Source organism: Mytilus trossulus, chromosome 4 (assembly GCF_036588685.1).
Source record: "Mytilus trossulus isolate FHL-02 chromosome 4, PNRI_Mtr1.1.1.hap1, whole genome shotgun sequence".
In the NCBI taxonomy this organism is placed as follows: Eukaryota; Metazoa; Mollusca; class Bivalvia; order Mytilida; family Mytilidae; genus Mytilus; species Mytilus trossulus.
This window is the reverse complement of record NC_086376.1, coordinates 39,971,260-40,115,438: the sequence shown is the minus strand read 5'-3', so window position 1 is coordinate 40,115,438 and position 144,179 is coordinate 39,971,260. Positions and strand designations below refer to the sequence as shown.

Genomic DNA, 144,179 nt, shown 5'->3' with positions numbered 1-144,179 from the left:
AAAAAAATTGAGAAGATCCTATCCCAGTTTGATTTCTTTAAGAAATTATGTGTTCAGATGATACATTTTTGTTGCTAAATGCATGATTTTTACGCAAATATAGAAAGAATCAACTTAGTCTGTCATTTTCCCATTGAAATATACATGTTCCTTTATCTGAACAAACAAAGTGTTTTCAACTGCATTATGTCAGGAACATATATATTAGATATACTGTTCCCAGATTATGTATACCCCAACACTGACGAAACCATGTTTTGTCACATCTATTTCAACTTTGCCAAAAAATATTCAGGATATTTTAGTGACTTTTTGTCTCTTTTACCATACTACATCTTTAAGAAATGACTTTGGATTTTTAGCGCATTTCAAGTTTGCGATTGCGCTTGTACACTAAACATTATATTTTTAACTAGTGTACATGTTATACCTATTAATTTGATACTATTCTTTAAAATCTCAATGCACAATTATTGAAAAAAGTCATTATTCCCCTAAAAAGCACAGTTTTCAGAGCCCTTCTTTTTGAAAATATTCTTCAAAATTCCAAGAAAAATAAATGGTTTTAACAGAAAAAAATACATGTCATTAGAGTCGACTTGACTCTAAACCGATAATGATAGAAGTTTGATGCACAGTAAATCACATTGCTGGTTATCTGAGGATTAATTTGAGCCCTTAACCACATCTGTACGTCAGCAAATGGCGATGAAACAAGTCTCTGAAATGGCCCCAAAAATATCTTAAAATTTGCTTCATTGGTTATTTTCTGACGAGTTCAGTGATTATGTATGTCTCCGAAATAAAAGTTACATTTATTATAGGAGATGATTTTTGCAACCCCGGCAGCGAAATTCGAACACGCAACCTTTCTTCCTTCAGATTGTTCAGCATACCCCTGTACCACTGGCATCGTCTCGAAAATGTTGAAATTTAAGTACTTAAGTCTACTACTCAATATAAAAAAAAAAAAAATTGAGAAGATCCTATCCCAGTTTGATTTCTTTAAGAAATTATGTGTTCAGATGATACATTTTTGTTGCTAAATGCATGATTTTTACGCAAATATAGGAAGAATCAACTTAGTCTGTCATTTTCCCATTGAAATATACATGTTCCTTTATCTGAACAAACAAAGTGTTTTCAACTGCATTATGTCAGGAACATATATATTAGATATACTGTTCCCAGATTATGTATACCCCAACACTGACGAAACCATGTTTTGTCACATCTATTTCAACTTTGCCAAAAAATATTCAGGATATTTTAGTGACTTTTTGTCTCTTTTACCATACTACATCTTTAAGAAATGACTTTGGATTTTTAGCGCATTTCAAGTTTGCGATTGCGCTTGTACACTAAACATTATATTTTTAACTAGTGTACATGTTATACCTATTAATTTGATACTATTCTTTAAAATCTCAATGCACAATTATTGAAAAAAGTCATTATTCCCCTAAAAAGCACAGTTTTCAGAGCCCTTCTTTTTGAAAATATTCTTCAAAATTCCAAGAAAAATAAATGGTTTTAACAGAAAAAAATACATGTCATTAGAGTCGACTTGACTCTAAACCGATAATGATAGAAGTTTGATGCACAGTAAATCACATTGCTGGTTATCTGAGGATTAATTTGAGCCCTTAACCACATCTGTACGTCAGCAAATGGCGATGAAACAAGTCTCTGAAATGGCCCCAAAAATATCTTAAAATTTGCTTCATTGGTTATTTTCTGACGAGTTCAGTGATTATGTATGTCTCCGAAATAAAAGTTACATTTATTATAGGAGATGATTTTTGCAACCCCGGCAGCGAAATTCGAACACGCAACCTTTCTTCCTTCAGATTGTTCAGCATACCCCTGTACCACTGGCATCGTCTCGAAAATGTTGAAATTTAAGTACTTAAGTCTACTACTCAATATAAAAAAAAAAATTGAGAAGATCCTATCCCAGTTTGATTTCTTTAAGAAATTATGTGTTCAGATGATACATTTTTGTTGCTAAATGCATGATTTTTACGCAAATATAGGAAGAATCAACTTAGTCTGTCATTTTCCCATTGAAATATACATGTTCCTTTATCTGAACAAACAAAGTGTTTTCAACTGCATTATGTCAGGAACATATATATTAGATATACTGTTCCCAGATTATGTATACCCCAACACTGACGAAACCATGTTTTGTCACATCTATTTCAACTTTGCCAAAAAATATTCAGGATATTTTAGTGACTTTTTGTCTCTTTTACCATACTACATCTTTAAGAAATGACTTTGGATTTTTAGCGCATTTCAAGTTTGCGATTGCGCTTGTACACTAAACATTATATTTTTAACTAGTGTACATGTTATACCTATTAATTTGATACTATTCTTTGATACTATTCTTTAAAATCTCAATGCACAATTATTGAAAAAAAGTCATTATTCCCCTAAAAAGCACAGTTTTCAGAGCCCTTCTTTTTGAAAATATTCTTCAAAATTCCAAGAAAAATCAATGGTTTTAACAGAAAAAAATACATGTCATTAGAGTCGACTTGACTCTAAACCGATAATGATAGAAGTTTGATGCACAGTAAATCACATTGCTGGTTATCTGAGGATTAATTTGAGCCCTTAACCACATCTGTACGTCAGCAAATGGCGATGAAACAAGTCTCTGAAATGGCCCCAAAAATATCTTAAAATTTGCTTCATTGGTTATTTTCTGACGAGTTCAGTGATTATGTATGTCTCCGAAATAAAAGTTACATTTATTATAGGAGATGATTTTTGCAACCCCGGCAGCGAGATTCGAACTCGCAACCTTTCTTCCTTCAGATTGTTCAGCATACCCCTGTACCACTGGCATCGTCTCAAAAATGTTGAAATTTAAGTACTTAAGTGTACTACTCAATATCAAAAAAAAAATTAAGAAGATCCTATCCCAGTTTGATTTCTTTAAGAAATTATGTGTTCAGATGATACATTTTTGTTGCTAAATGCATGATTTTTACGCAAATATAGGAAGAATCAACTTAGTCTGTCATTTTCCCATTGAAATATACATGTTCCTTTATCTGAACAAACAAAGTGTTTTCAACTGCATTATGTCAGGAACATATATATTAGATATACTGTTCCCAGATTATGTATACCCCAACACTGACGAAACCATGTTTTGTCACATCTATTTCAACTTTGCCAAAAAATATTCAGGATATTTTAGTGACTTTTTGTCTCTTTTACCATACTACATCTTTAAGAAATGACTTTGGATTTTTAGCGCATTTCAAGTTTGCGATTGCGCTTGTACACTAAACATTATATTTTTAACTAGTGTACATGTTATACCTATTAATTTGATACTATTCTTTAAAATCTCAATGCACAATTATTGAAAAAAGTCATTATTCCCCTAAAAAGCACAGTTTTCAGAGCCCTTCTTTTTGAAAATATTCTTCAAAATTCCAAGAAAAATAAATGGTTTTAACAGAAAAAAATACATGTCATTAGAGTCGACTTGACTCTAAACCGATAATGATAGAAGTTTGATGCACAGTAAATCACATTGCTGGTTATCTGAGGATTAATTTGAGCCCTTAACCACATCTGTACGTCAGCAAATGGCGATGAAACAAGTCTCTGAAATGGCCCCAAAAATATCTTAAAATTTGCTTCATTGGTTATTTTCTGACGAGTTCAGTGATTATGTATGTCTCCGAAATAAAAGTTACATTTATTATAGGAGATGATTTTTGCAACCCCGGCAGCGAGATTCGAACACGCAACCTTTCTTCCTTCAGATTGTTCAGCATACCCCTGTACCACTGGCATCGTCTCGAAAATGTTGAAATTTAAGTACTAAAGTCTACTACTCAATATAAAAAAAAAAAAATTGAGAAGATCCTATCCCAGTTTGATTTCTTTAAGAAATTATGTGTTCAGATGATACATTTTTGTTGCTAAATGCATGATTTTTACGCAAATATAGGAAGAATCAACTTAGTCTGTCATTTTCCCATTGAAATATACATGTTCCTTTATCTGAACAAACAAAGTGTTTTCAACTGCATTATGTCAGGAACATATATATTAGATATACTGTTCCCAGATTATGTATACCCCAACACTGACGAAACCATGTTTTGTCACATCTATTTCAACTTTGCCAAAAAATATTCAGGATATTTTAGTGACTTTTTGTCTCTTTTACCAAACTACATCTTTAAGAAATGACTTTGGATTTTTAGCGCATTTCAAGTTTGCGATTGCGCTTGTACACTAAACATTATATTTTTAACTAGTGTACATGTTATACCTATTAATTTGATACTATTCTTTAAAATCTCAATGCACAATTATTGAAAAAAGTCATTATTCCCCTAAAAAGCACAGTTTTCAGAGCCCTTCTTTTTGAAAATATTCTTCAAAATTCCAAGAAAAATAAATGGTTTTAACAGAAAAAAATACATGTCATTAGAGTCGACTTGACTCTAAACCGATAATGATAGAAGTTTGATGCACAGTAAATCACATTGCTGGTTATCTGAGGATTAATTTGAGCCCTTAACCACATCTGTACGTCAGCAAATGGCGATGAAACAAGTCTCTGAAATGGCCCCAAAAATATCTTAAAATTTGCTTCATTGGTTATTTTCTGACGAGTTCAGTGATTATGTATGTCTCCGAAATAAAAGTTACATTTATTATAGGAGATGATTTTTGCAACCCCGGCAGCGAAATTCGAACACGCAACCTTTCTTCCTTCAGATTGTTCAGCATACCCCTGTACCACTGGCATCGTCTCGAAAATGTTGAAATTTAAGTACTTAAGTCTACTACTCAATATAAAAAAAAAAAAAATTGAGAAGATCCTATCCCAGTTTGATTTCTTTAAGAAATTATGTGTTCAGATGATACATTTTTGTTGCTAAATGCATGATTTTTACGCAAATATAGGAAGAATCAACTTAGTCTGTCATTTTCCCATTGAAATATACATGTTCCTTTATCTGAACAAACAAAGTGTTTTCAACTGCATTATGTCAGGAACATATATATTAGATATACTGTTCCCAGATTATGTATACCCCAACACTGACGAAACCATGTTTTGTCACATCTATTTCAACTTTGCCAAAAAATATTCAGGATATTTTAGTGACTTTTTGTCTCTTTTACCATACTACATCTTTAAGAAATGACTTTGGATTTTTAGCGCATTTCAAGTTTGCGATTGCGCTTGTACACTAAACATTATATTTTTAACTAGTGTACATGTTATACCTATTAATTTGATACTATTCTTTGATACTATTCTTTAAAATCTCAATGCACAATTATTGAAAAAAAGTCATTATTCCCCTAAAAAGCACAGTTTTCAGAGCCCTTCTTTTTGAAAATATTCTTCAAAATTCCAAGAAAAATCAATGGTTTTAACAGAAAAAAATACATGTCATTAGAGTCGACTTGACTCTAAACCGATAATGATAGAAGTTTGATGCACAGTAAATCACATTGCTGGTTATCTGAGGATTAATTTGAGCCCTTAACCACATCTGTACGTCAGCAAATGGCGATGAAACAAGTCTCTGAAATGGCCCCAAAAATATCTTAAAATTTGCTTCATTGGTTATTTTCTGACGAGTTCAGTGATTATGTATGTCTCCGAAATAAAAGTTACATTTATTATAGGAGATGATTTTTGCAACCCCGGCAGCGAGATTCGAACACGCAACCTTTCTTCCTTCAGATTGTTCAGCATACCCCTGTACCACTGGCATCGTCTCAAAAATGTTGAAATTTAAGTACTTAAGTGTACTACTCAATATCAAAAAAAAAATTAAGAAGATCCTATCCCAGTTTGATTTCTTTAAGAAATTATGTGTTCAGATGATACATTTTTGTTGCTAAATGCATGATTTTTACGCAAATATAGGAAGAATCAACTTAGTCTGTCATTTTCCCATTGAAATATACATGTTCCTTTATCTGAACAAACAAAGTGTTTTCAACTGCATTATGTCAGGAACATATATATTAGATATACTGTTCCCAGATTATGTATACCCCAACACTGACGAAACCATGTTTTGTCACATCTATTTCAACTTTGCCAAAAAATATTCAGGATATTTTAGTGACTTTTTGTCTCTTTTACCATACTACATCTTTAAGAAATGACTTTGGATTTTTAGCGCATTTCAAGTTTGCGATTGCGCTTGTACACTAAACATTATATTTTTAACTAGTGTACATGTTATACCTATTAATTTGATACTATTCTTTAAAATCTCAATGCACAATTATTGAAAAAAGTCATTATTCCCCTAAAAAGCACAGTTTTCAGAGCCCTTCTTTTTGAAAATATTCTTCAAAATTCCAAGAAAAATAAATGGTTTTAACAGAAAAAAATACATGTCATTAGAGTCGACTTGACTCTAAACCGATAATGATAGAAGTTTGATGCACAGTAAATCACATTGCTGGTTATCTGAGGATTAATTTGAGCCCTTAACCACATCTGTACGTCAGCAAATGGCGATGAAACAAGTCTCTGAAATGGCCCCAAAAATATCTTAAAATTTGCTTCATTGGTTATTTTCTGACGAGTTCAGTGATTATGTATGTCTCCGAAATAAAAGTTACATTTATTATAGGAGATGATTTTTGCAACCCCGGCAGCGAGATTCGAACACGCAACCTTTCTTCCTTCAGATTGTTCAGCATACCCCTGTACCACTGGCATCGTCTCGAAAATGTTGAAATTTAAGTACTTAAGTCTACTACTCAATATCAAAAAAAAAAATAAGAAGATCCTATCCCAATTTGATTTCTTTAAGAAATTATGTGTTCAGATGATACATTTTTGTTGCTAAATGCATGATTTTTACGCAAATATAGGAAGAATCAACTTAGTCTGTCATTTTCCCATTGAAATATACATGTTCCTTTATCTGAACAAACAAAGTGTTTTCAACTGCATTATGTCAGGAACATATATATTAGATATACTGTTCCCAGATTATGTATACCCCAACACTGACGAAACCATGTTTTGTCACATCTATTTCAACTTTGCCAAAAAATATTCAGGATATTTTAGTGACTTTTTGTCTCTTTTACCATACTACATCTTTAAGAAATGACTTTGGATTTTTAGCGCATTTCAAGTTTGCGATTGCGCTTGTACACTAAACATTATATTTTTAACTAGTGTACATGTTATACCTATTAATTTGATACTATTCTTTAAAATCTCAATGCACAATTATTGAAAAAAGTCATTATTCCCCTAAAAAGCACAGTTTTCAGAGCCCTTCTTTTTGAAAATATTCTTCAAAATTCCAAGAAAAATAAATGGTTTTAACAGAAAAAAATACATGTCATTAGAGTCGACTTGACTCTAAACCGATAATGATAGAAGTTTGATGCACAGTAAATCACATTGCTGGTTATCTGAGGATTAATTTGAGCCCTTAACCACATCTGTACGTCAGCAAATGGCGATGAAACAAGTCTCTGAAATGGCCCCAAAAATATCTTAAAATTTGCTTCATTGGTTATTTTCTGACGAGTTCAGTGATTATGTATGTCTCCGAAATAAAAGTTACATTTATTATAGCAAATGATTTTTGCAACCCCGGCAGCGAGATTCGAACACGCAACCTTTCTTCCTTCAGATTGTTCAGCATACCCCTGTACCACTGGCATCGTCTCGAAAATGTTGAAATTTAAGTACTAAAGTCTACTACTCAATATAAAAAAAAAAAAATTGAGAAGATCCTATCCCAGTTTGATTTCTTTAAGAAATTATGTGTTCAGATGATACATTTTTGTTGCTAAATGCATGATTTTTACGCAAATATAGGAAGAATCAACTTAGTCTGTCATTTTCCCATTGAAATATACATGTTCCTTTATCTGAACAAACAAAGTGTTTTCAACTGCATTATGTCAGGAACATATATATTAGATATACTGTTCCCAGATTATGTATACCCCAACACTGACGAAACCATGTTTTGTCACATCTATTTCAACTTTGCCAAAAAATATTCAGGATATTTTAGTGACTTTTTGTCTCTTTTACCAAACTACATCTTTAAGAAATGACTTTGGATTTTTAGCGCATTTCAAGTTTGCGATTGCGCTTGTACACTAAACATTATATTTTTAACTAGTGTACATGTTATACCTATTAATTTGATACTATTCTTTAAAATCTCAATGCACAATTATTGAAAAAAGTCATTATTCCCCTAAAAAGCACAGTTTTCAGAGCCCTTCTTTTTGAAAATATTCTTCAAAATTCCAAGAAAAATAAATGGTTTTAACAGAAAAAAATACATGTCATTAGAGTCGACTTGACTCTAAACCGATAATGATAGAAGTTTGATGCACAGTAAATCACATTGCTGGTTATCTGAGGATTAATTTGAGCCCTTAACCACATCTGTACGTCAGCAAATGGCGATGAAACAAGTCTCTGAAATGGCCCCAAAAATATCTTAAAATTTGCTTCATTGGTTATTTTCTGACGAGTTCAGTGATTATGTATGTCTCCGAAATAAAAGTTACATTTATTATAGGAGATGATTTTTGCAACCCCGGCAGCGAAATTCGAACACGCAACCTTTCTTCCTTCAGATTGTTCAGCATACCCCTGTACCACTGGCATCGTCTCGAAAATGTTGAAATTTAAGTACTTAAGTCTACTACTCAATATAAAAAAAAAAAAAATTGAGAAGATCCTATCCCAGTTTGATTTCTTTAAGAAATTATGTGTTCAGATGATACATTTTTGTTGCTAAATGCATGATTTTTACGCAAATATAGGAAGAATCAACTTAGTCTGTCATTTTCCCATTGAAATATACATGTTCCTTTATCTGAACAAACAAAGTGTTTTCAACTGCATTATGTCAGGAACATATATATTAGATATACTGTTCCCAGATTATGTATACCCCAACACTGACGAAACCATGTTTTGTCACATCTATTTCAACTTTGCCAAAAAATATTCAGGATATTTTAGTGACTTTTTGTCTCTTTTACCATACTACATCTTTAAGAAATGACTTTGGATTTTTAGCGCATTTCAAGTTTGCGATTGCGCTTGTACACTAAACATTATATTTTTAACTAGTGTACATGTTATACCTATTAATTTGATACTATTCTTTGATACTATTCTTTAAAATCTCAATGCACAATTATTGAAAAAAAGTCATTATTCCCCTAAAAAGCACAGTTTTCAGAGCCCTTCTTTTTGAAAATATTCTTCAAAATTCCAAGAAAAATCAATGGTTTTAACAGAAAAAAATACATGTCATTAGAGTCGACTTGACTCTAAACCGATAATGATAGAAGTTTGATGCACAGTAAATCACATTGCTGGTTATCTGAGGATTAATTTGAGCCCTTAACCACATCTGTACGTCAGCAAATGGCGATGAAACAAGTCTCTGAAATGGCCCCAAAAATATCTTAAAATTTGCTTCATTGGTTATTTTCTGACGAGTTCAGTGATTATGTATGTCTCCGAAATAAAAGTTACATTTATTATAGGAGATGATTTTTGCAACCCCGGCAGCGAGATTCGAACACGCAACCTTTCTTCCTTCAGATTGTTCAGCATACCCCTGTACCACTGGCATCGTCTCAAAAATGTTGAAATTTAAGTACTTAAGTGTACTACTCAATATCAAAAAAAAAATTAAGAAGATCCTATCCCAGTTTGATTTCTTTAAGAAATTATGTGTTCAGATGATACATTTTTGTTGCTAAATGCATGATTTTTACGCAAATATAGGAAGAATCAACTTAGTCTGTCATTTTCCCATTGAAATATACATGTTCCTTTATCTGAACAAACAAAGTGTTTTCAACTGCATTATGTCAGGAACATATATATTAGATATACTGTTCCCAGATTATGTATACCCCAACACTGACGAAACCATGTTTTGTCACATCTATTTCAACTTTGCCAAAAAATATTCAGGATATTTTAGTGACTTTTTGTCTCTTTTACCATACTACATCTTTAAGAAATGACTTTGGATTTTTAGCGCATTTCAAGTTTGCGATTGCGCTTGTACACTAAACATTATATTTTTAACTAGTGTACATGTTATACCTATTAATTTGATACTATTCTTTAAAATCTCAATGCACAATTATTGAAAAAAGTCATTATTCCCCTAAAAAGCACAGTTTTCAGAGCCCTTCTTTTTGAAAATATTCTTCAAAATTCCAAGAAAAATAAATGGTTTTAACAGAAAAAAATACATGTCATTAGAGTCGACTTGACTCTAAACCGATAATGATAGAAGTTTGATGCACAGTAAATCACATTGCTGGTTATCTGAGGATTAATTTGAGCCCTTAACCACATCTGTACGTCAGCAAATGGCGATGAAACAAGTCTCTGAAATGGCCCCAAAAATATCTTAAAATTTGCTTCATTGGTTATTTTCTGACGAGTTCAGTGATTATGTATGTCTCCGAAATAAAAGTTACATTTATTATAGGAGATGATTTTTGCAACCCCGGCAGCGAGATTCGAACACGCAACCTTTCTTCCTTCAGATTGTTCAGCATACCCCTGTACCACTGGCATCGTCTCGAAAATGTTGAAATTTAAGTACTTAAGTCTACTACTCAATATCAAAAAAAAAAATAAGAAGATCCTATCCCAATTTGATTTCTTTAAGAAATTATGTGTTCAGATGATACATTTTTGTTGCTAAATGCATGATTTTTACGCAAATATAGGAAGAATCAACTTAGTCTGTCATTTTCCCATTGAAATATACATGTTCCTTTATCTGAACAAACAAAGTGTTTTCAACTGCATTATGTCAGGAACATATATATTAGATATACTGTTCCCAGATTATGTATACCCCAACACTGACGAAACCATGTTTTGTCACATCTATTTCAACTTTGCCAAAAAATATTCAGGATATTTTAGTGACTTTTTGTCTCTTTTACCATACTACATCTTTAAGAAATGACTTTGGATTTTTAGCGCATTTCAAGTTTGCGATTGCGCTTGTACACTAAACATTATATTTTTAACTAGTGTACATGTTATACCTATTAATTTGATACTATTCTTTAAAATCTCAATGCACAATTATTGAAAAAAGTCATTATTCCCCTAAAAAGCACAGTTTTCAGAGCCCTTCTTTTTGAAAATATTCTTCAAAATTCCAAGAAAAATAAATGGTTTTAACAGAAAAAAATACATGTCATTAGAGTCGACTTGACTCTAAACCGATAATGATAGAAGTTTGATGCACAGTAAATCACATTGCTGGTTATCTGAGGATTAATTTGAGCCCTTAACCACATCTGTACGTCAGCAAATGGCGATGAAACAAGTCTCTGAAATGGCCCCAAAAATATCTTAAAATTTGCTTCATTGGTTATTTTCTGACGAGTTCAGTGATTATGTATGTCTCCGAAATAAAAGTTACATTTATTATAGCAAATGATTTTTGCAACCCCGGCAGCGAGATTCGAACACGCAACCTTTCTTCCTTCAGATTGTTCAGCATACCCCTGTACCACTGGCATCGTCTCGAAAATGTTGAAATTTAAGTACTAAAGTCTACTACTCAATATAAAAAAAAAAAAATTGAGAAGATCCTATCCCAGTTTGATTTCTTTAAGAAATTATGTGTTCAGATGATACATTTTTGTTGCTAAATGCATGATTTTTACGCAAATATAGGAAGAATCAACTTAGTCTGTCATTTTCCCATTGAAATATACATGTTCCTTTATCTGAACAAACAAAGTGTTTTCAACTGCATTATGTCAGGAACATATATATTAGATATACTGTTCCCAGATTATGTATACCCCAACACTGACGAAACCATGTTTTGTCACATCTATTTCAACTTTGCCAAAAAATATTCAGGATATTTTAGTGACTTTTTGTCTCTTTTACCATACTACATCTTTAAGAAATGACTTTGGATTTTTAGCGCATTTCAAGTTTGCGATTGCGCTTGTACACTAAACATTATATTTTTAACTAGTGTACATGTTATACCTATTAATTTGATACTATTCTTTAAAATCTCAATGCACAATTATTGAAAAAAGTCATTATTCCCCTAAAAAGCACAGTTTTCAGAGCCCTTCTTTTTGAAAATATTCTTCAAAATTCCAAGAAAAATAAATGGTTTTAACAGAAAAAAATACATGTCATTAGAGTCGACTTGACTCTAAACCGATAATGATAGAAGTTTGATGCACAGTAAATCACATTGCTGGTTATCTGAGGATTAATTTGAGCCCTTAACCACATCTGTACGTCAGCAAATGGCGATGAAACAAGTCTCTGAAATGGCCCCAAAAATATCTTAAAATTTGCTTCATTGGTTATTTTCTGACGAGTTCAGTGATTATGTATGTCTCCGAAATAAAAGTTACATTTATTATAGGAGATGATTTTTGCAACCCCGGCAGCGAAATTCGAACACGCAACCTTTCTTCCTTCAGATTGTTCAGCATACCCCTGTACCACTGGCATCGTCTCGAAAATGTTGAAATTTAAGTACTTAAGTCTACTACTCAATATAAAAAAAAAAAATTGAGAAGATCCTATCCCAGTTTGATTTCTTTAAGAAATTATGTGTTCAGATGATACATTTTTGTTGCTAAATGCATGATTTTTACGCAAATATAGGAAGAATCAACTTAGTCTGTCATTTTCCCATTGAAATATACATGTTCCTTTATCTGAACAAACAAAGTGTTTTCAACTGCATTATGTCAGGAACATATATATTAGATATACTGTTCCCAGATTATGTATACCCCGACACTGACGAAACCATGTTTTGTCACATCTATTTCAACTTTGCCAAAAAATATTCAGGATATTTTAGTGACTTTTTGTCTCTTTTACCATACTACATCTTTAAGAAATGACTTTGGATTTTTAGCGCATTTCAAGTTTGCGATTGCGCTTGTACACTAAACATTATATTTTTAACTAGTGTACATGTTATACCTATTAATTTGATACTATTCTTTGATACTATTCTTTAAAATCTCAATGCACAATTATTGAAAAAAAGTCATTATTCCCCTAAAAAGCACAGTTTTCAGAGCCCTTCTTTTTGAAAATATTCTTCAAAATTCCAAGAAAAATCAATGGTTTTAACAGAAAAAAATACATGTCATTAGAGTCGACTTGACTCTAAACCGATAATGATAGAAGTTTGATGCACAGTAAATCACATTGCTGGTTATCTGAGGATTAATTTGAGCCCTTAACCACATCTGTACGTCAGCAAATGGCGATGAAACAAGTCTCTGAAATGGCCCCAAAAATATCTTAAAATTTGCTTCATTGGTTATTTTCTGACGAGTTCAGTGATTATGTATGTCTCCGAAATAAAAGTTACATTTATTATAGGAGATGATTTTTGCAACCCCGGCAGCGAGATTCGAACTCGCAACCTTTCTTCCTTCAGATTGTTCAGCATACCCCTGTACCACTGGCATCGTCTCAAAAATGTTGAAATTTAAGTACTTAAGTGTACTACTCAATATCAAAAAAAAAATTAAGAAGATCCTATCCCAGTTTGATTTCTTTAAGAAATTATGTGTTCAGATGATACATTTTTGTTGCTAAATGCATGATTTTTACGCAAATATAGGAAGAATCAACTTAGTCTGTCATTTTCCCATTGAAATATACATGTTCCTTTATCTGAACAAACAAAGTGTTTTCAACTGCATTATGTCAGGAACATATATATTAGATATACTGTTCCCAGATTATGTATACCCCAACACTGACGAAACCATGTTTTGTCACATCTATTTCAACTTTGCCAAAAAATATTCAGGATATTTTAGTGACTTTTTGTCTCTTTTACCATACTACATCTTTAAGAAATGACTTTGGATTTTTAGCGCATTTCAAGTTTGCGATTGCGCTTGTACACTAAACATTATATTTTTAACTAGTGTACATGTTATACCTATTAATTTGATACTATTCTTTAAAATCTCAATGCACAATTATTGAAAAAAGTCATTATTCCCCTAAAAAGCACAGTTTTCAGAGCCCTTCTTTTTGAAAATATTCTTCAAAATTCCAAGAAAAATAAATGGTTTTAACAGAAAAAAATACATGTCATTAGAGTCGACTTGACTCTAAACCGATAATGATAGAAGTTTGATGCACAGTAAATCACATTGCTGGTTATCTGAGGATTAATTTGAGCCCTTAACCACATCTGTACGTCAGCAAATGGCGATGAAACAAGTCTCTGAAATGGCCCCAAAAATATCTTAAAATTTGCTTCATTGGTTATTTTCTGACGAGTTCAGTGATTATGTATGTCTCCGAAATAAAAGTTACATTTATTATAGGAGATGATTTTTGCAACCCCGGCAGCGAGATTCGAACACGCAACCTTTCTTCCTTCAGATTGTTCAGCATACCCCTGTACCACTGGCATCGTCTCGAAAATGTTGAAATTTAAGTACTTAAGTCTACTACTCAATATCAAAAAAAAAAATAAGAAGATCCTATCCCAATTTGATTTCTTTAAGAAATTATGTGTTCAGATGATACATTTTTGTTGCTAAATGCATGATTTTTACGCAAATATAGGAAGAATCAACTTAGTCTGTCATTTTCCCATTGAAATATACATGTTCCTTTATCTGAACAAACAAAGTGTTTTCAACTGCATTATGTCAGGAACATATATATTAGATATACTGTTCCCAGATTATGTATACCCCAACACTGACGAAACCATGTTTTGTCACATCTATTTCAACTTTGCCAAAAAATATTCAGGATATTTTAGTGACTTTTTGTCTCTTTTACCATACTACATCTTTAAGAAATGACTTTGGATTTTTAGCGCATTTCAAGTTTGCGATTGCGCTTGTACACTAAACATTATATTTTTAACTAGTGTACATGTTATACCTATTAATTTGATACTATTCTTTAAAATCTCAATGCACAATTATTGAAAAAAGTCATTATTCCCCTAAAAAGCACAGTTTTCAGAGCCCTTCTTTTTGAAAATATTCTTCAAAATTCCAAGAAAAATAAATGGTTTTAACAGAAAAAAATACATGTCATTAGAGTCGACTTGACTCTAAACCGATAATGATAGAAGTTTGATGCACAGTAAATCACATTGCTGGTTATCTGAGGATTAATTTGAGCCCTTAACCACATCTGTACGTCAGCAAATGGCGATGAAACAAGTCTCTGAAATGGCCCCAAAAATATCTTAAAATTTGCTTCATTGGTTATTTTCTGACGAGTTCAGTGATTATGTATGTCTCCGAAATAAAAGTTACATTTATTATAGGAGATGATTTTTGCAACCCCGGCAGCGAAATTCGAACACGCAACCTTTCTTCCTTCAGATTGTTCAGCATACCCCTGTACCACTGGCATCGTCTCGAAAATGTTGAAATTTAAGTACTTAAGTCTACTACTCAATATAAAAAAAAAAATTGAGAAGATCCTATCCCAGTTTGATTTCTTTAAGAAATTATGTGTTCAGATGATACATTTTTGTTGCTAAATGCATGATTTTTACGCAAATATAGGAAGAATCAACTTAGTCTGTCATTTTCCCATTGAAATATACATGTTCCTTTATCTGAACAAACAAAGTGTTTTCAACTGCATTATGTCAGGAACATATATATTAGATATACTGTTCCCAGATTATGTATACCCCAACACTGACGAAACCATGTTTTGTCACATCTATTTCAACTTTGCCAAAAAATATTCAGGATATTTTAGTGACTTTTTGTCTCTTTTACCATACTACATCTTTAAGAAATGACTTTGGATTTTTAGCGCATTTCAAGTTTGCGATTGCGCTTGTACACTAAACATTATATTTTTAACTAGTGTACATGTTATACCTATTAATTTGATACTATTCTTTGATACTATTCTTTAAAATCTCAATGCACAATTATTGAAAAAAAGTCATTATTCCCCTAAAAAGCACAGTTTTCAGAGCCCTTCTTTTTGAAAATATTCTTCAAAATTCCAAGAAAAATCAATGGTTTTAACAGAAAAAAATACATGTCATTAGAGTCGACTTGACTCTAAACCGATAATGATAGAAGTTTGATGCACAGTAAATCACATTGCTGGTTATCTGAGGATTAATTTGAGCCCTTAACCACATCTGTACGTCAGCAAATGGCGATGAAACAAGTCTCTGAAATGGCCCCAAAAATATCTTAAAATTTGCTTCATTGGTTATTTTCTGACGAGTTCAGTGATTATGTATGTCTCCGAAATAAAAGTTACATTTATTATAGGAGATGATTTTTGCAACCCCGGCAGCGAGATTCGAACTCGCAACCTTTCTTCCTTCAGATTGTTCAGCATACCCCTGTACCACTGGCATCGTCTCAAAAATGTTGAAATTTAAGTACTTAAGTGTACTACTCAATATCAAAAAAAAAATTAAGAAGATCCTATCCCAGTTTGATTTCTTTAAGAAATTATGTGTTCAGATGATACATTTTTGTTGCTAAATGCATGATTTTTACGCAAATATAGGAAGAATCAACTTAGTCTGTCATTTTCCCATTGAAATATACATGTTCCTTTATCTGAACAAACAAAGTGTTTTCAACTGCATTATGTCAGGAACATATATATTAGATATACTGTTCCCAGATTATGTATACCCCAACACTGACGAAACCATGTTTTGTCACATCTATTTCAACTTTGCCAAAAAATATTCAGGATATTTTAGTGACTTTTTGTCTCTTTTACCATACTACATCTTTAAGAAATGACTTTGGATTTTTAGCGCATTTCAAGTTTGCGATTGCGCTTGTACACTAAACATTATATTTTTAACTAGTGTACATGTTATACCTATTAATTTGATACTATTCTTTAAAATCTCAATGCACAATTATTGAAAAAAGTCATTATTCCCCTAAAAAGCACAGTTTTCAGAGCCCTTCTTTTTGAAAATATTCTTCAAAATTCCAAGAAAAATAAATGGTTTTAACAGAAAAAAATACATGTCATTAGAGTCGACTTGACTCTAAACCGATAATGATAGAAGTTTGATGCACAGTAAATCACATTGCTGGTTATCTGAGGATTAATTTGAGCCCTTAACCACATCTGTACGTCAGCAAATGGCGATGAAACAAGTCTCTGAAATGGCCCCAAAAATATCTTAAAATTTGCTTCATTGGTTATTTTCTGACGAGTTCAGTGATTATGTATGTCTCCGAAATAAAAGTTACATTTATTATAGGAGATGATTTTTGCAACCCCGGCAGCGAGATTCGAACACGCAACCTTTCTTCCTTCAGATTGTTCAGCATACCCCTGTACCACTGGCATCGTCTCGAAAATGTTGAAATTTAAGTACTTAAGTCTACTACTCAATATCAAAAAAAAAAATAAGAAGATCCTATCCCAATTTGATTTCTTTAAGAAATTATGTGTTCAGATGATACATTTTTGTTGCTAAATGCATGATTTTTACGCAAATATAGGAAGAATCAACTTAGTCTGTCATTTTCCCATTGAAATATACATGTTCCTTTATCTGAACAAACAAAGTGTTTTCAACTGCATTATGTCAGGAACATATATATTAGATATACTGTTCCCAGATTATGTATACCCCAACACTGACGAAACCATGTTTTGTCACATCTATTTCAACTTTGCCAAAAAATATTCAGGATATTTTAGTGACTTTTTGTCTCTTTTACCATACTACATCTTTAAGAAATGACTTTAGATTTTTAGCGCATTTCAAGTTTGCGATTGCGCTTGTACACTAAACATTATATTTTTAACTAGTGTACATGTTATACCTATTAATTTGATACTATTCTTTAAAATCTCAATGCACAATTATTGAAAAAAGTCATTATTCCCCTAAAAAGCACAGTTTTCAGAGCCCTTCTTTTTGAAAATATTCTTCAAAATTCCAAGAAAAATAAATGGTTTTAACAGAAAAAAATACATGTCATTAGAGTCGACTTGACTCTAAACCGATAATGATAGAAGTTTGATGCACAGTAAATCACATTGCTGGTTATCTGAGGATTAATTTGAGCCCTTAACCACATCTGTACGTCAGCAAATGGCGATGAAACAAGTCTCTGAAATGGCCCCAAAAATATCTTAAAATTTGCTTCATTGGTTATTTTCTGACGAGTTCAGTGATTATGTATGTCTCCGAAATAAAAGTTACATTTATTATAGGAGATGATTTTTGCAACCCCGGCAGCGAGATTCGAACACGCAACCTTTCTTCCTTCAGATTGTTCAGCATACCCCTGTACCACTGGCATCGTCTCGAAAATGTTGAAATTTAAGTACTTAAGTCTACTACTCAATATATAAAAAAAAAAATTGAGAAGATCCTATCCCAGTTTGATTTCTTTAAGAAATTATGTGTTCAGATGATACATTTTTGTTGCTAAATGCATGATTTTTACGCAAATATAGGAAGAATCAACTTAGTCTGTCATTTTCCCATTGAAATATACATGTTCCTTTATCTGAACAAACAAAGTCACGGTTTTCAACTGCATTATGTATACCCCTACACTGACGAAACCATGTTTTGTCACATCTATTTCAGCTTTGCCAAAAAATATTCAGGATATTTTAGTGACTTTTTGTCTCTTTTACCATACTACATCTTTAAGAAATGACTTTGGATTTTTAGCGCATTTCAAGTTTGCGATTGCGCTTGTACACTAAACATTATATTTTTAACTAGTGTACATGTTATACCTATTAATTTGATACTATTCTTTAAAATCTCAATGCACAATTATTGAAAAAAGTCATTATTCCCCTAAAAAGCACAGTTTTCAGAGCCCTTCTTTTTGAAAATATTCTTCAAAATTCCAAGAAAAATAAATGGTTTTAACAGAAAAAAATACATGTCATTAGAGTCGACTTGACTCTAAACCGATAATGATAGAAGTTTGATGCACAGTAAATCACATTGCTGGTTATCTGAGGATTAATTTGAGCCCTTAACCACATCTGTACGTCAGCAAATGGCGATGAAACAAGTCTCTGAAATGGCCCCAAAAATATCTTAAAATTTGCTTCATTGGTTATTTTCCTTATGTTGTTTGCTTTGATTCCCTTCCCGAAAAGTAAGAAATAGCCTTACTCCAAGTTACTATATTCCTGCATCACGTGATTTTTACCACGTGGAGCTTACATTTGAATATATACCGAATATGGAAAGTGAAACTACAATTCAAAACATAAAGTTCGAAGGCACAAATAAGAAAAAAGAAAGTTTTTTTGGGGCAAAGGGTGCCGGGGTAATTATTTCGGTGTTCAAAGCATACATGAAATATTTGCCACTGCCCCTTTTCTGTTGTATGAATTTTAACCCTGAGTTTTCTATCTGTTCCGAATGGTAAACAAAGGCGCAACGTCCGGAATTAACCATTCTTTGATTATAAACGTGCATATCCCAAATGGTAAGCATCTACTACTAGCTTGCATTTTAAATTGTAAAAATCATCAATATCAAACTCGTTTTTTTAAAATACTATTTTCAGTTGGTGCATGTCGAAAAATGTAAATCCACAATATCGCATCTCCTTAAATTACACAGAAGAAATTATCGCACTAATGCTGATAATGCCTAACATTTACAGATAAAATGAATCGCATTCAGTACTCAATATTATGGATTCCGCTGCTTCAATTACACTTGTTTAGACTTTAATCTTGTTATTTTATACATTAAAAAGTTATAATTTCTGATAAAATATACATACATACATTCAAATCAATTATTTTGTATTTTCATAAAGTAAAAAAAAGTTTTTTCCCCAAATTCTTTATTCTAAAAGAGTACTGCATTTAGTTTATTTTCACTGTCGTACGCGAGTCTGGATTCGCATTTTATATACACTGTATAGATAGCAAAGCAAATATTTTACCATTTTAAAAATACACCATGAGCCAGAATACAAACCATATAAGGCCGTTAGTTTTCTCGTTTGAATTGTTTACATTGTCATTTCGGGGCCTTTTATAGCAGACTATGCGGTATGGATCATTGTTGAAGCCGTACTATGAACTATATATAAAATTTCTGTGCTAATTTGGTCTCTCGTGGAGAGATACATCTCATTGACAATCATACCATCGTCTTTTTTTTTATAAATATAAAATGGATTCAAGATACAGAGAGAGGAAACCAGAATGAAACACAGACTCGCCTTTGCAACTATTGCTATATGCCGTATATATAACCATAGTAATGAAGATATTTTTAATTGGCGCAAATGAAATGCATACCTATATGGACGTCATGTTCCTGGTTATCTGTGACGTCATTATTTGAAATATCAAAACGTTGGAACAAGAGTGGACAATCAACTGAAGGTATGATGATATAGTTTTTGGTCATAACATATTATTTTTAAGTTAATTTCTTTTTTCTGATGGGTGTCACCAAGGGAACAGTTGCATAGAAGGAAAGGCAATAGAATTCCCGGTTGAAGAATTGATTTTTTTTCCAATTTATGAAGGCCGACCTCTTGTTCAATTTAGTTGAGGCAACCTCAAATAGGCAACAGTACATATCCAAAACTATTTTTCCTACTTAACTTGAATATTTTTATATGCGGGATTAAAATAAAAACAAATGAAAGAGTTAAGTTGTAGTAGTAGGGTGTGGCGCAGGTACCCGGGTGAGGATATCACAGTAGTTTGAGGAAGAATATCAAGTTAGCGCTGGATAATAATTTGTCAAAGGACGATAGCAAAAACAGCTAATAAAACTATCAACAAAATACAGGGAGGCGTCCGGAAGGTTTTGATCGACGAGAAAGGCGGATTACAATATTTCAAAGTCTTTTACGTCATTTTTGAGTGAAAAAAAAACAACAGAACTATATGTTCTGGTTTGATACCTGAATGTTTAGTAGATTACATATTTGTTTGCTATGAGGATTCCGTATATCACTTATTGCGGACCTTTTTTCTGTATTGTTATGAGTTAAAATGTATGACTTAAATCAGCCAACAAAGACATATCGAAACAACACCTGATACAAAAATTATAAAAAAAACCTTTTAAATGTTTTAATGATATATGATTGGTTCTCAATAATGACGACTCCAGTATGTACACTAGATATATATATCCTGCTGAACTGACTTTAAATAAAACTTATATTAAATACTGAACGCTGCCCTTTCTTATATCTATATCTAACCTTAACGGGAATCTTCATACTGAAATATATGATAAACTGGAAGAGATGATTTTTCCTTTCCAATTGTTACTTATTTATCCATTTTAGATGTTGATGTTCCCTTGTCACCATCTTGGGGTGTTTATATATGCACATTATGCATCGCAACTTGCTCGATTCGCTTATGTATGTAACAACGTATTTGCTTTTAACGAAAGAAATCTCTGTTTTACTGAAAAAATATTACATTAGGATTTTGAGACCACACACTATCAAAATATTTAACTATTTGGTAATATTATTTACAAAGGACAAAAATGTCTGCATCCACCTCAAAAGCTAACTAAACCTTTTTAAAAACAGACTTGTTCAAAACAGGGATATAATTGCGACATTGCTGTCAGATCGTTATAGATGGGATATGCTGGTTTTAATATATTGATTCACTTATATAGCCTTTGCATCGGAAATCATGAATACATTTATTCTTAAGCCATGCAGTTGTTGGCTTGATATGAGTTATGTGCTTTTCCTAATTTCATCGATCATGATGATGATGGCATGATACTAAACCCCTAGCGGGAGGGGTTGTGTTTGATTTTCATATAATGAAGACATACGCTTGTAATCAGTTTAATTCAAGTCTGGAGATAGCATGTCAGTAACTGTAACTAGTCCACATGTGTTTCTTCAGTCTACATTGGCTAGAGGTTTAGGGGGGGGGGGGGTGTTGTGATCTCACAAAACATGTATAAGTTAACCTCGTCGCATTTTTTTGGCCTGTCTCAAGTCAGGACCCTCTGGCTCACCTCTGGGTGCTGGATTTTTCGCTGAGTTTGAGACCCATGTATTGGTGGCCTTCGGCTGATTTCTGCGCTTTTGTCGGGTTGTTGTCTCTTTGACATATTCCCCATTTCAATTTTCAATGTTATCAAGAAAAACAGTAAAAGGACATTATTCCAGATGTATTCATTCTGAGTTTTAAGTTTCAATAAATAAACCCAGCTCATTCTAAAAGAAATAAAGCATTATAACAAATCATAGTAAACAAACAAATATAGACGGTTCACATACAGCTAACGTTCCTAACATCTACCCATGTTGTTAAGAGTATAATATATGTGACTCTTTTCGTGCCACCTAATGAATAGTCATCTCTGGAAATTTCGATCAAAATACTAAGACGGATTCAGAATTTTTGAAAGGGCGCGTAATTCTATAAAACGTATTATTTACTGCCGAGCGGAGTGATGCGAGTTTCTTTTTTTAACAATTTTATGCTAAAATAATGATATACTTTCCAATCAAAAAAGGGTCAGTATGTCTTTTAAAAACTCTTCCGCCATGTACTGATTACACCTTTCCATGTCATTCGAATAGGAATTATATATTTTCTGTTTCTTTATGTAGACTAATGGACGATGATCAGATTAGCTCCACAAGTGAATACTCCAAAAAGCGACGGCGATTAAAAGGAATTTTTGACATAGGAAACGTGGATGAATACGAACTAGAACTTACAAGTTTAACTGCTCACACATGCCGGGAAATAAATGCACAGAGCCAAGAAAGAATAAGTTCAAGTAAACAGAAGATGCGTAAAAAGCAGAGACCGGTCAATTCGAATAATGCCTTCTTTGTCAAATCAGACGACTCTTGTACATGTGAACGTCTTGGAATTGCGAAAGTTTCTAATATATACCCATCTACTATGTGTCCAAACATCAACAACCATTTACATAATATATTTGTGTTAAAGCATGAACTTCCGCTAGCGTGTCCAACATGCTGGAGTTTGCAACGAAATTCCAAAGTATAGCGGACTATATTATGTAGGCACTATTATTTATAGTTATTGAAAATAATATTGAGAGGTGAATTATATTTATGTTAATACAAAATGTACCTTTAAAAATAATATATAAGAGTATGTATATATCTCTCTGTATGTGTGTGTGTGTGTGTGTTACTTGACATTTAATATTTTATGAATGTCCAGCTTTAAACGCAAAAGACCTTCCTCAGTCATCCAACTACTTGTTTGTATGCTTGCAATGATCTATTAAAGTTGTAATCTTCTATTTAGTTCTCCGTTTTTTTTTGTTCTGGTGAAAAATGACACATTTAACTCTGGTTTCTATTTTACTGTATTGTCAATGGCTGATCCTTGATTGTAATGAAAGGGGGAGGGGCTATGAAACACAGATAAGATGTCGCTGTCATAAACGTTCTATTTAGAAGATTATTACAATCTTTGTAGGCTGACTGTTGACAACAGTACATCTTTGTTGGTATATATCCAAATGCCAGAATGGCTGCATAAATGTCCACGTGAAGTATTAACTTGCAGTCTGTCGTCGTCAAACATAAAACCTGAAACCACTCGGACAATCAGCATGCATGATCTGCCATCATTGTTTGGTCTAAAAACAAAGAGGCATAGAGTTTTCAGAGTTTGCTGTGTTTATGGTATATTATAAGGAAACAAAAGTATAGCCGACATTTACTATACAACACCGAAAATCTTCAAAGTCTGTGTTCGAATTGTTAGTTAGTTATCCTTGTATTTATTCATTGAATCCAAATTTCTTGATATAACGATAATTGTACTCATAAACAAGATATGCTCTTGCAATTCCAATTTTACCTAACTTCCCAAATTTGTAAAAAAAAGAATTTTTGATTGTTTGGTTGCTTTATCCAGTTGTATTTTTTTAAGTAAGGTTCATACAACTATATTTGTTTGGAAATATTTTCCCCAAGCTTTTATTTTGAACGATTATATCTCAAAGTTGGGTTAAAAAATACTGGAAATCTGTTATTATATTAACTGAAAAAAATCCACGTCTAACAACTAAGGGTTTTCGGGAAAAATAACACAAATTTAGACACGGGACTAAATTTGTTTTAAAAGGATATAATTAAAATTTTGGTAAATTTCCTGAAATTTTTTACCTAGCAACAATAAACTTTAGAACACATAATTCAAGCTTTCGTTCCAATTTGGTAGAATTTTCGGAGACTTTCATATTCTTTATTTTTGGAGAAACTCTAGAAAGGTATCAGGAACCATATTTTGGACACATATAAGCCAGAACTTTTATACATATGCACAAAATACGAGGTAAAGTTATATTTCAAGAGCAATACCTTATAAAGAGTGCCAATTGAAGATTTTGGCCATGTTGAATTATTTGTAGATCTTATAGATGACCCTTTTTTGGCCCCTAATTCCTAAACTGTTGAAACCAAAACTTCCAAAATCAATCCCAACCTTTCTTTTGTGGTCATAAACCTTGTGTCAAAATTTCATAGATTTCTATTAACTTAAACTAAAGTTATAGTGCGAAAACCAAGAAAATGCTTATTTGGGCCCTTTTTGGCCCCTAATTCCTAAAATGTTGGGACCAAAACTCCCAAAATCAATACCAACCTTCCTTTTATGGTCATAAACCTTGTGTTAAAATTTCATAGATTTCTATTCACTTTTACTAAAGTTAGAGTGCGAAAACTAAAAGTATTCGGACGACGACGACGACGCCAACGTGATAGCAATATACGACGAAAATTTTTTCAAAATTTGCGGTCGTATAAAAATTGTAAAAAAACCAAAACAATGCCAATTACTCCATAATCTATAGTCCTTATTTATGAAGTTACGAAATGCTTTGCTGTTCACATTTACTCTTTCACAGTTTTGCTTAAATTTCAGTGACAATAACTCCATCATGGTTGTTCCAATCACCAACCACCCCAAAGCGAGATAGATCTTGACCTGCAGATAATTTTTAACAGGTCAGTTTGAGCTGGTTTTTTTTAGGGAAACACTGCCCTGTCACGGGTTAATAGATATATCCCCGGACACAATTTTAAACTAGATGCCCTAATGAAACATTTTTGTATTTAAGCAGCTATCTGTAAATATCTTCTGCCAGTTAAGGCACACCTCCTGGAACTCGGTTCAACTACATTCAGCTCAGTAATTTCAGGACGATTTAAAAAAAGTTAACGACCAATGCAAAGTAATGGCAAATATATATGGAAACACAATATATCAAACATTTAGACTGACTTTTATTGTGTTTTTTGCTTATTGTTTATTCCACAATGGTTAGAGACTAAAGGTACGGAGGTGGGGTGTTGATAGCTCGAAAAACATTTTCAACTTTTCTGCATGTTTGCACCTGATCCAAGCCAGGAAGCTCAAGCTGTTAGGATTGTGAGTTTGAACTTCATTTTTGTTCATTTATATGTTGCGGAGTTAAGTGTAAATTTTGTTTAACTAGTAGGACCAAGCTTATGCTGGCCTCAATGTGAGTGATTTTCTTGCTACCTTGAAGCCTCATTTGTAGTTTATGGCTGTATTCTACTCTTTGTCAGGTTGTTGTCTTTTTAACACATTGCCCATTCCAATCCTCTATTCTATTTGACTTAAAACAAATAAATGGGGAATGTTTCCATTGGACACAGATGATGCAATTGGTTGCATATCATATAAAGTTGTAAAGGGACATAACTGAACAAGGGTTACAGTGACACTTACCAAATTTGTACTTGCTCTGAGTTTTGAGGTAATAACAAATGTGTATAACTTTTATAACCTTTGGTAGAGGCAAACTTGAGGGAACGGAAACAAAATTTTGCAATATTTCCATTTGTACAGGGGCATAAGTGACACCATCAAAATCAAACTGAAATCTGTTTTTTGGTCATAAGAATTGTTTGGAGGTGTCATAGCATTTGTTGGTTTAGGCAAACTAAAGTTGAGAACGAAAAAAATAGCTATTTTTTTCTATTTGTAAAGGAGCATAACTCTTGAACGATTAAAGTGACGCCAACAAATTTGAACTTGATTTGTTTTTGAGGTATGTAATTAGAATCTCAAAATGTGCCACAGTATGGCTTACCAATATAAATCTTTGTACCAAATTTCAAGAACAGTTTGGCAATCCCGAGACAAAAAGGCAGAAAAACACTTGGAAACAGAAAAAGACAGAACAAATATCAGTATGCTACTTTTCTTGATCACTTATCAAGAATTTATAATCCCAAAACATTCAATCTTTTCAATACCAATGAAAGCAAACGAGTCCTCAAAAATTCAAAAAGCTCATTAAATAAATCACATGAATATGAATATATGATCTCTATAACAATTTTAATTATACAGACAACAATATAAAATGAGTTAACATAATCTTTCAGTAAAATTTGACATTTGAACTGGGATAAACTATTTATATAGCTGTTTTAATAAAACACCTGCACAGCTTAATATAATATTTAAAAAAAATAAAATATCTTTAACTATCATTTTTATTTCTATCTAGTCCTTGACAGGAATCACCACAGTGTACTAGATATAAGAATATTTTCCTCTTTATTTTTGACAAAATGTTTCTTCAGACTCAATGTATCCATAGTTGTATAAATTGATAGACATAACAGTCAACTTTCTAGATGCTTTTTCAGGTCCAGAACTCTTAGAGAAAGCACTGTTGTGATACCTGTTGGGTTATTAATTTATGAAACAAGTACACATCAATTGCAGGTTTCAGAATATAAAGAACTATGGGTAATTCTATTTTTTGCATCCCATAAAGAAAAAAAAAATGTCACAACATTTTGGTTACCCTTTCGATAATATTACCCAGAATGTATTGTATACTAAAACAGTGAATTCACCATTACTAGAAAGATATTTGAATGTTCCCAAATACCTATCTGTCATAATTTACAGATTATTGACTTCTGTTAAATTATACCGCTCGGGCATGTAGCCAGGAATTTCCAAAGGGGGGGGGGGTTTGTTGGACTCACAAACAAGACTTTAACAGTAACAATTCCAACAGAATATTGACTTTAACAGTGCTTATTTGTTTTCAAAGGGGGTTCGTCCGCTAGCTACTATTATAATGTGAAGAATGTGTAGTTGCAGTGATTTATACTTAATTTTGAAACTACAGCCTTTAATTTCCCAAATCATAAAGAAAACTAATTTTAAGTAAATAAACCATTAAACTTTGAGTTTTGTGATATACAATTTGTCCCATGGTATATCTGCAGGTGCATCATTGCTGGCATGGTGATGAAAGTTTTTAACGACCTTGACTGGCTAAACAGCCCTTGCAAGGTCTGCATTTTTAATAAACTAATGTTGCAAATCTCTCTAAAGCAGGTGACATTAAGATGTTTTGACTGTTTCTGTGACCCTTTTGCTCTTTTGTTTTTGCTGCTCTCAAATGTATGCAGTTTCCAAATTCTTATACAAAATAAAATTTGTATAATGCAATTATGAAGAATTTATCAATGTATAACACTGCTAGATCATGATACCCTAACAATGCTGAGCATACTGAGACATTTGAAGAGATATAACAATGGAATATGTAATTTAACCTTTCAAGTATTTAAAAGTCCTAGTCAGCTAGTGTGATCAATACACAACTACCAGTTCCTGTATAATATGGGGGGTTATCTCAGAAACAACATAAAGGAGAATATCAAGACATACTAGGTTGTATGGGAAAGCACAGGCAATATTGTCTTATGGCATGCAAAAGAAAAAAAATCCTTCTATCCTTGGTCTCATACATTTACTTTAGAATGACATTTATCATGATATATTGATAATTTACGCTCATATAAAATTGACAAAATATGATGAAATGTACAATGTTAACCTATAACTTTCAAAGCTGAAATCTTTTGTTTCAATAATGATTATTTATTTCAGTAAGTTAATTTGTGATAAATAAACCAGCTTTGAATGTTCCAGTAATCATTAAAACATCAGTCAACAAGAATTTCCATGTTAACCGTAACAATAAAGCATCATATCAACCCTCATGAGTTGTCTCCCCATATAGAGAGAAATAGTCCAGACAAAATGAAGGATAGCTATGATTCTTTCACAGATGACATTAAATGTAACTGTTTACATATAACATAACTAATTTCACAATATCATCAATATGTTGCAGCTCCTTCCTGTTGAAACTTTTTAGATTCAAACTTTGCTATAATTCTTTCTAGTTGTCTCTTAGCTTCACATTGAGGGAAATTGTCCATATCATAATATTGAGGTGCTATTGCAACTAACCTACAAAACAGAACAAAATCATTGTTAAATAAGCAACATATAAGATTATATAATGTCGGTACAAAAGAAACTTGATTTATTTCAACTAGATACCAAAAATATCAGTTGTGTCATAATTACAATCACTACAAGAGTATATTTTGTGCTTAAATCATAATGGAGAATACAAGAAAAAAAAATTGTAACTGTCCTTATGAGATTTATCAATGATAACTGTGGACCAGCTGTGGTGAATCTCCACAAAAAGGTCAGATGACACATTTTTGAAAGCTTCAATGTTAATGCTTCACTCTCTGTTTTTCAAGAAAACTACTTTTCAAACAAGAGAGCAATTTTGATTGGAATTGTATTCCTTTCTTAGTTTTAGCATACTTTTCTAAAACAGATTGTCATATATTTGCCTTTGCTTAAACAAATATGTATCTTAGTTTTGAGACTATCAAATTTGTTTACCATTGAAATATTATCAATTGTCAAGCCTTTCTTTTGGTTTTTGTTTTGATCTTCTTTCAATGAAAATCTTAATAAATATCATATCAGTTTAATAATTTTTGCTATATACATTATCCGTACCATTCAGGTTTGACATCTGAGACTGTACGTATATAATTCTTTGTAGTCAATACAAATTCATTGTAAAGCACCCATTCTGGTTTGTGATCGAGACATGTTGAAGGATGAAGCTGGACAACTTGGTTGTCTTTTACTGTAAGATAATGTCCTGTCCTTTCTAAATGTGCAACCTAAAGAAAATGCATAAATACATGAATGAGATTTACAAATATACTGGTTCTAATACTCAAATTAACATTAAAAAGCATTTTTTTAAACATAATTGAACAGAAAAAGCAAAGCTATTACAAATCAACTTGGGACTGATGATTTTGTTCAGAAAAGACAGATATGTGGGTTATATAGATCAATTACTTAAATAAAATATTTGGAACTCGACATTAAGATAACAACAATTAATCTATCTTTTTTCTGTTCTGGCAACATTTTCATTGGCATTTGTGATTAGTTTTTTTTAATAAACAGTGTCAAAAAGCTTGATTGAATAGGAAGGAACAATGACTAGACTAAATGAGGTTTATACAGTATACTATTATACAGTAACATTTTCAAGACATGCTAAAACACAAAAATACTGATTATATTTTAACCGATTAAAATTGGAAAATTGATTCTGAATCTAAACAACTGTGTTTGTATATTATTTTTTTCAACTATTTGTTTATACAAATCCTATGAGCAATTGTATTTTATTATTTTTTACTTAACAAATGGTTTGTGTATAATTCTGACTATTGTGCTTTGTTTATTTTTCTCTTCAAACCAAATAAAGGAGTCTAATGAAAATGGTTTTAAGAAAAAAATTGTTTGACCACGTCTTACACCAATCAACAATCCATAAGGAAGAATAGCCTCTTGTTTCTCAAAAATTAATAAAAGGAAGTGTATTTTACCTGCATGAAAAATCCAGACACCAAAGCCTTTCTGATATTGATGTAGTAATCCCGGCTCGAAAAGTCTGTACTTGTTCGTCGTAAATTAAAGCGGTCCATAATTCTGGCCAACTGTTGTCTCACGTTATCTGCACTCTTCAATGATCTGTAGTTCACAAAGTTGTCATAACACCACTGTGGATCTTCTTGACCTACAGTGAAACAAATAAACAATTATTTTGATCAGCTGAAAACATTAATATATATTCAATCCAATCAACTTTATGTAATAAATATTCTTAACAGTGTTTTCAGATTGACAAGAGATTTTTTCATCTTAAAAACTGTTTGTATTTTTACTCTTTAGTCAGCTTGTTTCTTTGACACATTCCCCATTTTCATTCTCAATTCTATTTATAGCTATAGCACTTGGCTTATCATAATATGAGTTAAAGAAAAAGAAAGATGTAAATAAATACAAATTATGGGCTGTCAGAGTGCATCAGAAGCATTTTTAATAAATTATCATTTTTATTACCCTTCTAAAGCAGTTGTGCTGGTTCTCTGCAATGTATTGTGCTCTGGTAACAAGAGTAACAGAGACAGAGGTGTAAGAATGCATTTGACCACCTCACTACTCCCTGACCCCAATTCATACAATTTGTATACAATAATACGTAATGTGAATGCAAGTTGAATTTTTTACTCCACTACCCTCAATATCATTAGAATATTAAATTATAAATTAAAGAACATAAAATTTATGTATTTTTTCAACTTACTTTGCTTAAAGGCATGGTACACATTTAGCAATGTCAGGTGGTCTCCATCTATGTGTGCAAATCTCATCTTGGCTTCATCAGCTGCTTTCTTAGCTTCAGTGGGTCTCACAAAGCACTGTGGGACTAAACAGGGTGGATGCGGTAGGGGCCAGACGGCCCATCCCCATCGCCATTAATCATCATACATGTAGTCAAAACTAAAAGCAAGCCATAATGTTATCCAGAGCACCCGGTTTCTAAGAGCTTCCTTTAACATTTAACTTGGTGCCCTGGACGAAACTTTATCCAGAAATATTTATAAGTATGAAAACTCTAAACCAATTTTATCTTTGATCAGTTATAGTATAAAGTAATATCATTATTTTTTAAGCTTTAAAATGAAAATATAATGACAAATTTGAAATTATGGATGTAGAATTCAATTGATAAAATAAATTAATTATAAAACATCTACTACCTGACAACATTGCTGTAATGGAGAGGATTTCATTGGAACATCCAAAATCACAACTGGCTATGACCATTTTAGCTAACTGTGGGTCAAGTGGAAACTCTGCCATCATTGACCCAAGTTCTGTCAGCTCTCCATCATCATCTAAAGCTGCTAAGTAATTTAATAACTCTAAAGCTCTCATTAAAGTTTCTGGGGCTGAAATAAAAAAAAAAGTATTGAGTTAATAATAAGTTTTTCAATTTAATACTTAATTTATTACTTTACATCTTATTTTCCAATTTTAGTTGGCAAAAAAAAATTTCCCTGCAATTAAACTATAGCTTATTTTTCTGCATATTTTTTTTTTTTTATTCTTGGCTTCAAGCCAAATATTTCATCATGTTTTAATGTTTCAATCAAATTGAAAAGGCTGAATCAATAAATATGTTTGGAAAGATAACAACATTTATTTTCGACCGCAAATTTCTTCATTCATGGAAAAGCGCAAATCAAAGAAACAGCACTTTAACTAGAGTTCATCTCAAGGTCACATGGAAGCTTTCAATAGAGAGCCAAAGCACAACTTACATTTTTTAAGATCTAATAATAAAAAATTTACCTGGAGGATCCATGAAATCAAAATGGACTAAATCATCAATTCCAAGCTTTTTCAACTGTAAAACAACAGATCCAAGATTTGATCGTAAGATTTCCGGGTATGTATTGTCTTGCATTTCCTGTTTATAAGCCTTCTCTGTATATAGACGGAAACATTTTCCTGGTTTTGTACGTCCTGCTCTACCAGCTCTCTGCTGAGCACTGGCTTTACTGATGGCAGTTACAAGTAATGACTCTACTCTGATACGTGGATTATATACCTATATGTAGAAGTTACAATGTTTAGAACTATTTTCACATATTAACAATTATTAGGTCCATTTTATTGCAAACCAAGAAATATTAAATGGTTTTTTATGCCGTTTTACATAAGGGCCACACTATCATTCATCAGTAAGCATTTGTTTTACTTTGAGCTTTCTTATGTTTGAAAAAAATATAATAAAAATAATATAATATATAAATTTTTGTTTTTATTTTTTTATTTCTTTCTTTCAGTCTTTACAATGTATCTTACAATTTGATGAACTTCAATAAAACACTTACTTTCTGTTTAGCAAATCCTGGATCTATGACAAAAACAACACCATCAATTGTCAGTGATGTTTCTGCAATATTTGTTGACACAACTATTTTTCTTCCAATGGCTCCATTAGGCTTGTTAGGAGGTGCTGGCTCAAAAATTCTCTGTTGTAGATTTGGTGGTAGTGTAGAATATAAAGGTATACATTTCATGTCTCCAACTTCTGGTCCAAGATTTTCAACTTCTCTCTGTATTCTCTTGCAGGCTTCATCTATTTCCTACAATTAAAAAATATCAAATATTCATGATATTATAGCAAGCACCAGATCTAAGCCAGTTGTGCAACAGATTTGCAAAGAAAAAAAAGAAAACAATTATTAAAGACTTTGTAGACATTCTTTTGGGCATTTATTTCCCACAGTTCTTCTAATATTAGTTGAGCACTTGATATTTTATGACGGTACAATGTATGTTTTTTTTTTAATGAGAATCTTTTCTCAACCAGCAGTGTAGCTTTTCCAGGGAAAGCCTACGTGTAGTTCTTATAATAAAAACATCATTCATGTTTCTGACGAATAACAGTTTAAAAATTCTGTAATATTTCAATTATAGATAAAAAAGATTTGCCATTTTTCAATTCAACTTTAATCGAATTTGAAAACATTCAAAATAACCTAAATACAGAAACTAGAGGCTCTAAAGAGCCTGTGTCGCTCACCTTGGTCTATGTGCATATTAAACAAAGGACACAAATGGATTCATGACAAAATTGTATTTTGGTGATGGTGATGTGTTTGAAGTTCTTACTTTACTGAACGTTCTTGCTTCTTACAATTATATCTATAATGAACCTTGCCCATTAGTAACAGAGAAAAATATTTGGTAAAAATTTACATAAATTTACAGAGTTAATGGAAATTGTTAAAAATTGACTATAAAGGGCAATAACTCCTTAAGGGGTCAATTGACCATTTAGGTCATGTTGACTTATTTGTAGATCTTACTTTGCTGAACATTATTGCTGTTTACAGTTTATTTCTATCTATAATAGTATTCAAGATAACCAAAAACGGCAAAATTTCTTTAAAAATTACCAATTGGAGGGCAGCAAGCCAACAACCGATTGTCCAATTCATCTTAAAATTTCAGGGCAGATAGATATTGACCTGATAAACATTTTTATCCCATGTCAAATTTCCTCAAAATGCTTTGGTTTTTGAGTTATAAGCCAAAAACTGCATTTTACCCCTATGTTCTATTTTTAGCCGTGGCGGCCATCTTGGTTGGTTGACCAGGTCACGCCACACATTTTTTAAACTAGATACCCCAAAGATGATTGTGGCCAAGTTTGGATTAATTTGGCCCAGTAGTTTCAGAGGAGAAGATTTTTGTAAAAGATTACTTAGATTTATGAAAAATGGTTAAAAATTGACTATAAAGGGCAATAACTCCTAAAGGGGTCAACTGACCATTTCGGTCATGTTGACTTATTTGTAAATCTAACTTTGCTGAACATTATCACTGTTTACAGTTTATCTCTATCTATAATAATATTCAAAATAATAACCAAAAACAGCAAAATTTCCTCAAAATTACCAATTCAGGGGCAGCAACCCAACAACAGGTTAACCGATTCATCTGAAAATTTCAGGGCAGATAGATCTCGACCTGATAAACATTTTTACCCCAGGTCAGATTTCCTCTGAATGCTTTGGTTTTTGAGTTATAAGCCAAAAACTGCATTTTACCCCTATGTTCTATTTTTAGCCGTGGCGGCCATCTTGGTTGGATGACCGGGTCACGCCACACATTTTTTAAACTAGATACCCCAATGATGATTGTGGCCAAGTGTGGTTTGATTTGGCCCAGTAGTTTCAGAGGAGAAGATTTTTGTAAAAGTTAACGACGACGGACGCCAAGTGATGAGAAAAGCTCACTTGGCCCTTCGGGCCAGGTGAGCTAAAAACCAAATCAAGTATTTAACTTTCAATTCAACTCTCCATCTTATTTTTGAAAGATTGCAGTTAGGTATTTACTCATATACTTACTTTAATATCATAATAAATACCTAAGTACCAGGTGTGAAACTTAACTTTAAAATACTATCATATCTTAATGTAAAATGAAATAAAGCTAGATCATGAATAAGGTATTAAATGTACCTCCTGTCCTGTCAAAAAGAGCAGACAATCTCCAGCCATCTCTTCACACATATGGATCTGTATAACAGTTCTGATGGCAGCCTCCAAGTAATCTCTTTCTGGTTCTGGTGTGTAGAAGATCTCCACAGGATGTGTACGACCAGGTACTGTCATTAATGGTGCATTGTCAAAATAATGCTGGAATAGAATAGACATTATATATATAAGTGATAGTTTTTTTTATGAACATGATCTGATTGCAGAGAGTTGACAAGGACTTTGTTTATTAAATATTCATAAAGAAATGAGCCCCTGAGGTGTGTTTTCATGATTTATTAGCATATCTGCCAACTGAGATGATTTAGATGAGAACAACCAGACTTTGAATAATCATCAATTTTTGGACAATGAACATCTGTTGAAGTCACATCCATAGGGTACTGTCCAAAAGTTCTTTTCAGAATAAACAAGTATGGGACATAAAACTTCTTGAGATGTCAAATTCCAATTCCAAAGTTCATTCTTAGTGTACAATGTCAGGAATAAATAGAACAACTCTCAAACTACTTGAAAATTGTGTTGTAATTTCAATTACAGTAATCCCAATGAATTGTTTCAATAGTAGCAAGGAACAGAAGACAATATGGGTAAACTTTTTTATGTATAGCTTACAAGGCTGATTGCATGATAAATTAGAGCATTGCTTTACTATGTGCCTAGGAGTAAAGTACATATCTTACTCTGAAATCTCACAGATGTTATTCAGAAAACTGGAGACAGATAGTAATTTATTTCTAAAATCAAAGAAAATTTTCAATTATTTTGGTTGAACCATTGTAGTTTTGTAACAACCCCTGCAATAAATTTTGATAATTACTGTTAACAGAACCTTAATATTTGCGTTGTAATAAAATTCTAGGATCACTTTTAGGGTTTAGGATATTCTAAAACAGAAATTTTGAAGGGTGTTTATACCTGAAACTTTCCAGCATCCAATGTAGCACTCATAATGATGATCTTCAAGTCTTTTCTTTGTTTACTGACTTCCTTTAACAAACCCATTAATATATCTGTGGCCAGTGTACGTTCATGAGCCTCATCAAGCATGACTATCCCATAATTCTCAAGTAAAGGGTCAGACATAGCTTCTCGTAACAACATACCATCTGTCATATATCTGTTAATATACATATTCAATTGAAAACTCCATAGTTTTTTTTATATAAAGTAAACCAAGAAATCATACCCAAAGGCTAAAAGATTCTTAATTGTTTTGTAAAATTGGATTCAGGTTTGAGCATTCAAAATTTTATCATGAATAGATATAGGAAGATGTGGTGTGAGTGCCAATGAGACAACTCTCCATCCAAATAACAATTTAAAAAGTAAACCATTATAGGTTAAAGTACGGCCTTCAACACGGAGCCTTGGCTCACACCGAACAACAAGCTATAAAGGGCCCCAAAAGTACTAGTGTAAAACCATTCAAACATGAAAACCAACGGTCTAATCTATATAAACAAAACGAGAAACATGAAGGCTGTTTAGTATAAAACTAACACATTTTCATATTGGACTGTGCTTGATTATGAATAATTAAAGTAATATATGTACTGTTCTGCAGACATGAATAGGAAGTGCAAATCCTCAATCTCTTTAGTAAAGTTACAAGTATAGGTAGTGTTAAAGGGCAGACAGACAGTCAAGGGGTAACTAGATCTGCTCTCATTCTGAACTCTGCTTTTTGATGATATAATGAGTTCAGATATAATTATATTGTCTGCCATTTTCTATGCAGTCACGTAAATTGGAGCTTAATAGAATATCTGACTCGATCAATTCAGACAATCAAACAATTTTTTAACCATTTAGATAGTAAAAACTACTCAATCATTTTTTCCAGCAGATAATTGATTTTGAAATAGCATAAGTATGCATTTTTTTTTACTGTTTCAGTTTCTTTACCAGTCCAATTTCATTTATTTCTTACTTTAATAAAGTTCTTGATGATGTGCAGTCTTCAAATCGTATACTGTATCCAACCTCTGACCCCAGGCACACATCCATTTCCTCGGACACACGCTGTGCTACAGACATAGCTGCTACTCTCCTAGGCTGGGTACAAGCTACACCCTTCTTATTGAATCTTGCTCTGACCCATTCCAGACACCATTGGGGAATCTGCATGAAATATATATCATTTTATACACAATGTTTATTTTGAAATAATGAGATTTCAGGATTAATCTGGCATTACTGGCAACCAGAAAAATTTGTTTGTATTTTTATTTTATGGCATCACTATTTTTCTCTATGTAAAAATTTCATACTTGACTGAAACTATTTAAATCAATATATAAGAGTCCAACACAGTTAGGAAAATTCTTTTATGACCTCTATTTCCAATGATTATTGAAAAATTCAAAATTAACTGATAGAATCTTAACTAACATGTGTTTAAATTACCAAACCAACCCTAGTTCAACCCTAGTTGGTACCTCCTCCCCCCCCCATTTTGTTTTGCCTATATATCATCACTGACTCCCTGATAATAGATATATCTTACCTGAGTTGTTTTACCAGAACCTGTTTCCCCTACCAATACCAAACACTGATGTTTTTCTAGTACATCATGAAATTTATCTTTGTATTCCCATACAGGCAGAAGAGATCTTTTGTTGAATAGTTCAAAGAATCTGGGTGTATATGGCATCCCTGTTAAAAGAAACATTAATGATGAGGCCAAAATAAAAAATAGGTTTGTTTGCCCAAACGCTACCTACCCAGAAAAAAGCTGCCTACTCAAATTCTTTTATTGTCCTGATTTGAAGAAGTTTTTTTTTAATCAAATAGGCATGAAGACTTACTAACATCTGATACTTCAATTTCTTTTTTTGAAATAAAAAAAAGAAAATGCCTACCTACCTACCCACTGTCTCAACCTTTGGGTAGGGTTTGGGCAAACCAAAATATTTTTAAGTGTGGCCTGATGTAAGAGTTTTCAATACACATTTTTGTTGAAGGCTAGCCAAAGCCCAACTTTAGCTGCAACATTATTTTTTTTGCTGTGCTGAAGACCCATTTCTTGCTTTGAGCAGTTTTTTTTAACTCTTTGGTCAGGTTGTTGTCTCTTTGACACATTCTCACATTGGTAAAAATGTAATCAATTTTCTTCAATATTTTCATTTTCAAGGCTATATATAGTTAACTTCTTTATAAACCTAAGCTGCTTAACAAAATGATGTGAAAACATTTTAACTAAATGATACAGTATACAATGGTGTAGGAACTTCATTTTACCTGTAAATGGATTCATCTTAATTGTTGGTTTTTGTATATTGAACTCCTCAAATATACTTTTTGAAGGTTTATCATCTTTGGACATGTTTTTATCCATTTCTTCCCTGTAATAGAATGATAATAAGTAAATTAAAGAATGAATGATTAATGTCATAATTAGGTTCTTAAATGAGACTTAATTAAAATACTATGCTTAGGCAAAAAAATAAATAAAAGTGTGTTACCTTTTGCATTTTCTTAAAATATAGGATCGATATATCTTTTCTTTAATACTCTTTTCCTACCATCAATCTCATCATAAAGTTCTTTGATCTGTTGTTCATATGTTTGTGAATTTGAAACCAACCTGATATATATCAGGTTAATGCCAAATTATGGTTTTATTTATCAAGCAATTCATTGTTAAATACATAACTGCCTATATAAAATTTAGAATGGAAATGGTTTATGTTTTTATAAATATAATATCATTCACAGTCACAAAACAGTGTTACAAACAACTCTTTATAAAATGAGGCGACTTTGGGCCTTGCTCAAAGAAGATTTTTTGAGGGATTTCCATGGATGAAAATTGAAAGATAGAGGAACAATTTATGTATGTGCCTGTTTCAAGTCAGGAGCCTGTAATTCAGTGGTTGTCGTTTGTTTGTGCGTTACATGTTTGTTTTTCGTACATTTTTTTACATAAATAAGGCTGTTAGTTTTTTCGTTTGAATTGTTTTACATTGTCTTATGGGGCTTTTTATAGCTGACTATGTGGTATGAGTTTTGTTCATTGTTGAAGGCTGTACGGTGACCTATAGTTGTTAATGTCTGTGTCATTTTGGTCTTTTGTGGATAGTTGTCTCATTGGCAATCATACCACATCTTCTTTATTATATTCACCATGACAAAATCTTGTGTCAATGTCGAGGAGTGATAAAAAAAATATGTCCTTCCTTCATTTCTATGTAAGGAATGGTGACCAGGCTGGTACATGTATATTAATTATTTTATTTACTTCAATAAAAATTGGCAAATATTTACATTAATTGTCATTTATAAAATCATTCCAATGTCAAGCCTGCATTGCTCCACCTTAGTTAAAATGATCACATTCTGTCCTTGTGGGTCACTTCATTTCCTTGCAACTTTGGTATTGGTATAAAGAGCTTAAAAATGGGTTTGATATTTTTATTACAGTCAAAGTCAGCAGTCATGGACAGTCACTGGTATCAACGATTTGCAGCATTAACTACAAATGTATAGTCACCGTCAGCTGACATTTGTAGCAGTTATCAGTAAAAATAATCTGAACTATCAACCACACTCACTCATGATATAGTTTTTCACATTCCACATAAAGCGCAGGAAACTTTATCACATCAATGAAATGAACATTACAGGAAACTCCAGAAGTGACGTGTGTCATACGTTAATAAAAGATCCTCATAGAAATGAAGATGGTGGAATAAAAATGGAAAACATTTTGAAAAATGTGAAAGTTAGGATTATTACAGTGCGATCACTTATAAGGTAGGTCAGTAGTGTTTTTCTCTTGACTATTTATGAATGGAATGTAAAAAAACTATCTCTCGAGTGGACGCGATTAAAAGTCTAGATTATTTTTAAAGATAACCGCTACAAATTTTAGCTGCAGCAACTATACAAGAATTTTTAATAGGGTTTGTAAAACACTGAGGAAATAATTTGGAGGGCAAACAGGTTCTCTGACAAGTACAGAAAAGATTTATGAAGAAAAGGGGGGATAATGTCTGATTCGGCATGCGTTGTGCGCTACTGTGGAAATGTTCAGATTATAGTGTTATAGTTTATACGTATTCTACAGTTAGAGAAATGAACCAAGACAAATATGTATCTTAATATATTGAATGGGGCAAAGGCTGACATGACTTCACAGTTGGCATACCGTGTACGTTTTGGCAAAGAGTCGCCAACGTCGATTCTGTGTCTTTTCGACATTTTGTTGTTACCCTATTAAATGCAATACGGCAAGACATTTGGTTTTACAACTAAACGCAAGGAAAAACCAAGAGAGATCAGAATGACTTTAGTCACGCTTGAATAAATAAAAGTTCTGTCAGACTTAAGGTAAAGGAAGCACATGTTTTTTGTACTTCCGGTAAAATCAAAACAAGAAAGACGATGTCAGAACCTGATGAGGAAAAAACCTTGAATTTCCATGAGATGGGGTTGGATGACAGAATTTTAAAGGTGCAAATGAAATGAAATAAGTTTATATACGATATATAATATTCGGTCGCACCTCTATTGTTAATCTAAAATTGTATATATTGCTTCTTTTTTAGCTTTTTTTACACGACTATGTTACTCAATAATTTAGTCCACAGCATAGCGGCATAGCCAATGTTGCTGTCTCATTAATGTTTCAATACACCCATGTCCATCTTCTTATTCACAACAATGTATTAGAGGTGTTAAAATTGGATGGTCAAATTATTGTTTTTTTTTTCTCCCCCCCCCCCCCCCCCCCCCCCCCCCCCCCCCCCCCTTTTTGTTTTAAGGTATCAAGACATATTGGTCCGCCAGACAACTGAAATTGGTTAGAAGCCCGAATATATATCAGAGTTTGCAAAAAAACCTTTTTAGCCAGTCCTCTGAACTCTGAACATTTCGGCACCCATTTTGGATATTTCGGAACCAATTCAATCTGGCACCTCATTTTCAAAAATAAATTTATAAGAAAAATTCAAAAATTGTTGCAGTAATATTATAAATAGAAGATAATAAATGCATTTCGAAAAGAATACCAACCCTCATACAAAAATTCTAATCAGCACCTGGTCAAATCAACATTTGGTCAAACCTGCACTGATTTTAGTCAATTTGTCAACTCGTCATCCAATAGGCAATAATATTTGATATATAGTAAACATGAGAAATATATAAAAAAGTTGTATTTTATCAGTCATTACAACTTTTAAATCATCAAGCAGTTAGTACGCATATCTCATTCAGAGCTCCAGATAAGCTGCATATTTGCATGAGCACCCAATACAAATAATAAAAAACCCAATGCAATTGCCCATTGCAGGGTTCAATAACCCAATTAATTCAAAGGAAAGCTCAATTATATGCCAAAACCATGAGTTCTCAACCCTTTTATTGGCTACCATTTGCGTTATTTACCCTTATCTATTTACTGTCGTCGCGTAAACTATTTTTATAATATTTATAATTGGAAATTTCCTTTCGTTCTAAAAATAGATCCCTGCATCAAGTACCTGAAATGTGTCCCTGTTGGAGTTTTCTGTTGCTCAATAGGTACACGTGTTTTTGAAATCGTTTCGATTTTCTCGCCTTTTATCCAATTAGCGTGTGTCATGTAGTCATATTTGTTTCGCATTGCTCGGGATTTATCATAACATACATTGAATTAAAACAAAAGTAAATGTCCGGTAAAAATATTGAATAGATCTTTTGAAAAGTTTAGGGAAAGTAATGATGATAACAAGACTCAGCCAGTGTATTTAGGAAGCGTCCATCGAACGCACGGGCGTGTGTAAGTATTTAAACGAGAACATTGCTAATAAACACGGGGTTTCGTCAAAAAGGTTATCAGCTCAACAGTTGGAAAAAGTGAAAGGCCAAATCAATAAATTGAATAATGATAAAGCACCAGAAACCAAAAGCTCTAATAAAAGACAACTAAACCCAGATTTATGTAAATTGAATATAACAAAATCATTCAAGAATAATTAGAGTTTATATACTATTTTTTTTCATTTTACTGTTAATTAATGATTATCGCTATTTTGTGCATTTTTCCTTTGATCTTTTTTTGTGATAATTTTCATATCATGCTTCTCGCTTGATATGGAAAAATGATCGCTAGAAACTAACGAGACCACGTTGGGTTGCTAACGAAATTGACTTTGAAATTGACAACGTCGTCATAGGTAAAATAGCGATAAACAGATTATCATTGGTCATCTCAACTCGATTGCTTTACTCACTTTCCCTGTACCAGCTCAAGCAAGAAAATCAATCTCGTTGAGATAATCAACGATTATCTATAAATACACACACAGGCACTGGTGTCAGAATTTATAATATGAAGGTATAAGACCTAGAGTATAAGACGAGTGCTTGTGAATACACATATCTGTTTTTGTGAGAAAATACAAAACTGGCAGAAGGTTTGAAACGGGACACAAATTAAACCTTTAATTGCTCCTCATTGCATAAACAAAATAAAACAGCTAGCAAATAACCCTAACCCTAAACCAAATAAAACAGCTAATTAAACATGACAAAGAAAGAAATATGTTTAAGATGGAAAAAAATCTAGGGTTGATATTGCCTAAGTGTTCAATATTGTGTTGATGAAAAAATCCAATACATTAAGGAGCTTGGTGGTGAAAAACCCAATTTGATATTAACCTGAGGGGTGAATTGGAATTGATAATGCAATTAAAAAACTTTATCACCCAATTGTATAAGAAAATGGTGGGTAAAAACCCCAATTCGTGAATTCTTATCTGATGCTCTGTCATTGTTTCAGGTTTTCTCAACATTCTGATGTTTTGATTAGTTTTCTCTTTATGCCCTACCTACGATAGTAGAGGGGCATTATGTTTTTCTAATCTGTGTGTCTGTTGGTTTGTCCTGCTTCAGGTCAAAGTTTTTGATGAAGTTGAAGTCCAATCAACTTGAAACTTAGTACACATGTTCTCTGTGATATTATCTTTCTAATTATACCAAATAAAAGTTTTTACCCCAATTACATGGTCCACTGAACATAGAAAATGATAGTGCGAGTGGGGCATCCATGTACTTGGGACACATTCTTGTTATTAATTTATGAATATTTTTTATCAGTTATCAAGAAGTTTTTTGTTTTAATGATAATCAGGAAGTTTCGAACATAAATATTGATGGGACTTGACACAACCTAATTGTAGAGAATTAATTGTTGGGTCATAGTTTATAAAATCAAGATACAGAAACTGACATGTGTTTAAATAAAATTGAGAATGGAAATGGAGAATGTGTCAAAGAGACAACAACCTGACCATAGAAAAGACAACAGCAGAAGGTAACCAACAGGTCTTCAATGTAGCGAGAAATTCCTGCACCTGGAGGTTGTGTTTAGTCCCATCAAGCAGCTGGCCTGCTTGCTGTTGTGTCCTAGTTATGTCTGATAATATCAATAAAATGTCTTTCAAACTAAGTTTTAAAGTGATGCCAGTGTATCAAACTTGTAATCATTCACTTCGTATTTGTTATCATCACATTCACAGAAGGGTGCAGAATGTATATGGGGTAATACAAAATGGTGACCATTGCATTCCAATATTCACAAACCGTATAGAACACTTCACATCAAATAAATCCCTCTTATTTTGGTCATTCTGTATGAATGGACATATCTGTCTTTATTTTAATATTTTGCTTAAAATACTGTGATTTGTTTGAAACTTATGCATTTTTGTAGTGCAGCTGTCAGTTTTTTGGTGTTTACTATCTATGCTATATGCTACATGTTCATTGGGATTCAACAGATTATTTTAACATCACAGCTACAGAATCAAAGCTTTCTGAATATCTTGACAATTCATCTCTGTGATGTTTGCAATGTTGATGATTTTCATTTATCCAAGAAAATAATTTTTGTCATTTATCACAATGTTTATTTTTAATTTGAACCAATATCAAAAATAAGCTTATATAAACCAATTTATTAGTTTATAATCATGCTAATTACTGGCACTGGTATGTTTGTGAAAAAACATTTGTATCCTTATTTATAGATAATTTTTCCTTTTTCTATTTTGAAATTATGTACTGTTTGATCCTGGTTTTGCACAAGATTATAAGTGTCTGCCTGTACTGATTATATTTTTTTTTGTATGAATTTTTTTATGAAGAGTGCACTGTGTAATAGCAGATGAGTTTGGAGGGATATCCCATTGTTTACCAATAGGTTAGTTTTGAATTAATTTATATTTTTTCACTTACAGGCAATTGCTAATTTAGGCTGGGCAACACCAACACCAATTCAGGAAAAGGCAATCCCTCTGGCTTTAGAAGGAAAAGACATTTTGGCGAGGGCTAGGACTGGTTCTGGTAAAACAGCTGCATTTTCCATTCCTGTTGTGCAGAAAATATTACAGTCTAAACAGGTAATGATAATACTTCTAGGGATTCTTATTATTCTTTTGATGCCAGTTTTCGTAAGTACAGGTTAACTTTAAATTCAAATTTTCAACTAATTTATATTAGATTTTATAAAGACTTTGGCAAAACCATGAAATCACATATTTACGAACAAGTTTTTCTGCAGTCCATGAAATTTGGTACCCACGGAAATAAATGATTCCACTGTACTTTGAAATCTATAAGTTTAAAATAAACATGATACAGGTTCAAAGCAAATAAAGCAACTTAACTGACAAGTTAAATGTTTTCGATATACAAAAGTTATGAAGTAAGGTAAACTCTGAAATTATTTCCCAATTTTCTTTGAGTTGGAAAGCCTTTCGATTATGTAGTATGGAACATAAAAATTTTGCATTTTCTTGAACTGAGAAATAGATTAAATACTGTATGTAATATATTTAAAATATTAATTAATTTCTGTACAAGCCAATTAAAACTTATATTAGTGCTTGATAAATTTAATTACACCCTTAATTTTTTTTTTACAGATATGAATACTGTATCATGTATGTACTACAAAAAGTTTAGAAGACAGTATATTTTCTCAATATCTCTTTTTTAGACCAGTAAAGAACAGTGTACAAAGGCTCTTTTCCTGACCCCTTCTAAGGAGTTATGTCACCAAGCATATAAAAATCTTATGGTTAGTATATATTGTATGTATAGAGTTACATGTAACATTAATGTACATGTACACACATAAAAATCTTATGGTTAGTGTATATTTGTATTTATAGAGTTACATGTAACATAAGTGTACATGTACACACATAAAAATCTTATGGTTAGTATATATTGTATATGCATAGAGTTACATGTAACATTAGTGTACATGACCACACTTAAAAATCTTATGGTTAGTATATATTGTACTTGTATGTATAGAGTTACATGTAACATTAGTGTACATGTACACACTTAAAAATCTTATGGTTAGTATATATTGTATGTTTAGAGTTACATGTAACATTAGTGTACATTTACATATATCTTTATGACCATCTCTTTTAACCCATTTATAGCTAGCACAAAAATTGACATAAAGTAGATGGTGGGATGAAATTAATCATGTAACAAAATTGTTTAGAAAATGAGAGAAGTACATGTTTTAAATTACATTTCTATAGTTTTAGTTTCTTGGAAATTCTTGGTACACCAACATTACAGAGCTTAATCTAAATTCAAGTAAATTGTACTCTTTAAGATTGAATAGAAAACGTATTACATTTCCTTTTATAAATCTCTACCAGAGTTTTGACCTACATAAGTCCTTGCTATTGCCTAATAACCATAAAATTAGTTTCATGTTATGCATTAGAATAAAGTATTGAGTTCATGTATTTATGAAAACATGTATTATGTCAATTTTGCATTCATTTAAGTTTTACTTACAGTTGGTACAAATTTATACATGTAGTATTTGGATATAGACATATTTCATAAGTATTTGATTTCTACTTTCTGTTTCAGGAATTGACATCATGTTGTTCCAGAGAAATAAAATGTGTTGATGTTTCACCAAAAGTTCCACTGCTTACACAAAGGTAACATCACAAATGATAATGATCTTATTGAGCAAAAAAAACAAACAAACCAGAAACTAAGTGAACTCAAACAGCAACATACATGTGAAGGAAAAGTCAACATAAATGAAAACAAGTTATATATGTTTATTGAACACCATGCCTCGCTGACAAACAAAAATGTTTTATCATGGTTAGAACATCTACAAGGTGTTCAATAAGTTACTTCTTTCTCTCTTGTAAAAACAAGAAGGTAGGAAGAAGGCAATCAAAAATCGCAAATTGAAAAAGATGTAAAGACATTGAAACATTAGTCTAATGGTGCACAGAAAACTAGTTTCCACTACACAAACCCTTCAAAAAAGAACAGAATAAACTCTGGTACTCTGCAAGTTTAACATTGAAACATTAGTCTAATGGTGCACAGAAAACTAGTTTCCACTACACAAACCCTTCAAAAAAGAGCAGAGTGATCTCTGTTACTCTGTAAGTTTAAGCAGTTCCCTTTCTAGAAAGAGTCCTGGTTGGTAGCAACACCAAATGCTGCCTAAAATTACATGTAATAGCATACACAATGGCAACATTGAACTTTTATCTGTTGTTTTGCCAACTCTGTTATGTAATATTGCACAACATATAAATTTATATGCATTGAAAATAATGTAAGATTTATTTATTTTTATTTTCACAGACCCAAATTAATGGAGAAACCCGATATAGTTGTTGGTACCCCTACACGTATCCTGGCACACATACAGGCTGGTAATCTCAGTATCAAAGACACATTGGAGATGCTTGTTATTGATGAAGCAGATCTGGTTTTCTCTTTTGGCTATGAGGATGATGTTAAAGCTATCATGAAGTAAATTTTTAGTTATTTGTCCAAAACCCTCATATGCTTTTTGGGGACTTTGATATGATAACCTTTCAATGAGAAATAGCTGACACCATAACTATTCCTTATATTTGTTTGAAATCTTATTTGTTAGGGAAACTTCAAATATTATAAGACAAATATTGTTGACAGATGATGTTAATATAAACAATGTCACCTTCACAACATTTCAGTGTTGATTTGTAAAGTGAATGTAAAAAAAAGTGTACTTTTATATGAATGTTGCAGAAATTTACGTTCTTTGGCACATAAAATAATATTACAATAAACTTATTTCAAAATGGTAATATATCATAAAAATAATAATGATAACCCTTACCATGCGGAATTGTTTTTAGAAAATGTCTAATTTTCGTTTATTTGCAAAAATATGCAAATTATATGCAAATGAGCTTAGCCCTGTTGCTGTAGCATATTGAATTCTTTAAATATAATATAGGTGATCACGGGGTGGGGTGGTCGGGGTGACGAGGCGGAATTTTTTTTGGCGGAAATTTGCCCCAAAGAGGGTCTTCAGGTGCAAAAAGCGTCAATTTTGCCAATTTTTCACCCTTTCTCTTGACCCAGAAGACCCAGGGTTGCTGGTTCAGGTATCCAGCTGTAGCCTGCGTGTAGAGTGGACCCTAGTGAACAAATTGACCACAACAGTTGTTAGATCGGAGTGAATCTGATCTTGATTCATCAGTCTACAGAAGGTCATTTGGACCCAAAATACCGAATTTCACGATTTTTGCCGATTTTTGACTCGAATGGACCCAAAACCGGAAGTAGTTGTTTCCTATGCGTATTTCATTAATAATAATGATCAGTAGTTATATGGCCGTGGGTTTGCACTATCTTTGCCAGTTTTATGCCTCTGAACTTCTTGTGTAAGATACAGATGTGAAGCCTACCCCTCCAGAAAACCGAGTTTTAGCCAATTTCATTTTTCCAAGTCCGTATTTGTGCTCAAAATGCTACTTATACATGAGAAACGTGAATATGGATAGCCTCAGGTTGACGGGACATACATAAATTTTAAAATAAGTATCATAAAGTGGACTTCTAAAAGTATGGAACGCCATTGGAGCCAAATAACGGTTATTAGGGTCCGCCCGTCAAAAGACGGTCACCGCATGGTAAGGGTTAACAAACTTCAAAAAAAAAAAATTTTTTTTTAGCGTTTTTGAACTAATCATTGTATCTGGAGGCCTTACTGACCCGTTCTGAACCATAATAAGAAGAAAAAACATCCAAATTTGAGCTAAAACTGGAAAAAAATTGGTTTCTTTTTCCAAGGTCCTTAACCCTTACCATGCGGAATTGTTTTTAGAAAATGTCTAATTTTCGTTTATTTGCAAAAATATGCAAATTATATGCAAATGAGCTTAGCCCTGTTGCTGTAGCATATTGAATTCTTTAAATATAATATAGGTGATCACGGGGTGGGGTGGTCGGGGTGAGGAGGCGGAATTTTTTTTGGCGGAAATTTGCCCCAAAGAGGGTCTTCAGGTGCAAAAAGCGTCAATTTTGCCAATTTTTCACCCTTTCTCTTGACCCAGAAGACCCAGGGTTGCTGGTTCAGGTATCCAGCTGTAGCCTGCGTGTAGAGTGGACCCTAGTGAACAAATTGACCACAACAGTTGTTAGATCGGAGTGAATCTGATCTTGATTCATCAGTCTACAGAAGGTCATTTGGACCCAAAATACCGAATTTCACGATTTTTGCCGATTTTTGACTTCGAATGGACCCAAAACCGGAAGTAGTTGTTTCCTATGCGTATTTCATTAATAATAATGATCAGTAGTTATATGGCCGTGGGTTTGCACTATCTTTGCCAGTTTTATGCCTCTGAACTTCTTGTGTAAGATACAGATGTGAAGCCTACCCCTCCAGAAAACCGAGTTTTAGCCAATTTCATTTTTCCAAGTCCGTATTTGTGCTCAAAATGCTACTTATACATGAGAAACGTGAATATGGATAGCCTCAGGTTGACGGGACATACATAAATTTTAAAATAAGTATCATAAAGTGGACTTCTAAAAGTATGGAACGCCATTGGAGCCAAATAACGGTTATTAGGGTCCGCCCGTCAAAAGACGGTCACCGCATGGTAAGGGTTAATGTTTTTGATTGACCACAACATCATTTTAAAGGACACTTAATATACCATTGCAGAAGTTATTGTCACAATAATTAAGAAATTGTATTTGTATTTCAGACAACTTCCAAAGATATATCAAGCATTCCTTATGTCAGCTACCCTCAGTGATGACGTATTAAGTTTGAAGAAATTAGTGCTTCATAATGCTGTAAGTTGTACAATAAAGATATGTTATTTATACTTTTTATGTCACCTAGTTTCTTGTTTTTAACTCTTTGTTTTCTAAAGCATTGGAATTTCATTGCTTTTGATTAAAGTGTTTTCCTTATTAAAAAAAAATATTCTCAATTTGTATGCAAAATTTATTTTCATATGTAAAAATTGCTGTATTAAAAACTTAGATTTATGTTTGAAAGTTGACCCATAATAAAACATTTGTAATATTTCATGAGCAAATGTTCTAACCTTTCCAATATCTTTTCAAACTCAAGAATATTTATGCTGGCTCTTTGATTTTCAAAAAAAATTATCTTAAAAACTATAAAATTAATTGAAATGCTATATTATAATCTAAAGACTCCAAAATATACATTAAGAGGTAAGCATATTTTCATGATGAACTTGTTTGGTGTTTGCTATAGTTAAAGACGATTTTTTTCAGGTAATTTTGAAGTTAGAAGAATCACAGTTACCTGAATCATCACAGCTGACTCAGTATCATATCAAGTAAGTTGGGCCAGAGAAACTTAATGGGGCATAGGTTTACTTAGTAAGGTCTGAATCATCACAGCTGACTCAGTATCATATCAAGTAAGTTTGGCCAGAGAAATTTAATGGGGCATAGGTTTGCTTAGTAAGGTCTGAATCATCACAGCTGACACAGTATCATATAAAGTAAGTTAGGCCAGAGAAATTTAATGGGGCATAGGTTTGCTTAGTAAGGTCTGAATCATCACAGCTGACACAGTATCATAAAAGGTAAGTTGGGCCAGAGAAATTTAATGGGGCATAGGTTTGCTTAGTAAGGTCTGAATCATCACAGCTGACTCAGTATCATATCAAGTAAGTTAGGCCGGAGAAATTTAATGGGCATAGGTTTACTTAGTTACTCCTTTTGAAGAAATTTTTGACACCAAACATAGATGTTAAGGAATTATAATTTCAAGATTTCTTATGATACCATATTTCACTTTAAGTAAAGAACCATCATCTACACATGTAGATCATTTCATTTAATAAAATTGAGAATGGAAATGGGGAATGTGTCAAAGAGACCCGACCATTGAGCTGACAACAGCAGAAGGTCACCAACGATCTTCAATGCAGCGAGAAATTCCCGCACGGGGAGAAAAAAAGTTAACCAGTCTTTCATTTTCTCTTTACAAAACAGTTTTTGGATGTTTTCACTTTAATATTGGCCTAAAAATGTATGTCCTTTAGTTGTTAAGGGAAGCTGTTAATATTGGATCCATTGTTATTCAGCTTCCAGTTTTAATTGCATTTTAAAGCATTAAATTTTCTATTTGAAAACTTGTAAGTGGTCAAGATCCCAATCCCGAAACCATATATAATCTTCTATGGGACAAAAAAAACAAACTCAAAGAAATAAAAGATGAGTCCCCTGAAGATTTGAATGACATGCAGGGTTAATCTCTACCCATAAGCATAACTTTACCAACCCATTTTTTCTGGAATTTGCCCAATGTCAGGCAATCATGGGAATGACGATTTATGGGAGACTTTGTAACATTCTATTACAATTATTTGTGGGGTTGTAGGCAGTAGAGTAAAACCCATTTGTTGATTATTGATTTTACATCATTCTTCAAATATGTTAAAAAAAATATAATTTAGAAATGTATTTGATAGAATAAACTTTCTCTTTGTAGATGTGAAGAAGAAGATAAATTTACATTGATATGTGCCTTATTAAAGTTGGGACTTGTACGAGGAAAGTCTATTATATTTGTAAATAATGTAAATCGTTGTTATAAGTAAGTAGCACTGATATATTAGATTACAGTGAAACCAGTCTTAAATGAACTCTGTTAGAAATTAAGATTTTAGACAAGTATTTGCTTTTTACAGTTCAAAATAGAGTACAAGGGTAAAAGGTTATATTGCAACGCATGAAAATAATTTTATCATGCAGTTTCAATTTTACTGGCAGTGATTCTTTTTAAATTTGAAATGCTTACTGACTGATTTAATTTTTGGTGTTTTGAGCCACTTTTAAGCACTGCTTTTGGGCGATTTCGTGTTGGCCAGTTTTTATTGGAGGAGGAAGCCGGAGTGCATTTGATAGGATAACTGACAATCATAGTCAATTAAGATTTGAGTCGAGTGCACCTGCACAAGCTATTTTCAAACTCATAACCTCAGTGTTGACTGGCTAGTGATTACAGTAGTAACTACTTAGACTACTATGCCACCCAGGACCCTGCTAACTGACTGAAGTTTGTGATATATTTGCCATTATTGCAATAACACTTGTATCAAAAGAGTTTACTTTTGTCTTAGAAATAACGTGTATCCTGAAACTGGTACCTAATATACTAAACAGTGTAAAAAAAATTCTATGTTTTTGAGTTATATGTAGAATTTCCATTCAGTTTGAACATGGCTTATATCTGGTTTTCTTAAAGGGGATCAAAGAGAGGAATTATTTGTTGTAAAGAGCACTAAGATACATTGTCTTTATAGGGAGCTTGGAGGAAAGTGAATATGCTCATAAAACATAAGGAAAAGCTTCTTGCACTAAAGGATGTTAGAAAAATTTAGGCCATGATCTTGGATGAATAAAAAACGATGTGCCAACATTTTTAGAATTTTTTATTCAATGTTAACAGTTTATACTTTTCTTCAGATTAAAGTTATTTTTGGAACAGTTTGGTATAAAAAGTTGTGTGCTGAATTCAGAACTTCCTGTTAGCTCAAGGTAATATTAATTATATGATATTAATATATAACAATGTTTATGAAAAAAAACCCATTTATACTCATGTACCAGTCTTAACATATCAGAAATATCAAATAGTATGTATATGTATATAATAGAATAGTTAAGGTCTTATGGCTCTTACTGCATTAACTTTTAAAGACCAAAACAGCAAAAATAATCAAAAATTCCTTGTAACCATAACACATTATCCAGTTGTGTATATATAATAATTCTTTGTGCACCTTTTGATGAAGTTGAAGAAGACCAATCATCTTTAAACTTAGTACACATTTTCTCTATGATATGATCTTTGTGATATTAATGCCAAATTTGAGTTTTTACCCAAATTTCACATTCCACTGAAAAGGATAGCTTGATTGGGGCATTTTTGTACTGTGAACACATTCTTGTTATATTTGCATTTAATAGCTACTAAAGACAAACAAGCAAATAACTTTTATGCACCAATGTACATTGAACTCACTCAAATAGTTTAACTTTAATATTATTTGATGCTGAAATCAATACCATCTTCATCTTTCAGATGCCATATTGTGACACAGTATAATGAAGGATTGTATGATTATATAGTAGCCTCAGATGAAACATTACTGATGAATCCAAAAACCAATCCAAATGAACCTACAAAAAAGAAGCACAAGTAAGTTTTGTCAGTCACAGTATAGAAGATATTAATAAAGATTATAGCTAGTGATAACCTGCCTAAAACATCCTCAATAAACCAAGTAAAGCAAGTATTTCATAAAATAAAGGCAAAACAATTCACAAGAAAAGTGAATACTTTGCATCAAATGAAAAATCTCATAACTAGGGTATTTCATAGCTTCTTTGTTTTAATAGTACAAACAGTAACTTTTAACTTCATGTGATATTTGAATAACTTGGGTTAAGTTTAAATATTTCATATTTGAACAATTTAAAGTTTTGTGGATAGATATTAATATTAACCAGCTTATCAATTCCTTAAGTGGTGGGATTTTTTGGCATTTTTAGTTCGATAAAGGCGACTTTGCCATTTATGCTTATAAGTTTTGATTAGAGATGGCAGTTGATACAGTTCTTCCTTTGTGAAATCTTGCACTCATACTAAACAAATTGTAACTGGATGATAGTGTTGTTTGTCAGCGAATGATGATTGAATGTTTTTATCTCCAAACCAATTAAGAGTATAATGATGACCTGAATTATAAGAATCTACTGTGTAAAGCTTTTTACAGCATATACTAATCATTAAGTATCTATACTTTTAGACAAATAAAAAGAGATAAAGAATATGGTGTTTCCAGAGGTATAGACTTCCAGAATGTGTCAAATGTTATCAACTTTGATTTCCCAGCGACAGTAGATACATACATTCACAGAGTAGGAAGGTATACATAATGTTTGTCATTGTTTCATCAAACAGTATTAAGAAAATGAGATAAAGGTTTTATGTTATTGAGATAGCAAACTAACAACAAGACTTTAGTTTTCAATCTAAATAGATATAAGAAGATGTGATATGAGTGGCAATGAGACAACTCTCCATCCAAGTCACAATTTATAAAAGTAAACCAAAGTTGGCCAAAGTACGGTCTTCAACACGGAGCCTTAGCTCACACCGCACAGCCAGCTATTAAGGACCCCAAAAATGACTGGTGTAAAACCATTCAAACAACAAATGAGAAACAAGAAATGATTATGAACTACATAAACAAAGTCCAACTACTGAACATCAGATATAAACAAACTTTATAGATTGACTATATTTTGAAACATTTCATATTTGTCACCCTATAGATGTTTTACAAAATATTCTATACAAATGCTATCTCCACTGCCAAAATTATTACTTTTTGAACAATTCTACCTATTCTGAATTATTCCACTTCTTTATACAGAAAATATTATTTTAAAGTCATATGAAACCTGAAATTAAAAAAAACCGATGCATATGGTGTTTTTTTATAACAAAATGGATAGATGTAATAATTAAAGTTTTGTACAAATACTTTTTTTCTAAAAAAAAATCTTTTCTTTGTCCACATTTAGAAGAAGTTTACTTATTTAAATTGCTTGCTTCCAGGAATCAATTTGCTGAAATATTTCTTTTATTCAAAGTGACCTTAGCCTGACCTTTCTTGTAAAAATCTGGTGATTGCAATACACATGGAAATGTATGTCACTGAAGTTAACTATTATCTGATTGTATCTCAATATCCATGCTTCTTTGTTGAATGTTTACTATTGGGTGACAATGGGTAAACTACAGCTTCAAAAGCGACAATTAATGAGCTGGCATATTTTCATTTCATAACAGAAAGAGAGAGAAATAAAAATGACGGTTATACGATATTGTTGCGTAAAAAATGATAAAATCGTACACAGAAGACTAAGTTTATGATATATACATGCATTGGTTCAAGAATTAGATAAACATTATTTTTCACAAGTCACTTGTTTTATATGAGTTAGGCCAGGTATGTTCTGAAATATGTTTAAACAATAAGGAGGAGATAACTATATTTTCCTGTTTTTATCCATAACAACAGTAAGAATACTTTTTAAATAATTTCTGGATAATGCCAGTCACAAAAATAATGGTTTAAAGTTGTGTATGTTTCCTTTTGAATACATTTATACTTGTAAACCATTTAAAATTATTAAATACAAGTTGTAGCTGTAGATCACTTTCTAATTATTTCAGAACTGCGAGGGGAGATAACCAAGGAACAGCGTTGTCATTTGTTAATATGAAGGAAATGAAATCATTAGAAGAAGTTGAAGAAGCTTTAGCTGAGTCAACTCGTATGTATTGTGCACTGTTATATTTGAAATTTATAGATTTTTGAAAATATTTGATATAAAGTTTTATAGACTCACTATATGGGACGACACTTTTCAAATCCATTATAATTGGTGAAAGATTATCATTAACGAGATTGAAAAGCAATCAAGTTGAGATGACCAATGATTATCTGTTTATTGCTATTTTACCTTTGACAACGTTTCATGTCAATTTCATCAGCAACACACGTGCTTCCCTAATTTCTAGCGATAATTTTCCCAATCAAGCGAGTAGCATAATATGAAAATTATCACAAAAAAAAGACCAAAGGAAAAATGCACAAAACAGCTATAATGTTATTTCTTAAACAAACACATGACCTCAAAGATTTCATTGAAATCCCATTTAAAAGGATAATAAAAATGTAAAAGTGTTTCATTTATTTAATTAAAGAGAAATTTACTGTATTTCAGCTGATGGTGACAATGTTTTTAAGCCGTACAATTTCAGAATGGAGGAGATTGATGGTTTTAAATACAGAGCAAAGGTTTGATATCAATACATTAAGTACAAGTAAACCATTAAAGGTCAAATGATACTTGTCTTCAACCTGGAGCCCTGGTTGACATCGAACAGCAAGCTAAAAAGGGCCCCTAAAACATACTAGTTCAGACGATTTTTGTTCTGTATTTGAAATTTTTGTTCACAGATTAAACAGTACAAGCTGTAAAAAGATATATGGACGATTATGGAAACTCAATCTCAAGGACCTTGGCCTATTTTAGTTTATAATTTCAAAGAATACATTGTTAGTTTTGAATATATATAATGTAAGATAGGTCATTAGTTCTGTATCATACATTCAAGGTTTTAATCAACAAGTAACAGTTCTTAAAAATAGTATCTATAGATTAATAAGTTATTAAATAGGAGTGCAAATATATATTTATAGAATTATATGAGTATAAACTAATATTTAATTTTATATTTTAGGATGCAATGAGGGCTGTCACTAAAGTTGCTATTAGAGAAGCAAGATTAAAAGAAATTAAAATTGAAATTTTAACTTCACAGAAATTAAAGGTAGGTGACAATATTGTCCATTCTGTGCCTTTTAAAATAATCTTAGGCTACTTTACCCTATTAATTTAAAAAAAGAAAGATTATTTGATCATTTAAATTGGATAGGATTATTTTGCTACACAGTGGAATTATATTTGAAACATTGTTTTGGATTTGATGAAAGACTTCTTGATTTCTTTAGTGGTGCACAACCCTTAACAATATTTTGCTTTTTGTCAAGTCTACAACATTTGTCACAGAAGGAAAACAGTGATCCTACATTCATTCATCTGTTATGTCAACAGTTATGTTCAGTCTGTGGTTACAAGTTTTAGTAAAAAAAATCTAATTGAGACTCACATCATAGGACCTAACACAGTGTATTGCGATTTCTGAAAGCTTTTTTTTGAGATATTTACAAAATTGAGACACATTTTACATTTTAATACTCAAATATTTTCTTTTAATTCTAATATGACATGTTGCTCAAACATTCCCTGGTGTAAAAGTTATTACAAATTATTTCCAGTTTTATAATGTCAAAATCAAAATGGTTGTTTTGTAAGAAGTTAATGATTCCTATTGTAAAGCTTGGAATTATTTATACCTAAAAAGGAATAAGAGAAAGTACACGTATATTTCAAGGAAACAATAAGACTAGAATTTTGTAATGGATTATTTCCTTTATTTTCTTTGCAGTCTTATTTTGAAGATAATCCAAGAGATTTACAAGTCCTGAGACATGATAAAAGTTTACACACAGTAAAAAGCTCTAGTCATTTAAAAGATGTTCCTGATTATCTTAGTAAGTAATCAATTACCAGTAATTTCTATGTATAGGATTCAAACTATAATTCATAGCTGACAAATCAAAAATTGGAAATTGTAATTGCTGGAGAAAGACTCACTACAAAATAACAAACTGATTGATATAAAGTTGATGGATGATATCAGGAGTGATAAGAAAAATGATTGCTCAGTTTCATAATCTGTAGTAAGCTTTCAACATTTACTTTTTTACATCAGAAATATATAAATTTAAATATGAAATTAATCTGTTAACTGAATATAGACTTGTGATCATTCAAGAAAAACTTCATCTGTATATGACTTAAATTTTTGTGCGAATGCATGGTGTATTGCACAACAGCAAAAAAATCATATAACCATTCCAAGATCTTTGACTACGGTTATTCTGTTTCAGAAACCTGAATGGCCAAATATTTAATTATAATCCAAATTCACCCTGTATCAAGCGTGAATATTGTGTCCAGGGTTGGACATCTGCAGTTGTATCCAGCTGTGCTTGGCTAACCAACTTATTCTGTTATATTTATTTTCAGTTTAAGATTCTGATAATTGAAACAATTAAGTCATATACCAGAAGTTGTAAAGCTAAAGAAAACCAACTTTACCTTCTATATTTTTTATTAGAAATTATTCCATTATTACTAGTGGTTCAAGGTCCTTCCATCAGTAACCACAATGATTAATTTTTAAGTACTCATACCATGCTATACAATTAATTCAAAGTGTCAATGTAATCTATTACATCAAGAAATAATGGTAACACAGTGTTTATTATATGTTTACATAGTTCCACAGACACTTAAAAACTTGAGTGGGAGAGGTAGACAAGCTAGATCAGGAAATAAACAGTTTAACAGAGGCCCTACACAGACTGAAAAGAAATTTAGGGTGAGATTAGGTTTCATTTAAAACTGAACTTCATATTATGTTTAATTATAGATTGATACATGGCTATGTAGTCAGCCATGAAAGAGAATTTTTATCCTGTTTGTATGAATTTGTTTTTAATTTGGTATAGTAATAAGGTTTTATGTTAATAGACATAATGTTTCTTATCTTGTTTTGCCTTGTGGTTGCTTGGTAGTGTGCTCACCTCAGTGTTGGAGGTTATGGGTATGATACAACCAAAGACTTTAAAATTGTTATTTTGCTGTTTCTCAGAATAAAACACAGCTCTAAGTAGTAAGTACAAAGAAAAGTCAGCAATGTGTCCTAGCAAGCCATGTGAAATGTGTTCTAGTAAGGCTTGTGAAATGTCATGTTCAATACCAGGCTCACTGTATTAGGTCTAGAACATAGGAGTGTTCATATAACTGTCCTAGCAAGGCATGTGAAATGTGTTCTAGTAAGACTTGTGAAGTGACATGTTCAATACCAGACTGTATTATGCCTAGAACATAGGACTGTTCATACAACTTTTCTCATTATGAATATTCCTTTAATTTATCACTGGATGTTGGACAGCCATCCATCATCATCATCTTGATGTGTTTTAATTCAAACAGAAAAAATATAACATACAAAGCAATTATGTATAAAGATACAATGATGTGTTTGTAGAAATATCTTATTGCTTTCTTTCTATAAGAATTCTTGCAGAAATCATATACTAAAAGCCTGTGATTTTATACAATTTACATTTTTTTGTTTCTCTTTTGTAGAAAAGGAAAGCTGATCCTTTGAAAAGTTTTGAGTTTGCTGGACTTGGAAATAAAAAAAAGAGAAAGAAATAAATAAATAATATGAACTTTAAAATGAGTTGTATATATATGGTGAATTTGTAAATGTTTTTTTTTTAACTTTATTTCATCTCTAGGATCAAGGGTGAAATACTTTAGAACATATAGTTTTACAATACAAGGTCACACTCACAGTGGAGCAATTCTTGTGATCCTAACATATATATGAGTTTGTGTCATCACTTAGCATTAATTGTGGGTAACACCCTAAAAAAGTCACTTTTGTCAGCTGTCATTGTATGAAAAGAACATCAAACATGTGTTTGCCACTTTGATACTGTTAAGAGAAAAATCTAGATTTTAGGGATAATTTTTACTTCACTTGTCTCTTTGAACAGTCAGGTGCATTACAAAAATGTAAAGGATTTGTCTTTATGCCCCATTACAGTCAAAAGGCAAAATCAAGGATTATGTTTTTTAGTTGTTTGTAGAAATGATGTTCAAGGACAATTAGTAAATCAGCTCCCTTTTTGCATATTTAAGATTAGATATCTGCCTCTCTATCTATATAACTACATGTTAAATTAAATTGAAAATGGAAATGGGGAATGTGTAAAAGAGACAACAACCGGACCATAGAACAGACAACAACAGAAGGTCACCAATAGGTCTTCAATGCAGCGAGAAATTCCTGGACCCAGGGGAGTCCTTCAACTGGCCCCTAAATAAATAAGTGCATTCATGTCCCACATAAATAACCAGGCCCTTACCTTACTGTGGATTCATTATTATTCATGGGATACCAATTATTGTGGATCTTGTGATAGCAGGTTATCCATGCAAATTAAGTGTTCAGCCAATTACATTTTTTCTGTAAGATAATATTTTTGACTGGCAAAACACTGAAATCAAATATCTACAAAAGAGTAAGTTTTCTTAAGTACACAAAAATTGGTTCACACCAAATATGTAAGAGGGTTGTAATGTTGAAAATATGAGCCACATGGATCTCACTTGAAACTAAACTCAACTCAGATATTTCAATAAAAAAGCAATTCCAAAGTCCATTTGTGATTCCATAAGGTACAGATGGATCAACTGACCAGGATGAATCAGATGCAAAGAGTTTCATCCAGGAATATCTGAATCTGCATAAAACCAAATATGGCAGACTGGGTCCTTGTCAAGTATTGTGGTGCATACTTAATAATCTATATTGCTTCCCAAACCACCAAATCTCTTTACACCTGAAATGTAAGATTTCATAGTGATCCTGATTTTTTTCTCGATTGTATTGTTTGGAATAAATACCAAAGAAAGTATAATTTCTATATTTTATTTTATCACATCAATAAATTACATACATTTAAAAGCAGTACACACAAAAGCTCAAGTGCCAAAAATGGAAACCGGTATCAAGTGAAATACTACATTACTCTGTATCAAAATAAGAAGATGTTATATGATTGCGAATGAGACAGCTAAAAACAAAAGTTAAAATGAAGTAGATGTAAGCAATTATAGGTAACTGTAGCCTTAGACAATGTGAAACACCGCTACCTAGTGTAGATCCTTTATAACTCAACTGTATCTCAGTCCGCTGAAGTATTGCAGTTCTGCCAACTTTTCATGAAGCAAATGCGTGAGATTTGGTCAAAATTGAAAAGATCAAAGAGAAAAAACAATAGATCAAAGGAAAATGCCACCAAATAATCATGAACATGCGTGAGACTTGGCAGCCCAGGCCCCTGGTATTATAGATTTTATTTCCTAAAATGCTCAATGACCAACAAGGATAAGGAACCGCCAATGTTTAACTAATTGAGATTTATGAATAAATGAAATGTTTTAATGTTAGATTAATGTAGGTTATCTCTGTAATTACAGAGAAAAGGAATAAAGATTCACTTATTGGATATAGAATTCGTATTCTTTGTACAGGGTCTTCCTATAGCTATTCCCATAAACTTTTTGAAGATATGGTGAAATAGTTTCAGAGAAGATTGATTTTTTTACAGATTAGAATCAAGATCGACCTTTTGCAGCCATGTTTATTAAAAATATTGGGATGAATAAAATGCTTTCGTGTGAAAATCATTCCATACATTGTTAGTGGATGTTTCAAGGAAAGATAAAATTATGATTTCCCATGGGTTTCAATGCAAACATTACTGCATCTTTAACCCATTTTAGGTGTTTGATGAACTCTCCAGACACCACTTTTCTATACATGTCTGTTTTTAAAAGCCTTAATTTGACCTTGACATTCGGTGTGTGACCTACAAGTCAGTAGAATACTTCCTTCCATTGTGTTTGACGGTGAAATTTGAACGTATATACAAGCCTTTGAGGCGTTTAATTTAGCATCTGGAAACACTTTTCTGCATACATTTCGATATACTGGTTTTAGTAATAGTTACCCTGACCTTTGACCTCATTATCAAGAGTGATCTGTAACCATGAATGTACAATTGCAGTAAGGTCTATTGGATTTAGCATCTGGCCACTGAAATGGCAGTTTGGGAATAATAATACATCTTACAAAGTCAAAATAACTGTTCAGGTATTGCTTTTCAGAAAAGGCAGTGAAACTAACCAGAAGATCACAACCAGGTTGTGTTTTCGGCCAATGAACATTTTATTAAGATAGGCCAAATAAAAAATTTGGTATTGTAAGAAAAAATGTTAATGCAGACAAATGACGTGTACAAAAAACATCACAGCATTATTGCTTGTGCTGCAAAGTTAATTGTTACTACACATTAAGCTGATTCCTAAACCCTATATAAAATTCATCTTGATTGTGATACATGTATTGCATATGGTTAGGTTCATACAATGCTAATGTAGAAATCCTTTAAAACTTCAGAAACAATTTAAATTTTGCAGCTGAATGTACACAAACTATAGAGCCATATAGATGAAGAGAGATTAAAACCAATGAAACACAAGACAATGAGGTCACAAAAAATAATCTGACTTTGTATCAAATTGCAACAGTTGAATAACCTCATGAATAACATTAAGACATTATCTAATTCTTAGATCAACATTTCAAAAAAATCATTGGTTTTAGACTATATCCCATAGAAACTTGGTATGCAACGCTTTATTACATGAATTTTACTGAATATAACATATCTTAATTCAAGCAGATGTCAGACTCTAAAATTTCTCATGTTAATAGACTTACTATAAGAAAATAATATGAAAGCTTAGTTTGGACATGCAATTAAAAAAAACCTCACCTTTGGAATGATTCTTCACAAAAATATGTATAGAAACACTTGTACCCACATTAGACTTTTCATCAGAACAAAATTAACATCACTAAATAAGTACTCTCTAAAGAACATTCATAGATATAAAAAGATGTGGTATGAGCGCCAATGAGACAACTCTTCATCCAAGAGCATCACAATTTGTAAAAATAAACAACTATAGGTAAAAATACAGCCTTCAACATGAAGCCTTGGTTTTGTTTTATTGCACTTCAATTGTAATTGAAAATAAAAATAAATGCAACTTCATGTATGCTAACATTTGTTTTAATTTAAAATTTGATCACTACTGAAATCCATTTTTAATTAATGCTTGACACAAAAGTAGTTACACTTGTAAATGGCCTTCATATGAACATTTCATTGAAGTCTGGTTCTGAACTCAATGGTTCTCAAGAAGATTTCTAAGTCCAGCACATCAAGCACATCAGAAATTAGAAAAGGTCAAGGTGTTCATATTTGCTAAATAATCAACACCAAAGTCACAGCTCTTGGAGAGGATTGACTGATTGGTGTTAAATGCCACTTTCCTGAAATGGCAGTAAGTTTATTGGTTAGACAGAGACAACTACAGACCTTCAGTGGTAAAAAAATCCTAGACAGTTAAAATTGTATCAAGCCCACCTACCCCATGTAGGATTCAAACTAACAACCTCTTTGAGAGTACATTGTAGGGCACATGTATGTCAAGATTACTTTCATTCTGTTTTGTGGTAGATCAATAAGTAAAATGTTAACAGACAGATGATAAGTCAGAGATAGCAGAAAAAAGCCTGATGAGCTAAACACTAAACAAGTTTTTCCTTCTTGACTATTAAGACTTGCTTATTAAAAACGAAATCACCATTCTGTCCAACGAATGCTTAACAAATGTATGAAATATGAAGTAAATGTTACAGGTATTGACAAATGTTTAAATGAATGTTTCAATAAACTGTGGATTCATTTATTTGGTGGATACTAACTTTTTTGCAGAGTGAATACAGCTTGCATTTTTATTGATATTTATTTCATGGCCTGTGTCAAATATTGCATATAAATCAAGAAAATCGGTAATCCGTTGAATGTTTAAATATTGTATCTTTAAAATCTTAAAAATTGGTATCCCAGGAATAATAGTGAATCCACAGTACTGACAAATATCAGGTTGTGGGCCAAATACTTAAATGCATTGCATCCTAAGAAAAGCCACAGGGCTTATAAAACACTGAAGAAATAAATTAAATGTCAGCGGAAAGCATCCTTAAAATTATCAATAAACTATGCATCTAAGACAAGATAAAATTTATTTTTAAGTAGCAGCTAAAGCTGTTTTAATGTTAGCTACAGCTGTTTGTAGATTTTCTGATGGTATCACAAGTACAGTTCTTAAAGCCTCCATCTGATCTTCAGCATCCCACTTCCCATCCACCACAGTATCCCGCTCTGATGCAACAGAGTAAATGAAGGAAAATTCACACTCCTGTAAAACAAAATAAATCTTGTTACAACAAGTCCAAGAACAGCTAATTTTATCATACAATATGTGTATAAAACAAAATACTATGAAATATTTTGTATACAATTGTCAAATTGAATGGAAATTTAATAATGTATACAAAAAATATCTACTTTTAAAAAACTGTTAATTTATTTTGGTTAATTTCCCATTTTTTATGTGTAAACAAAATACTATGAAATATGTTGAATACAATTTTCAAATTGAATGAATTTAATATTGTATATAAAAAATATCTACTTTTAAAAAACTGTTAATTCATTTTGGATAATTTAAGAATTGACATAGGTTCAAGGGTTGGGTGCCCATAAAATATTTAATCCGCACCATTCTGTATGTTCCTGTTACAAGTTGGGAATCTGTTATTCCGTGGAGGTTGTTTATTGCTGTATGATAATTGGTTTCTGTTGATTTTTTTTTCACAAGGCATTTCGTTGTTATTTTCGATTTATTTTGCATTTTGTCATTTCAGAGCCTTTTATGGCTTGCTAGTTTTGCTCACTGTTGAATGCTGTATGGCAAAATATAGTTGCTACCTTTTACGACATTTTCTGGATGTGTTAAAATTCTACACCATATGTTTGAGTATTGCACAAGGCAATGTCTTCATGATCTGTTTACAACGTTCCTGTGTGAAATATTTTGTTTCATCCACCAACATTACAGTGAGGAAGCCACAATAAATGTTCCTACATATTCTGATATTCTTTGTCCTGATAACACAATGATTTTGTAGACTAGACATTACAAGAAAATGCCTCTTCCATAAAAGCAAGTATAATCTGATGTTCAGTGGTTGTCGTCTAGTAAGTGTTTCTCGTTTTTCATTTTTATATAGAATAGACCGTTGTTTTTTGTTTGTTTGAAGGTTTTACACTAATAATTTTTGAGGCATTTTGATGTTCGTTGTGAGCTTCATGTTGAAGGCTGTACCTTGACCTATAATGGTTTACTTTTATGAATTGGTACTTGGATGGAGAGTTGTCTCATTGGCACTCATACCACATCATCCTGTATCTATGTTCTCAAATGTCATTCATGTAAATTAGTCAATATTTACCTTGGATATTAACTCCTCCTCAGCATTGGTATAAAACAGCTGATCTGAACCCTTTGGTCTGTAACACTTTGATATTAATATATAGTGACTGAATTCATATTTCATTTTCTTTCTGGTACATTTCTCCATTTCTTTGCTAAAATAAAATAAAAATCTTTCTAGATTGCCTAAACATACATAAATGATTACCATTAGATTAATGATATTTTTTGCTTTGTGACTGAAAGAAGTTCAGGAAGGTAAACTGTATTGTATTTTGTTGACAGGCATTTTTCTTATATTAAAGTTTGAAGTCAAATATTGAGTTGCGTAAACAAATATGAAATTTTATGTATAAACAAGACCAATACTGTACATATAAATTGTATCATGTAATTACTCTTTAATACCTGCATAGATACAGATATACCTGGAACAATACCATTTAAATTAATAGATGTATAAAGGGGCATATAGTTTAAACATATTTATTTATAGTGGATTGGGAATAAAGTTTTGCAACTTATAATAATCCCTTACCACTTTGCGGGTGCGAGTGCTGCCTTGTAGTGGCATTAGCCTACTCTTTTTCGAAACCTACAAGGGCGTCTTTAACTTGCAAGAGATATGGCTCTCTCTAAACACAGGCCATTTATCTTCCCCTTCAGATGGACTTTTACTAATGATAAACAGGACAGACAAGTTAGGGATGCTGCAAATGTTTTAATTTGTTTCGATATATAAATGTAACTAGAGGCTCTCAAGAGCCTGTATCGCTCACCTGATTCTACTTGGGTTTTTGAAATCATATAAAAAAATATAAAATTTGGCTAAAAGTGACAACACAACCTCATTTATAAGAAAAGGAACATGTTTAATTTCATTCAAAAGTCCCCCACTGGCGGCCATCTTGGATGACGGATCGGCTACAAAGTAACAACACTTGGTCAGCACCTCATAAGGAACATTCATGCCATGTTTGGTTTTATTCCATTCAGTGGTTCTCTAAAAGAAGTTATTTGTATGCATTTCCCATAGGGTCCTATGTTAAACTAAGTTCCCTGCTGGCGGCCATCTTGGATAATGGATCGGCTACAAAGTAACAACACTTGGTCAGCACCTCATAAGGAACATTCATGCAATGTTTGGTTTTATTCCATTCAGTGGTTCTCTAAAAGAAGTCATTTGTATGCATTTCCTTATAGGGTCCTATGTTAAACTAAGTCCCCCGCTGGCGGCAATCTTGGATAATGGATCGGCTACAAAGTAACAACACTTGGTCAGCACCACATTAGGAACATTCATGCCATGTTTGATTTCATTCCATTCAGTGGTTCTCTAAAAGAAGTCATTTGTATGCATTTCCCATAGGGTCCTATGTTAAACTAAGTCCCACGCTGGTGGCCATCTTGGATGATGGATCAGCTACAAAGTAACAACACTTGGTCAGCACCACATAAGGAACATTCATGCCATGTTTGGTTTCATTCCATTCAGTGGTTCACTAGAAGAAGTGATTTGTATGCATTTCCAATAGGGTCCTATGTTAAACTAAGTCCCCCGCTGGCTGCCTTCTTGGATAATGGATCAGCTACAAAGTAACAACACTTGGTCAGCACTCCATAAGGAACATTCATGCTATGTTTGGTTTCATTCCATTTAGTGGTTCTCTAGAAGAAGTCATTTGTATGCATTTCCCATAGGGTCCTATGTTAAACTAAGTCCCCCGCTGGCGGCCATCTTGGATGATGGATCGGCTAAAAAGTAACAACACTTGGTCAGCATCCCATAAGGAACATTCATGCTATGTTTGGTTTTATTCCATTCAGTGGTTCTCTAAAAGAAGTCATTTGTATGCATTTCCCATAGGGTCCTATGTTAAACTAAGTCCCCGGCTGGCGGCTATCTTGGATGATGGATCAGCAACAAAGTAACAACACTTGGTCAGCACCTCATAAGGAACATTCATGCCATGTTTGGTTTCATTCCATTCAGTGGTTCTCTAAAAGAAGTCATTTGTATGCATTTCCTATAGGGTCCTATGTTAAACTAAGTCCCCCGCTGGCGGCCATCTTGGATGATGGATCGGCTACAAAGTAACAACACTTGGTCAGCACCCCATAAGGAACATTCATGCTATGTTTGGTTTTATTCCATTCAGTGGTTCTCTAAAAGAAGTCATTTGTATGCATTTCCCATAGGGTCCTGTGTTAAACTAAGTCCCCTGCTGGCGGCCATCTTTGATGATGGATCGGCTACAAAGTAACAACACTTGGTCAGCACCACATAAGGAACATTCATGCCATGTTTGGTTTCATTCCATTCAGTGGTTCACTAAAAGAAGTCATTTGTATGCATTTCCAATAGGGTGCTATGTTAAACTAAGTCCCCGCTGGTGGCCATCTTGGATAATGGATCGGCTACAAAGTAACAACACTTGGTCAGCACTCCATAAGGAATGAATATTCATGCTATGTTTGGTTTCATTCCATTTAGTGGTTCTCTAGAAGAAGTCATTTGTATGCATTTCCCATAGGGTCCTATGTTAAACTAAGTCCCCCGCTGGCGGCCATCTTGGATGATGGATCGGCTACAAAGTAACAACACTTGGTCAGCACCCCATTAGGATAATTCATGCTATGTTTGGTTTTATTCCATTCAGTGGTTCTCTAAAAGAAGTCATTTGTATGCATTTCCCATAGGGTCCTATGTTAAACTAAGTCCCCGGCTGGCGGCCATCTTGGATGATGGATCGGCAACAAAGTAACAACACTTGGTCAGCACCTCATAAGGAACATTCATGCCATGTTTGGTTTCATTCCATTCAATGGTTCTCTAAAAGAAGTCATTTGTATGCATTTCCCATAGTGTCCTATGTTAAACTAAGTCCCCCGCTGGCGGCCATCTTGGATGATGGATCGGCTACAAAGTAACAACACTTGGTCAGCACCTCATAAGGAACATTCATGCCATGTTTGGTTCCATTCCATTCAGTGGTTCTCTAGAAGAAGTTCAAAATGTAAATTGTTAACGACGACGACGACGGACGACGACGGACGACGACGGACGACGGACGCCAAGTGGTGAGAAAAGCTCACTTGGCCCTTCGGGCCAGGTGAGCTAAAAATAGTATAAATTGAAAACAACTTTCAAACCTATGATTGCGTTACGTGCGAATGGAACAAATTTCGTTGTAGAGGGATCTGAATGTATATGTAAATGTATGCTTACAATAGAGATTCATACATGGGGACAGATATCTGTGGAACAAATTTCGTTGTAGAGGGATCTGAATATATATATGTAAATGTTTACTTACAACAGCGATTCATACATGGGGACAGATATCTGTGGAACAAATTTCGTTGTAGAGGGATCTGAATATATATATGTAAATGTATACTTACAACAGTGATTCATACATGGGGACAGATATCTGTGGAACAAATTTCGTTGTAGAGGGATCTGAATATATATATGTAAATGTATACTTACAACAGCGATTCATACATGGGGACAGATATCTGTGGTGGTATGTTGATATATCTCTCAGATATCAGATATCCTACTTGTTGATCTGCATCAGACAATATCTGTGATAACCTTTCTTTTTGTTGTTGTGAACATGCTTGACATTTCTCCATTAACATTGACCTGAACTGTTTAACACACTCCACATTCTGTAATGTTATTTGTATGAAAGGGTTTAACAATTGATAATGTAACTGTTTCAAACATTGTAGATTGTGAATTGCTGAAAGTTAAGTGACAAATATTTCATGAATACCATATTCTGGTTAAAAACAAATTTAACAATAAATGTTAATCATTGCGGCTGGTTCTGAAAAAAAGAATAACCTAAGGAAAACCAAGAAATTTGTACTGCCTTTAGAAAAAAAGAGAATATACATTGATTCAAAAATACTAATCCCACTTTAATAACATTTTCTTTTGGCAGGAAAGGAGAGTTTTTCTAGTTTTGTATATCAAAGATATTAAATAATGTACTAATGCCATCTAACCTGTTTTTCATTGATGTTGATTACTGTAATTAAACCAAGAACTGGGTCACCTTCTCCCATGTCATCATCTTCATCATCACTGTCTGGAATATCTATTTGCTAAGGGGAGATAACAACTAATTTTACAAACAACATTTTCTGACAACTGAACAGATTAAATTAACTTTCAATCAATAGCTCTTTTAAAGATTATCACTTAATTTTTAAACTAGAAACAGCTTTCTTTTCGTACTGAAATTAATCTAAGAAATGATTATTAAAAAGGAAGACAAATTTCTGTCATTTTTATTGAACTTTTTCTGAAATAATTCAAATGAATAAGGATTTAAAAGATCGATTTTAATGGTCACCGTTTTAATGGAATCTTAACTATACATTAACATGATTAAATTATGAATCCTGTGTCTATATGAAGGAATAACACAATTATTGATTTGAAATACATTTTAAATTATATTTTAATATGGTAGATTGTGTGTCTTTTGCTTAATGTCCAATGTCATATATGTCATGTATGTTCAGAACAAATCTAATTTAGACCTTAATAATATAACAACTAACCTTTATAACACTTCCTATATAGTTCTGTGATATGATTGTGTTGGCCATCTCAGATAAATCTATCTTGGCTTTTAAAAACAGCTGCAATGAAAAGAAAATTTAACTTTCATGGTATATAGATATTTATGTATAATGGTAGACTTAGTAGGTACATTAAATACATGTAGGCAATTTTAGTTTCTTGTGTACAATTTGGAAATTAGTATGGCGTTCATTATCACTGAACTAGTATATATTTGTTTAGGGGCCAGCTGAAGGACGCCTCCGGGTGAGGGAATTTCTCGCTACATTGAAGACCTGTTGGTGACCTTCTGCTGTTGTTTTGTTATTTGGTCCGGTTGTTGTCTCTTTGACACATTCCCCATTTCCATTCTCAATTTTAAACTTTTTTTTGAATTTATAAGAAAATATGACATGAAGAGAAATTTTTTGAAACCTTTTCTTGCAAATATTTTAGTAAGGAGCTAAAATTTTACAATAATGCCAAGACTTGTTTAAACTAAGCAAATGTCTTCGTACATATAGTTTCTGAAATAAGAACTAAATGCTGCATCTTTGCATTATGAAAGGGTTAAACACGCACACCTCATTAATCATACAGCACATCTACGTTTCATTCAAACTTTGTTTCAGGCAAGACTAAATAAAGACTGGTCTGTATGTAATGATGACTTACCTGCTGAAGCAGTGCTCTTGTTCCATGAAAATCACTGTCTTCAATTGTTCTAGCTTCAAATTCTACTTGAATTTCCTGCAAGATTCAAGTTGGTAATATATATTCCAATACATAATCAAAGTGCTTGTAAGCTTTAAACTTGCTTCAATTTATCTGAGGCCTAAATTAATATATTGTTTGTTTCCCCAATCCCTATCCTGCCAAGCCACAGTATATGACACAATTTTTAGACAATTCAAAATTCTTGCACACTAAAAAGATATCCTTTATTCAATGTCAGACAAGGAAGGGAATGGGTTATTTGCATTAATTGTAACATGACTAATCACAGTGTTATAATGTCTGACTGATTTGTCACCATAACATATCAAGTTACTAATTCCAAGGACGTATAACTAACATCTAATATCTAATAATCTAATATATGTCCTTGCTAATTCATATATTTTTTAAACACCTGTCTGATATAAGGATAACAGTAGACAAATCAGAACTAAAAGAGAGCAAACAAAAACGTGGGAAAAGGGAGATAACTCTTTTTCCAGAGAACGTCCTGCCACAGTATGTTCATGTTGTTTATTTTGTTGACCGGGTTATTTTCTTACTTCATTAACTTCACCATCACTACTGTCATCATCATCATCCATGTCACTTGATCCTTCTTCATCATCGGCGACGACATCGTCGGCCTGCATTTTTTCATCAAGTTGCACAACACGTTTCTTCTTCGAAGCCATTTTAAGTCTTTAAGAATGTTGTGCAAAACGAAACTAATTAAACCGTTAAAATTATTGATAAAATCTTTTATTATTTGCATAATTTGACTAAATCTATAAATTTAAACAAGGATTTTACAATATCTAAAAATCAATATAATCTTAAATGTAAATTTAAAAGTATTATAGTTCATTCGTTTTCATTGAAAATTTTAAAAAGTGATTACCTCCCTTGATTTCATGGCAGCGGGAATGAAAAATAGACTTTTTTCCTGAGAAATATAGTATGCAAACACTATAAGCACTGAATTTCTCGAATAAGTATATATAAGATATGGCAATATATTGTTTTATATTTTAACTGTACGCAAAGTACATCATACATGTCAAACAATATCTTATCACAAAAAATATGAACCGAAAAATCGTGTGGGGTATATTTGAGCCAAAATGTTTTTAGTAAAAAAAAGTTCACAATTGAACCGATATCATAGGAAATATGTTCTGGGAGAACTTTTTTCACAATTTACAATGACCATATCTGCAACCACATATATATCTCACTGTAGTCTACTAGCTTATAGTCGTAGTCAGCTGAAATTTGTAGTGACTATCAATCGCATTCACTCGAGATATAGTTTTTCACATTCCATTCATAAATCGTCAAAACAAAAACCCCTTCTGACCTACCTTTTAAGTGATCGCACTAATAATCCTGACCTTCATATTTTCAAGAATGTTTTCCATTGTAATTCCACCATCTTCGATTTCTATGAAGATCCCTTGACCTTGTTTACATATCCTACCGTAGTCTAAGATCGTTCATCTTGTCAGTTCGTTAGGTATTTGTGTTTGAACTTAACACACGGGGAAACTCCGCATTGATGTAACTACGGTACTTCTGGCATAGAAAAACAGTGCAAAATACGTTTTTTCTGCACTTTTGAATAAAAAAACATTTCTAAAGGTAAGTTTTCATTGTTGTTCTCAATTATTGCCAAAAAATGCCAATTTTCTAATGCCCGTTTCAATCCCAACTTCCGAATATTTAAAAACATTCTTGAACTTCACAAAATCCCATTTCCGGCCTCCATTGCTTTGTGTACATTCCATTCAGCGTCATCAATCATGTGGCAGGCAATACAGGTCAAGCAAATCGTATTTTTAGTAATTTAAAAATGACATGCTCCTTACCTCTTTCTCCATTTTCCCGCGAAAAAAGCCCAACCAAAATGAAAGGAAAACTATATGAAAAAACGATGTCCATGCCATAATTTTGAACAGGCATATAGAGTTGGTTAATAAGAAACAATTTACATTTATTTTTCATAGAATTTTCTTTTAATTCATTATAAAAAAGATCGATATTCTGACCATCATGACTGTAGGTAAATATTCATACAAAATTCCCTTGATGTCAAAAGGGATGGCAAAAAAAGTGTTTTCCTTTTGAATAAAACCCAGAACTATTGCAAAATATTTTGAAGCAATATCCCAGAAAGAAATAACATAATTGCTGTAGACTGAAAAATCCCCTAATTGACAGTAGAGCAATTTGATTGGATATAACGAATTGACATCACGTGATTTTGACGCCATTGAAATTTTAATGTAAACAAACAAGGTCAGAAGGTTCTGTATGGGACATCATCGTACATTTAGTTACTGACAAACAATTACGAGTTATCAAGCTTGCCAATGCATGGTTATAAAAAATTAAAGCTAAGTCTACAGAAAAAATAAGAAAAAAATAGCCTTAGTATAACGACTTATCATTACACCTGGATATGACACGTCACTTTCGGAGTTTCTGTTATGTTCTTTTCATTGATGTGGTAAAGTTTCCTGCACTTAAAGTCTTAATGCAAATTTTATGAAATTGAACTTAACGGAAACACTTTTGGTATAAACAATGGCAGATTCCACCATTCAAAATCGTCTTGGAAAATGTGAAGGTCAGGATTATCACAGTGCAATCACTTAAAAGGTAGGTCAGTAGTGGTTTTCTTTTGGTGATTATGAATGGAATGTGAAAAACTATATCACGAGTGAACAGGGTTTATAGTTTAGATATAAACCGCTATCAATTTTGAACAGCTAACAGCAACTATAGTCTAAAATAGATCATCTTGTTGGTTCGTTCAGTATTTGTGTTTGAACTTATCACACGAGAATACTACGCATTGATGTCACTACGCTACCACAGTCGCTTGAATTTTAGTGATATATGTATGAAAAAAAAATAAAAAAAATACTGTTATATGTATTTTAGTGATATATGTATGAAAAAAAAAAAAAAAAAATACTGTTATATGCATATACATTGTATCATTAAAATTCAAGCGACTGTGACGCTACTACCAGCGTACAAAATAAGTCTTAAATACGTTTTTTATACTCTTTTTATTAAAAAACATTTCTAAAGATGTTTTCATTGTTATTTTGAATTATTTCTAAAATATGTCAATTTTCTAATGTCCATTTCAAACTTGACTTCCAAATGCCTAAAAACATTTCATAACTTTACAAAATCCCACTTCCATGCTCCATTGCTTTGTGTACATTCCATTCAGGCTATCAATCTTGTGGCAGACAATTCAGGTCAAGTAAACACAACCATATTTGTCAATTCCTGCTGATGAACCTTTAAAACCAAAAGTCAAAACCTACTTACTATTAGAATTAAATCTTCTAATTAGCACATGTTCCGTCTGCACCAAAATCTTTTCCAACTTGTATTTGACTTCTAGTACGAAAACCAAGAATCCAATTTTTTTTGTATATGTCTCAGACTCTGACAGTGATAACAAAGTTTTGCAAATGTTTATAAGTCTGAATATAATATTGCTATTGGCTACAGGTGCAGACTGCATATGACATAATGAAACTAGTTTGTATTATTACAGGCTTATGTAGAGAATACGTTTTCGCACCAGAAGACAACCAACCCCAAGCTTCTGGTAATAACACTGAGTTGGTTGACCAAATTAATCATTTGTTAACAGGCAATGCAATAACATGCATGTTTTTTTTAATTAAAAAAATTATAAATCTTTTTGATTATTGGAAAAACCGAAGTTGATACCAGATTTTCAAATTTTTTAATATTGTCTTACTGATATAATTTTGTATGTTGTTTTTCAGGAATCTTGTAGACTATCATGATGGATGAGTCAGACATGACGTTAGATCAAAGGTAGGTCAAGATATAAAAGAATAAATGTTTGGTTTTGTTGTTTGTGTGTTTATGTATCAGTAATAGCAGTCTTAATACAAATGTATTGCTTTATATCAGATTTTTTTTTATTGTTTTGTACTTAAATATATATAAGGACTTAAGCTATTTTGTTTGAATTATTTTACATTTGTCATATTGGGGTCTTTTAAAGTGCATTGTTGGCTTTGTTCATTGTTGAAGGCTGTACAATGACCTATGGTTGTTAGCTTCAACAACATTGGGTGTGATTTGCAATCATACATGTACATTGTACCACATCTTCTGCTTCTAATATTAATGGAAGTTCTGTCTTGTAAATCTATAGCCCTTTTTTGGGGCTTATTTAGGTTAAATTATTATGATTAAGATTAAACATGTAATTTGAAAAATTTTCTTTTCTCAACTTACTCATATATATTTACGTTAAATTTGGATAAACGTGATAGAATAGTATTTGCAAATTTCTTTCATAAAGCAGGGGTGAGAGATACCAAAGGGACAGTCAAACTCGTAGATGGAAAAATAAAAGACAAACAAACAAACAAATTATAGTAGACAAGACACAACATAGAAATCTAAAGACTAAGCAACATGACCCCCACCAAAAACTAGGGTTGATCATAAGAATTCCTTATTTAAATTTTGACATTGATGAAAATTGGTATTCAATGAAATATAATGGATCCACAGTACATGAAACAGCTTTTTTGTTTTTAAATATTTTTATTTAGAGTGGACTGGGAAACAAGTTTTGCAACTTATAGTAATCCCTTTCCACTTTGCGGGTGTGAGTGCTGCCTTGTAGCGGCATTAGCCTACTCTTTTTCGAAATCTACAAGTGTGTCTTTAACGTGCAAGAGATATTTGGCCTTTGGTCAAAATGTGGTGCTAGTAAAATTGTTATCTAGCACCAAACCGTAAGTGACTTTTAATGAGGTGTATACAAGGATAAAATGAAATGAATATTAGATTCTACAAGGGCCTACTTCTGTACAGTAATAGTTTCTGTCCCTTTGAACAACTTATAAAGTTGAAAACATGGTAAATATCAATAGCCTTGGACAAACTCATATGCACTTTACATTTGATTATTTGGAAAATTCTTTTATACCTTATATCTTTTACGTTTTGATTTTTTAAGGCCAAGACAAATGAGGTTAGAGGCCATGTTGGAAGGAGAATCCCCAGCTGTACGGGGACAAGAACAGAGTAGAACTTTCAGGAGGAGGAGCGCTAATGTTAACATACAGAAATGTATCCTTTTTGTTTAAAAAATAACCACTAGTATAGTTTATGTGCATTGGTAAAAACAACTATGTAACTGGATTAACCATGTTAGGCCATAATAAATTATAGGTTTGTTTGCCCAAACGCTACCTACCCAGAAAAAAGCTGCCTACTCAAATTCTTTTATTGTCCTGATTTGAAGAAGTTTTTTTTTAACCAAATAGGCATGAAGACTAATATAAACATCTGATACTTCAATTTCTTTTTAAAAAAAAAAAAAAAAGAAAATGCTTACCTACCCTACCCACTGTCTCAACCTTTGGGTAGGGTTTGGGCAAACCAAAATATTTTTTAAGTGTAGCCTTATGGGTTCCTTTCCAAAGAATTGAAAAGTGTGTTATTTGAATTTGTTTTGGGTGAATTCCTGTCTTGTCTGGTCCAGTTCTACTATTATTCATATCAATAATTTATGTGAGTATGTTTTCTGTCAACTCGAGTCATCTATAGATAGAATTAGGTAGCAGTTATGTTTTATGATAGTTAGTCAAACATTTAGTGATCAGAGCTCAAAATTAGGGTTTGTCAGGAAGCCTTTTACACATTCATAATATGTAAATTTTTTGGCTTGATTAATAAAGTTTAAGTTGATGAAAATCTGCACAATTTGTTTGTACGGAAATCTGGTATCACATGTCATATATAATGTGAGCAGCCAGTCTACACACAGTCTTTGTTTTTGTTTCCCTTGGTTCTTTTGATTATGTATTGATAATGAAATATTTGAAATCGGAGCTATTTCATTAAAATGTATGTGGGAGTGTAGGAATGAAAATTTAACTATTGAATGTGGGTCAAGGGTCTATTTTCAGTATGAGTCTATTACCATTATGGAAAATCATCTAACAAATTGTTCTTGGTTGTAGGGTTATTTTGAAATTCTCTTCCTAACCTCCCACATACATTTTAATGGAATAGCCCTCACCAATTTTAAATGTAACATATTGTTCTTTTATAATTTGTAGGTAACCTAGATTCAGATTTTATGACAATTGGCTTCAGATTTTACACATGTTTGTTTTGAAAAAAAATTACCTTTATATTCTTAAATTAAAAAAAGGGAAATATTCCAAAAAAAGTTAAGCAGGCGATAGATTTTAGCGGAAATTATTTCCAATTGCTATCTGGCAAAATTCCTGTAATTTCTCCTGGAGTAGGTTAAACGCAATATCTTCACATAAATTGTTTAAGCATCCTTGACAAATTATAGCTTTACAAATGCTTGATGAAAGTATTGCTTCTCCTCTAGAAACTAGAAATGCAGCAACTTCTAGCTTTTCTAGAACACCTGTTCCTGGCACCTTGAGGTACACATCATGTAAGTACAAATAAGATTTAACAACATCGTAAATTACTGCAATGAAATTCTTTATTGACCATAATAAGCCTTGCAGTAATCTACGATGATGTTGTCTTTGTGTAGCATTATTTCCCTGAGGTTTTATTGCAAAGCCTATCATAGTTTTCCACAGATTCACCTGCAAGTTACCTGTCGATTTAAACTGTTGTAAGTTCTATTGTCCCATCTAACAGATACAACAGGTATTGTTCTCTGTATGGTTTATTCACTAGGACCTTTAAATTTCTTCTAGGAGAAATATATCACTCATTGATTAATTTACCTGTCAACAAAAAAATGAACTGACAATGCTGGAAATATATGTACAAATAACTCATTATAAAACTGCATATGATGTTGTATTTATTCAATCAATAACACATTTTCAATTTGTTTGATAGAAACACTGATTTAAAAATTAATAGTTGATTTCTGATCAAATTTCAACATTTAACCTATTAAAATTTGCTATTTTTTAGTCTGTTCACAAATAAAAACTTAAAATGAAAATGTTTAAATAAAGGTCTTCATAAATGTATTCTTTATAACTGAAGAACCATGAAAAACATGCAGATTCTTTGAAACATAAATGCATGCAGTATTATCAGAAATAAACTTTTTATAATTAAATCAGTTCTTATATTGAACAGATTGAATATATATTATTGATATTGAATAAATACTGTATCACATGCAGTTTATGTGAGTTTATACATGTATTTCAATCAACAAAGAAGATATTTTTTGGTCAAGCAAATTAATCAATGAGTGATAGATTCCTCCTAGAAGAAATTTAAATGTCCAAGTGAATAAACTTCACCAAGAACAATAGCTATTGTATTGATTCAATGGGACAGGTAAACTTGCAAAAGTTTAAATACCTTGGTAAAGAGCAGACAACTCTGTGGAAAACTTTCATTTGGTTCGCTATAAGACAACTGCAGCATACTTCCAGGAATCAATTTCAATTACTCTCTACCAGCTTTTACCATTAGAAGGTATTGGTTCGCTCAATGCAACTTTCTTCTTTGAGTAAGATTTATTTGTTATCATGTATAGTTGGCTACATTGCTATTTTTAATTGACAACTTTTTGGTTAGAAAGATTCCAGGAACTCCAACCATTAGTGACATATTGTAGCATTATGATGATACATTGTGTAGGCTACTCTGAGCATATTTTCTTAAAGCTAAGTTGTGTATATTGAACTTTACACACTCAATGTCACATCTGATAGGTCAAAGTCCATTTCAATAATTAAATATCAAAACCCCAGTAAGATTTTTTTTTTATTTTCTGAAGCTATAAGAGTAGATTTATGTCCCAAACAGTTGACACTTCTATTAAGTTTATATGCATTTGTTACTTAGATGCTCCAAAGGCAATTGATTTGTCAACCATTTTGGGTCCAACACCAAGAAAAACTCCACAGAAACAAGATAACATCTCATTCCAGACCTCATTGTTGCAGCATCCACCACAGAATAATTCAGGGACACAATATTTGGTAAGTTGGATTATTGATCATGTTGAAGTATCTATAAAGAACTTAAAAATAGCTTCTTTGGGGAATTTTCATAGTGGAAGCTGATGATTTACTCTGACATACCATAGGTATTATGTAAAAAGGTTGTAAGTCAGAATGTTAACACTTCGTCACCAGTCATTCCACTGTTTCACTATGAATTACTAAATGGAGCCAATGAGACTTTTTAAATGTATCAACATGTGTTTACTGTATTTTCTTGTTGAGTTAATATATAATATTCAGATGTACAAAATAAGCTGATGTAGTTTGATTGCCAATGAGACACCTATACAATGATGTGAAAATAATCAATAATAGGTCACTTTATTCCTTTTACAAAGAGGGAAATCCTATTAATTGTTTAGTCTGAACATACAGTCTGTATAAGGCCCGAACATGAAAAATATGAAACAAATCAAACAAAAAAAGTATACAATACAAAAAACGAAGCTTATTATATGACAGAAATAAACCAAATGTGGATTTACATAGGTGGTATATTTTAACAGCTATTATTATGTACATCTCTGAGTCTGCGCTAAGTAAAGATATATTTAGAATTTTATCACTGTGTTGTTTACAAAGCGAAAGAAGCACGTCAAATTAGAATTCACAATAGTATGCTGTTTATAATTACAAGAAACAAAACATTTACCTGTAATACGTAATTTCTCCTTCTGCAGGAGGATATGACAGAAGATTTAACCACCACAAATGTAGGACTTTTAATAGAGGAAGGACTTGGTATGTTCAATTTGTCTTACAAATTTACTATTTTTAGTCTACACTTAGTGAATACACATTTAACATATATTTAAATCTGCTCATGTGTGAGGTAAACCATAAATTGATAATTAACTTAATATGTAGAAAATGCTGAGCTAATTGTCAACAAACAACTACTGTGGATTCATTATTATTCGTTGGATACCAATTTTCGTGGATTTCGTGGGTACAGGTGAACCACGAAATTAAATGTTCAACGAACAACATATTTTCTATAGGTTTGTATGCAGACTTTGCCAAAACCACGAAATTAAATATCAACGAACATGTAATTTTTCCTCTATCCACGAAAATTGGTACCCACGAAAATAAATGAATCCACAGTACTTAATATTGATTCAGTGGGAAATTAAGTAAAATTACAAAATATTTTTGCTTCTGAAAAGTAAATGAAAGTTGATTAGTATAAACATGATGCATGATAAATAAGAAAGTATGCATGAAAAAAAAAGAAAAAAATATTTTTCATATTTCAGACACATGCCATGTTCAAACTCACAACCTCAGTGTTTACAGGCTAGTGATGCAGCAGATGTACTATTTAGAGTAATTTTCTAACCAAGCCTCTATCAGTATTAAAATACATGTACTATAAATGATGTAATGGATATGTTCTGGACCATATGAGTATTTGGACCATACGCGTATGGTCATGGCCATATGGGTATATACTCATATGGTCCGACCATACGCGTATGGTCGGACCAGACGCGTATGGTCGGGGTAATTATCATGTACATAAATGCTTACCTTTTTATATAACCGTTTTAGTTGTTACGTCATTAAAAAGACACTACCAAAGGTCATTTTTTCATTAAAATAAGTAATAACAAGAACAAAAAATAAAATAAGCAGTTTCACACAGTAAATTTCATCACTAGTCAAAATTATAGTAAACACATTTTTTTTTCATTACCGATATGTTATTACGAGTGAATGGGAAAATGTCGACCTGGGAAGTTAACTTCCAAAAATATTTTAATGAGCTGTTTTACTATAACCTGACGTAAAAGTCAACAGGATGGAGAGTCTAATAAATTGCTTACTTTTGAAACCTAATATAACTAGCATTAGCAGTGCAATATTCATATTTTTTTTATACTTATACGTGTTTTTTTTTTTAAATAAATGACATCTCCCGCAAGGACACTAGTTTATTATTTAAAGCTGTTGTCTAGTGATATGATGTACTTCAGTCATTTTGCGATATTGGAGATCTAGAGGGTTTTCACCGTAGACACATCGGAATGACCCGGGACCAAGGAAAGCTATACCATGTTGACGTTAGTGTCACCCTACGCATAATAATGCGAGAAAACTAGCTTTGCCACCAATATTTAATGTTATTTGAATTGTAAATAATACAATTGCATGTAGCAATCATTGTTATTTTATACAGTTTTCTCACGCATATTTTTGAAAAATATACCTATACGGTCCAAATACTCATATGGTCCGGCCCGTTAATAACCAGACGAGTATATACTCATATGGTCCGACCATATGAGTATACGCATATGGTCATGACCATACGCGTACGGTCCAAATACTCATATGGTCCGGAACAGATACGCATGCAATTATTCTTCAATGGCCACTTAGAATTGATTTATTTTTCAGGTTGTAAAGGTTTATTCCAGGATTTTATGCAAATAATGAAATCCTTTCCATCAGGAAATCAGTCTTTTAGTTTGTTACAAGGTTATGAGAAGACTTGCAGAGAACAGGTTACAATGTTAAAGAAAACTTTCCGTGGAGCTACAAGAGATTCAGTGTAAGGAGTAATTAATTTTGGAAACATTAATATTCACCGAGTAATGTAAGAGGCATAGAAACCAATTAAATTATCCTTTAATAATGAGCTTGGTGTTCATTGGTGTTCATTGAATGTATGGGAGATTCAATAGAAAATAATGAGATATAAAAAGATGAGATATGAGTGCCAATGAAACACTCCCCATACAAATAACAATTTATGAAAGTAAAAACCATTATAGGTCAAGTTACAGCCTTCAACACAAAGCCTTGGCTCACACTGAACAGCAAGCCCCAAAACTTTCTAGTGTATATTCATTAAAAACCAATGGTCTAATGCAAGGCTTCCAATTTTTTTTTGAGCCAGCCGGACATTTTATTTATGATCCCGATTTTAAGATCTAAGACTACATCACAAAAGGCAATTATGGTAATCAGATGGGCATCCCAATGATTGACATTAGTCTAGATTAAAAAAAAACCGATATTAAACTTTACTTTGATATGAATTCGATGTTATGAAGTAAACTGTTAAAATTGGCAGTGCATCATTCAAAGTGTACACATCAGCGTGCTCATATCTACCTTAGGCTCTTTATTTGCAAAATGACATTGTTAAAAACTTTATTTAGTTTTTAAAGTCACATTTTCCCAAACTGGATGTTGACTAGTCAATGGTAAAACATGAACCAAAATCGGATACGTAAAATCCGTGTACATTTACAAAGCACGACTGAGTGAAGAAGCTCTTTCCACATTATTTCTTCAACAAAATACTTGAAATGAACGTTAGATACAGGTATCAATGATAATTTTAGCATTTTTGAAGAAATGTAGGATGCATAATTAAATTTCCCTAAATTTCCCACCTGTGCACATGCGCACACGTGTACTTGTTCATGCAACGTAGTTCTGACGATTTTTCATTTAAAACCTTTTTAACCGGATTTTTGTGACAAAAATGTCGGTTATTAAATTGGGGATGCTCGGCTGGTGGGCGGGCGGGCGGCAATCAAATGTTGTCCGTGCATTAACTCAAGAACCGTTCAACCAAAGCTTTTAAAATTTTAATATGCTGTTCTAACAACTAAATGATGGTCAAGTTCAATAATGGCCATTTTGACTTTTACCGTTCAGGAGTTATGGTTCTTGAAAGATTGAAAAATGGCGTTTCCAGTCGTGTCCGTGCATTTACGCATGAACAGTTCTACCAAAGCTTCCCAAATTTAAATATGTTGTTACTGGTGACAAAATGGAGGTCAAGTTCAATAATGATGATTTTGACTTTTAACGTTCAGGAGTTATGGTTCTTGAAAGATTGAAAAATGGCGTTTCCAGTCGTGTCCGTGCATTTACGCATGAACTGTTCTACCATAGCTTCCAAAATTTTAATATGTTGTTACTGTTCACAAAATGGAGGTCAAGTTCAATAATGACGATTTTGACTTTTACCGTTCAGGAGTTATGGTTCTTGAAAGATTGAAAAATGGTGTTTCCAGTCATGTCCGTGAATTTTCTCATGAACCATTCAATCAAAGCTTTTCAAATTTTAAAATGTTGTTACTGATGACAAAATGGAGGTCAAGTTCAATAATGATGATTTTGACCTTTACCGTTCAGGAGTTATGGTTCTTGAAAGATTGAAAAATGGTGTTTTCAGTCATGTCCGTGCATTTACTCACAAACCATTCAATCTAAGCTTTTCAAATTTTAATATGTTGATACTGATGACAAAATAGAGGTCAAATTTGATATTGACAATTTTAACTTTCACCAATCATCAGTAATGGTTCTTGTGATATTGCCAGGACACAAATAAATGCTAATAAATCCGGTTTGCTGTCGTTGTGACAGCCTCTTGTTAAATGTTTCATCAAATCATGTTTATAAATGTATTTATTATAACTTAATCTTTAGGACTAAATCAATTAGATACAAACCGCTGAAATGTAAGAAAATAATTGTGAATAGACAGATTAATTTAAATATGATGTCCGGTACTGAAAATTATAGTTTACCTGTCACCTGAACAGGTAGTTTTCAGCTGTCCAACAACTAATTGGCCTTGATTAAAATTAGAAAGTATTGAAGTAGGGGTTGTTTTGATTGTAATAATCATCATGCCACTTTTATGACCGGAAATGTGGGGTTTTTAAAGCAAAAGTTTGGGTCAAAAAGATCGTGAATTATTTTAAAATGACCGAAAAAGTCTTGAAAACTAAAAAGTATATGACCGTTTCATGCTTTGCCAAGCCGGACTTTAACGGACATTATACAAATGACCGGAATATATGACAGTTTTGGAAGCCTTGGTCTAATGTATATAAAAATGATAAACGAGAAACACTTATGAACCACATAAACAGACGACAACCACTAAACATCAGCTTTTTAAATTTCATTTATATACATTTTTGTAGTTTTTAACGTCATATTAAGGTAGCTATGTGTCTATGCTACAATGTATCATTTATGTGTTAAACATAATTAATTACAAGGTTGATAAAATAGTTTTGATGAAGGGAATCTGAGTTAAAAAACAAAAAGCATATTTTGTATTTTTAGACAATATTTGCATCAAGGATGAATTGATTTAGACTATAAACTTATACCTGGATAAAATTAGGCATTTATATAGGAGAGTCACAAAAAATCAATTCTATGACAAATTTAAAGAGTAAAACCTCATTTACTGAAAGAAAACACTGATAACAGAAACATATTTTTTTCACGGCAATTCTGAATTAATTTTAGATTTGATTTTATTACTCTAAACTTATTGCTTTTAGGTCACAACAGAAATATGCTTTGTTACACTTACTGAATGAAGAGAGAAACACATGGCAGCTAGTTATGTCTTTGTTCAAAGATCAGGTGGAAGCAGAACAAAAAGATGAAATGGGTGAAGATATGGCAATTGATCAGGTAAATCATTTGTTCTAATGGGTGAAGATATGGCAATTGATCAGGTAAATCATTGGTTCTAATGGGTGAAGATATGGCAATTGATCAGGTAAATCATTTGTTCTAATGGATGAAGATATGGCAATTGATCAGGTAAATCATTGGTTCTAATAGGTGAAGATATGGCAATTGATCAGGTAAATCATTGGTTCTAATAGGTGAAGATATGGCAATTGATCAGGTAAATCATTGGTTCTAATGGGTGAAGATATAGCAATTGATCAGGTAAATCATTTGTTCTAATGGGTGAAGATATGGCAATTGATCAGGTAAATCATTGAGTCTAATGGGTGAAGATATGGCAATTGATCAGGTAAATCATTTGTTCTAATGGGTGAAGATATGGCAATTGATCAGGTAAATCATTTGTTCTAATGGGTGAAGATATGGCAATTGATCAGGTAAATCATTTGTTCTAATGGGTGAAGATATGGCAATTGATCAGGTAAATCATTGGTTCTAATGGGTGAAGATATGGCAATTGATCAGGTACATCATTGGTTCTAATAGATTGAGATAGGACAATTGATAAGGTTTTATTGTATTTTAAACACATGCCATGAAAATTACTAGATTTCATGTCATGCAAATATCCATCAGTACAACTGAGTGTGTGGCTAAAGCCAAAGAATATTAACAAATCCTGACTATCTGTTGTACTAAAATAAAATTAATATTGTGCTATTAATATTTGATATTGTGCCAATCAGCTTAATTTGTCGTTATCTGTGAAAGCAATATGTCAAGACTTTAACTGCAAGTTTGAATGGTTATGTTAGTTTTCTCGTTTGAATTGTTTTACATTGTCTTATCGGGGCCTTTTATAGCTGACTATATGCGGTATGGGCTTTGCTCATTGTTGAAGGCAGTACGGTGACCTATAATTGTAAATGTTTGTGTCATTTTGGTCTTTTGTGGATAGTTGTCTCATTGGCAATCATACCTAATCTTCTTTTTTATATGTTATTGAATTTTTGATTTTTTTACTTGATAATAATTTAACAATAATGTTTGATCTCTATTTCCAGGAAACACCTTTGAGAAGGAGCGATAAAGAAGTTGCAGAAAGTTTGTTTGAAAAGCACTCTGATGTTAGACAATGCCAGGTCTGTTGAATTTTTTTCATATTTCATTGATTATTTTTCATAATCATTTTGTGAGTTAGTTTCAAGTTTCACAGTCTTATACATTGCTTTACTGTAGAAGTAGCTTATTCATTGGGTACTTATTTTATAAAGCAAAAATGTCGGAACTGTTCATATATTCAGGATTAAATTCACAAATTGAATTCTGAATTGACTGTGTTCAAAAACACATAAACCAATCTTTTCCCCACATAACACAAAAATATAAATCAAGTAATAAAAAGTAATTTTATATATATATAAAGTGTATTTTCTGTTACAGTGTGTTGTAGACTGGTTAGAAAGTTGTGCACAGGAAAGTGTGGATAATTACACAGAAAATGTACATTTCTTTTCTGACAGAGCTGTAGCATGGTGAGTTAAGATTTTATAAACTAACCAGGGGTGTGGAAATGCTATGCCCAACTCAGCCGACTCGTACATTTGAACAACCGGACAAGTTATTATTTTTGTATCGGTTGCCCGTGGACAAGTAAAAAATATATACTTCTTCTTATGGTATCCAGTCATCCATCAGATTTTTGATGATTACTAACTGCTAATACAAGACAATGTTCAAATCCTTCAAAAATATGGAATTAATTCCAAAATGTATAAAGATGTTTTAATTGATGTAAAAAAAAACATCAATGGTCATGATGATAAATATTATAAAATACTGGAAATAAATCGATTACGAAAATAGATAAAAATAAGTATGCGAACCCGAGTCGCGTGACATTGCATTGGCTTTGACCTGGGACCGTCGATAAGGTTTTATCCATTATTCACCGGAAGTATTATTCTTCAGATTTTATATCGAGATTCAGATTGATAAATATATTAAACACTGGTCAAGCACTAGACAAAAAGAGTTATGAGTCGAGTAGAAAACCTAAAACGCAAATGTAGAAGGGCACAATGTATTTTAAAAAAGATATGGAAGCAAGAATTTCAGACATCGTGGATATCGAATTGCCCCTGGCTATCTTGAAAGGGAATTCGGAAAATAAATTATTTTTGTCTCATCTATAGGAGAAAGGTCAACATTATTTGACGTCAAAGTGGTAAATAGAAGGGACAATTGAATTGCCCATCATGACAATTATCAAAAAGAAAAAAACCTGTGTGTGTCAGTTGAGAGAAACACCAAAAGTCAATAGTTAATCTATTATATAGTTTCCATTGAATACTTCACTCACTGTCCTCTTAATTTAGTATTTGTACCTACTGGCTACACTTTTTAAAAAAAAATGATGCAAAATCGTCTTCTGCATGTTATCTCATTGGTTGGTTTGCTGCAAGGTTTCTGTCCCATTGATGTTAACTCATTTCCTACTTTCCTAAATTTTTACACAATATAAACAAATGGATTTCATTTGTTTGTGATGCAAAAAAGTGCTTAGAATCATATATTAGCTAACAATGAAATACTTCAATATTTATTGGGACCATCAGGGCAAGTAACTTTTTTTCCGGACAAGTAAAATTTACAGTTTTACTTGCCCGGTGACAAGTGCCCACAACAAATATTTCCACACCACTGCTAACAACTCTGTTGTCAAAAGGAAGATTAAAGTTAAACATAATTATTTTTAATTTGAATTCCATTTATTAGCTAAATTGTTTTGTTGAAAGATCTTAAAATTGATTTAGAATAAAATTATTACAATAATGTATTAAAGAAGAAAACTGTAAATATGCATTTGGTTCTACTGATAAATTAATGTTAGAATATTAATTTTAGATATTAGACAGTTTATAATACAGAATGTTTTTCTTTTATAAAATATTCTATATTTAGATATACACGTAAAACAATCATGTTTTTTATCATATTTTTAGTTCCTGATTAAATTATTATTATTTTTTTAAGTTAAGTTAGAAGATATAAGAAGATGTTGTATGAGTGTCAAAGAGAAAACTCTCCATCCAAGTCACAATTTGTAAAAGTAAACCATTATAGGTCAAAGTACGGTCTTCAACACAGAGCCTTGGCTCACACCGAACAACAAACTATAAAGGGCCCCAAAAATGACTAGTGTTAAAACATCCAAACAAGAACACCAACAGTCTACTCTTTAAAAAAAACAAGAAACCAGACACTTTTATGAACCATACCAACAAGTTACAACTACTGAACAAAAGATTTATAAACTTGTGAATCCACGAAAACCACGAAAAATGGTATCCAATGAATAATAATGAGTTCACAGTATTGTATCTCTAGTCTATCAACACTGAGGTTGTGCATTCAACTCCAATCTTATTTGACTAGGATTATCACTTTTCCAGCTGGAGGTTGGTAATTCTCTAGGGGCTGTTCTTCATTCTCTTCCAATAAAAACTAATCGGCTCAAAAAAGTCAACTGTGTTGAAAATGGAGGTTGAACAGCAATCAATCTATCAAGCAAAATAATTAAAAACTGGATTGTGTATTTTGTATCATGTTTATTTTTCAGGGAAAATACTTTGAGTAAACTTAAAAGCAAAGAATCAGGACTTTTTGGTAGTGAAAGGCCAATGGTAGATGAAATGGTATATTTTATGTTTACGATACTGTAAATTCATAAATTATTGCAATTTTGTAATTTTAGACTAAAATGTGATTTTATTTTTGCTATATTGAGAAAAACCATATTTAATTTACCGTATTCGGCCATGTATTGTCCGCCTTTGTGTATAGTCCGCACCCCTTCTTCATCCCCAAATATCGAGGAAAAAGTCTAGTTCGCTTGTATAGTCCGCGGCAACTTTTGACAAGATCGGGTCCGCGAACAATGACGGAAAATGCCGAATTTGCAGTATTTTTTTTTTTTTTTTTTTTTGCCGAGATCGGCAATATAGTAAGTATTGTTGTTAAAGAGATGGATAGTCAGTTAAAACTTATGATAAGTTTCTGAATGGGATCTTTAAAGATATATTTTTAATCTTTGTTAAAGATTGCAACACACTAATCATTGTGGTTAAAAGATCGATGATGAATATAAAATTATGATCAGTTTGTAAAAGAGGACTCAAAAGATATGTATTTAATCTATTTTAAAAGTCTTCAAAAGATTCTATTTAATTGCTTAATAAAATCGTCTTAAAGACTATCATTCTTTACTAATTAATTTAAAGTCCCAAACAATGAAAGTAAGAACTGTATTCATGTAATAAATGTTAATTAATTCAATCATGTACATTTAACTATCGGCTTATCACTTTTGATATCATTGTAAGTGGTAGCTTGCCCAAGCCAATAAACTGTTTAAAATTCTAAAAATAAATATTTGGTATGCTATCAAACAAAAGAAATTAAAGATCAAACAGTTAAGATCGAAAATGAATTCAACTCAGACTGTAAAAACCAAGCTTATCCCTTTTGGTATATTAAATTGTTATAACTCTTTAATCTTATCATTTCTTTTATTGATTTGAAGAACTGCCTCAGGTTATTGAATTACATTCATCACTTGTCAAAAGTTGACATGGTTAATTAATAGCTTTCAACACACACCCGTAAACTCATTCATGTAAGACGATACACCTGCACAATATGACCTTTCACCTGGAAATATAGTTTCGTATACAAAATTCCACTTCTTTCGGGTTTACACTTTCAGTATTAATGGTTACGATTTACAATTAAAAAATGTCAGGTCTTGATTCATTTACGTCGATAAGTTAAGAGTTGAACACAAAAAGTCGGAATACGAAAATATTTGATACCTTAATCACACACTTTCAAAATGGCGCTTCGTTGTTTACCTGTTACACACGCGAATAATATTAAACACAATCGATCTTGGGAAGATTTCACTAGGTTTCAACTTGACTATTACGGTTTTACCATTGAAGGGTTCATCTTTCATTGATATTCAGGATTCAGGTACACTGTTGAGATGTAATGACACAAATTTTACCAAATCCGAAACAAAGCGGACATTCGATCAAAGGCTGAATTTTATGCAAATTACTAAGTCAACACGGTTAAATTGTTTATTTTATTTTAAAAAAATACAAAGAGTAGTCAAGAATACAGTTGGATTGTTTATTTTATTTCTAAATAATACAAAGAGTTGTCAAGAATACATTATAACATTGACAACACATGATGTTTCTGTTTCTTGGCCAAACCTCGTTCAACATCGTATCCGAACTCTGGAAAAAAAAGGTCATGAAATCCTATAGTACTGCATAGTCCGCACCCCTTCCATCAATTTCATTCCCAGGGTAAAAAACCGCGGACTATACACCCCTTTATACGGTATATAAAAAATTTAAAATAAGAGTTTTAATTATTGCGATAATAACCCTGTCACATTTTGACAATGATAAAAACATTGCAATAATTTCTGAATTTACATTAGACTTTGATTTTGCAGTTATAAGGATTATACCTTTTGGGTTGTAAATGTATGAGAGATTCAGTCGCAGTATCAATAGTTATAGAGATAGATGTATCAAGTTATACAGATTCTTGGGGAATGCTAGGCATATATTTCACTAGATTAGCAAATTGTGACAGAAAAATATGATTATATGATCCATTTTTTTCTGTGTTGGATGTGAATTTATATTCATCTGGCTGAATCAAATTGATGTCTTTTACTGTCACACAAAAGATCAATTTGATTAATTGGCCCGAGAACACAGTTATTTCGTAGTGCATTTCTTTTAGACAATAAATTCAAATTAAAAAAATAGCACCTGCTCTTTCTCAAATAGATGTTTACAGTGTAGTGTACTACCAGTGAGACAAATAATTCTGTGTTAAGGGGGTGTAAAATTCAGTTTGACAGCTTCAGACATGATAAAATTTGACCTTTTTGAACTGGACCAAATCACTACTAATCATAAAGATTCAGCACCCAAATTTTTAAACATGTAATTACATCCACCTACTTGATATTTCATGCATTTAATATCAAGAAATAAATTGGGAAAGTGTATCAAATAAAACATGCAAGTTATACACTGTTTACACTAGGGACTATATTCGTAGACAACGAAAACCAAAGGACGATAACTGTGTCCTTGGACCAATTACCATAGTCAATCATTTGGATATATCAAGAGTTGATTTCACAAAAAAAACTTACATGGTAAGTATACTGAATTATCCAGTACATACTCCAGAATGGATTTTAAAGGGATAAGAGTATGAATGATGGCAAACTGTTTTTCAAATTCTATAGACACATAATTACATTACAGGATCCTGATGCACCAATCAGACAGAACAAACTACTTGATGACCTTGACAAAGATGATGAAAGACGATTACTACAAACACTTTTCCTTTGCTTACGAGGTGGAAGGGTTGATTTGGTATGTTATTCATTGGCTTATAAGTATATGTTTATGAATTTACATATGATAATGCTATTTATGAAAAAAAAGGAAATTTGAAATTTCTTTCATTTAAACTTTCATTAAGAAATTCATTAATTAAAATCTAATTGTTCTTAAAACAATTGATTTTTTTTTCCAAATCAATTTTCACAGAAAAGTGGAAAGACGTAATTATTTTGCCTCTGAACGACTCAGTTTGCTCCCTGTACACATATTAATATATGACTTTATCTTACTATACAGAAATTTCCACAATGAAAGTAACTCCAAATTCAAACATAACAAAAGTCCTCACTTTCACAGGACAAAAAGGAATTTGATGCAAATAGAACTAAAGATATAAGAAAAGAATGACTTACCATATAGCTGGTTATTTTTTGCTGAGTGTAAATTTTTGCTTATTTTCACAGCTTGAACAAAATTGCCAAATTAAAAGTATATGGTAAGGTATTGATAAAAGTTTTGAATTCGCCAAAATATTTCATATACCTTATTCAATAAAAATTGTGAAATTTTACACCTGCAAAATTAACCCGCTATACAGTATTCCCAATCCAAATTCAAAATTGTACTGTTGTATAAACTTTAACAGTATGAATATAAAGGTTTTGATAATATAACTCTTATAAAAATGATTACATCTTAGGCTCAAGATATGTGTAGATCTCATGGTCAGTCTTGGAGAGCAGCAACTTTAGAAGGATGGAGACTACACCATGATCCAAACTTCTCCAATGTATCAGAAGATGGCAGCTTATCAACAATAGAAGGCAATCCTTACAGAGATATTTGGAAAAGTGTTTGTTGGAACATGGCTAAAGAAGTAAGTTTTATAGAAAGTTAAATTTGACTACGTTTGTTTCTAATTTAAAAAATAAAGAAAAATAGATTGTATCATTTGATAATGAATATAACAAATATTCATTATTCATTATGAATATAACAAATATTCATTATTTGGGCAAAAAATTAGTTCAAATTTAAAAGAGTGTTTGTTGACCCTTTACATCATTGGACTCACATAAAAAAAAATAGCTGCTGAGAAATACAGACTCATCCTCTTTGAACTGTTCTTTTATACGTCACGCAATAAAGTTGCAGAGAGTATAATGTTTTTGACCCGTCAGTCAGTCAGTCAGTGGTCAGTCCTGTTCTTGTAATTGCAACTTCTCTGAAACCATACTACAGAATTTCATGAAACCTTTTTAAATAATAAGGACATACTATGTAGATGTGCATATCGGCAGGTAATTAAGATTAAATATTTTTTATAGGAGTTTCACCTCTTTGAATTTATTTGCCACAATATACTACTGCAACAGTTTGTCATTGCAATTTCTCTGAAACCACACAACAGAATTTTATGTAACTTTGTAGATAATAAGAACATACTATGTAGATGTGCATATTGACAGGAAATTATGATTCAAATTTTTTTCTTACACTTATTTTATTTGTCCAGTGACAATGTGGGGGCATGGGATATGTGAATGCGCTCACTAAGGTTCTTTAATTTGTCCAGTAACAATGTGGGGGCATGGGATATGTGAATGCGCTCACTAAGGTTCTTTAATTTTGTTTGAAATTATTTATTGCTCAGGAGAGATTTCTGGACTTTATTGTTGAAACATTCAACAATAAATCCTATTCTTTTTTATTGATTTAAAAAAAATTACAACATTCAATTTTTATACTATAAACTGTGAATTTATTAATTTTTGTGGATACCAATTTTCAGGGAAGAGGAAAACTTGTATTTTGATGATATTTCTTTAAAGTTTGCTTGAAAGCCTTTAGAAAATGTGGGTGCTATTGAAAAATTGTATTTGTGGTTTAACTGTACCCACGAAATCCACAATAAATGGTATCCCAAGAATGATAATGAATTGCGACAGCATTGTATTTTTCTTGTTCAATCATTTTTATTTAACATTTCAGCCACAGTATGATATTCACGAGAAGGCTATGTATGGTGTACTGTCTGGTAATCTTAGAGCTATGTTACCCGCCTGTAAATCATGGTCCGATCATCTATGGGCACATTTAAGGGCAGGCATAGATGTCTGGGTAGAGCAGGAAATAAGATTACATCAGACTATACCTAGAACTTTAGAGAATCTCCCACCAGAATATTGGGATCAGCTGTAAGTATTACAACCCTTCTCTCACATGGGACAATGGTATAACACAGAATATGAACAAACTATAAAAATAAGTTGTGTCATTTGTGTTATATATTTATCACTTTTTTTGGCAAAATACATCTGAAACAGATAAAATTTGTAAAGCATGATAATGAAAATTAACAATATGTTGTATAATTGCCATTAGACAACTCTCAACCTAAGACTGAATGACAAAGTACAGTAAAACAAATAGAACATTCATATAATGGAATATGTACTATGTAGACAGCTCTCTCACAAGCAAAAAAAAAACCTACCGTAATTGTAAAATATTAGTGCATACACTAACATGACCCATTGACTAAACTTTAAATATTGAAAGAATTGAAATATAGACAGCATTTTAAGAGGAAATACCAATATTTTGTAATCAATGTGATTTGTAGTAAAAGTTCTTAATTTGTATAGCTGTAGAAGATAAATTATATTTGTATGTGTGATTGTAAAAGCATGAATATTTTAATTTGCTTTAATGATTATGTATTCTTTTTTGTCAGGACTGATAAAGAATCAATATTTCAGAAAATAGAATCTTATGAGGTATGCAGATTTATTTTTATTCTTCACTATAAAAATGTATAGTGTGGTTGTTTTGATAAATTACTGTGAACACACTTATTTTCACTGATATCTTTATTTTGCGTTAAGCCATTCCTTCCAAGCCTGCTTTGCAGGCAAATTCACTTGATGATTTAGATAAAGAAGGATCAAAGTTTCAAATTTTTGCTATTGATTGATTTTTGCCCAATTTTTTGACTTGCGAAAGTCATGAAAATAAATTACTATGGAAAATTAGTTGGTTTACAATTTACATACCATAATGTTTTATGAAGTACCATATACAAAGGATTTCAGTATCTTAAATGACAGAACATCTTACTGACAATAAATCACTGTACATTTTGTTTTCACCTTCATTATAGGATGTGAGACAAGAATCACAAGAGTGGTACCATGTCATACAGAAGCATATTATCTTGGGCAATATAGACAGTAAGTTACCATTATCTTGGGCAATATAGACAGTAAGTTAACATTATCTTGATCAAATGAAAAAAATGTGCGTTTATTAGTGTGAATATGTGGAAAAAACATTTTATGAAATTTCAATTTCTGTATATTACAAGCAAATATTGAAGTATTGGTTTTTAAATTTCTTGATGTTCATCCTGTACAATATTTGTTTTGCATAATTGAAAAAAAAAATTACACATTGGTTTTAATTTCTTAATTTGAATTTTCACCCTCAATTTTTTATTGTCCTGAAAATGCATGATATGCATGAAATATTATCAAGTGGATATCAAGCAACAATCCATTCATTAATCACTTTTTGAATACTATAAATTCAGAATTATTGCATGCATTTATTATTTCAAATTTAATACTTGTTGATGAACCAAAATTGAGCATACCATATTCATACTTCTGATTACAAAATGTGATTTAGTATTTATTTACGTTACTTACCCCATCAGGTATTTGCAATAATTGATAAATTTACAGTATGCATGTGTAAGGAAATGTCGTTGCTATTTTTTAGGAGAAAAAAAATGATAGAACTTTTCATACTATCAAAATTTGCAAATGTTTCATCATAAAAAATTCGATTAAAATGAAATGAAGTGTTAGTGAGTTTTCTATAATTCTTCAGAAGTATTTGAGGTAATGGCACAGTGGATTCATACAGACCGGGCAAAGTTACATACTCATCTTGTCAGATTTATGGCTCACCTAGTATTGTTCTTTAGAGGTACCAGGCAAGGGTTTAGGGTATGTTACTAAATATCAATTATTTTATGAAATGTAAAGAGCAAAGTGATTGAATTAACACTGTAAATTTGGACCTTTTAGATATTAGTTATAACAATACTTAAGTTTCTAAAAAAACAATACAATAAAAGGTACAAAGAATGACATGCAAAAACAATATACAAATATTACACAGTACCTTGAATGACTGAATAACACTTGAAATTTTAATATAAGCACATATTTGTGACTTTTAAACATTAATTATTAAATAATAGTATATTATACAGGTTTTAATAACTTAAAAATGATATATAAAAAGCATTACATACATGTAGTATGGTAGAGGGGAATTAACAATAGTGTAGTATGGGATACAACTTGAAAAAAAAGAAGCACAAAACAACATGGTAATGTGGTCAGCCATGAGGACCAATCAAAATGACAAGAATAAATCTTAATTATCTCAATTAACTTCTGTAATAAGTTAACTATTTTTGATTCATTGACTGGTGGTTAGGTATACATGTCCTTTTAGCTGGAGTTACTTGACCTTGACTTCTTTTCGTGGATCAGTGATCAACTTCAACTTTTAGGTTATCAATTACTATATATAGTAGGTGAACTTCATTTAGTCTATAAAATGTCTGTAAGATGTACATTTTTTTTGTAACAGGTTCAACTGACTTCGACCTCATTTTCATAGATCATTGATCAGTATTAAATTTTTCCTACTTTTAGTGAGACCTTCATCATAAAGTTTGTCTACTTATTAATCACCTTGATTCCCATTTCAGCATGTTCCCACTTTTTAATTCAACATTTGATATTTCAGGATGATTATGTAAATGTAATATTAGAAGCCTATGTAGACGACCTGATCCACGAAAACAACAAATCATTAGTCCCACATTACATTGCAACTTTACCACCACAATTACAGATTTTGATGTGTGCTAGATTCTTTGAAGGTAACTTAGAAAACTTACTTGTTTATTGGTTGTTTAATATGATATTCATTTCTTTAATTTTAGTTATGTAAGAAATGTTTATTTTCAGATTAGATAAAAAATCAATGTTGTTCAAAATTTAAGGGGATGAAAATGGACTGCTGACTATACTTTATTAAAACTTCTATTGATGTAACTATATATCATGGCAATTAACATCAATTTATGATATCTACTGACTGAATGAGACCCTTAGAAGTAGTATACTACATGTATATCACTGGCGTTATTAGAATCCTTAGTTAGTAATTCAAGATTTTAAAAAAATTAAGGGAGAAACAACCTTACAATTGTTAATGATGCTTTATCCTAGAACTGGACTTTTAAAAATTTACTTAATATGTTTTGACAAACTAAATCATTTAGAAACAATACAACCAGGCAAATATGGTGTATAAGTGTGCCAACAGACCATTTTATTTACATATTTGTCACATCATTTTTGAGAACAAAATTTGACCTATGAATATTATTTAAATTTCATTTATGGTATTTTTTCAGGCATTACAGAATTAGGAGAAAGACAACAGTGCATGGAGTTGGCTAGAGAAGCAGGACTAGATGTCCAATCCATTATAAAGACAGTTGTAGAAAACATACGTAGTCATCATATCATTGATTTCAGTCAAAACTTAGAGGCAAACATAGATACAAATATTACAGAGGTATGCATGGTTTTATATGTTTGTTCCTCTCATTTCTGGTGGCCTAGAAGTAGCAATGCCATATAAAGAGATTATTGAATATGAACATGTTCAGTGCATGTATTTACCAAAAACATTTTATTGAAAAACATCATCTGACAATCATCCTTGATCCTCTGAGAAGTCTTGCATATAAACATAAAGATGTAGTATGATTGCCAATTAGATAACTCCATCAGAGACCAAATTACATAGAAATGAACAACTCTTAAGTCACTGCAAGGCCTTCAACAATAAGCAAATGTTTTCATCTTTTGATTGTGTATTATATGTTATCCTTGTATCGCTCTTTATGAACATTAACCTAGGAGATGACATAATGTATGTTTTTTCTTCTTCAGGATGATAAGAAAAAAATAGAGTCTATTGATTGGCTGGTTTTTGACCCCAACCAAAGAGCAGAGGCATTAAAGCAAGCTAATGCCATCATGAGGGCATTTGTTGGTATGTAAAATGTTTCCTTATAACTTCAGAACAAATCAATTTTAAGTTTGAATATTTGATTGCACTTGCATGTAAACTTATTTTAGTTGTTTGGATTTGAAAATATTTTAACATAGACCACTTTTAAGTTTGTGCACTTTCCTGTACATTTCCTTTTTCACAATGCTTACACAGCTACTTTTGCATAGGTACTATTTCTGTTCTAAAAAATGCAGTACTGGAAATTTACTTTTAATATTTAGTACTATTTCTTTACTTTAAAACTGTTGTAATATTGTTTTGTACTAAATATTTTGGTACAGAAATAATACAATGTTCCATGTTTGAAAATCATAACTTTAAGAGATTTGAAATAGAAAAACTTTCAAAATGCTGAAAATGTAACGGTAGTAACCAAAAATCTGTAGTACCTAAATTTCAAGTACAAATAAAGTACTGTAAAATAAAGGTACCTAAATATTACAATAATTTTTAGAGTAACAAAATAGTACTGAATATTATAAGTAGATTTCCAGTACTACATATTTTTAGTACAGAAATAGTACCTATGCAAAAGTAGCTGTGTATGTTATAATGTCACAGTAAGAATCGATTGTTCTATGACGTCATTTACACTAAATGATTTGGAGTCATCTTGTGTAACTCATTCATAAAAAACAACTTCAGATTGGTGCATTGAGCAAAAAGCAAATAATCTATGTTTTGGGTTTTTTTCTGAAAAAAAGCTTCTCAGACACCATGTTCTATTTTGTCTGGAACAGCTCAAATTTTGTTGAATTTGATTAAACAGGCTTTCTAATACAAAACTTTATATAATCTTGATTGAAATGTTCAACTTACTAAAGCAGAATTTATTTATTTTTAAACTTTGTGAATTCTGTCAACATTTACTTCAGCAGTAGAATAACATAACTAAGAATCCAATTAACTGTATTACATACCTGTCAACCTGTGGCTCTGAAAATGCAGGTCATGACCTGCATTGAAGAATCAAATCTCAGGTCATAACGCGTACAAACTTTTTCGAGCTGAATTTCAGTATTTATGGTACATTTTCTTACAATGTATATCAAAGATACCAAAACATCAATGCATATTCACTTGGTTCAGTCATTTTAAATCTTATTAATTTTTGTTTCTAAGATAATTATAAATTTGTGTAACTCAGTCTTCTTATATTCTTTACTTTCTGTAATCATTTATTTTCATATGTAGTTTTTGAATTTTTCATACTTCTAGCTATGTTGCCTCTAACCTTATCAGTTCTGACTTGTAGGGGAAATTAGATTATGATACAATATAGTAATACAGTAAAAGGAAGTATAAATGTAGAAAATAATTTTCAACTTTTTTTTAAATATTATATAAAGGTATAAAAATATTATAAAGTTATTTTTCAATATGTATTTGAATTTTATATTTTTTATTATTTAATCTTTTTCACCCATAAAACGTAAATATAAGGAATAATTTTGAATGGTGACAAATAAGGGGAAGTAACTAGTTGAAATATGTTTGTTTATGTTTTTAGTGCAATTTATTTACGACCTAAAGCTTAGGTAATTGGTGTTAATGAACAGTGTGTTTGACACCAAAGCTGTCAAATGAAGCCATGCACTTAATGGGTCACTTAATTTGACAGTTTACATAGCTAGATGAACTTCCTGTTCATGGAAGAATTACGAATTTGCCGGTATTTCAAAGGAATATTACTTATGAAATTAATCTCAACGCTAAGAAATACGGGTGAAATCGGGCCATTTTCGGAATTCCCGGGTTATTTCAATGACCCGGCGGGTGTCCCGGGTGATCCCTCATAATTGTGAAAATCTCGGGTCACACCCGCAGAAAACGGGTCAGTTGACAGGTATGGTATTATATATTGTGGATTCATTTTTATTTGTTGGATAATAATTTTCATGGATTTCGTGTGGACAAGTGAACCACAAAGTTAAATGATCAACGAATGACATATTTTGTATAGGCTAATACCTAGACATCCGCAAAACCACGAAATTTAGTATCCACGAACATGAAAGGTTTCCTCAATCCATGAAAATTGGTACCCACGAAAATAAATGAATCCACAGTATTAGACATATACATGCATGTAGAAATTGTTCTGGTTCCATGCAATTCTGTTTTTATATTTCACTTAGTGACATATTGCAATAAATGGGGTAAGAGGAAACACTATCTCTATTTTTGCAGATACCTTATTTTGTGTTTATCTTTTCGAGTACATTTAAAGGTGATTTAATTTTGTAAATTCTTTTGATGAAGTTAAGTAAGGAAAAAACCAAATCTATAATATTTGTGACAATTTATATTCACAACATTTTTCTAATCATGAAACTCGTGGAAATTTGTTGTTTTAAATTATGTACTCGGTAAGATGTCACATATTTATTGAATGACTTTATTTATTCTAGCCGTGAAAAAATTAACTGCAGCAAAGGAAATATTTGAAAAGCTACCACCAGATTCTATAGATGTTGTGTTCAAAGTCCAGTTAATGCAGGTAAGTTTTTTGAAAAGATTGCAAAAAATCAAGCTTCTTCAAACACCTAAATGGTAAATCAACCTAGAAATTTTTAAAATGAAAGACATTTTTCAAAAAAATAATTTGCGCATCAAAATATGGAAAATTGGAACATGTTATTGTTACTTTTTATGCTGTTTTACTTGCATCATAATTTATTTTCATACTATGTATAATGGACAGGGTGTTAACCTAATTCTTCAGTCATCTCACATTCTAAATTAAAGCCTAAAATACAAAATATGTTTCATTGAAGATGCTTTTCCTGATTTGGAACTGATTAAATTGAGAAATTTACAAGATATAAAAAAGAAGATGTGGTATGATTGCCTTGAGACAACTCTCCACAAGAGACCAAAATGACACAGAAATTAACAACCAGAGGTCCCTGTACAGCCTTTAACAATGAGCAAAGCCCATATATGTATGTTATTTCATTATAAGCCATGCAATGTTTGACATTATGGAAGAAAGATAGAATTCTACCATCTATGATCAATTTATTTATGATATGATATTAAAATAAAGTATTTAAAACAAAAAAATCCATTACATTTAGTTTGATATCTTTTTCATGATACTTGTTTATTTTTTTATAGACAGGAGCAACAGATTTATCAGCAGAAGATGAGAATTCCATCAGAGAGTTTATTTGCCACAGGGCTTACTTGGTAGGTACATGTAGTAATGTGTAAGTTGCTATGTCTGCAACGGATAAAACATTGTAATCAGTACAGCCGATTGCATTGAGTGTGAAGGGAAAAGGTAGAATCCTTGGTTAGCTTGCTTGCTAGATGAACCGTAAATTTCGTTTCATTCAAAACTTCCTGTTTCAAATTTGGTTTTTGTATTCGAGTAATCTAACGAAAATGATTAAGTCGACATATTCTGCTGCTCTATGATGACAACATCGTCTACCAAGAATAGAGATTGATAAAGAGAAGGGCATGAAATATTCGAAATTATGAGTAAAACGCCTTGTCCTTGAACGCAAATTGCGGTAGTCACAAGTGAATCAAAAATCGTGTTTTTTTTTTAATTTATACAATGACTTTTTGTCAGAAAATTTGGACTGTGAATGATATCCAAAACCAAAGAATCGTAGAACAAATTGGTACAAAAAACATGACTTGATTAGAGAAATTGACACAAGCACGAACTTGTTTGATTTATGACCGTTTTTGACAGAGAAAAAAGTCGATAAACACGCATTTTAATTATAACAAACCCTCGATTTAGTCATTAAACAACAACTACTTTTTGGTTAAATTCATGTTTTACATCATAATTACTGTCAACACTGAGTTTACATTTTATCATATGTACTCATAATACTTGTGTTGCATACAATTGTACAAATACATTTTATGGGGACTACAAACCATTGCTTAGAAAGAAAAATAAATTTGGTGTAGGTATAGCCCAACTGAAGAGAGCATTTCTCTTCTTTTTGATGTATACTACACATAGGTTTATAAAGCCGCAATTACATGTATAACAGTGGTTACCAATCAGGGATTTTTATTTAAGAGTTTAAAGGAATAGTGTAGGTTTCCTTATAAAGCATGTATATACATTATACAAGCTTGTTTTCCACTAGCATATACCCCGCAGTATGAAGAACTTGTGACGAGGGTTTCATATGAAAAAAAATTAAAAAATAAAATCCTCCCACCCGCCCAATTTTTTTCAAAAATTTGGATGAAAATCTACCAATTAATTTTAGTTGGCAAGCATACCAAAGATTCTACCTTTCCCTACAGACTCAATGCAATCGGCTGTAAAAAATATTGTTTCATTACTTATGATCATGGCTATAACAAATGGTGTTTGTCAAATCAATTGCAATATATTTCAAGAGCTAGTTAACAAATTTAGATTGGAACAGCCCATATCAGGTGACTACTTTAGATTTACTGGAGTTTGTACTGACCTATTTTTTTTCAAATACCCCTTAGGGCTGTTCCATTAAAACATACATGGTACCTAGGGAAGGCTCTTTAAAAACACAGTGAACACTCATAGAAGCAATTTTAGAGTCCTACATACATTTTAAGACCATTAAACATAATATATAACATCCACCCATAGTGGCAAATTTAAGTTGCCTTCCCTAGGTCTCATGTATGTTTTTATGGAACTGAAATTAAACTGACTACAACGGAAATATAATGTCTTGTTTAAAGCATTTTGCAGTTTTAAAAAAAAGAATATTTTGTATAGTTTTCACAAGACTAAAATAAGAAGTAGTGGAAGTACAATTATTTGAATTTATATTTTGTCCTTCTGTATTTTTCTTGTTATGCACACATTATATTGCATCACTAATAAGCATCATCAAGAGCAGAGGATAATCTCGTTTTTATCTACTCCTAAAACTAAACATGTCTTTATTGAATAAATCCCATTTTGATATGTTGATGAAGAATTATAAACCTTGGCTATATGTGAAGGTCATGCATGTTCTGCTACAAGTATAGAGTTTAGGCTGTCAGCCACTATTTATGGCTTTATGTAAGATAGGTAGGGAGAGATGTAGTAAGCCACCATATTTTATATGTTAATAAATGAAGTAATTGTTTATGTTTTTTTATAATTACAGAGTGCAATGGATAGTTTTAATGATTGGTTCAACACTTACCATCATACACATGCATGTATGTTGTTAACCACATTTCAGGATATAAATTAATGGTTGATGATTTTTATAATTACAGGATGCAATGGATAGTTTTAATGATTGGTTCAACACTTATCATCATACACAGCCAACTAAACCTACATTATCACATGGTGCTACATTTACAGAGAAAGTGGCTCACGAACATCGTATAAAACAGTATGAGGCAGAAATGGAAAGATGGCGACATAATTTGATTTCCCAAACTAAAGTAAATAGTTCAAATTTGAAATTACATGTTAATTTGGTCCAAAGTGCAATGAATGTTTTTGTCTTTGTCTTTATTATTAAGTCAAGACATGATGTTAGTGTCTTGTTGGTTACGGCAAAAGCCCTTCGATTGACAACTGTAAAATTATTTGATTCGAAAAAAATCACAAAAATATTTAGGATGTAGAATGAATTGTAAAAATTAATATCAAAATTACACAAAAGATAGAAATTTACATGAATGAATATACAATGTACATTCTGTAAACTAACTTATTTTCATGACTTTCACTGAGTAGACAAATAACATGAATATGTAAAACTTTAACCTTACTTATTAAACTACATTAACTAAATTAGAAAATCAGGGACTTAAATAGCCACGAGGTGGACTAGAAAGGCTAAAACGAAAAATAAAGTATCATCAAAAATAAGTAAGTTTACAGTTTATATATATATATTAAAAGTAATAATTCTGTGAATTACATACAGGAAGCTTTCTTTAAAAAAGCAAAAACACACATGTAATCTTCTCCCAAAATACATGATAGTAAGATCTATTGTTCATTTCAGACAACAAAAGGAAAGATGTACAATGTACTGTTATTTGCTGATGGCGGTTGGATGGTGGATCAAAAAGAGGTAAGAAATAGAAATGTGCACTTTTCTAACATTGTATATTTGTTGTAATGAACAAAGTAGCAAGTTAAATTAAACATACAGTATGAAATATGGGTATAGCGGGGGCTTTAGTGGCCAAGTGGTCTTACTAGTTCATTAGCCGTCAACACTGAGGTTGTAAGTTCGAACCCTGTGTGTGCAGGTGCACTCTACTTCAATCTTAATTGACTATGATTGTCAGTTTTCCTATTGAAGGTTGGTGGTTTTCTCTAAACACTCAGACTTCCTCCACACATAAAAACTGACTGCCTCAAAATAGCCCAACAGTGGCATTTAACACCAACAATCAATCAATCAATCCTGGGATAGCTAGCATTTACTCTTTAAAACATCGTACTATAAGAGAGAATTTTTCTTATGTTTTGAAACTTTTAAAGATAAATCATAAAATAAAATAATTTCCAAAAGCAACTTGTGTTATGCTGCCTTTTAATGTTAAAATGAATTTATTGTTGAAGACTGTATTTGCCTTGATAAAGTCTTAAGTTTCCAAGACAAAACTATCTCACTGATGTATACCTTGCATCTCCTTTGATAACAAGTATTGTGATAAGTGACTAGGTATCTATGTGTTGTTTCAAAGTGGAATATTTATATCCTCAGACTCAATAAAGATCCAGTGCTAATAAAACTATTTATCTAAACTAATATCTATAATGCTAAAAAAAAGAGGTCCAATTTGTCACCCGTCATAGGGTAAAAACGACAAATCAAAGAATTTTTTATTTTATATATATAGCCAATATAGGATTATGGTGTTGATTAAAAATTACACCACTCCATACCCTTTCGTTTTTTCGCATAATTAACATTGCCAATAATTTACAAGTTCCGGGTCGAATCGATACCGATACCAATAGTATATTCACCTGTTAACTGTTACCTTATCTGTACGTTCTGCATCTGACAGGTGCACCACCAAACAGTGTATTTCTGATTTTGCTATATACACAGGTCATCATCACAGGGTTCACCCTACTAAATTCAATCATTATTAAGTTGTTCCCTATAGTAGTATTTTAATCAGTAAGACTTTTTAAGAAGACAATACCAATGCTAAAAATCTGGACTTAAAATAAGGCTTATAGGTACAGTTTTCAATTTCTGAGCAGGCATGGCGTAAAACAGTGAATCAAAGAATCAAAGAAATCAACTTTATTTATAACTAATATGGGACAATGCTCTTAATTTAACAATACTCCATTCCAGGTCCTTTTGTTTTCCAAATAATTAATATAATTAATAATTAATATATAAGTTCCAGGTCAATGGGTTCAAACAGAAAGAGTTTGAAAGTAGAGAAAACTGTGCATCTTATAATTGGCATGACTTTATCAGATGACAATCCCAATACTAAAATAAGGCTTACGTGTGTTCTAGTATAATATGGAAAAAAAACAATTCATTTGAAAAACTGGGGACTAACAGCTGCATACACATAATAAACATTAAGAGTTATCCCCCTTTTAACATATAAATGAAAATTAATATACAGAAAACTAGGGGGGGAGGGGAATAAGATAAAATTTGATGGCAATAGTATACCATTTTATCTTAATGATTTTTGAAATATCACACCTGCTCATTTTCATAAAAAAAAAATTAGTTCTGTTTTCAGTTTTCATTCAATTAATGATTTTTTTTTAGAGGGTATCTTTTTTTTAAGTTAAGCAGCTATTCCAATAAATATGTGTTTTGAGAATCCAACTGAGTTTCCTAAATTTTCTGATAATCTTACTTATTTAGATTCCTACATTAGCATATTTATTTTTAGTTAAAATCCTTCAATATAGTTCTAAATACCTGTATTTTTGTGTTGTATTTTTCAGGAAGAAGAGCCAGATGAGAGTCGACAACAGCAGATGAAACTGTTACGTCAGCTAGTTTTACCAGGACTTTGCTTCTTACTTCATAAAACATTACACACTAGTCAGCAGTACGCAGAGTGTTTACAGCTAGCTGATGTTATAGCATCAGAACAACATCTACTTTATAAGGTATTTGCTTACCCTTCCGTAGCACCTGAGATCACCCCTAAATTTTTGTAGAGTTTGTGTTGCTTAGTCTTTGGTTTTCTATGTTGCGTCTTCTGTACCATTATTTGTCTGTTTGTCTTTTTATTTTCAGCAATGGCATTGTCAGTTTATTTTTAATCTATGAGTTTGAATGTCCCTCTGGTATCTTTCGTCCCTCTTGTATGATCATCCGGTCTTGAGAGGTGTCCTATGCTTTTAATAATTTAAAAAATATCCCCTACCCCCCCGAAAAAAGAAAAAAAAAAAAAAAAAAAAAAATCAGCCTTAAGTTTATGAATCCTGTTTTGTTATAGCAATTAACTATACCCTATCCATTGGAATTAAGTTATCGTTAAAGTTTCATGCTGTGACAGATGAGAAAGGAATTATAAAATTCAACTGTACCGTATATATACAAATAGAAGTTTAAACAGGCTGCATAATTTTCAAATTAGACTTGTATTATGTACTATAATTCAAAACCTATAAATATTGAATTGTTTAAAAAAAAAAAAATTTGGGGGGTTATTTTATTACAGAATCCTTCAATATTTCAGCTTTTTGTTGAGGAGTTTTTGATGTAGTAAATTGAAAAAAAAGAATAATCGATCCTTTTCATAAACTTAAATATGCATTTTATTTTGTAGGTTTTCCGAAAAGATGAACTTCAGCAGCTTTTGAAAATGTTACGAGATTCAGCCTTAGCTGTACTGGATCAGAATAGAGACACTCTTGGATATGAACTAGATTAGATGGTCATAACTTTCTTCGGAAGACATATAAAGTGCATTTTGATGGATGCTTATAATAAATCACACTATCAAATTGAAATCATTCACAGTTTAAATGACAAAAGCATAGTCACAGTGTATATGAAAAAAAAGGGAGAACAAATGACTTATAATTGAGAGATTCAAACAAAAAATCAATAAAAATGAAGTTAATACATTTGTAGTATATTTTGATTCTTGCCAAGAATAAATTTAATGACTAAAAAATAATGCCATTCATGAGATTATATTTTATATCTCCTACAAATCAATATTAACTACAACACTTAAGTAAACTGCAACTTCTATTGGTTGACATGTTTCACTGATTAGATCTGTGTCTTCCCGACAAAGTATACAAAATTAGAACCCCTGAAATACAGCAAAATGGTAAAAATGTATCACAAATGAAAATAACTTATCACAGGCATTTATTTTACCCATGAGAAATTTCCCAAAAATTGAGACACATATGTTCTTGACAGCTGAAGAATTGAAACAAAATTGATATTGCAGAAGCTAAACACCTTGTCAGTGTATTTCATACTTTATTACTCAACAGCTATTAAGTTTGGAAGTATTGCGTGTCATGCAAAACCTTTTCTGTTGCTGTTTCAAATGGTTTAATTTCTGCACTTATTGGATCTTTCAATTGCCAAAATACTTTTATTGTTTTGATACCCCAGGAACCAATATTTATGTGGAGCATACAAGTTGCTGTGTTGCCCAGTTTATCTGAAAGTTTATGGATGATAGCTTTTATGAAAATAAGGAGATGTGGTATAATTGTCAATGAAAAACTTTCAATCAAACCCCAAATGATGAGAAATCACAAACTGTATGTCACTGCATGGCCTACAACAATAACCAAAAATTTTAAACATATTTCAAGCTAGACAAAGGACACAGATTTGAGTGTCATGGTGTCTTCTGACAATGATTTGAGGAAAGTACTCAGATTTAAGCCGAACATAGATTTGACACTTGCATACTGTGGATTCATTATTATTGGATGGATACCATTTTTTGTGGGCTTTTGAGGTTGATGGAAACACTAATTCAAATGCTCAACAAATTACAAGTTTTCTTTCGGCATTGTATGCAGAGATTGCTAAAACCACCGAAATCAAATGAAAATGCAACTATCCTCAATCCATGAAAATAAATGAATCCACAGTATAATCTGTCCAACGTCATTATCTGTTCTGTCAGCTCTTTACAAATGGGAAAATTGCTGATTTTTTCTCTTTGTCCTATAACCAATGTTTTGAAATTTATACACAAATGCTTATCACCACAAAATGAAGATCAAGTTCTGAAAGTTCAGAAATTATTGTGTGCATTTATTATTGCGATTTTGTAATTTTAGACGTAAATGCGATTTTAATATTTGCCATTTTGAGATAAATCCTGTTTAATTCATATAAAACATTTCAGAATGCGAGTTTGATTTATTGTGTTTACAACTCTGTCGCATTATTTAGCAAAAATGAAAACATCGCAATAATTTCTGAATTTACAGTACTAATTTGGGTAGTGTCACTTTTACTGTTCTCAAGTTATGCGCTGTAACAACGCTTTATTCAAGCGGGGGACATCATCTGTAATTTACTGATTAATGGAATCACTTTTTTAGTCAACATTATACTTTTACACTGACAGCAGCAATTGCAGGTAGGACACAGGGTTCCATAAAAGTTAAACCTTTTATACGATAGAAAACCTATAATAATGACCTGACAACAAACGATTCATGAACTTTTGAACAAGTGAAACATTTGCAGCAAACATACACATTTTAAAAAACAAAGGCCGCATGCTGCAAATTCAGATATTATTGACGTGTGCATTTATTATAATTGTGATTGTCATTTAAGAATAAAAATGCAATTTATTTTTTGCGAAATTAAGAAAAGTTCATGTTTAATTCATATAAAAAAATCAAAATACAAGTTTAAATTTTTGCAATCACAACCCTGTCACATTTTTGCAATAATAAAAACATCACAACAATTTCTTAATTTACAGTACTTGTATGTATACCAGACAGATGTAATGCAATACAGAACAGTGTATGAAATCGTGAAGAGGACATATTTTTACAACAAATTTTGAGGATATGGGATTTGATAAAGGAAGCTAGATTTGAGGCTAGACATAGATTGGAATTCCATCCAATAATAAAAAAGTAATTGCAATTTGAATTATTTAAGTCATATACTTTCAGGTCCACTTTCAGGTCTTTAGTGTAACCCAGATTGACTTATAGATTTCAATAAAATCATCCTGAATATGCATGAAATATTTTCCATCGAACAAAAATCAACAATTATTCTGTGAATATTGCATGGCAATACATAGCTATAGTCCCCAAACGATTTAAAAAAATCATTGTTTTGGAACCAAGTATGAACTTGATCTGTAACTTGTCATGATAAAACTATATCCCAATTTTCAAATCAATATCTTCAAGCATGATGAAAAAAGAGAACAACTAATTATTCAAGTGAATTTTCTAAATCCAAGGACCATAACTGCATTAAATCATCAGACCTGAACAAAATTCAAATTTTATCTGTAACTTGTCACCATAAGACTATATGCCAAATTTCCAATCAATATCTTCAAGCATGACAGGGAAAAAGTGTGGAAAGCTGATTATATGTTCTAGGTCCAAGGACCATAACTCTGTACCAAATCATCAGACTAGATCAAAAATTGAACTTGATCTGTAACTTGTCATGATAAAACTAAATACCAAATTCAGATCCACATATCTATTAAGCACAGCGAAAAAAAGTGCTGAAAACTAATTATTTGAGTATTTTCCAAGTCAATGACCATAACTCTGCACAAAATCATGAGACCGTAACAAAATTTAAACTTGATCTTTAACTTTTCAGAATAAAACAATACACCAAACATCAATCATACAGAAAAAAGTGTGGAAAACTGATTTGCCAGACTTATGGATGGACAGACAGACCGACGGACAGAGTGCATGCCTAAAGTCCCCTCCAACTTTGTCGGTAAAGGGCTGTTCCATTTAAATGGTGCAGAGTGAAGGCACTTTCAAATTGGAATGACCACCTAGGAATTTCATTTGGATTTGTATTGTTCCCATAGATGAGATATTGAAATGCTTTCACTGGTCAATCAAATAAATGTTTCAATGGAATCAGCCCAAAACAGTATAAATGATACATTAATCAACCTTGGAGGAACTGTAGTCAATGATACCTACTTGCCACAAATTACTAAAATGAAATGACTTAACTGATAAATGAAATATGTATATATGCTTTGGTATCTGTTCAAGCCTCACTGGATTATTATAAAAATAACAATCAGTCATGCCTACTCTTGTAATCTCAAACAAGAGTGCTCACGCTAAACCATGAAAATGAGGTCAAGATCAGATGACACCTGCCAGCAAGACATGTACACCTTACAATCATTTCATACACCAACTATTGTAGACCTATTGTATACAGCATAAGAAAAACAGACCAAAACACAAAAACTTAACTATAACCACTGAACCATGAAAATGAGGTCAAGGTCAGATGACACCTGCCAGTTGGACTTGTACACCTTACAGTCCTTCCATACACTGAATATACTAGACCTATTGCTTATAGTATCTGAGATATGGAATTGACAACCGAAACTTAACCTTGTTCACTGATGAGGTCAAGGTCAAGTAAAACTGTCTGACGAGCATGAGGACATTACAAGGTACACACACACCAAATATAGTTATTATATTGCTTATACTAAGAGAGAATTTAACCTTACCAAAAATCTTTTTTTTTAAGTAGTCTTTGAACCATGCAAATGAGGTCAAGGACATAGGACATGTGACTGATGGCAACTTCGTTACATGAGGCTTCCATGCAAAAGTATGAAGCATCCAGGTCTTCCACCTTCTAAATTAAAATATAAAGATGTTAGCTATCACTGTCACTGTTGGATCACTTTCTCTATGTCGAGCTTTCTGCGACAAAAGTCGCAGGCTCGACAAAAATTATAGATTGCATTGAAGATATTGTCTTAAAAAAAGATAGAGTCATCAAAAAATTAACATGGAGCATAAAATTTACAGAACTCTTATCTGAAAATAACAGGGAAAAATAAATCTCCAATGTGCGCTTTATCATTAATGAAAGTCAATAACTAATATAGTTTACTCATTTATTTTCATTATTTTATTTACAATATTTTACATCAACAATATTATTTAGTATCCCATCAGTAACATAGATATAGTGTTCCCAAATCACATCAACAGTATTTATGACTTAGAATGAGCCATAGGATCATCACTGCGTAAGTTTTTCATTCTCCATGCTTCCATTTACTCTTCTGTTGGAACTATAGCCTCATACATGCTATTGTATGGACGTTTTCTCTCATCTAGTTTTAATAACTCCTCTGCTTCTTTTCGATGCTCATCCTCCTTTGTAAGCGCCTATAAAATAATGAAACAATTTAATGTCTAAATTATGATATAATCACTACATACTAACTAAAGGTTGATCGGTTAGATCATTTGCAATCATATACCACATCTGCTCATCTGCCTTCATCTGATTCTCATAGTAAATGCACAAATATGTCATTGATCCTGTAAATTCTTTTATTTTCATATAGGTACCAATTTACTTGAGTTGAGAAAAAAATGGTTTTCGTGGATACTCATTTTGTGGTTTTAGCCAAAGTCTAAATACACCTAGGCCTATATATATATTTATTTAGAAGTTGTACTCCTTAGAACATCATGAAATTCGTGTTTCTCTCATTCATGAAAATTGGTATCCCACAAATAATGAGGAATTAAGAAATAATTGATGCACGATATACTTCATTGTAGTTTTAACATGGGTAGGCATCATATTCGTGATTATTTTGCCTGAGCGATAGCGAAGGCTAAAATATCATGAATATAATTATACACATGGAAAAAAGTATTGCAACACCAAATTGAAATTGAAATTAAAAAAACACTCTTTATGTTTTTGTGATATAATTTAGTAAAATAGAACTAGTTAAACATTATTTAAGTATCACCTGATTTTAATCAATAAATATCGACTCGATAAATTTGTATCTGCACATGCAGCTACTGTACCCGTTAACAGCAAAACAGATGTTTTTATCCTCAATGTTTTCAACACTTTAAATAACCAAGTTTTTACAGTTATGTGATTGACACCTTGTAATGGGTCCTGGACAACTCTTAACTGCAGCAAGATTAAAGATTATCAGCATAAGAGAAGCAGGGATGTTGCTGTAACAACTTCACGTATTGTTGGTCATTAACCTTCCACTATAAGTCGTTTTGAGAATAAAAATCAGACAATAAACGCTGTTTTAAAAATACCTTCCGAGATAATGAAGACACCCTATACCATTTGCTAGAGAAAATCAAACATAATGAAGGTTGATCAGAAGGAAACCCATTGCATACAAGACAATCCTTAAAAGTGAGTGGTGGCCATACAGGAACCTTATAACAAGTACTGTTCGAGATCAACTCATCCCTTCTGGTTATCGTGCGATAAGACCATTTCGAAGACCTTTGCTAACGAACAGAAACACAGTTTTCCGTATCCAATGTAGTGCAGAGCTCGACAAAGTTGGAAATTAGCATCGTGGAGGAAGATCCAATGTTCAAATGGAATTTGGTTCATCTTCCTTGGCCCGAACTTATCCCGGCTGTGAACCATATCGAGCATATATGGGACACTATTGGGCGGAAAGTGCGGGAAAGGACACCTCAGTTCAAACACAACATGAAATAAACAATGCCCTTCCTCAGAAATGGTTGCTGCTACCTTAGCAACAAATTTGTCGATTTATTGCAGGAATCAGAAGACGTTAAGATGCGGTTATTAACCATTTGAATGGAGCTACGCACAAAGTACTAATTCTTTGGCGTATAACGATCAACCATGATGTGAACAGTCATCTGAAGACTGATTTTGAATTGTCAGAAATTGTAAAGTTCGACTACGGTAAAAGTTGTAAAATGCATTTTTTGTGTACAAAAAAACACTTCATTTTGTTATTAAAATTGTGGTCATATAATTTTTTTTTTTCAAACATTTTTTGTTCGTTTAAATGCCAATGTTATCATAAACTATGTTTCAATAATATCATACACATATTTTATTATATTTCATCCAAAAAAAGAGGCTGATTTTTCAAGTTTTAAAAAATCAAGGTGTTGCAATACTTTTTTCCATGTGTATAGTTCCTACAAAGCCTTGATATAAATGTCTTTGTTCAAATATCTCCATTAAAACATAATAAAAAGCATTTGGTCGAGTTATACATTTGATTATGAATTTTGGAAAAACAATGGGCTGTCCCGAGTAACATTTGACAACGAAAATGAAATATAAGCCTTCTTTTCGACTTTTCTTTTGCCGATTTTCATTATTATATTTTTTGCCGCAAATTGCCATGAAATGACAACCCATTATGATATATTTGTTTGACGACTTATAGCGTGTTATTCTGTTACGCCAGGCAAATCTGCAAAGTTTCATTGTGTCCCATCGCCATTTTCGAAACTACTTTAACGAAAACAGTTAAAAAATACGGAATGATGTCATCAGGTGAGAAAATGATATAGCTAGTGTGATGTTGTTTTTCTGTAATTAATTAATTTCAAACGCAAAATCGGTCAACACAAAAACAAAAGAGATCATAATTTTTTAATTTGGTGAATAGAATGTCACACGTTCATTTTTTGCAAAAACGTTGCGTTCATTCGTAAATAGATCTTCAACAAAATACCGTATAGTTAGCAATCTCAAGATGACTGACCCTTTTGGTTGTTACTAATATAATGCACGTCAAATATCATTTTAAATATGAGGAAGGCGCTACCTTAAACTATGTCCTATATATTGATTGATTGTTGATTGCTTAACGTCCACGTCAAATATCATTTTAAATATGAGGAAGGCGCTACCTTAAACTATGTCCTATATATTGATTGATTGTTGATTGCTTAACGTCCAGTGGCAAATATTTCATGCATGTAAAAAAAAGTCAATGTATTGCCATATGACCTTTTACATTGAAGGGTTAAACTTGCATTAAGTCGTGTTCCGACCCTTAAACAGAAAATGATCTTCAACAAAATACCGTATAGTTAGCAATCTCAAGATGACTGACCCTTTTGGTTGTTACTAATATAATGCACGTCGAATATCATTTTAAATATGAGGAATATTGCCATATGACCTTTTACATTGAAGGGTTAAACTTGCATTAAGTCGTGTTCCGACCCTTAAACAGAAAATAAAGGAATATGGAGTAAACGTGCACGGGACCTAATCGCACACAAAGTCAACGCATAGAAAAAATACAAACGATCAATGGTCAAAGTTTTATTCCTGTTCTTCATCTTGATAGTTGCTGGAGGGTCTTCAACAATAAGAGAATCATTAATACCACAAAACAAGGTAAAGATGATCCTTAATTTCGACTTAAGCAGTAATTAAAATGTAATAATGCACTGTCACTATATAAATCTAGTCATATTTTTTTTTTAAAGTCTAAGCACCATACAAGACAAGAACAGACAGATCCGGTTTTAATGATTATGAGAATTACGATTTTTTTCTTTGTCCTTCATGTCGGTCTATTAATGTTATCCATAAAATCTAAAAGTCTTAAAATAAATTACCATGTTTTTGCTTTGAGACCAGAATATTGTCGAAAAAAATAGCTAAAAATTAATTGCGTTTCTATGTAATAAAAGTGTCCCGGAAACTCTCAAAATACACGACTTTGCGTTATTTTTTTCTCAGAGCTTCTGGACTCGTCAATTTTTTTCTGCCTCACTATTAAAAGAGGCTAGTTATGGCCCTGTATAATGTTTTACGCAATAACACTTTCAAAACGACATAATTTTGTTTGTCTAGACAGTTACTGCAAATGCAATTTGATTGGTTGTTAGAACAAAAGATCACATTCCAATGTAAAATTATCGATCGCACCTAGGTGTGTTTGACTTTTGAAAATATTTTGGAGTTGTCTCGCTTTCAATATATAACTTGTATTGAATTTGTCCAACGATTTGTATAGTAATTTGTCCATTGTCAATTCATATACACTGTTTTGAAAATGAATCACCATAAAATAAATAGGAACATGTATGCTATATATTTTTTAACTTTTAAACGTGTATCATCTAGATGTATTTTATTTTTTATAGAAAACTTCTCACCAATGAGGGGTGTCTCATGGTGACAGTATGTATTTATGTAATATATTTTTTTTAATATTTTTTATTTGATAAAAAGAAAAAAAATGATGGGTACTGTTCCCTTACACTCAAATTCAGTTTAAAATAGCCTTTTTTCAATGACATGTACGCGTTAAATTGCCCCTTTTCTGACTAGCACACTGCCCTTTTCAAATCCTGACTAGAACACTGCTATGTATGCACAAATCATATATGTGGCTATGTTTCAATAACCTTTTAGTCGTTGTCTTGCCTTCCTGGACTAGTTTATTCATTCTCATTAAATTACATGGATATGCTGTTGATTGCCGACATTCAAGTGACGTTCATAAATTGGAGTCGACAATTTGTTTTAACGCTAAGTTCGACTTGTATATATTTTCAATTCAATTTAAATATGTATTGCCACATACACTATATCAACATTAAGTTTATGATAAATACAAAATAAGTAGATAATTATATAAATAAAATTCACATAATAATATATAAACAATCATTTAATTACAGTAAATATTCCAGTGTCCTCTGTCCTCAGTTCTAATGACTTTTTGATACATAGGACCCCAATTTATTTACTTGTGACTGATGAAGTTGATAGATTGAGTATATAAATCACCTTTTTTAAAATCTTTTAAAGAAAAGTTTAGTTTCACTCTGTCAAAAAAGATGTTTCTAAGTTCCCTATTTAATATACAATTTGCGTGGAATGGGTGGTTCATATATTAAAATTTATGACAATACGATATGTTGTCAACCATTTAGCAAAAAGTAGGCATACTATTGTAGATTTATCCATTTATTCTAGCATTAATATAAAAGTTTTAAAATAAGTGATACGAATTGAGAACAATGTATATAAAATTACATGCATGTCATACACGAAATTTCTGAGCTCCTCGATACCCCCTAAAATGATCCCTTGACAATTATAGAATTTTCGAATGTAGAATTTTAGCATGTTACATTGAATAGCTGCTATGGATACAAACATACTAGAATGGCAATCATTTTTTTTTATATTTTTGAATAGTGAAGTGTTTGATATTATATATTTTAACTTTCCCTTTTTTAATTCCAAAGACATTTCATAAATTACTCTCTACATGATTCTTACAAAGACCAACTAAAATGCATTGGTCAATATTACATGTATATATGCTCTATGGTCGGGTTGTTGTCGCTTCGAAACATTCCCCATTTTCTTTCTCAATTTTATTTATAGTTTATAGAGTTTAATGCAGGTTCTCGGGACCTCGTGATTGTAGGGTTACAGCTGTCTTACATGTAGATTAAAACTTTTACTTTAGGGGTATGCTATAATATCTGAACCAAAGTCTGTTACATAATTTAACCAAATTCTTACATAATTTGGTGAAATACCTTTGTCAGGTAAAATTATTTTTGTACACAGCCAGAGTTACTCAAGTGTGAAGTGAGTAAATGTGAGTGAACAGATTTATTACTAATATGATCATGTGATCGAAAGGCTAGAAGATGGCTCCATTTTAGTTTGATCTTTACTTGGACAATAACTGAGATATATATGCATTTCATATTAAGAGTTTTTTGAGGAGTTAAAGGTAGTTACAATGTAATAATAAAATGAGTGGGTTCAAGTTAACTGTTAAGAATTTTAATTAGTTTAGTTTGAAGAAAAAAAATTGCTTTTGAAGGTACAAAATATTTCACAATTTGCCTTGCCCCCATTACGAAACTACATTTATGGTTAATGATAACCTTTTGACAGTTCTACTCCAATTTTTTCTTGTTTTTGTAGTGGTTAAGAACAATCTACTGAAAAATATTTTGGCCTTTTTTAGTAATATTAAACACAGTGGCGGATCCAGGGGGAGGGTTCCGGGGTTTGGAACCCCCTTTTTTGGACGATCAATGCATTTAAATGGGGATATATAGTTGGACTGTCAACGTATATTTGTTCCGCCTAACAGAAGTTCCAATGGAAACTTTGTTTTAAACATTGTCATAATATCTATTCCTGATGGAACAAATATTCTATATCATTTATTCCGTTAGGAACATATACTGTAATATTTATTCCCGTGGAAACAATATTCCAGAATATATTTTCCTTTTGGTACTTATATTATGACAGAACTTCTATTTCGTGACAGTCTTAACCAATAGACAAATAGAAAGTACAGCTGAGAGTAAACAACATGAATATATACGCCTAATACTATGTTACATATAGGTAGATATCCGAACACACCCTAAGACACAAGGGGGTGTTTGGATATACGCCTAAGGCAGACTATGGTTACCCATAGGTACCTATGGTTTGATATTTTATATGTAAAATATCAAACCATAGGTACCTATGGGTAACCATAGGCTGCCTCAGGCGTATATCCAAACACACCCAAGGTATGTTTATATTTCTGAGTGCGCAAGGACCTAAATATTTTCAGTGAAGACCTTTACATGCGTTTTATGTTTTAAATGGATATAGACAATGGAATTATATTCTTGGTGCAAAAAAAGAAGAAAGTGATGTCGTTATTAGTGATTGTGTAGCTTTAAACTGTGGATTAAAATCAAATGTGTGTTCAGATATATTCGATTTCATTGTGGATTACAAAAAAGGATATAGTTCTAGCAGCTTATAATGGTAAGTTTTATAAATATTATATTAAAAAATGCAGTCCTCTGCTTGTCTACTCGGGGTTTACTTCTGACAAGGTGAAGGAGTGACAAAAAAAACTGAATACATGTTCACGTTTAAATCATATCGAGTGCACCGCATTGTTTTTTCCCGTTTCAAATAATTATGCACAAAGAAGAGATAACAAGTTGCAATCATTTTGAATTGTTTTGCTGTTCATCAAAATTTTCGAGAGAATGTTATTGTTTTCAAAAACAGATCCAACTCAATATACCCCCCCCCCCCCCCCCCCCCCCCCCCCCTTTTTTTTTTAGCTCACCCTTACCTGTCCCGCATCCGTCTGTCGTCCGTCCGTAAACTTTGACAAAAATGGCCCCCATTTTCCTCTAGGTTGTAAGGCCTAGGCTGGGCCGTTCTAGGTATATATGTTATTGTTAAGGTCGTTGTGTATGCTGATGTGTCCCTCTTTGCCCAACATTTTCCTCTAGGTTGTGAGGCCCAGGCGGTGCCGTACCAAGTCCTCTTTGTCCCCAATTTATTTCCTTTAGGTTGTGCAGCCCAGGACTTGGCCATACCAGGTATATATGTTATTGTTAAAGTCTTTGTGTTTGCCTCATGTCTTTTTTGCTTCCATTTTTTCCCCTTTAGGTTGTGCGGCTGAGGATTTGGCCAAACCAGGTATATATGTTATTGTTAAGGTCTTTGTGTTTGCCTCATGTCTTTTTTGCCCCCATTTTTTTCCTTTTAGGTTGTGCAGCCCAGGACTTGGCCAAACCAGGTATATATGTTATTGTTAAAGTCTTTGTGTTTGCCTCATGTCTTTTTTGCCCCCATTTTTTTTTTCCTTTAGGTTGTGCGGCCCAGGACTTAGCCATACCAGGTATATATATGTTGTTGTTAAAGTCTTTGTGTTTGCCCCATGTCTTTTTTGCTTCCATTTTTTCCCCTTTAGGTTGTGCGGCTGAGGATTTGGCCAAACCAGGTATATATGTTATTGTTAAGGTCTTTGTGTTTGCCTCATGTCTTTTTTGCCCCCATTTTTTTCCTTTTAGGTTGTGCAGCCCAGGACTTGGCCAAACCAGGTATATATGTTATTGTTAAAGTCTTTGTGTTTGCCTCATGTCTTTTTTTGCTTCCATTTTCTACCCCTTTAGGTTGTGCGGCCCAGGACTTGGCCATACCAGGTATATATGTTATTGGTAAGGTCTTTGTGTTTGCCTCATGTCTTTTTTGCCCCCATTTTTTTCCATTTAGGTTGTGCAGCCCAGGACTTGGCCAAACCAGGTATATATGTTATTGTTAAAGTCTTTGTGTTTGCCTCATGTCTTTTTTGCCCCCATTTTTTTCCCCTTTAGGTTGTGCGGCCCAGGACTTGGCCATACCAGGTATATATATGTTATTGTTAAGGTCTTTGTGTTTGCCTCATGTCTTTTTTGCCCCCATTTTTTTCCTTTTAGGTTGTACAGCCCAGGACTTGGCCATACCAGGTATATATGTTATTGTTAAGGTCTTTGTGTTTGCCTCATGTCTTTTTTGCCCCCATTTTTTTCCCCTTTAGGTTGTGCAGCCCAGGACTTAGCCATACCAGGTATATATGTTGTTTTTAAAGTCTTTGTGTTTGCCTCATGTCTTTTTTGCTTCCATTTTTTTCCCCTTTAGGTTGTGCGGCCAAGGATTTGACCATACCAGGTATATATGTTATTGTTAAAGTCTTTGTGTTTGCCCCGTCTTTTTTTGCTTCCATTTTTTTCCCTTTAGGTTGTGCGGCCCAGGATTTGGCCATACCAGGTATATATGTTATTGTTGGGTCTTTGTGTTTGCCTCATGTCTTTTTTGCCCCCATTTTGTTCCTTTTAGGTTGTGCAGCCCAGGACTTGGCCATACCAGGTATATATGTTATTGTTAAGGTCTTTGTGTTTTCCTCATGTCTTTTTTGCCCCCATTTTTTTTCCCTTTAGGTTGTGTGGCCCAGGACCTAGCCATACCAGGTATATATGTTATTGTTAAAGTCTTTGTGTTTGCCTCATGTCTTTTTTGCCCCCATTTTTTTTTCCTTTAGGTTGTGCAGCCCAGGACTTGGCCATACCAGGTATATATGTTATTGTTAAAGTCTTTGTGTTTGCCTCTTGTCTTTTTTGCTTCCATTTTTTTCCCCTTTAGGTTGTGCAGCCGAGGACTTGTCCATACCAGGTATATATGTTATTGTTAAGGTCTGTATGTTTGCCTCATGTCTTTTTTGCCCCCATTTTTTTTCCCTTTAGGTTGTGCGGCCCAGGACTTAGCCATACCAGGTATATATGTTGTTGTTAAGGTCTTTGTGTTTGCCTCATGTCTTTTTTGCCCCCATTTTTTTCCTTTTAGGTTGTGCAGCCCAGGACTTGGCCATACCAGGTATATATGTTATTGGTAAGGTCTTTGTGTTTGCCTCATGTCTTTTTTGTCCCCATTTTTTTTCTTTTGGTTGTGCGGCCAAGGACTTAGCCATACCAGGTATATATGTTATTGCTAAGGGTTATGTGTTTGCCTCATGTCTTTTTTGCCCCCATTTTTTTCCTTTTAGGTTGTGCAGCCCAGGACTTGGCCATACCAGGTATATATGTTATTGTTAAAGTCTTTGTGTTTGCCTCATGTCTTTTTTGCTTCCATTTTTTTCCCCTTTAGGTTGTGCAGCCGAGGACTTGGCCATACCAGGTATATATGTTATTGTTAAGGTCTGTATGTTTGCCTCATGTCTTTTTTGCCCCCATTTTTTTCCTTTTAGGTTGTGCGGCCCAGGACTTGGCCATACCAGGTATATATGTTATTGTTAAGGTCTTTGTGTTTGCCTCATGTCTTTTTTGCCCCCATTTTTTTCCTTTTAGGTTGTGCGGCCCAGGACTTGGCCATACCAGGTATATATGTTATTGTTAAGGTCTTTGTGTTTGCCTCATGTCTTTTTTGCTCCCATTTTTTTCCTTTTAGGTTGTGCAGCCGAGGACTTGGCCATACCAGGTATATATGTTATTGTTAAGGTCTTTGTGTTTGCCTCGTCGTTTTTGCTTCCATTTTTTCCCCTTTAGGTTGTGCGGCCAATGATTTGGCCATACCAGGTATATATGATATTGTTAAGGTCTTTGTGTTTGCCTCATGTCTTTTTTGCCCCCATTTTGTTCCTTTTAGGTTGTGCAGCCCAGGACTTGGCCATACCAGGTATATATGTTATTGTTAAAGTCTTTGTGTTTGCCTCATGTCTTTTTTGCTTCCATTTTTTTCCCCTTTAGGTTGTGCGGTCGAGGATTTGGCCATACCAGGTATATATGTTATTGTTAAAGTCTTTGTGTTTGCCTCATGTATTTTTTTGCTTCCATTTTTTTCCCCTTTAGGTTGTGCAGCTGAGGATTTGGCCATTCCAGGTATATATGTTATTGTTAAGGTCTTTGTGTTTGCCTCATGTCTTTTTTGCCCCCATTTTATTCCTTTTAGGTTGTGCAGCCCAGGACTTGTCCATACCAGGTATATATGTTATTGTTAAGGTCTGTATGTTTGCCTCATGTCTTTTTTGCCCCCATTTTTTTTCCCTTTAGGTTGTGCGGCCCAGGACTTGGCCATACCAGGTATATTTGTTGTTGTTAAAATCTTTGTGTTTGCCTCATGTCTTTTTTGCTTCCATTTTTTTCCCCTTTAGGTTGTGCGGCCGAGGATTTGGCCATACCAGGTATATATGTTATTGTTAAAGTCTTTGTGTTTGCCTCATGTCTTTTTTTGCTTCCATTTTTTTCCCCTTTTGGTTGTGCGGCCAAGGATTTGGCCATACCAGGTATATATGTTGTTGTTAAGGTCTTTGTGTTTGCCTCATGTCTTTTTTGCTCCCATTTTTTTCCTTTAGGTTGTGCAGCCCAGGACTTAGCCATACCAGGTATATATGTTGTTGTTAAAGTCTTTGTATTTGCCTCATGTTTTTTTTGCCCCTATTTTTTTCCCTTTAGGTTGTGCGGCCCAGGACTTGGCCATACCAGGTATATATGTTATTGTTAAGGTCTTTGTGTTTGCCTCATGTCTTTTTTGCCCCCATTTTGTTCCTTTTAGGTTGTGCAGCCCAGGACTTGGCCATACCAGGTATATATGTTATTGTTAAGGTCTTTGTGTTTGCCTCATGTCTTTTTTGCCCCTATTTTTTTTCCTTTAGGTTGTGCAGCCCAGGACTTAGCCATACCAGGTATATATGTTGTTGTTAAAAACTTTGTATTTGCCTCATGTCTTTTTTGCTTCCATTTTTTTCCCTTTAGGTTGTGCAGCCCAGGATTTGGCCATACCAGGTATATATGTTATTGTTAAAGTCTTTGTGTTTGCCTCATGTCTTGTTTTGCTTCCATTTTTACCCCTTTAGGTTGTGCGGCCCAGGACTTAGCCATACCAGGTAAATATGTTGTTTTGAAGGTCTTTGTGTTTGCTTCATGTCTTTTTTGCCCCCATTTTTTTACCTTTTAGGTTGTGCAGCCCAGGACTTGGCCATACCAGGTATATATGTTATTGTTCAGGTCTTTGTGTTTGCTTCATGTCTTTTTTGCCCCCATTTTTTTACTTTTTAGGTTGTGCAGCCCAGGACTTGGCCATACCAGGTATATATGTTATTGTTAAGGTCTTTGTGTTTGCCTCATGTCTTTTTTGCCCCCATTTTTTTCCTTTTAGGTTGTGCAGCCCAGGACTTGGCCATACCAGGTATATATGTTATTGTTAAGGTCTTTGTGTTTGCCTCATGTCTTTTTTGCCCCCATTTTTTTCCTTTTAGGTTGTGCAGCCCAGGATTTGGCCATACCAGGTATATATGTTATTGTTAAGGTCTTTGTGTTTGCCTCATGTCTTTTTTGCTTCCATATTTTTCCCCTTCAGGTTGTGCGGCCGAGGATTTGGCCATATTAGGTATATATGTTATTGTTTAAGTCTGTGTTTGCTTCATGTCTTTTTTTGCTTCCATTTTTTTACCCTTTAGGTTGTGCGGCCCAGGATTTGGCCATACCAGGTATATATGTTGTTGTTAAGGTCTTTGTGTTTGTCTCATGTCTTTTTTGCCCCCATTTTTTTTTCCTTTAGGTTGTGCAGCCAAGGATTTGGCCATACCAGGTATATATGTTATTGTTAAGGTGTTTGTGTTTGCCTCGTCTTTTTTGGCTTCCATTTTTTTCCCCTTTAGGTTGTGCGGCCAAGGATTTGGCCATACCAGGTATATACAGTAAACCAACTTATTTTCGCGAGCGATTTATTTTCACGACTTTCGCGAGTAGAAAAATAACGCGAATATAAATTGTCGCGAATATGTAAAATTTTTATCTTTCCTTATCAAAATACATGAAGTAAATTAGAAAATCACACTAATTTAAAGAGCCAAGAAGTGGTATAGAAAGAGTAAAACGCGAAATATAGTATTCGCGAAAATAAGTTGGTTTACAGTATGTTATTGTTAAAGTCTTTGTGTTTGCCTCATGTCTTTTTTTGCTTCCATTTTTTTCCCCTTTAGGTTGTGTGGCCGAGGATTTGGACATACCAGGTATATATGTTATTGTTAAGGTCTTTGTGTTTGCCTCATGTCTTTTTTTGCTTCCATTTTTTTCCCCTTTAGGTTGTGTGGCCAGGGATTTGGCCATACCAGGTATATTTGTTGTTGTTAAGGTCTTTGTGTTTGCCTCATTTCTTTTTTGCCCCCATTTTTTTCCTTTTAGGTTGTGCAGCTAAGGATTTGGCCATACCAGGTATATATGTTATTGTTAAGGTCATTGTGTTTGCCTCATGTCTTTTTTTGCTTCCATTTTTTTCCCCCTTTAGGTTGTGTGGCCGAGGATTTGGCCATACCAGGTATATATGTTATTGTTAAGGTCTTTGTGTTTGCCTCATGTCTTTTTTGCCCCAATTTTTTTCCTTTTAGGTTGTGCAGCCCAGGACTTGGCCATACCAGGTATATATGTTAATGTTAAGGTCTTTGTGTTTGCCTCATGTCTTTTTTGCCCCCATTTTTTCCTTTTAGGTTGTGCAGCCCAGGACTTGGCCATACCAGGTATATATGTTGTTGTTAAAGTCTTTGTGTTTGCCTCATGTCTTTTTTGCTTCCATTTTTCCCCCTTTAGGTTGTGAGGCCCAGGACTTAGCCATACCAGGTATATATGTTATTGTTAAGGTCTTTGTGTTTGCCTCATGTCTTTTTTGCCCCCATTTTTTTCCTTTTAGGTTGTGCAGCCAAGGATTTGGCCATACCAGGTATATATGTTATTGTTAAGGGCTTTGTGTTTGCCTCGTCTCTTTTTGCTTCCATTTTTTCCCCCTTTAGGTTGTGCGGCCAAGGATTTGGCCATACCAGGTATATACTGTAAACAAACTTATTTTCGCGAGCGATTTATTTTCGCTACTTTCGCGAGTAGAAAAATAACACGAATATAAATTGTCGCGAATATGTCAAAATTTTATCTTTCCTTATCAAAATACATGAAGTAAATTAGAAAATCGCACTAATTTAAATAGCAGCGAAGTGGTATAGAAAGAGTAAAACGCGAAATATAGTATTCGCGAAAATAAGTTGGTTTACAGTATGTTATTGTTAAAGTCTTTGTGTTTGCCACATGTCTTTTTTTGCTTCCATTTTTTTCCCCTTTAGGTTGTGCTGCCGAGGATTTGGCCATACCAGGTATATATGTTATTGTTAAGGTCTTTGTGTTTGCCTCATGTCTTTTTTGCCCCCATTTTTTTCCTTTTAGGTTGTGCGGCCCAGACTTGGCCATACCAGGTATATATGTTATTGTTAAGGTCATTGTGTTTGCCTCATGTCTTTTTTTGCCTCCATTTTTTCCCCTTTAGGTTGTGCAGTCCAGGACTTGGCCATACCAGGTATATATGTTATTGTTAAGGTCTTTGTGTTTGCCTCATGTCTTTTTTGCCCCCATTTTTTTTTCCCTTTAGGTTGTGCGGCCCAGGACGTAGCCATACCAGGTATATTTGTTGTTGTTAAAGTCTTTGTGTTTGCCTCATGTGTTTTTTGCTTCCATTTTTTTCCACTTTAGGTTGTGCGGCTAAGGATCTGGCCATACCAGGTATATATGTTATTGTTAAAGTCTTTGTGTTTGCCTCATGTCTTTTTTTGCTTCCATTTTTTTCCCCTTTAGGTTGTGCTGCCGAGGATTTGGCCATACCAGGTATATATGTTATTATTAAGGTCTTTGTGTTTGCCTCATGTCTTTTTTGCCCCCATTTTTTTCCTTTTAGGTTGTGCGGCCCAGGACTTGGCCATACCAGGTATATATGTTATTGTTAAGGTCTTTGTGTTTGCCTCATGTCTTTTTTGCCCCCATTTTTTTCCTTTTAGGTTGTGCGGCCCAGGACTTGGCCATACCAGGAATGTATGTTATTGTTATGGTCTTTGTGTTTGCCTCATGTCTTTTTTGCCCCCATTTTTTTCCCCTTTAGGTTGTGAGGCCCAGGACTTAGCCATACCAGGTATATTTGTTGTTGTTAAAGTTTTTGTGTTTGCCTCATGTCTTTTTTGCTTCCATTTTTTCCCCTTTAGGTTGTGCTGCCGAGGATTTGGCCATATTAGGTATATATGTTATTGTTTAAGTCTTTGTGTTTGCCTCATGTCTTTTTTTGCTTCAATTTTTTTCCCCTTTAGGTTGTGCGGCCGAGGATTTGGCCATACCAGGTATATATGTTATTGTTAAGGTCTTTGTGTTTGCCTCATGTCTTTTTTGCCCCCATTTTTTTCCTTTTAGGTTGTGCAGCCCAGGACTTGGCCATACCAGGTATATATGTTATTGTTAAGGTCTTTGTGTTTGCCTCATGTCTTTTTTGCCCCCATTTTTTTCCTTTTAGGTTGTGCAGCCCAGGATTTGGCCATACCAGGTATATATGTTATTGTTAAGGTCTTTGTGTTTGCCTCATGTCTTTTTTGCTTCCATATTTTTCCCCTTCAGGTTGTGCGGCCAAGGATTTGGCCATATTAGGTATATATGTTATTGTTTAAGTCTGTGTTTGCTTCATGTCTTTTTTTGCTTCCATTTTTTTCCCCTTTAGGTTGTGCGGCCCAGGATTTGGCCATACCAGGTATATATGTTGTTGTTAAGGTCTTTGTGTTTGTCTCATGTCTTTTTTGCCCCCATTTTTTTTCCCTTTAGGTTGTGCAGCCAAGGATTTGGCCATACCAGGTATATATGTTATTGTTAAGGTGTTTGTGTTTGCCTCGTCTTTTTTGGCTTCCATTTTTTTCCCCTTTAGGTTGTGCGGCCAAGGATTTGGCCATACAAGGTATATACTGTAAACCAACTTATTTTCGCGAGCGATTTATTTTCACGACTTTCGCGAGTAGAAAAATAACGCGAATATAAATTGTCGCGAATATGTAAAAATTTTATCTTTCCTTATCAAAATACATGAAGTAAATTAGAAAATCGCACTAATTTAAAGAGACAAGAAGTGGTATAGAAAGAGTAAAACGCGAAATATAGTATTCGCGAAAATAAGTTGGTTTACAGTATGTTATTGTTAAAGTCTTTGTGTTTGCCTCATGTCTTTTTTTGCTTCCATTTTTTTCCCCTTTAGGTTGTGTGGCTGAGGATTTGGACATACCAGGTATATATGTTATTGTTAAGGTCTTTGTGTTTGCCTCGTGTCTTTTTTTGCTTCCATTTTTTTCCCTTTAGGTTGTGCGGCCGAGGATTTGGCCATACCAGGTATATTTGTTGTTGTTAAGGTCTTTGTGTTTGCCTCATTTCTTTTTTGCCCCCATTTTTTTCCTTTTAGGTTGTGCAGCTAAGGATTTGGCCATACCAGGTATATATGTTATTGTTAAGGTCATTGTGTTTGCCTCATGATTTTTTTGCTTCCATTTTTTTTCCCGTTTAGGTTGTGCGGCCGAGGATTTGGCCATACCAGGTATATTTGTTGTTGTTAAGGTCTTTGTGTTTGCCTCATTTCTTTTTTGCCCCCATTTTTTTCCTTTTAGGTTGTGCAGCTAAGGATTTGGCCATACCAGGTATATATGTTGTTGTTATAGTCTTTGTGTTTGCCTCATGTCTTTTTTGCTTCCATTTTTCCCCCTTTAGGTTGTGAGGCCCAGGACTTAGCCATACCAGGTATATATGTTATTGTTAAGGTCTTTGTGTTTGCCTCATGTCTTTTTTGCCCCCATTTTTTTCCTTTTAGGTTGTGCAGCCAAGGATTTGGCCATACCAGGTATATATGTTATTGTTAAAGTCTTTGTGTTTGCCTCGTCTCTTTTTGCTTCCATTTTTTCCCCCTTTAGGTTGTGCGGCCAAGGATTTGGCCATACCAGGTATATACTGTAAACTAACTTATTTTCGCGAGCGATTTATTTTCGCTACTTTCGCGAGTAGAAAAATAACACGAATATAAATTGTCGCGAATATGTCAAAATTTTATCTTTCCTTATCAAAATACATGAAGTAAATTAGAAAATCGCACTAATTTAAATAGCAGCGAAGTGGTATAGAAAGAGTAAAACGCGAAATATAGTATTCGCGAAAATAAGTTGGTTTACAGTATGTTATTGTTAAAGTCTTTGTGTTTGCCACATGTCTTTTTTTGCTTCCATTTTTTCCCCTTTAGGTTGTGCAGCCGAGGATTTGGCCATACCAGGTATATATGTTATTGTTAAAGTCTTTGTGTTTGCCTCATGTCTTTTTTTGCTTCCATTTTTTCCCCTTTAGGTTGTGCAGCCGAGGATTTGGCCATACCAGGTATATTTGTTGTTGTTAAGGTCATTGTGTTTGCCTCATGTCTTTTTTTGCTTCCATTTTTTCCCCTTTAGGATGTGCGGCTAAGGATTTGGCCATACCAGGTATATATGTTATTGTTAAGGTCTTTGTGTTTGTCTCATGTCTTTTTTGCCCCCATTTTTTTTTCCTTTAGGTTGTGCGGCCCAGACTTGGCCATACCAGGTATATATGTTATTGTTAAGGTCTTTGTGTTTGCCTCATGTCTTTTTTGTCCCCATTTTTTTCCCTTTAGGTTGTGCAGCCAAGGATTTGGCCATACCAGGTATATATGTTATTGTTAAGGTCATTGTGTTTGCCTCATGTCTTTTTTTGCTTCCATTTTTTCCCCTTTAGGATGTGCGGCTAAGGATTTGGCCATACCAGGTATATATGTTAATATTACGGATTACAAATGTGTCGAGGTTTGTGATTGGTTAACAACACAGAGATGTCAGTATATATTCAGGAAACTGCCGGGGTATATACGATGTTTTTATCCCCAATTGGAACCTCAAAAACGTCATCATAAACCGGTTACTATGTGACGTAGTCAAAAGCTATACAGAACACTGAGGAATGTCAGAGGCTCACAGAGGGAAAATATTGACGTGCTTCAGCCAATAATACGTTTTTAATACAAAATCACGCAATTTACACTTTAAATATTTAAATCTAATGTTAAAAGTGTTAGAATAAATTATTACATACACGATAAAATTATATTAACAGCAAATTATAATATCCTTTACGTATGCCGAACATATCAGGTTGAGTTTTCAATATGTGTGTTGTAAATAAAAAAAAACAAAGCCAGGCACACATACAAACACAAAATATGATTTAAAAACTTTATTGAAACTTTTTTTTTTCGGATAAAAATTTGTCAAGATTAAAAAAAAGTGCATTCAAATGGATTACTCAAAATATTAAAGAAACAGTAAACATGTAATGAATATACATGCTGCATTGTGAATGTTCAACAAATACCTGCACTAGAAAGAAACATTACGTCAGGGGTAATCCGTAATATATGTGTAATTCAGGTCTCAGACAGGGTATATACTGTGACATTCCCGGCTTAGGGCTTATATCCCCTTCGCCTTCGGCTCAGGGGATATAAACTCTAAGCCGGGAATGTCACAGTATATACCCTGTCTGAGACCTGAATAACATATATTGTTAAGGTCTTTGTGTTTGTCTCATGTCTTTTTTGCCCCCATTTTTTTCCTTTTAGGTTGTGCAGCCCAGGACTTAGCCATACCAGGTATATATGTTATTGTTATGGTCTTTGTGTTTGCCTCATGTCTTTTTTGCCCCCATTTTTTTTACTTTTAGGTTGTGCAGCCCAGGACTTGGCCATACCAGGTATATATGTTATTGTTAAGGTCTTTGTGTTTGCCTCATGTCTTTTTTGCCCCCATTTTTTTTCCCTTTAGGTTGTGCGGCCCAGGACTTAGCCATACCAGGTATATATGTTGTTGTTAAAGTCTTTGTGTTTGCCTCATGTCTTTTTTGCTTCCATTTTTTCCCCTTGAGGTTGTGCGGCTGAGGATTTGGCCATACCAGGTATATATGTTGTTGTTAAGGTCTTTGTGTTTGCCTCATGTCTTTTTTGCCCCCATTTTTTTTTCCTTTAGGTTGTGCGGCCCAGGACTTGGCCATACCAGGTATATATGTTATTGTTAAGGTCTTTGTGTTTGCCTCGTCTTTTTTTGCTTCCATTATTTTCCCCTTTAGGTTGTGCGGCCAAGAATTTGGCCATACCAGGTATATACTGTAAACCAACTCATTTTCGCTAGCGATTTATTTTCACAACTTTCGTGAGTAGAAAAATAACACGAATATAAATTGTCGCGAATATGTCAAAATTTTATCTTTCCTTATCAAAATACATGAAGTAAATTAGAAAATCGCACTAATTTAAATAGCAGCGAAGTGGTATAGAAAGAGTAAAACGCGAAATATAGTATTCGCGAAAATAAGTTGGTTTACAGTATGTTATTGTTAAAGTCTTTGTGTTTGCCTCATGTCTTTTTTTGCTTCCATTTTTTTCCCCTTTAGGTTGTGCCGCAGAGGATTTGGCCATACCAGGTATATTTGTTGTTGTTAAAGTCTTTGTGTTTGCCTCATGTCTTTTTTGCTTTCATTTTTTTCCCCTTTAGGTTGTGCCGCAGAGGATTTGGCCATACCAGGTATATATGTTATTGTTAAAGTCTTTGTGTTTGCCTCATGTCTTTTTTTGCTTTCATTTTTTTCCACTTTAGGTTGTGCGGCCGAGGATTTGGCCATACCAGGTAGATAAGTTTTTGTTAAGGTCTTTGTGTTTGCCTCATGTCTTTTTTGCCCCCATTTTTTTCCTTAAGGTTGTGCAGCCCAGGACTTGGCCATACCAGGTAAATATGTTATTGTTAAGGTCTTTGTGTTTGCCTCATGTCTTTTTTGCCCCCATTTTTTTTTTCCTTTAGGTTGTGCGGCCCAGGACTTGGCCATACCAGGTATATTTGTTGTTGTTAAAGTCTTTGTGTTTGCTTCATGTCTTTTTTGCTTCCATTTTTTTCCACTTTAGGTTGTGCGGCCGAGGATTTGGCCATACCAGGTATATATGTTTTTGTTAAGGTCTTTGTGTTTGCCTCATGTCTTTTTTGCCCCCATTTTTTTCCTTAAGGTTGTGCAGCCCAGGACTTGGCCATACCAGGTAAATATGTTATTGTTAAGGTCTTTGTGTTTGCCTCATGTCTTTTTTGCCCCCATTTTTTTTTTTCCTTTAGGTTGTGCGGCCCAGGACTTAGCCATACCAGGTATATTTGTTGTTGTTAAAGTCTTTGTGTTTGCCTCATGTCTTTTTTGCTTCCATTTTTTTCCCCTTTAGGATGTGCGGCTAAGGATTTGGCCATACCAGGTATATATGTTATGGTTAAGGTCTTTGTGTTTGCCTCATGTCTTTTTTGCCCCCATTTTTTTCCTTTTAGGTTGTGCAGCCCAGGACTTGGCCAAACCAGGTATATATGTTATTGTTAAGGTCTTTGTGTTTGCCTCATGTCTTTTTTTGCTTCCATTTTTTTCCCCTTTAGGTTGTGCGGCCAAGGATTTGGCCATACCTGGTATATATGTTATTGTTAAGGGTTATGTGTTTGCCTCATGTCTTTTTTGCCCCCATTTTTTTCCCCTTTAGGTTGTGCAGCCGAGGATTTGGCCATACCAGGTATATATGTTGTTGTTAAAGTCTGTGTTTGCCTCATGTCTTTTTTGCTTTCATTTTTTCCCCTTTAGGTTGTGCGGCCAAGGACTTAGCCATACCAGGTTTATATGTTATTGTTAAGGTCTTTGTGTTTGCCTCATGTCTTTTTTTGCTTCCATTTTTTTCCCCTTTAGGTTATGCGGCCGAGGATTTGGCCACACCAGGTATATATGTTATTGTTAAGGTCTTTGTGTTTGCCTCATGTCTTTTTTGCCCCCATTTTTTTCCTTTTAGGTTGTGCAGCCCAGGACTTGGCCATACCAGGTATATATGTTATTGGTAAGGTCTTTGTGTTTGCCTCATGTCTTTTTTGTCCCCATTTTTTTTCTTTTGGTTGTGCGGCCAAGGACTTAGCCATACCAGGTATATATGTTATTGCTAAGGGTTATGTGTTTGCCTCATGTCTTTTTTGTCCCCATTTTTTTTCTTTTAGGTTGTGCGGCCCTGCCCCCTCAGTCATGGTCTATTAACTTCGAAACTTTTGCTTATTTTACATGTATGAGTTTGTGATTAGGTCAATTTATGGGGAACCACAAGTGCTAGGTCAAAAATATTTGGTATGCAGTTGTATAAGGATTGGCATATCTCATTTTAATGGTAATAATTTAGCACCGCCCCCTTAGTCATGGTCTATTGACATTGAAAATTTTTGTTAGTTATCATGAAGTAGTTTGTGATTAGGTCAATTCAAGGGGAACCATTAGTGGTAGGCCAATGTTAATTGGTATTCAGTTGTATACGCATTGTCACATCTCATTTCCATGGAGAATATTTGGCCTTGCCCCTCAGTCACAGTCTAATGACTTTGAAACTTATCTTAGTTTACATGTATTAGTTTGTGATTAAATGAGTTAAAGATGAACTGCTAATGTTAAATCAATGATATTTGGTATGCAAATTTATTTACATTTGCAAGTTTTGGTTCCATGGAGATTATATAGCCCCAACCCCACTTCATGCTTCATTGACTTTGAAACTTTTACATTGTTTACAAGTTAATTTTCGTATTTAGATTTGGGAACAACTTATAAGTCAATGGTATTTGGTATGCAGTTGTGTTAGCATTGGCACATCTCATTTACATGAAGATTGTTTAACATGCTGATGTTACTCAGTCACGGTTCATGACTTTGAATATTTGCAGAACTTGTTAAAGATGCTAATTTAGTATTGCTACATTTGTATAATCAAAATTACAAAAAGGCAATATATATCTCTGGGATAACAGTTTATTAACACATGTCTGTTTCCGTAACATATCTTTATTATTAACTACGACCTGACAATAAAAACAGCAACAATTGGGGAATGTCAAGTCCCATCAACATATATATGTTTCTGATTCAACCTATAGTACCACTGTAGATTTTTAATGTTATAACTGTATATATCATCTTAATTTGTTACCTTATATATAGAAATTAAGAGGTATGGTATGATTGCATTTGACATTTATCAAGAAGAGACCAAATGGCAAGGAAGTTAGCAACTAAAGATCACAGTCTTCTACAGTGGGCAAAACCTATATGGTATAGTAAGCTGGGTAAGTCCCCAACATGACAAAAAATATGAAACAGTTCATGCCAAACTCCAATGGCTTGAGATATGATCAAATGAAAACCATAACAAATATGATAAACACTGACAAACAATGACTTTTTCCATCGTTTTGTGCCAACAAAGACTGGTAGTTTAAAAGATATGTCAACATGTCACTTAAAGCATTTAGTAAAGAAATGATAAATTGTTTATTTACTCAGTTTATTATTCTTTTGCATTAAATATTGTTTCAATTATTTTTCATCTAGATTTTCCATGTCGCAGCCAGCAGAGCAATTCCATTGAAGATGGTTAAAGAAATCTTCAACCAAGTCAGAAATTACTCTACAGCTTTACCTAGAAAATAAGAGAGGCAAGTTTATCTAAGCCTTACAATTTCTATACATGTACCAGGTATATCAACAAGATTTACTATTAAAAGTATAAAAAGTAAGCCTGCAGATTGGAATATTACATCCAAGGGGAGACAATTTCAACAAAGATTTGTAATAAGAGATATTAACTCAGTAAAATATTGAGATTTTTGTGCAGTTGAAATTCAAGTCAGTATTCTTTTACTACTTTTTTGTATATACATCGTTATATGAATTTTACAAACTTCAGTGTTGATATAATATATTATTCTGATTATGTATTAAGAATTCAAAACAATATTTAGTAAATATTATGTTGACAAGTGAAATGGATTTGTAAAATATTTAATGTATCAATTTTATTTTATTTTTAGGTTCTTTCAGTAAGATGTTTTCATGGTGTTGGCAATAAACTTGGTAGTCTTATACAGCTAATAAATACAAAGGTATGTACAGTGAGTTTGTTATTTTGTTAAAAAACCAAATATATAGTTGGTCAGAAGTTTTACTATCCATTATATGAGTAAATTAAAGGATATCTTCTAATTGCATATGTAATTGCTGTGTTGCTGGATAGCTGTCTAATCCATATATTCTCAACAATTATTACAAATTTATATACACAGACACTTGTCTCAGAAAAAAAATGTCCTATAAACCTTAATATAACACAAGGTACTTAACTAAAGGAGTAAGTTCGGTAAGGGCCATATTTGGCCCCAATTATAAAGTTCATAGTTATAAGACAATAAATGTTTTAAGTTGCCTTAAAGAAAGTTAGAAAGTTACACAGAACTGTTTTTGTCAAAGTTTAATTCTAACACGTTGATTTTTACATCCAAAAAAGGTCAAAATAAGGGATTTTGGTGAAATTTGACGAAATCAGCTAGATTTCAACCAAATGAAGGACCAGGAAACATAGAGCGCAGGCGTCGACAAGCTTAAGATTCAAATAAGACATGTGAAATGTCTTCACAAACATTATTTTAAAAGATCTTTCTTGTCGACGTATGCGCTCTATGTTTCCAGTCCAATAATCTATGGAAATTTACCCATTTTCATTGATTTTTTCGTGAAAAATCAATATGAGTTCAACTTGTGACGTCATAATGAAACGCAGAAACGTAAAATTTTCAACAAAATTGTTTAAATCCTAGCTAGTCAATGTATTAGCTATAATTTATCGTGATATTGGTCGATAAATCTGAATTTGAAATTAACGCTAAAAAGGGGGGCCATTTTAGGACCTTATCGAACATACTCCTTTTAAAAAAATGACACCCAGTCCCAAATTCCCGTTATTTTTCAATTTCTTGCTTGTCTAACCTACTTAAACTTATTATGCCGTAAATCTAAATTGATTTATCTACACCAGAAAAATCAACCATAGATGTACTGACAGAGAATACTTACACCTCAATAATCCTGAAGATTAAGATGGCGATGTAATATGTGTTAGAACCACAGGATTGCATAAATACAGTATAAACTATGCTATTAAGTGGAAGAAGAACAAAAATACCAGACTACTAATAGTTATAAAACATATAAGGGACCAGTTCAAAGCTCAAGCCAGAAACAATATGCAGAGATAACTCTCAAAGGATAATTGGATGACACAATTAGTTACAGTATCACAGTATGAGGAATATATAACATCTTCACCAGTGGAAATCAGTGGACAATAACATTTTAATTTCTAAATTATTTTATTTTGAAAACTTTGCAACTTTGCAACTTTATTAACATATTCTTTTAACTGAATACATTCAACACATAAGTAACCCATAATAACAGAGACAAAAGATAGCACATTATGATGTAAAAAACTTTATACCATTTTTATAGCTTTAGAATTTATAATAGACATTTTTACATTTTGTATTTTATGCATATTATGTTTGTCATTTTTATTACACATGTTACTGTACATATATGTTTATTTCATATCTTTTTTCAATTTGTCCCTTTATTTGTAAGTAAACAAACTAGCATCTTTTCTAATATTAATTTTATTTAATTTTATCAAATTATTTCTCACAATATCTTTTGATTTTTGCTTTAAATCAAGCACCAATTGCTTTTATTTGTTTTAAATTATTCCACATTTAGTAACCATTCCGTGAAAAGTAATACAAGAAAATTTTTTCAATAAAACTAGACTACAATGTTCTTTAAACTCTGGAAATCTCAAGCAGGTAGATGTAAATTACAACAAATTATGTACATTCGAATTACCCGATGATGTCAAATAACATATTAAAGTTACCTAATTAACTACAGAATATAATCCTTTTCCTTCTCAAATCACAGTATAAACCTATTATTTAAAACACAAATTACGCAGAATGAAATATAATTTTTAGTTCCAAAATTTTCCCGTTACTTCTAACTGGAACTGAAGTGCCTTGTGAGATCATATGACATGATCAGGGGAAGGTATAACTTAGTATTTGCATTTCTCCCGAATAAATACAAAGAGTTATACTGCTTTCTTCAGCCTAGTTTGCTAAAAAATCATTTTTGATAAAAATTAGCACGCTTCAGTTTCCACAGAACTTCCTTGAAATTTTATCTCTGTACCATTTATTACATCTCCATTTTTCGCATCATTTAAGCATTAATTACTTCTCCATTTTTCGCATCATTTAAGCATTAATTACTTCTCCATTTTTCGCATCATTTCAGCATTAATTAAAGTCATTTTCCCTAAAAAAAAAACTGATTGTCCATCATGCCAAAATTGAAGTTACTTGCATTTTTCATAATAATTTATTTAAGATAAAACTATGCCTTTCAATGAAATAAAAAAAAGATTGGTCATTATTTAAAAAAAAACATGTATAAAAAATTCTGCTTATTTTTATAAAAAAATTATAAACTGACTACCAACAATCTAAAACTTAGGACAATCCTATCAATTAATACATGTAATTAGAAATACATTGTGCTAAGGAACAAACTTATTATTATCAAACATTACAAACTATAACCATACAAAATCCGAACCTTTATCATATTTATAGAGTCTATTATCTTTTGATCAGTTAGCAGTATTATTCCTTCAAAGAAAATTTGAATTATTCTTATCATATAATTCATTCATTTTGTTTCACATAAACTCTTATTAAATCATCCAGAAGTACTGCTACAATCCACTATTCAACCATATTTTATGTATACAAGCCACGTTTTGGTTAAACTAAAAACTTAACTAAATTAGCCATCTAATCTATAAAAGCATTCAAATGTAACTTGAAAAGATGTACTAAAGGGACGAAACTCACAAGGCCATACCGACACATTAAATTGATTTTTTCATTTGAATTTTTTGTTCATTAAAAATGAAATTTATGTTTATCAAATATTCAAAATTATCACTAAAACAACTTTTCACAATTTAGACTCAGTCAACCTGGCCTTGGGGGTATAGGCAGTACTAACTTTTCGAAGTTCGCAATCAAATTTTTATTTGAGCAGTCACCAGAAACTCATTCTCTGGATTTCAACCAATTAAGTGTCATTTTTTTTTTGTTAATAATATTGATGTGTGAAACACCTACTGATGAGTCCTATTCACACATCCATATTACAATACTTTGTTATCAATTTCTATTAATCCCAGAGTTTGATCTTTTACAACCTTACTACCACTAAGAATGCATAATAAAACAGTACCTAGTATAGTCTGACATATAGTCTATTAATGCCATTTAACAAGTATATATCAATAACTGCATTAAACAGTTTCTAATCATTTTTCATTGAAAACCACATTTTTTTTTACGCCCGTCTCATACAGGATGTATTATTAGTTACATGGTGTGTTAGTGACCAAATACGAGATATATGGGGTCAGTAAATTGCATATGGGGTGAGAGCGAAGCACACAGTGTAACAAATTTATCTTACCGACTATCTACACATGTGGTATTTTGACTAGCAGCCTATCAAAGTGATGAAGTCATCAATATTTAGTATATTTTTAAAAGATCCTATACTTCTATTAATTTTGTGTATACAGAAAACAAATGCCAACAATAACAACTCTTTAGTTTTTATTTTGTTGTATGAATTTATTTCAAACGTATTACCCATATTTATTTCTTCGTCTGTTGAATCCTTTCAGATTTCTTTTTTTGTTTGTTTTGAAAGGGAAGTAACTCCGTTTTGCCATCAGTAACAACTTGTTAGCTTTTATCATGTTTCATGAACTTATTTCAACCATTCATCATCAATTTCTTTGTCTGTGGAATCTTTCAAATTTTCCCTCAACATCAAGTTGTTTTTATAAAAGGTTAATGTGGCATCTTTTGTTTTGAAAGGGAAGTAACCCCTTATGGTTGCCAACCCTTTTTGGTAACTAACCATGTATTATTTAGGACACCCTATACAAAATATACATAGTCACCACATGTAGTCGATTAACCAATCATATCCCTATAAATCTATTTTAGGTGTCAGACCACCAATTATTCCCTCTAATTTAGAACCTATGTAAAAGTAGTCCTACTCTGACACAAAATAGTGCTTTTGATGTCATTTTTTACTTAAACTAACTGAATAATTTGCAGAAATGAAACTTTTGGTGAAAGGGAAATATATTAAGACCATTTAGAGCCAAAGTTCACTTGTCTATGATTTTGCGTTAAAAATTCATGATTAATGCCCTACATAGTACACTAATTTAAGATTTCCAGAAAACCGGGAGTTATTTTGGTAGTACCTGTTTTTTCAGGATCAGAAACTTCTTATAAGGCTTAAAACATTGGTTGAAAATTAGCATGTAGAAAGGTGATACATTTACAATTCAGGATATATCTGGTTTCTTTGAAGTTAAACTTAAGGTAAAATATTAAGAAAGCTGTGAAAATTTCAAAATTTGGTTGAGTAGATAGGGATTTTTAATTGGTGGTCTGACACCTAGAAGGTAAGATAATAAGGTATACTGTAACTTTTCCATCCGTCCGTCGTCCACACTTCAGACAATTACTAGAAAACACTTCCACCTACTTTCATGAAACTTCATTGAATTGTTTGTATCTATTGACATAAGCCTGACAATAAGTCTAGTATATTTGGTGTATGAAAGGGTTGTAAGATGTAAACATCCAACTGGCAGGTGTCATCTGACCTTGACCTCATTTTCTTGGTTCAGTGGTTATAGTTTAATTTTTGTGTTTTGGTCTGTTATTCTAATTCTGTATGAACAACAACAACAACAATACTTTATTTTAAGAGGGTTATGCAATTATTATAGTGACTAAAGTCTATTATATTAGGTGTATGAAATGATTGCAAGATGTACATGTCTAGTTGGTTGACAGGTGTCATTTGACCTTGACCTCATTTTTTATAGTTCTGTGGTCAAATTTTAGTTTTTGAGTTTTGGACTTTTTTATGATACTACTACTGTATATGTAATAGGTCAACTATATTTGGTGTATGGAAATATTTTATGATGTACATGTCAGTATCACAGGTTTTATTTGACCTTGACCTCATTTTTATGGCTCATTGCTCAGTGTATAGTTTTTGTGCTTTGGTCTGTTATATATATTTGTTGCATTGAAGGAATGTAATCTGTACATGTCTGCCTGGCATGGTTCATCTGACCTAGACCTCATTTTCGTTGTTCATTGGTCAATTTTCAGTTTTATTGGATTTAAGGATGCCATTCTGTAAATATATTTATAGGCAATGCAATTTCCCATAGGAACTTGGAACTTTGCGACTTTTGTGACACTCAGTTTACTAGAAAGTTTCTTGAAAAATAACATCCCAGAACAGAAAGTTTATATGCACTGACTACTATTTTATTCAAAGTTCAAAATACAGGGCTGTGCAGCATATTTTCAACATTTATACGACCTGAACTTCTAAAAAGTTTAAACTAATATTAAATTTCGATCTTTACCTTCAATTTTGGACCTTATACACTACAGTGAAATATTTTTAATGAATAATATAAAAAGAAATTAACTTCCAAAAATTAATATAAACTTATTTAAAAGATCTTAATCTTTTAGTGTTTTTTTGTTTGTTTTCTAAAGAGAACTTACTAGTAACCTGTTGGGCCAGCTTCAGCTGGTCGAAACAGAAAACCAAAGTTTTTTAAATTTTACCAGTCACAGTTTCCATCTGTTTTATTGATTTCTTTTTTCTTTCTTTTCATTTCTTAATCTTCATTATTAGTATTTAAAAAAATAAAAAATTGAAACTTTGTGGAATATAAATTTGAAGCAGGGTCACAAAGGTCATATACACAATAATGTATTGGGTGTTTTCTTAAGGGGGCTCGCGGGTCTAAATCATTTTTTTTATTTAATATAAGATTTCGCTATATTTTTCTATAAATTAACTTTATCTTATACCTAATAGAAAAATGAAATAAAAAAATGGGGTCACCGGTCATTAACGCTCACAATCTGCCTTCGGAAAATGCATACATTTTTGCTAATGTCCTTTTTTTCTGTTGAACTAATAGGAGAAAAAGCGGTAATATAGAAATTAAAAAAGAACTAAATTACAGAAATGGCTAAATTTTTACAATTATTTAGTTTATGTACAGCTTTTTCGAAAATAACAATAAAAAATAGAGGTCACCGATGAGTTAAAAAAGATATTTAAATTTTAATGCCAAAAAATAACATTTTTGCATCAAAGGGAGATAATTTGGAGCTTTTTCAATGATATCTACATTTTAAAAGTCACATGGGACCAACACGTATTGATTTGTTGGAATAATTTTTGTACCATATGATAAAGTAACAACTTCTCAAGGTAATTAATAAAATTTGTAATGAAAAATAAACGTTTGATTTTTTTCTGAAAATTTTATACCCGCGGGCCTCCTTAAGGGAGTTCGCTTCTCAGTTTCTAATTAATAAACTTTTCAAAACACTAGTTTATATTGATATGTGATTAATAATGGAATTCAACTGGCAAAAACAATATATAGGTCATCGTGCTTGTTTTCGGGATAACTGCCATTGAAATTTTGGCAATTTTTTTTTTTGACTTTTCATAGCTTTATTACAAAATGTATTGACAAGTTGAAGTTCTCAAAACTCTTAAAAAATAATTAAAAATGTTTAAGACCTCATACATGTAAAAGATTTACAAAAAGAAATGTTAAAGTTGTTCAGCTTAGCCAGAAGTGCCAGATCATTGAGAACAACAAAGACAGCTGTGAAAATGGTATGTAATCATGGTATTATCAATATGTAATAGCAACCAAACAATATACAAAATGTAGCATAAAACAATAACGTCAAGAAGGCAACATATACTTTTTTTCAAATGATTTCAATAACAATTGTATTTGTTTGAAAACAATACCTGATTCTGAATAAGAAGAAGTATTTTATAATGTTTTCATTGTTAGCAGTTCTGAATGTGAATGTTAAAATAACTTTAATAATTTAAGTTTATGTTCTGTAATTATTTCAGTATGGGAAAGACCTCTTTATTATAATTGAGGTTTATCTTTTTCTGCGGAAATGAAACATGAACTCGGTTAACGACAAATCAACTGTCTGAGAAACTAAGAAAATTTCCACATTTATTACTTTATTATTTAAGAAATATTAAATATTCAAAAGTGAAAAAGATTCTCCTCATATTGGTGCCTTTATCTTCATTTTTAAATGGATATTGGCATTGATGTACATTGAAGGGTTGCATGATGCATGGGATCGAATCCCTTTGAGGTCAAGCCCTTACTTCTCAAACTGAACAAATTACTTATCTATGTATATAATATAGTCATACAGGAATCACTTAATGCCAGTATCATTCTGACACACACTGAGGGACTGTTTGTTGCAGAAAATGTTGTTAAATTGTTACGAGCATTAGAGGGAAAAGTTGGCGCAATTGTCATTGATAAATGTCACAAAATTGATGACTGGTAATTCAGAAGTTTCCATTGTTGAACATTAGGTTTTTTTCAAGGCTTGTGTATTTTTTATAATTTCTGAAATTGTTATTGACAGTTAAAATGTTTTTTGTTAGTTATTTTGAAGTTTTATGCCCACTTTTGTAGTTCAGATTACCAGTAGCCATAAAATCACTCTTATCAGAATTCTGATAATTAAACAAAATTAATATAATTCAATTTCAAGTGTAATACATTATTCTTTTCGATTTATTACTGATTAGCCGTTGGCATGTTTACACAGTAAAAAATTTAAGATAACATTATAGACTAAGGGAAATAACTCAATTTTAATTCTCAAAATGTGTCCTTTTCTTTATAATAACAGAAAGTCTTTAAGTTGAGCCTTTCATAACTTCTCTTTGAACAAGGAAAACAATTTTATTAATTTTTAGAACGCATTTTGGTTTCTTAAGTGTTTCAGTTGTTGTAATTTCAAAGTTTTGAAAGTTAACTTTTAAAACTTGGTTTGTTATAGAAATTTTCAATGTTGTTAACAACAAGAGGTTTTCCAACCACCATATTTTAATCATATATATATGCAAAAGTTTTTTTTAACAGATTTATAACTTGTTAAAGTATCTATAGGTACAATACCTTAAATCATACAAGTTCCATGGGAAATTGAGTACACAATGATTGTTTATTTACTATTTTATACATGTACAAATATTATTAATTCATATTTGAACCACATCAAAATAAAAAGTGTCACAGATAGAAAACCAATATATTCATGTATGCACCACAAAGAAATAATTAGAATCACAGAAAATCTTTTTTTCTTATTCATATAATCACTATATCACATACCATTTTATATGATTGAGGGCAATATTTATTTACATAGTTTCTTAGATAAAGTTAATATACCATGTTTTAAACATGTTAAACAGATTGTAAAATTCTTTATATTATACATATTATTACATTAAACATCATAGTCAAATAAATCAACACATTAATGTACATCAATGTAGTAGCATATTCAGTGAAAATGGTATCTCATTAAATTAAAATATCATCACTTTAAATCAATACTGCACCACATTCTACAACAAAAAACAACACATTCAGTTATAATAGAATAACATTCCATTAAAATAGCAGCATAATCAATCAATATAGCATCACAATATAAAAATTGAAAAAGCATTACATTGTAATAAAACAGCAGCCCATTCAATCAAAATAGTATCATTATTAAAACTAGAGACTCTTAAGAGCCTGTGTCGCTCACCTTAGTCTATGTGCATATTAAACAAAGGAAACAGATAAATTCATCAAAAAATTGTGTTTTGGTGGTGTGTTTGTAGATCATACTTTACTGATCATTCTTGCTACTTACAATTTTCTCTATCTGTAATGAACTTAGCTCTTTAAGGCACAGACAAAAATATTTTGTAAAAACTTACCAAAATTTACCAAATTAATGAAAATTGTTAAAAATTGACTAAAGGGCAATAACTCCTTAAGGGCATACGATACAGTTTTGATCCTGTATTTACAAGTTCATGAAAATTTGCATATAGGCTATTTTTTACCCGATTAAATCAAATATGTAATAAAAAATATACCTTCATGTGCTACTGTTTGAGTAAAATGAGGTAGAAATTTTGTATATTTGCTCAAAATTCAGATTTGTGGCCGTATTTTCTTTTTCGAAAGAAAGACATAACTTTTTTGTTATAAAAGATAAACACAAATTGTTTGTTGTTAAATAATCGGTAATTTCTGCATTTTATAAATATTCTAAAAAATATGCAATTTTTTAATTCAGAAATAACTAAAATTTATCAAATGTTCATGAATTGGGAAAAAACGTCTTTTTTTACTGCATGTTTATCAATATTTAAAAAAATCCTCTATTTACAGTTTTATAAAATTTGGGTCACATAAACTCCCTGCAAAATGAAACAAAATGCCGTTTTGAAAAATAGGGGTCCATGAACTCGTTTTCAAATTAAATCAGTTTGATTGATAAAAATCAGTCGAAAAATGCATCTTTTCCCGATATGTCACAGTTTGACGTCGCGAAAATAACAAATTACGTTAGCAACGTCATGACCATCCCTGTAACTGTATCGTATGCCCTTAAGGGTTCAACTGACCTGTTTGTAGATCTTAATTTGCTGAACATTATTGCTGTTTACAGTTTATCTCTATCTATAATAGTATTCAAGATAATAACCAAAAACAACCAAAATTTCCATAAAAATTACCAATTCAGGGGCAGCAACCTAACAACCAGTTGTCCAATTCATCTGAAAATTTCAGGGCATATAGATTTTTACTTGATAAACAAGTTGTCCCCTTGTAAGATTTGCTTTAAATGCTTTGGTTTCAAAGTTATAAGCTAAAATCTATATTTTACCCATATGTTCTAATATGATGATTGTGGCCAAGTTTGGTTAAATTTGGCCCAGTAGTTTCAGAGGAGAAGATTTTTGTAAAAGTTAACAATGATGGACGATGACGCCGGATGACGCCGACAACGGACGCCAAGTGATGAGAAAAGCTCACTTGGCCCTTTGGGCCAGGTGAGCTAAAAAAGTATTACATTAAATCTAAAAACATTGCATTCAATCAAAATAGCATTGAATTCAAATAAAATAGCATTACATTCAATCAAAATAGCATCACATTCAATATAATAGCATTACATTCAATCAAATTAACATTACATTAATTCAAATAGCATCACACTCACACAATCAAACTAGCATATTCATTCAAAATAAAATTCCATTCTATCAAAATAACATCATATTCAATAAACGTTGAATAACATTGAATCAAAAAAGCATAACACTTAAGTGAGTTGAGAGCATCACATTCAGTTAAAATTTATTGACAGCAACCCAACAATTAGTTGTCAGATTGATATAAAATTCATGGGCTGAAAAATAAATCTCAATACCATCACATTCGGTAGAATAGTATTGCATTCAATTAAATTATCATCACATTCAGTAGAATAGTATTGCATTCCATTAAATTATCATCACATTCAGTAGAATAGTATTGCATTCAATTAAATTATCATCACATTCGGTAGAATAGTATTGCATTCCATTAAATTATCATCACATTCGGTAGAATAGTATTGCATTAAATTAAATTATCCTCACATTCGGTAGAATAGTATTGCATTCAATTAAATTATCATCACATTCGGTAGAATAGTATTGCATTCAATTAAATTATCATCACATTCGGTAGAATAGTATTGCATTCCATTAAATTATCATCACATTCGGTAGAATAGTATTGCATTAAATTAAATTATCATCACATTCGGTAGAATAGTATTGCATTCAATTAAATTATCATCACATTCAGTAGAATAGTATTGCATTCCATTAAATTATCATCACATTCGGTAGAATAGTATTGCATTCCATTTAATTATCATCACATTCAGTAGAATAGTATTGCATTCCATTAAATTATCATCACATTCAGTAGAATAGTATTGCATTAAATTAAATTATCATCACATTCGGTAGAATAGTATTGCATTTTTCCATATTTTATCCCTAAAGAAGCGTTGTGTACGGTGTTTAGCTGACCACATAAATCCTTATGTACGGTGCATAGTTAAGTTGTTGTACACCGTACACAAAAACTTTATTTTCATACTCGTTTATTGCCCAAAAAATTTCAAAGAATGAGTAATCACAGGTAGGATTATGATTGGTAACTATTACTTTTGCCCTGTATGAGGTTTATTTCAGATAAAAAATGTAAATGTCTCAACAACTGTATCGAAATTGAAAGTTGGTGTTGACATTCACAACTATTTGCGCATGTACAAGTTAATTGTTCTTATAAGATTATCAAAGTTGTTTTATGAATAGGAAAAAATCGATGCAAAATTTATTTGGGAGCAGGAATTTCAAATGTTGAGAAATGTACATTGAATATTGATAAAGCAAAACAAAGATTTTTGTTACCGTAGAAGGTCAAAATCAATCATGCCCGCTTGGTTAGTACCTATATCCGGTGTACTGATGATACACAGTGGCATCACATTAAGTTAAAAAGAAGTATCAACAAATTTTAATAATTTATGCCTCTTCATCATGTAAGATTCACTCCTGATTTTAACTTCTTTTTACATATTGCAAGTCATCTTGCACTGGGTTGTTACTGAAATTATAAAAACAAATTATTTTCATCAACAAATTTGTAATGTATAGCAGTGTTTGTATATGTACAATGTAATAATAATGATAGCAATATATAATGTAAATGATACTTTTAAATGAATATTCTGAATTGCCATTTAAGTACAGATCAATATGACTTACTCCATGTTCTGTATTTCTCATTGTCTTGACCCTTCAATGAAATAACAATATCTTTGAATAAAAAAGTAACAGCTTGAATTGTTTTAATGAAGAATTATGTTGAAGATCTAAGTAATCATCAAAACAGAAACGTACACAGAAAACAAAATATGAACATTTTTGCAAGCAAGGTTTAACAAACCATGACTTAGCAATTCCCTCATCTCTTCTATAATGACTTCATTACATATTTATATACTGCAGCGATGCTATTTGAGCAGTAAAATTGCATTGACTGTATATTTGTATGTCATATACAGTCACTGACCGTATATCACCTTGTTTATGACGTTGACAATGTGTTTCCGTAGAGTTTTATTTATGACGTCAATAAAACATACAGGTTCGCGGCAATTTTACTTTGTCTGCTCACAATTAAAAAATGACGATATTTACCAAAATATTTCATTTTGAACAGTTATAACCATACATTGTCTCAAAATATCAATCTGTTATTTGTACTCGGCTCGAAACAGCCGGTAGAAATGCTTGGCACAGCCTCGCTTTCTACCTGTTTCTAAGCCTTGCGGTACAAATAACATTGATATATCGAGACAATGTATGGTTATTCTATATATATATTGCATCTGTGCTTTTTGTGCAGTTACATTGCATTGTCTGTATGCCACCTTGTTTATGAGGTTGATTTGGTGTTTCCATGAAATTTGATAATTGATGTCAATAAAGAATATAAGTTTGCTCAAATGTTACGTTTCATGCATCAAATGAAAAAAGATATTAATTTTTTAGTTGGAACAGTTTTGGTAATTGCAGTAGATAATTTAATTTTTTTTTAAAAACAGGTTAGAAATGCTGGACAAATTTCCTTCTCAAGCTGTTTCTAAGCCATGTTCAAATAAAATTTCAAGACAATAAAATGAAAATGAGGAATGTGTCAAAAGGACAACAACCCAACCAAAGAACAAAGAACAGCGGAAGCTCACCAATAATGTATGGTGATTTTATATTTATCACCAATACCATACATTCAGTTGAATTTACCTGGTTCAAAGAGGAATATCTGGAATTTCCTCTTCATCATCAGTACCAATGTCTGCTGTTTGATTGTCATCTTCCTCGTTATCTACAGAAATATATCCTCTACCCACCCTACCTAGCATCACATCCAAGCCAATGTCCATTTTGATCATATCTTTATTTGAAGAAGGCTGAGATGGTAAGTAAGGGAAAGCACATTTTCTACCATTAGTATTTAAGAATGGTCTTATTTTTTTCAAACTATCACTGACAACTTTCATATCCTCTGTTGAAATAATTTTACCATGTCTCAAAGCTTTCTTTGGAATGTTGTGTTCAGCATCAAAATTCCTGAATATTTGAGAAATGACTGGTGCCGCTGCAGTAACAGCAGAAATAGGTGTTTTAGTTTTATTAGCACCAAGACCTAATAACAACTCTTTCTGATTCCTTACTGATTGTTCCTGTACCAAGTCGGCCTCGATGTTATTGCCTTGTCCACCTCTCAAATTCACCATACTGCCTTCCAACACTCTAAGTTTTTTTCCAAAGGAGAAAGAAAACAGGTTACTTTAGTTATGAAGTTGACACATTCAAATAAGTATTTTGAAAGGCAAGAATGTGCATAAAAAATTGGGATGCACACTTTCAGGTTCGGAATGATTCTAGATATCTCACCTTCTTTTATAGTGTCTTCCATTTGTAGGTAGTGTAATCCCCTAATTGTTAAATTTGTACTTTAATTGAATAAATCATCATTGCTTTCTGAAGGTACTCCTGTACGCATAACATCAAATGTATGAAGAACTTCACCTGCTATTTCCATTGTTTTGTTTTCTTTGGTGTGTCTGCCTGTTCTCGAATCAGCTCCCTTACAATAAGTTTGAAAAATTTGCTGTGTAAATTGAAGTGACTCTTGACTTTGCCATTAATATCAGTCTTCTTCGGTCTATTTCTCCAAAATGCCAAGGTACCTAATTTGTCCATTGAATCCATCTTGTAAAAAGCTTTAAAAGTTTTCTGTCAAATAAAATTGGAAATATATAATTATACTGAGATGGAGTAGCATTATACTGTTTTCATTGGATATGACAATCACATGATTCAATGGTTATTTTACGTATCTGACACCTTGTTTTTATTTTTTCATATATTGATCCCATGTTTCGAATTATATGTATATTAGTGATCAATGTAAAAATAATCTTGCTAACTTTAGATTTGAGACATCATGACGTCACACATAAGAAACACAGAGGAAGTGCCACACCACAAAAGAAAATTTGCAAGTATATCAGGAGATTTCAAGAATGTTATGTTTAATTCAGATGATAATGATACAAGAATGGTAATGCAACAAACTATGCAGTTGTTAAAACAAATTGAGTTTTCAATTACATGTTTAATTTCTTGCAAAATACAGTTGAAAAAAAATGCAGATCCATATA

At 32.3% G+C, this 144,179-nt stretch overlaps 4 protein-coding genes across 5 annotated transcripts; 2 read left to right on the top strand and 2 right to left on the bottom strand.

Moving 5' to 3' along the window:
- Positions 1 to 26,397: 26,397 nt before the first annotated feature.
- On the bottom strand, positions 26,398 to 39,597 carry LOC134715287 (putative pre-mRNA-splicing factor ATP-dependent RNA helicase PRP1). Its single transcript, XM_063577389.1, has 13 exons — positions 39,512 to 39,597; positions 37,603 to 37,706; positions 36,869 to 37,017; positions 36,293 to 36,483; positions 35,278 to 35,479; positions 34,324 to 34,500; positions 32,185 to 32,439; positions 31,640 to 31,898; positions 31,045 to 31,236; positions 30,588 to 30,710; positions 29,827 to 30,017; positions 28,934 to 29,103; positions 26,398 to 28,360 (listed from the first exon to the last, which is right to left on the bottom strand). The coding sequence occupies exons 1-13, from the start codon at positions 39,562 to 39,564 to the stop codon at positions 28,228 to 28,230; spliced, it is 2,199 nt and encodes a 732-aa protein (XP_063433459.1). The 5' UTR covers positions 39,565 to 39,597; the 3' UTR covers positions 26,398 to 28,227.
- Positions 39,598 to 39,682: 85 nt separating this feature from the next.
- LOC134715285 (probable ATP-dependent RNA helicase DDX56) lies at positions 39,683 to 57,789 on the top strand. The gene is made up of 17 exons (XM_063577386.1): positions 39,683 to 39,816; positions 43,587 to 43,748; positions 44,348 to 44,428; positions 45,256 to 45,329; positions 46,000 to 46,170; positions 48,405 to 48,495; positions 48,949 to 49,013; positions 50,177 to 50,281; positions 51,154 to 51,225; positions 51,773 to 51,889; positions 52,500 to 52,619; positions 53,936 to 54,036; positions 54,490 to 54,563; positions 55,010 to 55,099; positions 55,778 to 55,883; positions 56,676 to 56,776; positions 57,550 to 57,789. The coding sequence occupies exons 1-17, from the start codon at positions 39,748 to 39,750 to the stop codon at positions 57,619 to 57,621; spliced, it is 1,671 nt and encodes a 556-aa protein (XP_063433456.1). The 5' UTR covers positions 39,683 to 39,747; the 3' UTR covers positions 57,622 to 57,789.
- Positions 57,790 to 58,887: 1,098 nt separating this feature from the next.
- On the bottom strand, positions 58,888 to 69,424 carry LOC134715286 (protein BCCIP homolog). Its single transcript, XM_063577388.1, has 7 exons — positions 69,250 to 69,424; positions 68,645 to 68,719; positions 67,969 to 68,049; positions 67,408 to 67,506; positions 66,881 to 67,065; positions 63,407 to 63,542; positions 58,888 to 62,310 (listed from the first exon to the last, which is right to left on the bottom strand). The coding sequence occupies exons 1-7, from the start codon at positions 69,379 to 69,381 to the stop codon at positions 62,140 to 62,142; spliced, it is 879 nt and encodes a 292-aa protein (XP_063433458.1). The 5' UTR covers positions 69,382 to 69,424; the 3' UTR covers positions 58,888 to 62,139.
- A 157-nt stretch (positions 69,425 to 69,581) lies between these two features.
- On the top strand, positions 69,582 to 103,750 carry LOC134715284 (nuclear pore complex protein Nup107-like). 2 transcript variants are annotated; one of them, XM_063577384.1, is made up of 26 exons: positions 69,582 to 69,681; positions 72,505 to 72,556; positions 73,719 to 73,831; positions 75,072 to 75,179; positions 76,571 to 76,707; positions 77,412 to 77,472; positions 79,135 to 79,288; positions 82,059 to 82,194; positions 83,262 to 83,339; positions 83,641 to 83,732; positions 85,820 to 85,895; positions 88,560 to 88,673; positions 89,344 to 89,520; positions 90,636 to 90,841; positions 91,381 to 91,423; positions 91,807 to 91,876; positions 92,538 to 92,656; positions 93,471 to 93,606; positions 94,147 to 94,310; positions 94,691 to 94,793; positions 97,226 to 97,314; positions 97,935 to 98,006; positions 100,053 to 100,226; positions 100,799 to 100,867; positions 102,736 to 102,903; positions 103,569 to 103,750. In XM_063577384.1, exons 2-26 carry the CDS (start codon positions 72,522 to 72,524, stop codon positions 103,671 to 103,673), a joined length of 2,799 nt encoding a protein of 932 aa, XP_063433454.1. In that variant the 5' UTR covers positions 69,582 to 69,681; positions 72,505 to 72,521; the 3' UTR covers positions 103,674 to 103,750. The 2 variants fall into 2 exon arrangements, with proteins under 2 accessions (XP_063433454.1, XP_063433455.1); XM_063577385.1 differs by having other exon boundaries at positions 69,583 to 69,644.
- Positions 103,751 to 144,179: the final 40,429 nt, after the last annotated feature.

Bases quoted from the DNA above. Each gene is read 5' to 3' on its own strand.
- LOC134715287 (XM_063577389.1), bottom strand. From the start codon at position 39,564: ATGTCGAAAAGACACAGAATCGACGTTGGCGACTCTTTGCCAAAACGT. The intron at 35,480-36,292 runs GTAAGAAATAAA...GTATATTAACAG, and splicing joins TCATCAAGAACTTTATTAAA to ATATATGACAGATGGTATGT. The intron at 31,237-31,639 runs GTAAATTTTTTA...TTTTTATTTCAG, and splicing joins TGATTTCATGGATCCTCCAG to CCCCAGAAACTTTAATGAGA.
- LOC134715285 (XM_063577386.1), top strand. From the start codon at position 39,748: ATGTCAGAACCTGATGAGGAAAAAACCTTGAATTTCCATGAGATGGGG. The intron at 51,226-51,772 runs GTAATATTAATT...TTCATCTTTCAG, and splicing joins GAACTTCCTGTTAGCTCAAG to ATGCCATATTGTGACACAGT. The intron at 51,890-52,499 runs GTAAGTTTTGTC...CTATACTTTTAG, and splicing joins CCTACAAAAAAGAAGCACAA to ACAAATAAAAAGAGATAAAG.
- LOC134715286 (XM_063577388.1), bottom strand. From the start codon at position 69,381: ATGGCTTCGAAGAAGAAACGTGTTGTGCAACTTGATGAAAAAATGCAG. The intron at 63,543-66,880 runs GTAAGTATACAT...ATTTTATTTTAG, and splicing joins CCCATGTATGAATCGCTGTT to CAAAGAAATGGAGAAATGTA. The intron at 62,311-63,406 runs GTAAATATTGAC...TTTGTTTTACAG, and splicing joins AGGAGGAGTTAATATCCAAG to GAGTGTGAATTTTCCTTCAT.
- LOC134715284 (XM_063577384.1), top strand. From the start codon at position 72,522: ATGATGGATGAGTCAGACATGACGTTAGATCAAAG. The intron at 90,842-91,380 runs GTAAGTATTACA...CTTTTTTGTCAG, and splicing joins CCAGAATATTGGGATCAGCT to GACTGATAAAGAATCAATAT. The intron at 97,315-97,934 runs GTAAGTTTTTTG...ATTTTTTTATAG, and splicing joins TCAAAGTCCAGTTAATGCAG to ACAGGAGCAACAGATTTATC.